The 114,855-nt window shown below is 40.2% G+C and overlaps 6 protein-coding genes across 6 annotated transcripts; all 6 read left to right on the forward strand.

The window, feature by feature from the left end:
- Positions 1-6,684: 6,684 nt before the first annotated feature.
- SERPINB5 (serpin family B member 5) lies at positions 6,685-21,550 on the forward strand. Its single transcript, XM_050327709.1, has 7 exons — positions 6,685-6,818; positions 12,230-12,404; positions 15,085-15,222; positions 16,271-16,388; positions 17,605-17,747; positions 18,952-19,119; positions 20,048-21,550. Exons 2-7 carry the CDS (start codon positions 12,231-12,233, stop codon positions 20,438-20,440), a joined length of 1,134 nt encoding a protein of 377 aa, XP_050183666.1. The 5' UTR covers positions 6,685-6,818; position 12,230; the 3' UTR covers positions 20,441-21,550.
- A 3,590-nt stretch (positions 21,551-25,140) lies between these two features.
- LOC126646365 (serpin B12-like) lies at positions 25,141-36,048 on the forward strand. The gene is made up of 8 exons (XM_050327685.1): positions 25,141-25,277; positions 30,349-30,533; positions 31,951-32,064; positions 32,426-32,557; positions 33,425-33,542; positions 34,771-34,913; positions 35,110-35,280; positions 35,402-36,048. Exons 2-8 carry the CDS (start codon positions 30,363-30,365, stop codon positions 35,804-35,806), a joined length of 1,254 nt encoding a protein of 417 aa, XP_050183642.1. The 5' UTR covers positions 25,141-25,277; positions 30,349-30,362; the 3' UTR covers positions 35,807-36,048.
- Positions 36,049-53,018: 16,970 nt separating this feature from the next.
- Positions 53,019-57,851, forward strand: LOC126646387 (serpin B11-like). The gene is made up of 7 exons (XM_050327722.1): positions 53,019-53,186; positions 53,687-53,749; positions 54,297-54,485; positions 55,762-55,879; positions 56,248-56,390; positions 57,132-57,299; positions 57,447-57,851. The coding sequence occupies exons 1-7, from the start codon at positions 53,019-53,021 to the stop codon at positions 57,849-57,851; spliced, it is 1,254 nt and encodes a 417-aa protein (XP_050183679.1).
- Positions 57,852-66,332: 8,481 nt separating this feature from the next.
- On the forward strand, positions 66,333-72,757 carry LOC126646403 (ovalbumin-related protein X-like). The gene is given in 9 exon segments (XM_050327746.1): positions 66,333-66,500; positions 67,108-67,155; positions 68,468-68,596; positions 69,371-69,488; positions 70,239-70,381; positions 70,669-70,824; positions 72,354-72,509; positions 72,511-72,612; positions 72,614-72,757. Coding segments are annotated over 9 exon segments (1,164 nt in total).
- An 11,694-nt stretch (positions 72,758-84,451) lies between these two features.
- Positions 84,452-88,933, forward strand: LOC126646394 (ovalbumin-related protein Y-like). Its single transcript, XM_050327734.1, has 7 exons — positions 84,452-84,619; positions 85,190-85,240; positions 85,865-85,993; positions 86,802-86,919; positions 87,154-87,296; positions 87,631-87,786; positions 88,532-88,933. Exons 1-7 carry the CDS (start codon positions 84,452-84,454, stop codon positions 88,931-88,933), a joined length of 1,167 nt encoding a protein of 388 aa, XP_050183691.1.
- Positions 88,934-101,273: 12,340 nt separating this feature from the next.
- LOC126646372 (ovalbumin-like) lies at positions 101,274-107,798 on the forward strand. The gene is made up of 8 exons (XM_050327697.1): positions 101,274-101,357; positions 103,015-103,199; positions 103,781-103,831; positions 104,424-104,552; positions 105,190-105,307; positions 105,894-106,036; positions 106,209-106,364; positions 107,403-107,798. Exons 2-8 carry the CDS (start codon positions 103,032-103,034, stop codon positions 107,796-107,798), a joined length of 1,161 nt encoding a protein of 386 aa, XP_050183654.1. The 5' UTR covers positions 101,274-101,357; positions 103,015-103,031.
- The last annotated feature ends 7,057 nt before the right edge of the window (positions 107,799-114,855 follow it).

Genomic DNA, 114,855 nt, shown 5'->3' on the forward strand with positions numbered 1-114,855 from the left:
AAGGGTTCAAGCCGGCTGGTCGTCACAGTGTGTGTCTCACTGTCTTAAAAAGAAACAAATCTGTAAGTTGACCCAGATTTTCTTTCCAGGAACCTGGTCTCCTGTGCAATAAAAAGTTTTTAGTGTTTTTTAGTGTTTACTGTTACCAGAGTAGAAGAAATCTAAATTGTGTTAGGCAATGAGAAGCATAAAACCAGTTCTGCTCCAGTAGGTAGTTTTAGAAGTGTTGCCAGACTCCTCTCAACAGATGATGGGGCATAACTTTTGCCGTTCCAATATACAGCGGAATAACTGAACTTGGATGTTGCAAAAGAGTTACCTACATGAGTAAGTTTCAAAACTGAGGGGCTATCCCTGATGCTTCCAGCATACTTTATTCTCATGCTAAATTTAAAGTGACTTTTTCCTGTGTAACAGTAGAGAGCAGTGTTTCCAACATTACTGAATGGCTTGTAGTCTGAATGATTAAGGTCATAAAGGGGAATAGAGCTGGTATGGGACTAGACTAGCTGTGCAACTACTGCAGTATAGTCTGCACTAGATTTCTGGGCTAGAATTTCCCTACTGGATCACTCTTTATTAATTCCTATGCCTTTTAATTAGGTCTTGTATGAAAAGGAGCAAAAACCGGATGGAGAAGTCATTTAACTTTCTCTTGATCCAAGCCACTCTTAGCAGAATAATTTTCATTTTAAGCAGGAAGCTCTTTGATCCAGGCCATTATTCTACCATAAGTTGTCTATAATGCTTCCACATGTACAGTGCTTTCCCCACACCTTTCAATACAATTTTCCCTATCAAATCTGTTGCCCTATTTTACCCCAAACCCATTGAAGTCAGTGGTTACCTTTTCAGTGGGCTTTGAGAGACATAGACAGAGGAATAAGTATTTGCATGACCACAAGTAATTACATCTTACCTTATTACAACTTCATGTCCTATTTCTGTTATATAAATGTTAATGTTATTGTGCTAGTAAGTTTGTTAGCTTGTTGTAATATACGTGCAGTATCCTCTGAAGTTTCTCCATAGAGCTTAATGGGACCATTAGGTCTCAGAAGGACTGAAGAAAACAACTCTTCAATGGGTTATCTGTCACCTTGGTAAACATAACTGGGAAAGTAAAGAGGAAAAATTCTATTATCAAGTCCAAGCACTTTCTTTTGTAAAATATATAGTCATGTTTCACAGTTTAGAACTGTTTTATACTTTCCCTCTTATGGACTAATATAAAATTCTTTTCTCTGTGTTTTGTGATGCAAGTCTTGCAGTCCTGGGTTGGAGTGATAGGAGCGGAATAAATTGCTGATATGGGAATAGCTCCCTGGTCTCATGGGCACTAATCAGTTTACATTTGCTGGAGTTTTGGACCATTATTTGTAGATTCTAATACTGGAAGTCAAGATAGGTTTGCAGGTATAACTTCTGTAATTTACTGATCGTACAGACAATGTGCAGAGTGTGTTCCTTGAAGTCGTGTGTAAGAATGCACACTGTGATTTAGTTACCTTTAATCTGGAGAAGCAAGAATTAACATGTTAACCCCTTGTTTTAGCTGCATTCAGGGATAAACAAAGGCCTTCATCCTACCCTGATAACACACAAGAGGAGAAAATCCAGCCTGTGAAGGCACGCCCATTTCCAGTGAAATATTCAGCAAATATTGATTCTAAGCTTTTCTTTTCCTTTCATGTGCATATATTCAGGCTATAAACTGCACTAAACAAGCCTAGGAAAGTGTGTGCCTTCATCCACGTTAATCATACAGACACTTAACTACTTGGATTACGGAAGAAAGTGACTCATCTACAGATGACAATGGATAAAAACAAGAGGGGAAAAAGTCCCCTAGTTCTCCTACCAACTGCCTGTAGACATGATAAGGAGACATTTGAGGGAGTAATAGAAACACAGAGCTGGAAGAGAATCTGTGTTTGAGAGTCCATGTCTGCAACAGTGAGCAGTAAGGTCATGTAATCCCTTCCAGAATCTGCTGAAGCTCGGAGTCAAAACTAATTTGGTGTCCAAAGGAGGGAGCTGCTTGATCCCTTTATTCCTCTTGGGAAAGATACTTCTGCTAATTTACCGTATGTTGATGTGATCTCTCTCTTTAGAGTTTCAGCACTGATCTAGTCACAGGAGCAATCCTATCCTCATTGGGGTTTTATTTTGCTGTTTGAAGGCAGATAATTCTAAAGCTGGTCCTATACTCAGTTTGGAATTTACTGATGGATTATTATTCTGCCAGTAATTCACTAGCTGGGGTCTTCCACAAATGTATAATCAAGCACAACATATTGTAGATATGTAGGGAAAACATCCTTAGTAACATCATTCCTGTGGTAAGGTGGTTTCAATAAGGTGAATCCATTCACCTAAACAATTTTAGAGAGTAGCACTTCAAACATTTGAAAATATCACTAAATGGTTAAAAAAATTACTGTGGAAACATGGCAAATGAGAGCATGTTTGCATTTTTTCTGGGACAAAGGTAGGGCAGGTGATTTTGCATCATAGTTCCAGCCTGAGAAAGGCAGCTGATGCAGTAACTACAGGCATAAGTGACAAAGGAAAAAGACTATGATCTGTGTGCCCATGAGATGGCACCCTGAACCAGCAGTGCACACATGGATATGTTCAAAGCTGAGGTTTTTTATGGACGGAGTGGATCACGAGTGCTTTAGTGAGAAGTAATTAATCCAAAGCATTGTCTCTCTACTTTTGCCATACAGAAGTTATCTTAGTCTTTGTTTGCTGGGAAACAGATAAAGTTTCAGAATAATGTTTCTGGGTTTTTAGTCTGGTTTACATATATTAATTTCCCCTTGTATTTTGAATTCCTAGTTATATTATGAGGCTATTTCCACAGGCTCTTCCAAGTAGTCAGTCAAATCTATGTCTTTATTAAGCTGATTTATTTGTATTACACTAAGCTTTATGCCTGGTGCCAAGTGTTGGGAGCAGCACCTTTAGGGAAAATAGTCAGATCCTCAACAACCTGATTCCAGCACACGGGATCATTCATTTCCCATTCACTGGGTTAAAGGTTTTATTCTCACTGAAATCTGTCAGCTGTTTGGTTGCCTATTTCACTTTTTTTCCCCAATGAAACATATATTCAAGTTCAGAAGAGCCTCACTGAAAAAAAAAACCACAAAAGAGAGCACATGTAAATGTGAGAAATTAATTTCCTGTGTGTTGTTTGAAGTAGTCACTGGTGAGTAATACTTCTACGTCAGCAGACATATCTGAAGAAAACTATATTGCTACCATACATGTTGGATCAGTGTGTTGCTGTGTGACACCACCCTGTACACATACTGGGGCACAGGTCTTGGGAGGGAAAAAAAAAAAAGAGAGCTTGTTACTGTTCAGTTTGTGTCTCTCTCAATGGAACCATAGAATAATGCTTTGTTATTGTAAGTGGTGTTTTAATTTCAAATTAGTTTGTGGTTGATGTGATCTTTGCTAGCATTTCTTATGAAATGAAAAATATTTTGGCTATGGCTTATTCCTGTTGTTAAGTAGTAATCTAGACCCATATTATGTGAAAAATATGAAAAGCTGTGCTGTGTATACCTAATTACAGACACTTCAGTCTTTCTTACCCTTTGAATATTTCTAATTGTTTTAAAGTTGTAGGTCACTAAATCAAAATAAAAGTGTTCAAATCACCTCCTATCTCTAGTTTCCTTGCAAGATCAAAAGATTATTGTGAAAGATGTAAATTGATTAGAAGATCTGTCATGACTGACAGCACAGAAAGAATGACCAGTCTTATTCTATTCGTTATTCAGTCCCACTTGTAAATTATTTCCCATGTGGTCTCCTAAACATGCCAGCGTTAATTTCAAGCAGACATGCACTGAGAATTATTAAGTTTGGGGGAAGGAAAAATAAAGACTACAGTGGTTGCTTTGAGCCTCTGAAATAATTGAAATAGTTCTTCATGCTGTGTTGAGCAGCAACAGTATTCCTTCCTCCCAAAATGAACTTGCTTGAAGAGTGGAGAGAAGGCAGTTGTTTTTTTTTCCTTTCCAGCAGCATGTAGGAACAGTGTTCCTAGGAGGGAGTGGCAGGGAGAGCCAGGGGAGTGAGAACTGGGAGCAAGCTGAGTAACAGGAGAGTCACCTGGTGGGTTCCATCCCTTCTGAAACGATGTGTGTGTGGCTTACCAGTTCAGAGGTTGAGATATGCAAATGTAACTGCTGGATCCTAGCATCCAACAACATCTTTGAAGTTTTCCTTGAGCTGTTGAAGACCTGGAAGAGTAAGGACAGTAACTCATTTATTACTTTGCCAGTAGACTGTAACTTGCCTGTTTTAAGAGGCTTCATACTTTAAGAATCAGAGTATTCCATGTCACACCCCTCATTGTTTCTACCTTATTTATTTACTTTATTTTCTGAGATAATATCACAGTAGGAGGTGTCCAACTAACAGGGGGCTTAAAAGTAGTATTGATTTTTTTATAAGGAAAAATCCCGTTATGTATTCCAATTTTTTTTATTTTAATGTGATGATAGAAATACAGGTCATAATAGGTGTGTGTTGAAAATACTTTAAACTGAAGAAGACTAATTTAGTGAAAGGTAAGTGCAGAAGACAAGGAAGCTGATGCAAGTCAGACTGAGAAAGAGTGTTCCTGGACAGGGGGAGAAGTGCTTTACTTCTTGTCCTGTGCAAACCTTTACTACCTAAGATTCTACTTTTCAAGCTAACATCTTCTACTTTTCCACATCTTCCTTGTAAGACCCACTTATATGCCAGCAATTCCCTTACATCCGAATAAATAGCTAGCAGGAACTCTCAGTTACTTTAATAGTGCCTCCAGGAGCAAATGAGCCCAAACTATCCATTCTTAGGGGAAGCAACCTGCCCTCTGAGCCACTCAGTTACCAGTGCCAGTGTGTACTCCTTCACTTGAAGCATTGCAATTGCAGCAGTAATTATTAGTTTCATGACACCATGATCAGAAATAAGTAATTTTTCATCATTAACCAGGTCAGATTGAAAGACTCTGTACCGCTACACAGTGCCACACCTCAGCTATCACAGAGCAGTTATCTAGTGAAGCATAAGTGATATTTATACACCTCCAGATCGGCAGTGTAGAGTCCTTTCCCTTTTCCACTGTCCAGCCTTTTGAGGCATATAGTTATATCTGTATTTTCCACTTACCACTAGCAAGGAAATGGATCTGGTGAGTTGTGCTGTCTCTGTTAAGGCAGTCTGGCTGTTGTCCACCTCCCTGCAGCTTATCCAGAAGCTCCTAAGCTACTTCATGGTAACCATACTTGTTAGACCTGGGTCTGAAGGAAGATTTGCTCCTGCAGAGATAGCAATGTTTGGCTTTAGATTACCGGCAGACATCTGAGAAGAGTCTGGCAGCCAACCTTATTGTGTATTTTCATAAACATTTCTCTTACAGAAGGCTTAATTAGATACATAACAATGATGGCCCAGATGGTACAGCTTAGCCAGCTGGCCTGTATCTTATGTTAATTGCTTAAACATATCCACACCCTGTCTTTGTTATGAATTCATTTATGGCAAAGAATACAAATTTTAAATTTGCAGTCTGGCAGTGATGGAAAGTGAACTCCATCTGCATCTCAGAAGAAAGAAAAACAATTTCCCTTGGGTAACAAAAGCATAGTAGCCTTTCGGAAGGAAACATGGGTAGGACCTGATCAGGATGCTGTGGTGTGGCCTGATTTATGCTCAAAGCAACACAGAAATATGTAATTCCAGAAGGAGATATCATCTCCCCAGTTCCCACTGTCACCAAGGAAGTATGGTGTCAGTGGAAACACATCCTTTGGTGTCCTACCCCTTTCATTTGGGCAGCTGGGCACACTAGCACTGCAAAGCTGAATGCAAATTCAATTATCCTGCCTATAACTTTTGTAGTCTAAAGGTATGCAGGGCCACCTAAGGTTACTGAGGTGTAAACCTGAACTGTGCCTCTGATGTGGTGCATTGTTTCCTCATGGGGACTCAAGTGTAGCCGTGGCTTCCCAAGGAGTACCTGCTGGTGTTGTCTGCAGGGGACTTTCTGTTCCCTTTCCGCCTCTGGGAACAGCTTGCAGCAAGGAAGGCTGCTCCTCTGCAGACAACTCGTCTGCTAATGGGTGGGAGCTCCTGCTTTACAGCAATAAGAAGGACTGAGGTTTTTCCTGGAGTGTTAACTCCAATCTGGCCTTGGGCTTTTAAGGCAGCCAAAAACACAGATATGCCTCTTAGAGTTAAGATACTGTCTTAATGCATATACATGTGCAAAGCACCCAACCACACGCTCCTACATGTTTTGGTTGTCTTCCTGGGTTTCTTTTTCACAATGACAATTTTTCTGGAAACAGCGGCAATACCAGTGCTATTTGGAGTACTGGTTTTGCTCAGGAGGTCTCTTAATTGCTCATCTACTCCTGTGTTCTCTTCTTTGTATCCTTGGTTCATTCTTTCCTGGTGCCTGTACTGTGCTTGCTGAAGGCAACACACAAGGCTGCTTATTCTTGCAAGAGCTTGTTGTTGTCTTCACTGGCTGGGCAGGCAAAGACAACTCTGGTGTGAATCATTTTGCTCCTCCAGTGTAGGAGTTGCCATGAGGAATGATTAAGGGAGGGGAAAAAAAAAAGCGAGAGTGAGAGGGAGTGAGTGTGTGTGTGTGCACAAATTGAGGTTGGGAAAGTGGGAGTGGTGTCAATGAGTAGGCAAGTAACAAAGTCTTCCGCTCAGCTAGGTTTCAGCACGGGCAGCTAGTTCTTCGTTCTGTGCTCATTTCATTGATTTGTTTGCCAGGATTATAGCTTTGCAAAGTAAGTACATCTTTTTTCTTCCTCTGATACTTTAACTTGTGCCTACCTAACAGTTAACAAATCTTGGCTGTGAAACACACCTGCGTAGAGGGAGTGGGGTAAGGAAATTTGCACAAAAAGGTAGATATTATGTGGAATTAAAGGAGCTTTTTTTTTACCTTCCCAAACTACAGTGTTTTGGTTTTGTTCCAAACTTTATGCTATATTTCTTCCCCTCTGAAAAGATTCATTGGAAGTGGTGAATAGGATCTGGCTGGTGAGACATCAAGGGCATTAGGAATTAATAAAATACGGTGGTTTATTGAAAATGGCTTTCCCCATATCAGAAAAAGCAGGTTGTGTATGATGCCATGAAAATGCTCCTTGTGCCAAAGTAGGATTTAGGCTGTTTTGTAAGTCTCTGTTACAGAGGAATATTCCTCTCCTTTTCTGCAGAGGTGTGTATGCTCTGCTCTGTTTGCTTTGAGTTATTAACCAAGTGACTAATCCACACTTGTTTAAAGTGAAGGACAGGAATTTAGGCCTAGTAATTAAAAATTTATTTTCAGTATGACCATTTGGTTTGAAGAGTTCACTGGCTATTGAAGTACAACAAAGCATATTGCAGTGACTTGTTTCTCTTTCCTTCCTGAAGTGACTTTCTCTGCTGTATTGCTGATAGTGCTTTTTCCTCAACCATATGCGATGCTCTGGTCCCACATCAGTCTGATGTCTTGCATTCCTCAATGTCTGTTCAGAGGAAACTAAGTCCTTGTTTTTTATCCAGGTAGTTTTCCAGGTGGGGAGTTGTCATTTCTGCAGAAGAAGAAAAGGCTTGCAGAAATATTTTATCCCCTTTATATTTTGTATTTGCTGAGTAAGAGCTGAAGTGTGGTCATGTTAAACACTTGATCTAATTTCAATATTAATGCCTCACTTGTGAAACGTGTGTGGATTGTTTTGTATAATTTATCCTCTTGCTGGAAATTTGTTTGGACTGGAGAGACTACAGTGCTGGAGCTCACAGCTCCCGAGATATAAACCCAATATAACTCCAGAACTGGATGGCCAGCACTGTCTATGCTTTATCTACCACAGGTGTCTTCTTAGGGAAGGACTTCTTAACTGAGACAAGATTAAACTAAATACTTGTTCAGCTTTATCAGATTATTCCTACCATATAGCTAGCTTGACTTGTTAGACATTTCCACACAGACACTGCTATTCTTGTAATTATATTTTTAATTATAAGCTATATTTAACTTTTCTCTCAGCAGATAGTAAACAAGCCTCTCTGTTGTGTTTTTTTTGGGGGGCAGGGGTTGTTGTTGTTGCTGTTGCTGCATCCAGAAGTGACTAAGCAAAAATGGTGTCTTATGCCAATAAACAAGTTTAAATCAGGTTTTTCTGAATTGGTTCATTAGCCTTCAGCTCCCTTATGTGTCTGAAGGTGTTTCTTTAACACTGTGACAGTCACAGTTTTAAGCAAAGCTGGGTGGATCACAAGATCCCTGCACTTAGAAGATGCCCCAGTGCCGCGGGCCTCACTGGAAATGCTGACATACTGCTTTCCTGGGAAAGGAGGGACTCAGCAAGAATCCATGCAGCAGACCTGTTTAAAATTCCGTGTTCAGTTTTTTGACTCCTCCCCGTTTGAGGGTTCCCTGTGATTACTGGCTTGGGAGCTACGTCTTATTTCTGAGACAGCTAATGGGCAGCTAATGGGCTTTCCTTTTATTGGGAGCCTCAACCCTTCTTGCTTGTCTGGAACTGGCTTTACTGGACTCACAAGGCTTGGGATGCTCAAGGCTTTAACGAGATTTAAGATTTTGTAATATTTAATTCTGTAAATTCTTTTCAATAATATGACTGTAATGAGCTCTTAAATATCACACATCATTAATAAATGGAAAAGAAAAAGTGATTGACCAGTTGAAAAAGGTTGTGGAATAGAGATTATTCTTTACTATCCAGCTCCTTATTCAAGGTTAAAGGTGAAACTGAGCTTTTTTCCCAGCATACCCTGATGGTCCTTATTTCAATAGTAGCACTAAAAGAAAGAAACCAGAATGGATAGCTTTGCCACTACCAGAAAGAGTTGCATTCTGCACTAAAGAAGCTTTGAGCTTTGAAAAGAAACATTGAAACTTTATAAAAGGTGATCCAACTTGAATAGTATCAGAGTCACTAATGAAGTCAGAAGAGTTTTTAAGCCATGGTACACCTTTTAATTGGCATAAGGAAGAAGAGGGCGCAGGTAGCACATAGTAAGTCAACATTAAGGCAGAAACGAACAAGGGGTATTTTTAAGTGGTTATGATTGCATATTGATTTTTGGCCTGTAAGGAAGATCCAGAGACCTAAGTAGAATAATATCATGGCAGCCAGAACTAAATAATGATACTCCACCCCATGACAAGTGAATTTTTTGAGGTGCACTGCATGCCTCATGTGAGATTCTTTGTATTGTTTGTCTTTTTGAGAGTGCTAGATATTTACTGAATGACGCATTCTTGGTTCCTTGGGTAATTTTCCATCAGCTCCTCAGTAAGAAATACCAGAGAAGTTTGTACTTGCCCCAGATATTCACATTTTAGTTTGGGGGGTGGGGTTGGGGCTAGGGTGGGTCAGAGAGTGAGACTGAGAAGGAGACAAAATATAAGAATGTATTGTGTGTTCATGTGAGAATGATTGAGTTAATGGTGAAGATAATGTAGGTAGCCTATGCTAGTTTATTTAAGACATGCACAGGCACGAAGGAGCACGTCTGTAATGAGGAATTGCAGGAAGGCATTTTAAAGAATGATTTTACATTTGCTTCTTTACCCATAGTTCCAAGTTACTCCTTCATCAGCAGTCTCAGTCCTTCCAACTTGTTTTAACTGCCTTTTGCCACTGTCCTGCCTAAAGCTCTCCTCCTTTAAGGTGTGTGCTGAGCTCATGGTTGCTGGCAAGCTTGACTTTTTTGTTAATTAGTTGCTTTCATGCTTGAGAAATTGTGTCTGCATAAACAAGGTAGATGGTTGCAGTGCAAGGCTGGCGCTTAGGTTCTCCCTTTACACCCATAAGATCTCTGAGACGTGTTTCCTGAACCTCATTCTGACATCAGCTCACTGCCTGCTGATGCTGTAAAATGGAATCCGATGTGGATAACCTCTCTCTACCAAGCAGCTGCTGGGCACTACCAGACGACTGGAAGATGGACAAATCCAGCCAGACCCATTCTGAATTCAGGGTTCTGGCAAAACCTCTTGAGGCTGCAAAGCATACTCCTCTGTATTTTTATGTGGGGATAAATTTCTTCAGTGAAATATGTTTAATGTTTGCTCTCTTCCAGACAAATTCTTTTTTTTTTTTCCCCAGTGGTAGGGGATTTATTAGAAAACAGTTTGTTGCTAATATCAACCGTCAGAACATTTTGAAAGACTGCAGGGCTGATAAGGTGTTCTTTTCAAACACTAACTTAAAAAGCCTTGGGTTTATGCCAGTATTTTTTTTTTTTTAATTTGATTAGACTGTGCAGTGCATTTCACTAACCTTTTACACTGCATCTTTCAGCCCAAAACAAACTAGCTGTCAAGTAAAACAATTGCCTTACCAAATAGATCCAAGAAAATGTATAAGTTAATTAAAATAAAAATAAGGACATTTATTTTGTAAAAGACCTTCTGTAGTCAAACAGGTCTTACAAGTAAGTCAAAGTGTTTTCTCCACTGTGTTGCAGGCAAATTATGCACCCATTCTGTTACTCCTATAAAAATGTATAACTACCACAGATTATTTGGAAATCATTCACTACTGTCAAGCACCACAGCTGCTCAGCAGTATCTCTGTACAGTGGTGTCAGATGTTAAGCTACGTTTGGGCAGTATGACACATGCACTCAAAGAGTTCTCATTCAGGTTCTAATTCAAAACGCCTTTCCAAACTGAGATGAGAGTGAACGGTCAAGAAAGATACCTTGCTGGAGACAGTTCCTTGCCTCCTTTTCCCCTTTTTGTATTCTCATACCTTTCTGCTCTCACATGGTGAGGTCTTTGCTGGCTAGGCTGCAACTGCTATGAACTAGCTAAATAAATGTTTGAGGCTGCACTATTAAGTACTCAATTATTAGAGAGAAATTCCTGTCACTAAGGTGTTTCTCCAAAGATTAGCAAACCTCCTACCAACCTAAGACATAATCAATTTTCCTTTGCATGATAGGATAGAATAGGACCCCTAGATCAGTGTCTGAGTCTGAAATGCAAATGTAGATAGGTATGTTTGTGGATAAGAACACCACCTTTTTAAAATCACCTTTCTATATCATATTTATTCCACTATTTTGCTGGTTTTTGTGGAGGAAGTAAATACTGGGGACACCTTTTAGATTCTGTGTGAAATCTTATACCTTTCGAAGACTCTCCCAATATTTGTCATTTTAATTTCCTTTCTGTCTCTGTCAATAGCTTTGATGGATGATGGAGCTGTTTAACACCAGTTGTCTTTTTTTTTTTTTTTTTTAGGGATACATGTTTAGGGCAGAGTAGTGACAAATTCACTTTGCCAAAGGGGTCATCTCTTGAGTGCTTGCTTGTCTAAAGCCAGGCTTGTGCTATTGACTGAAATTCTGTGGTTCACCTTTGTTGGCTTGAATCTACACAAATGTGCTTATACTAAAGTGCAACTTTGGATATGTGAAGATGGGAATAGTCTCTGGCTTTCCTAGAGCATGGACTGCAGCAACTGCCCCTTGGGCCCCCTGTGTCACTCCTGACTGCACAGATCATCTAACAGCACTGTGGCAACTGCAGTTATTAAGAACGGCTAGGAAAATATTTTCAGTTAAAACAGTGTAAGTGATGGGTGGGCACACAGCAGTATTTGTTTTCAAAGGCCTCCTGCAAGTTTCTGTAACAATTTCAACCTATAGGACCAGACAGCTTTCTGGAGACTCCTAGCAAGGCTAGAGAGAATGGTGAATCAACCCTTAGAAGAAGGAAGGACATGTACCAAAGCTAAAGCTCAATGAACAGTTAGCTATGAAACAAGAGAGAGAGAAGTTATGAGACCATTAAAGGCCTGCCTAAGAGCCAGGAGGGCCCAGAGCATAGGCAAAGTGCCTTCTGAGTTGGCATATTTAATTTAAGAGTATCAATTAAAAACAGATTAAATTCATATGTGATCCAATTTGACTCAGTATGCTTGGGTCACCCTGACCTACACAGATTTTCTCAAGTTCTTCTGGTAATACTGGCTCCACATAATGTGGCATTGCCAGCTGTCACTTGAAGATGATGGCTATTACTAAACCTCTCCTCTCTTCTCCTTGAAAGTTCAAGCTATCCAGTTCAGATACTGGTGCCCAGCCCTTTCAGTCCTTTGGCATAGCCCCTTGCCCAGGAGCTAGAATTACAGCCTGAGTCATCTCTCTTTTTCCTTTTCTGTTTCAGGATGACAATGGACGCTCTGCAACTAGCGAACACTGCCTTTGCGGTTGATGTGTTCAAAAAACTATGTGAGAAGGACAAAACAGCCAATATTATTTTTTCCCCACTGTGTACCTCAACTTCTCTGGCTCTGGCATATAAAGCTACGAAAGGTGATACTGCAGACCAAATGAAACAGGTAAACTGTCAGCAAATTTGTGGCTGCAAAATTATACGGCTGTTGTAGGTGTCTCTCTTGTTTATTGTTGTAAATATTCTCCTGGATGTCTGGTTCCTTTAAGCCAGACTTCAAACCACCCCTCTGAATTTCCTGAACGGTTCCACACTCCATGACCCCACACAACAGAAGACAAAACCTGTCATAAAGAAAAAGCTTTTCAAGTGTGTAGAAGGCAGAAGAGGACATGGCAGGGTCCTTAAGAATTGCATTAAAGCCTTGTCTCCTTTTAGCACAGTGTTGTTTCTAGCTGCAAGACACAGTCAAAATCACTGCATTTTCTGGATAACTGGTTTTTTTATTCAAAAACACTTAGGCTTTATAGAATTGGAAAGAATTTTGCCATTGTCTGTCAGCAGCAAGTATGCGTAGCAGCCCTGCCATTGTCATTTCCCTTTTCTCCTGCAAAGCTGCTGAGAGAAGGCAGATGCAGCAGAAGGGGCACAATTTCAGCTGTGTTCCTCCTTACAAGCAGCTTGTGGTGTTCAAGGAGTTTCCAGTACCATGATGCAGCATGGCAGTCATGATTAAATCAGTTTATAAAGCTCACTCTATGGTGTAGGGAGGCAGCCCTCCAGCCTCTTCTGCTACCTCTTTGTAAGCAATGATGGATCTATTCCTTTTTATCCCAGTGAGCGTCCCCATGGTTTCTGCAGTTATCAAAAGGTGGATGAGATGCAAAGTCAGTATGCATTTGTATGCTGATTATCACCTGCCTCTGAAAGTTTCTACATATTTGAATGCGTTTTGCCTCCCTTACTTTCTCATTCAACGAAAGTACCCCCGAGCACAACCTTCTGTGCCTCTACTTATGCCACAGATTACAGTGAAGTTGTGCTGTTCACAGAGCCACACTGCAATATGTCCATGAAGATCACAGAACCCTAGAATGGTTTGGGTTGGAAGGGACCTGCCATGGGCAGGGACATCTTCCACTAGACCAGATTGCTCAGGACCCTATCCAACTTGGCTATGAACACTTTCAGGGATGGATCTTGTAGGAATTGCAAATTTTTTTAAACAGCATTTTTCATTTAAATTAAAAAATTAACTCTAGAGTTAATTGTTTGTTTTTCATTTTCATTTTTAATTTTTAATTTAAATGGCACCCTGAAGCTCCCTCACCATTTCAAAATTCAAGCATTGTCTTTCTGACGGGAGAGTTCAACCTATTAACCTGCCCTTATTTTGTTTTCACTTGTCTCTGCAATTTGCTTTGAACCATTTCATAATAATACATTAGCCTACACATCCACAAGTGGAGCTCTATTACACAAGCATATTTATATTTCATATTTCTCTAGTGATATTTAAAAAGAGCTGACTTCAGATACTAAGGGGAGCTTGGTATGTTTTTAAATGTAAGATCTCCTATTTTCCATGCCCATTCTGGCTTCTGCCTGTCCCTGACTTTGTGCTTGGGTTTTAAACACTAAATACAAAAGGAGCCAGATTGGCAGCTGTACTCTGTAACATTAAAAAACTTGTGCCAAAAGTTCTCCCAGGTAGAGAATTGCAGTAGCTTTCTCCTCTAACATAGTTCCCAGGCATAGAAGCTTTCTGCACTTAACATGCACAGAAATAAAACTGTTGGAGGAAAAAGAAATAAGTTGAGAAAGTGGTTTCTGAGGAAAAGACTATGGAGTTTGTCTGTGAGAGCTGTGCTGGTGCTGTGTCTTTGGGAGTTTATTTCCTTCTGCATCCACTGAGCAAGGAGAGAGGAGGATGTGGAAGGGTGACTCTATGAAAGAGCAGCAGTTTGTTGTATCTGTGAAGAGGTGTCTTCTGAGAGAAAGAGCAGGAGTGATGTACAAAGGGAAAGAAGGTCACTAGTGCCTATTATGCCTCATGCAGAAACTTGAAGCAGACGAGGGAGATTGGACAGGCTGCCTATGATGAAACAGCCACCATCAAAGACCCTGTAATAAGTAGGCATTGAAAGTTCAGGTCGTATTTATAGGGTTATTTTCAAGCAAAGGCACCAATAACCTTTCACCTCTAGTGCCTAAAAGCAGCAAGTTTTAGGTCAACCCTGTACTTCCTGGACTTGTCATTGCAAGGAGCTGGGAGATGGCCATGTGTGGGTCAGCAGCCCTACTCATAATTATACTGTGTCTACCAAAACAGACACATTTATCTGATCAGTTTTTGCTGAAATGTTATGTGATGTCATGTATTAGTCACAGCTGTTAGAAAACTTGATGATGTGTCAAGCATTTTTAAAGGTGTAGCCCAATTCTAGAAAGATTATCTGCAGCCTTCATTTAACTACCTTAGAAGCTCCATATTTTTGGATGGGAATGTAAGTTTGGTGAAAACATTATGACTCCATACCACAGAGTTTTAGTTGACAAAGTCACATCACCAGCATGAACAGCTCAACTGATTTCTTTGGACTGCTCATGGGAAAGAAATGCCTTTGGTTAAAGTTGTTGTAGAATCAGGTTTTTAGATTTATGTGAGGATGTCAAATAAATAAATGATTTTTGAGGAACAACTGTGAGAGGCTCTGTCATCAGTTTAAATACAAAAAGCCACAGCTCTGGTCACAGATTAGCATTATTTTTTGCTAAGCTGTTTATAATGTTTAGATAATGGTAACAAGTAAGATGCTTAGTATTTTACTATGTTCATTTAACAGGTACTCCATTTAAAAGATGTCAAAGACGTTTCTTTCGGGTTTCAAACAATAACTTCAGATGTTTCCAAACTCAGCTCTTTCTTTGCACTGAAAATGGTCAAACGGCTGTTTGTGGACAAGTCTCTTAATCCCACCACAGTAAGTACTGCAGGAAAATGCTGGTGCTATGAATTGCTTGGCTATCCCATTGACAGATTTTTGTGCCAGAGTGCAATGTTATTTAAAATAAGTTCTTTTAATTTTTGCTGTTGCTTGACTAGACTCAAATGATGAACATCTGCCATAGAAGTTTGTAGGAGGATGTATCTGTGCAACTATTACCATACTTCTAATTATTTCATTAATATACTTTAGGTCAGTAGCTAGATTGTTTTGAATGCAACATAACCTCTATGCCACATCAAAGTCTTTGCATGGCAAGTATGAGCAAAAAGGAGTATAAAAAAAGATGGTGGGGCAAGTGTGTGTCCAGTTCACACACCCAAGTAATTACTGCATAAACTGTTGTTTTTTAATCTGTCTGTGAGGCAGAAGCCTGGCTATTGAAGCAAAACAAGTGAAGAAGGTGGTGTTTGGCTTTATAACTTATGAACCTTGCAAAAAACTCAGAAGAATTCTCTGTGTGTTGGTTTGGGTTTTTGTTTTGTTTTGTTTTGTTTTGTTTTGTTTTCCGAAAGTTGTCATGGAATAGGGTCCCAAGAAAGATAACATCAGCCTAAAAGTCATGTTTCAGAAACCTGAACATGCTTCAGTGATGCTATAATCAGATTGTCTGCTGTTCAGCCTCCGACACAGCAAAGGCCAATACCCATCCAGAGCAATAAGTATCTGACTTAGTGAGGAGAGACAGGATGGGAGCAGCCTGTGGGCTGTCTCTCAGTCTTACCTAGGCCTAGACTGAGGGTTGTTTTAGCCTTTCAAACTCTGGCAACATGGTCACTCCTGCAATATGAAAGTTACTTAAGCTGCTGATGTAACACCATTGGACTGAACACAACCTTGGGAGCAATGTGCTGGATGCAGCTCTGCATCCTGGTTGTCACTAGCAGTTATTTAATAGCTTTCTATCATGAACTCCTCAACTACGCCATGGTGAAGCTTGCGAGGTTGATGTTGAAGACTCTTAAAGAACCATTGAGTGGATGGCATTTAACCAAGCATGACTTTAGTACCCTGTGTCTTTCAGGACTTTGTCAACTCCACAAAGAGGCCTTTTCCATCTGAATTGGAATTAGTGGAGTTCAAAGAAAAAACAGAGGAAACCCGACAGAAAATCAACAAGTCTCTTTCAGAGCTAACTGATGGTGAGTACAGCTTAACCTTGGGGATACTGTTTGCCTCTTTGGAGAAATATCTTTGTCCTCATGACACTTCTTTACTAATGGCTTTAGAAGTAAATACATAATGAAAGCAGTGGGACTAGACCTACTATTTGAATTCATGAGGATTAGCAGCGTCAGCCTGTTTTGAAATCACTGATTTCACTACTGAGGCACTTCTGAAGGTGGAAATGTGAGACTGACCGTGCATTAGCCTTGGGAAAAACTTCTCACATTTTGACTGCAGCAAGATGATTTGGGAGGATTACAGGTTCTGGTCGTGGAGCATCACAAACCTATTACACCAATACATTGAACCCAGAACTCTAACTCCTTTAAAAGCTTTATTTTAATGGGAAGTACTTGCTGGACTCTGAATTTCAGGCTGTTAATTAACCCCCCACGCCCTTTTGCCAGCAAGGGTAACACAAGCAGATGTGCATCTCTTACTTGCCTTCCTATGGAACCCTGGGCAGAGATGGCTCTGGGGTTGGTTGCCACCTGTTGCCCTCGTGTGGTACAAATAAGAAAACACTGTTTATGAGTCCGGTCCTTCCAGGCTGGCACAGGTGTCCATGTGGAACCATCTTACCCTACCTGTACAATTTGAAGACAGAGCTCGCCTCCCCGATGCTCTGAATTCAGGGTCACTTACGGCAGTGCTTGAACAGGTCTGAAACAGAGAGAGGACACATCATTTACATCTTCTTTTTGAAGTCTGTAGCAGTATCTGGTTATTATGGTAATCAGAGCAGCATTTTTTGTTATTCTGATAATTTTATTCTCATGTATCAGTCTAGAAATGAGTAGCTGCTAGTCCGTAACTTCCCTTCAAGTCTTTCTGTCCAAATGACAAATGTTTTTTCACTTATACCTGTTGAATTTTACTAAAAAATCAGCACTTTCTTTAAGGTATTGAAAAAATGCAGGAGACATATTTTTGATTCCATGCAATATAAGCCAACAAAACATGTAATTTGGAAGATCTGCCTTGATCCCAAATCCCATATCAAAAATTTAGCTGCAATTTTAAGTAAGTGCTTCTTTTTGAAATTTTCCATTAGAAATAAAATCTTTTATCTCTGTGAGGTGCAGGACAAAAATGTTTTTAGTTCAGTGAAATTCTATCATATTAACTTGAAGTAATTGATATACTGTTAATGTATTGTTGTATTAACAACCACCTTAAACTTGTTCACAGGCAAAATGGAGAATATTTTGAATGAGGATAGTGTAAGTGGTGAGACCCAGATCCTTCTAGTTAATGCTGCTTATTTTGTCACAAACTGGATGAAGAAGTTCCCAGAGGCAGAGATCAAAGAATGTCCTTTTAAAGTCAACAAGGTATGTTATGAGAAAAAAATCAAATAAAATAGAGTACTGTTTCCTCTCATGAAGATGAAAACTTTGAGCTAAGGAAATCACAAGAGAAAATGAGAAATGTTTTCCATCACAGCATTCGTAGACTCTATCTAAACCTATATGATGTTGCAAGGCTCCCAGACCGTCCTGTTAGTCTGTGAGTGAGTACACACTAGTTAGTATGTGATCTGAGTACAAGTGATCAGAAGCAGCCATTGCCTGCACATTCTCATGAGTCATGAGTAGCTTATTCCAAGAGATTGAAAGGTTGAAGGAACCAGAGGCTGCATCCAAAGACCATCAGAGGTGAAGCATGAAACAGTGCATTTGTTGTGGTCACAGAGCTAGTGAAATGTCTACAGTGGTTTCACCTCTTTGAGTACATCCCTTAGATGCCTGGCCCTGTGTTTTCCTCAACAGAGGTGTTGCCCCACCTACTCCAAGTATATACAGACATACACCTATATATAGATGCAAAAGAAAAGTTGAAGTTTCAGGTTCCCTAAAAATATTAATAAATTGCCTCTTCAACCAATAGCTACATGTAAAAAAAAAATTAAAATTATACAATCAACACAAAAATTTTTAAGTGAAACATCTCAAGTTATTTTTTTCCAAAATAATGTTTTCTACTGAATTTGAATTTTGACCATTTCCATGTGGACAGAACAGTTTTTTAAACCTTCCCTATGAAATAAAGAATTTTGTTTTGTTTTGTTTCATTCACAAAAAGCAAAGACATAGGGATTTAGGTAAGCCTGGAATTTCTTCTATTTCAGCTTCTGAACTGAAAGATCAATTATTCATATGAACAGCTTGACCTTCACTGTTGAGATGTGCTCAGTGCTTGACACTTACTGGCATTATGATGCCCTGTATATAGTATACTTTGTAGCACTCAGGGAAAAAGGCACAAAGGGCCATCGATACTAGGTAAATTGCTCTTTTAAGGCACATCCTCAATATGTTGCTATTGTATTAAACAGAATTCTGCTCCACTTTTCTTTGGAAAGCTGCCTACTATAAAAAGTCAACAGGGTCTTTTGCTGCTGCCTTCATGAGAGCCAACAAATTCTGTGGTGGTAACTCGATATACCACTTCCAGGAAAGCTTGCAAACTTTTCTGTCGCAGCATCTGATTTTTGAATTAAAAGGAATGAGAGATTGTTTCCTCTATGTTTTGCAGACTGAAACTAAACCAGTGCAGATGATGAATCTGGAAGCTACTTTTTGCCTGGGATATGTAAAAGATTTAAAAGTTTCCATCCTTGAGCTTCCATGCCTTAACAAACATATAAGCATGCTCATTCTGCTGCCCAAAGAAATTGAAGATGACACCACTGGCTTGGAGCAGGTGAGAGAAAAAAGTAGGATTGCTATGATACTTCCCTTGGAAACAGCCCATTTATAATGCCATATGTTTATGGAAGGGTTTTGTTATTTAGAAGCAATGCATAAGGAAACAAAAAGTAAGTTTGTGAAAATTAATAAGGCATTTCCTGAAGAACAACAATTTCTTATGTCATTTCTCTACGAAAATTTTAGAACATATTTTCACCCCTCTTCAAAGTTCATTACAGGACTAATTAATTTACAATAAAATTATTTAAGGATTAAAAGACAATCACAGACAATCGAAAGATAATCACAGTTCTCTTTTGTATTTTGCTGCAGCTGTCCACAAATTTTAAAGGCATCTGTCTTTGCATCTGTAAGAAACTTTTATATACCAGAGTAAATTAAAGAACACACATATCTTAAAATGCCTTTCCTGATAGCAATTTGTTGTGGCCCCACACTCTACCTCCTCACTTTCCAGTATTAAAAAAATTGCTCAAACAGCTGCATGTTTGATTGAGATCAGGCTCTGTATTTGGAGTATTTTTCTGTCGCAAATAGCAGCAATTTTATTACTCTGCGGGGTCAGGAATAAAGACTTTGGATCTCTGCCAGTTGGCCAGGTGTAACCTGGGTAGGAACTGTCTTTCTCAGGTTCCTTCATGCAGTTGTTGAGGTGATTGCTTATCAAAAGCTTGCCAGAGCATGCACATACAGTAGATTTCTTCTAGAGGCCAGTCCTATGGATTAAATGATTGCGTCAGTGTAACTGAGAGTATGTTAAGCCTAAATGCTACAGCTGTGAATTGAAAAACACAAGTTGCCTTTCAGCCTTTATTTTTCGGAGACTTGATAAGAGAGAGAAGTTCAGGAATGGTCTTTTGTTTTTCTCCTCTCTTTCCTTGGACTGCTCATTTATTTCCTTTGTTCCTTTACGTTTTCAGCTGGAAAAGGCACTGACTCCTGAGACATTATTACAGTGGACCAATCCCAGCATGATGGCCAACACCAAAGTGAATGTATTTCTTCCAAAGTTTAGCATAGAAGGTGACTACGACCTGAAGCCACTTCTGCAAAGCCTGGGAATGACAAATATCTTCAATGAAAGTGCATCAGATTTCTCTGAGATGTGTGAGACAAAAGGTGTGGTTTTGTCAAAGATCATCCACAAAGTCTCCTTGGAAGTAAATGAACAAGGTGGCGACTCCCGAGAGGTACCAGGATATCGGATTCTGCAACACAAAGATGAATTTAAAGCTGACCATCCATTTATCTTTTTGTTTAGACATAACAAAACTCGCAATGTGATTCTCACAGGCCGGTTCTGTTCTCCCTAAGCAGGGCATATTCATTATGAAAAAGCACAGTTACATTTATGATGGTGCATTCTCCTGTAAAGCTTGTCATCCTGACAATCATCTTTGAAAGGAAATCTAAGAGGTTCATATATTGGCTGGGTAATACAATGTACTCTACATATGCAGCAGAACTAGTTTATCTACTTATGTTTCATCCCCTTAAGCTGAAGGATTTCCGCTGTGAAAAACACTTCATTGAGAAGTATCCCAGCCTCGCAACAAGAATGTTTTTTCCTCTGTGGCACCTTTTTCCCAAAATGAAATGAACTGAGAGCCTGATTTAAGACAGACCAGAAGTTGGAAAGGGCTCTGAGAGGAAGGGCTGCATTCCTGCTCCCTATTCAAACCACTCTCCCTTGTGACCCAGACTCTCTGGATTCCTACTGCCTATAAGGAGAATTGTGGACATGCGGTGTGATAAACTCTCCCCTTCTACCTGGCTACACTCTGGTAGTCCGGGGTGCCCTACCAGACCCTACCAATGCTCAGTGAAACAGTGCCCAAGTTCTGCAGCATAGCTAAACTATTCGGGCTGGCATCGGAATTTGCATCTGTGAAACAGCAGTCACACCGAGGCCTGTGGACACCAGAGGCAAAAATCATGGTGACATAATCTATACCCAGAAGACTCTTCAGCATGAGCTACATCATTTCCCAGACTGGGGAGGTTGGACTCTGCTCTGTGGTATTTTTTTCATTCATTCCCTTCAGACATGGAAGATGGGACAAATTCAGCACAGTTACGAGGAGCCCTGTTGTATATATCCTAAGAAAAAGAACGTTATGCAATTCAAGGATAGAACACAGTTGGATTAATACTGGAAGTGCCACACTTTACATGTGCAGATTATCTGCCATTTCTAGTCCTGGATTCAGCATTAAGGAAACTCCTTACAGTTACTTAACGTCTGAAGCACGAGAAAGAAATAAGGACTTCAACTTAAGTGAAATTAACTTTGTAATTACTAGTCTTCAAATTCCACATGAGATCATGGTAATCAGATTGCATTTCTATCTAAAGACTGCCTGCTGCATATGTTTAGTACTGATTTACCTAATTACTGTTCAGAATAAAACACTATAAAATGTGTCAAATGAGCACTACCTCCAGTGTCAGTCTTTGTGTTCACTGACAGTGCCATTGTTCACTCTTGACTTCCAATAAATAATAGGAATGGCAATGAACAGATTCACTTAGGCCACAAAGTCAGAATAAGAAAAAAACCCTAAGTGAATGTCTGGATTGCCCTTCTGGGCCACATGACAATAGTTTCCAGTAAGGAATATGTTACTAGCTTGTCAGGATATAAAGAGAATTCAATTATCTATCCTCAAAAGATGGGAACATTTTGCTTAAGAAATCCTCTTGGTGCCTCAGGTCCAAAAGAAACTGAGAAGAGATTTCTAAATGGGAACAGGCAAGCCCTAGTATGCATACTTTCCACATCAGAGAGCAGTGCAGTGGTTATTGAGAATTTAGAGACTGTTTTGATTCTTATCAACCCATGAGGGATTTCACAATGATTCAGTAGTTTTTCGGTCACGGTGATTCAGTAGCTTTATCTGTTTCCTTCCCTCTGTGGACCTTTAGTGGGTCTAATGCATTTTAATGCCAGAGGTTAACTGGGGTCTTTGGTACCAGAGGTTAACTGGGGTCTTTGTGGGTACTGAGGAGACTAACTTCCACCAAAAACAGTGGGAAGTGAGACCCTGCAGACCTCTATGGATCTTTGCTGATATGCGTCAGGTATCTTGATACATGGATAGTAGTCAGAAGAATGAAAAATATAAAAATTACTGTGCAGCCCATCCTGTGCAAGAAGAAATTACCTGCAAAGATCTTTACTGGCTCAATTTCAGTGATACCTGAATGACTGGGAATGATTGATACACCCAATCATGGTCTGATCTGCTTTGGAGGCTGGGGTCAGATTCATCCAGGGCTATTTCGTCACGATGGTTTCTACTGGTTCTCCTGTATGAGGTATGTCAGGACACTGTGCATGGGATTGATGATTAAGCAGCTGCACAGGTGGTCTGTGCATAGGCAAGATGGACTAATTGCCTCCAGCCTGCGCAGTTTGTGTTTGGGCACTGACTCTTTGTCAGGTAGTTCCAGTTGTTCAGCAGGCCATATCATGCTTACTGCTACATCTGCTTACTGCTGGTCTGCTAGACTGATGAAAACCTCTGGCAGATTACCCATCTCTCTTTTTATGCCTGGATGAGATTTACTCAGGAGAAAAGCTCATCCAGGAGAAAAGCTCAGACATCACTTCCAAAGCTTTTTCAGGTTCTCAAAATATTCTGTTTCAGGAGCCAATCTTCATTTAATAGAGGTTGTATTCTGTTTAAATGCTGATCAGAGCATTTGGCATATCCCCAAAAATTTATGTAAGCATGTCTTCTCCTGGTGATAGCTTTGCCAGGAAGGGTGATCCCATGAAAGCAGAGTGAAACACGGCCTTAGGGTGGGGCCCATTCTTTCTCCACTGCCTGACTAATATCAAGGTATCCCAGCCTGTGCAAGGCAAGCAGATGTTAGAGATACAAAGCTGTCTTAGCCCACATAAGGCAAACCTCCTTATTAGTCATTTATAATCAGGGTGCCTTGCCCGTGAAACTCTTCATTTTTCACTTCTACCTCTTCTCTCTACCAGTCCCAGTGTGAAGCCTTTTCATCTTGCAGCACTTCTCCTCAGGGAGAAGTATCCATGAGGCTCCTGCTGGTGTGAGAACCATGTTACAGTCCATTGTTTGTTCCACCCATGCTGGAACACCCCTGTGGGCCTTGGGCAAGAAGTCTCATGGGAGGACATGGGAAAACGTGTGTGGGAGTTTGTGTATAGCAACACTTATGCGCTGAAAGGTGTTGGTTACAATGGAGAGAGTGAACATAGCTGAGGACTTGTTCAGACTGAAAAGGTGCTCCACCTCAGCTTTCAACAGAGCATTACTATCCTGTGATGGATGATGCCCCCGATGGAAAAAAGCAAGCCATGGCTGGCTTTGGCAGGCAGTTGCAAACTGTAGTGTTATGTGCCTAGTCATCTCATCACTTGCTCATCTGCACATTCATTGCCCACTTCCTGCTCCTAACATTTGGCTAAGGAGAAAGGTTACATTTTAATGTCTGGTGGTAGCAAAAGTTGTTTGAGGAGAAGAGCAGTTTGGACTTGAAACTTGAAAAATGCAAGGTATAGACAATTTGTCTTACTGGAAAAGCAGGACACTTTCATTAATGTAGTGTCCTAAGGGCCTAGAAAAGACAGAATTTGCACATACATTGACATTTCCCGAGGCAAAGCAGTTAAGCTGATGTCAAGGAAGTTCTGAGGGAATATATGGCATAGCAAGTAAAATGAATCAGTGCAGGAATGATATCAATGCAGGAGGAGGGGAGAAAGCACAGAGGTTGGAAGAAAAAAAGTCTTGCAAGATACTAAAAAACACTTGGACTGTCACTGAAAAGAGGCTAGGACTCACAAAAGCATCACAAGATACACAAAAAGGCACTGTGCATAAATAAATAAGTTTTAAAAATAGAGAAAGAAAGACCAGAGGAGGAAGACTAAGGAGCACTACAGAAACATGGAGGAAGGAAAAACAGAAACAAAGAAGTTTATGGCAAATAAAAGCAAAAAAGCAAGGAAAAGAATAGAGGTAACAAGAACACTTATTTTATCCTTGTGTCTTGCATTGCTTACAAATGCCAGTTTTTGGAAGAGAGCACTGGAGCCTGGCCAGCTGGGCTGAGACCTTGGCAGAGGAATAGGGAACAGCAAAGCTGATGGGAGCTGTGCCTAAGGAAGAGGTTGGTCCAGCTTCAGCACTAGGAGGAAACAGCGGGAAGGGCAAGATGATGCTGGGCAACCTTCTTTCTCTTTCCTGCTTACCATGTTTGTTTGATTCCTCAAAGACTGTACGAATACAAAGCCAGTTTTGTACTTTGTAGGAAGAAAGAAGAGGTGAGAAAGGAAAGACATAAAATTTTCAGGATTGCAAAGCTACATACATCCCTAGATCAGTTTTGATCTCTGAGACCAGCTGCCATAACCCAGTGTTGCAACTGAGCTCAGTCGTGCTGCTTAGGGGAGATCAAACACTCTGCTGATGCAGCTTCATACTTCCCATTCTTCAATTTCTTCTCACCTTATACTGGAGACTTAACCTGTGTGATCAACCACTTCTGGCTTTCTTTTATTCTTAGCTCCAAGGATTTAAAATAATACCTCCTGGCTGGGGATTCCTGTTACACTTAAAGGAAATACTTCTTCCCTTCTCTAATTAAGCTCCTTCCATGCTTGTAAAACTGACTCCTTACCTGAGAGAGAGAGGACTGTAGGCAACATAAAGCTCATGCATTTCCCATTCGTTTGCTTCATGTCTGCAAGCAAGCTCAGTTCCAAACAATCCTGGCATGCAAACACCTGTGTCCAGGCCAGAGCCCATCAAATTTTAAAGGGACTACTCATTGCAGTGCAGCCATGGATCTCCAGGGTTAACAATCAGTTTTCCAGATGAGGGTGACTTGGCATTGCAATCAGGAGGTGTTGCCAGCAGATATTGCCTGCCAAACTTGTTGGGCAGCCTTGAGAGAAGTGCTAATAGCATATTGCTAGATGCAGGTTTACCAGTCTTCTGTGAGGAAACCTCATGTTGATGGCATTCACATTGAACTGCAACATGCTGCTATCAGCAGCAATTGGTTAGAGACTGAACAAGAGAGTGGGAGATTTTTGTAATACGGTAGTCACAGGAACGTGCTCCAGAGCTCAGCTGTTGTGCTATTCGTTTAACCTCTTCAGGCAAGAAGGTAAAAATTCTATGTTGTTTTTGTTGTTTTTTCCCCTCAAAATAATGTGATTTTTTTTTTTTTGGCAGATCCAAAGTAGTCTACAGGCTGGCAAAGTAAACCTCATGTTTACAGATGGAACAGAGAGGGTTTACAGGCTGAAGGCAGCAAAACACTGCAGAAATTCAGGTGGCTTACACAAAGGAGCTGGTCTTCTGTGGGACATGAATGAGGAGTTTAGGAACACATGCCCAAAGCTATCAGTCTAAAGATTCTTGCCTAAATTTCATAGGTTTTTGAATCTGAAATTTCCCCAGAACCTCTCTGTTAATCCACTATGATCTATTTCTGCAGGACTGATGAGCTCAGTGGCTTATACAAGAAAGTAGATGCTTTTCTGCCTTTATCTCCAGAAAGGGTGAAGGTCAGACTCCTTCAGAGCACCTGTACCTACTCTGGCAGAAATGGGCTTCATGTAAAATGATGATGCGGATGACCTGAGCAAACTCACCCACAGAGTGGGAGATATATGTTAATTTTCCTTCTTTTCTCAGGTTTCCATGGCACAAGAAAAAGCCTTGAAATATTCACTAGATGAGAGAGAGGGCATGCAGTTCTTTAACTGGGTTCTTAGGCATTTGCCCTGTACCCTGATACCCTGATCCCACCTGCCAGAAAAACTGTTTATGTTCCTAAACAATGACTATAAAATAGGGAGAGTGGAGGGGTATTCAGATTTTGTTTTGCTAGTGGGGATGCTAGTCTTAGCCATAAAAATATTAGCTCCTGGGTTTGGCAACAATGTTCAGAAGCTTGCCTGTGCAGCTGCACACAGGCACAGCAAATAACTTGCCACTGTACAGCCTGCAACATGCCAATGTACATCCACATCTGTTTATGCAGAAATAATTAGCCTAGAAGGAGGTGTAGAAGATACTGGAGGGACTGATTCCAACTAATAAAAGCAGTCAGTAGAAAAGCTTTCTGGCATAAAAGTAGCATCCTGAGAGTCTGGGTTGTTTGGAAAACGAAATTGGCACCATTTTGCTTGAAAAGCTGTTTTTTACTGAAATGTATTGTTTTTTAATTTAAAATATGTTACTTTGGAAATGTTTTGTGTCACTTAGGAATAATTAGAATTTCTGTGTTATAGGAAGTTTAATTTTTCTTATGTGCTTTTTGTCCCTTTCTCTCCAAATTAACACAGAAACACTTGGAATTGTCTTTTTGTAAGAATGACCATCAAAAATAAGAAAGTAACTTCTACCAATTTTCGTGTGAGGAAACAGCACTATCTGTCATGTGGTCTTTTTCTAGGATAGACACATGTAATTTCTGCCTATTCTGTCTTCCTTTGTGTATGAGAGGTGAATGTGTATTAAAGCACCTTAATGGAAAGCAGGTTGAATAAGTAAAACATGCAATAGGAAGTACCATGTGGCATCAGGGAAAGGGGTTCCTTCTTTTTTACCTTGTATGAAATACAGAATTACCTTAAAAACAAGGCTACACCTCTCAGCCTCTCTGCCCTATTTACTGCCTCCTTCTGTTGATTGAATAATATAATCTAAATACACCCAATAATTATGATGGATTTGAGCACAGGTTTTTTTTTTTAACCTTTGATAATTTTAATTTTGATTTCATTTACCCTTAGCCAAAACCAAAACTATAAAGGGAGAACAGATCATGAATAGTTATAGAGAAGTGCTTGTCATTTCACACAGGTATGGAAGAAGTTTGTCATCCTTGCAAGGTCTGTGGTGTGCAGTGGTTTCTTCTGAAGGAAGATGTTTTTCTGGGTGGCTTTTGCACACATACAGCAGCACCGGTAATTTCCATCTGCTAGACTGTGTTAAACGCTGATGAACTACTGTGCAAAGCATCTCCCTTCATCAATGTCTCTGCGCTATTGATCATGCCCAGTGCAGATGCTTTGGCTAGTGCAGAACAGCAGCTAGGATCTTCCTGCAACACTTAATTTGCTCTTAATATTGTCCCTCCTTGTCACCCCAAGATTATTTAAAAGTAGCATTACCATTTGTTGTGCACCATGTAGATGTTCTCCAAATGCCACGGTCCTTGCAGTAGCTCCAAAACTCTAATTGAATTATTACATAGATATTATACAGAAGACTTAATGGTGTGGAATCATTCATACACTTGTTCTCACCCCAATTTAGATTATGAAAGCTCACTAAATCCTTTAAATCTTCAGTAAGAACCTCAACCAGCCCATACTTCCCTCCCCTTCCTTTGGGTTTCTAGGGCAGCTCTCTAAGTAGTTCCCACTCACAAAACCGTGGAGTTGGCTGTAGTGTTTGCACCTGGAGGACAGCCTACTGCTTTCACAAAAGGAGTGGCCACTTCAATATGCCAGGCACTCGCTTTTAAAACCTGTTCTCAGATCCTGGGCTCTCCCTCCATTCTTTGTATGCAGTCCTTTCCCTGCAGGGTGGGGTGGAGGTGCCTCCTTCCCACTGAGTAAGTTTATTAACTCTTTTTTTCTCCCTGACTTATTCTGAAGTTTGGGCACACCTACAATATGTCTCATGGCCTACATTCACCGTGAGTGATTTCACAGCTTCATTTCAGATCTTTCAAGAATTGTAGAAGTAGAGCAATAATAACTTCAGAACCAAAGATGCACTGAGGGCTTTTTTTTTTTTTTCAGAAGTTTCTGAATAGTAGGATATGAAGGTGAAAGAAAAGATAAATGATTATTCAGTGCAATGTCTTGTGGTAAGATGACCGCACTACTAAAAGGAAAATGAAAACTATATTTCATACAAAGACACAAAAAGCAGAGCTAGAATTACTGTTTTCAGAATTAATGAGATAAAACTGATCTTTGATTTCTCTGTGCAGAGAACCTCTTGGGTCTTTCTTCTCTGCTTTCTCCATTTGTATGTGAAGTACTTCTGGACCCTATGTGAAGTACTTCTGGACTTCAGGGTAAAACAAATGTCTCAGTATGAAACATTTATGAACTTTTTCTTTCAGCATCACACGTTCTTTTTGTCATTCAGAAACAGGACAAAGCATTCATTATTGCTGTGCTTTTCTAGCTTGTCAAATGGCAAGAAGTGTCTGCATTTGCCACACATTACACCTTCATGTATTCAGAAACTTGACTTTTCAGCTCTTCCAAGCCTCTGCAGCAATCTGTCTTAGACTTAGTTTGGTTTTCTGTGGGCTGAGTTCGTTCCCGTTGTCTGGCACTTGCTGAGGGCTAAGGTGGTTTGCACAGACAGATGCTGCATCTTGGCTGAGCCATGTCAACACCCAACGGTCTGGCAACTTCTTCTGGCACCTGAGTTCCAGCTTCTCATGCAAAATTCATGCCTGGCTCATGGCTGAGTAAGAGGTAGCCTGCACCCTGCATCTTAAGAACAGTGCAAGACCTTTTGAGTAGCTCTGAAAAACTCTGTAAAGGGCAGGGTCTCTGTGAGATGGGGGAGCTGTGGCTGAGGTTGAAGAACTGGGGCCTCACTGGGAGAGCAGGGTGACAGGAGAGCATTGGCTGAAAGGGGATAGAGGTCTCCAGCACCAGGCAACATTTCCCATGAAGGCTCTAAACCACTCTCAGAGGGGCAGTGACAGCCCAGGACCAGCTGTATAAAGCCCCTGCTGATAAAAGATCTTGAAGTTCAGCTTTTCACAAGCCTTTCCCCATCCTTAACCTCCGGTGACACAGACTGGAGCTCCCCATGTAACCTCGCCTAGCAGGCTGCAGCAGCCAGGCAGACAGGGCTGAGAAGGAGGGCCTGCCTGCTGTGCCATGGCCTTCTGTGGGCACTGGGCACAACCACCTGGCTGAGCACTCACTTGTTCTTAAAATGGAGAGGAGTTCTGGCAGCTTGCTATGGACCTGACCCATGCTAGTTCCAGTGCAGACTGAAAGGGAGAGCCAGCCAGGTCTGTGCCATGGGAGACATGAAGGACTTCTCTACATACTGTGGCCATATATTTTTCATTAAATAAATCATCTTTCTGAAACAGAGACCATAGTTACCTAGCTCTATGTCTGCAAGAAGGCAGGAGTGCATGCTTTGCTTTTCATACATTTTTTTATGATGTGCTGTTCAAAATATTGTTTGTTTGACACTGAAAGTGAAGTGGTTTGTTTTTTGTTGGGTTTTGTGGGTTTTTTTGGTATAATGATTCCATAAAAGTTTGTGTGATCCCACTCATATCCACACAACACCTTTACAGTTCTCCTAAGATTCAGGAAAGGAGTTTATAACCCCCTTTTTCTTCACGGTCTCCTTCTTGCAAGGACCAAGCTGAAGGTGGTCCTATCTTGTTCTTAGCAGAGTGAATTGAAAGTAAATGACCCATGGGAAAGGTATCAGACTGTAATGTTTCTAGTACAAAAGAAGAGACTGACACAGATCTTGTCATATCATTGAGCAGGAACTTAAAATTTTTTTTCAGGACTCTTAAGCTATTACTTTAGTTGTGTATCCTGCCTGAATCTGTGCCTCCTGGAAAACTCACGAGAGCTGAAAAAGTGTATTTCAAGCTGTTAATGTTTCCATATGTTGTTCAGTCTCCGTAGCTGTAATTACCCTTTTTGATGTATGAAAACATTCAATTAATAGTGATTTTATTTTTATAAACCTGTTGCTTGAAACCCTCATACTGCCTCTCTGTTGTTACCACACATGGTTATATGCAGGCATCAGTTTCTGTCACCAAGTCTCTGTCACTGTACACTGTTAAAAGAGGAAAGAGTTGTTGCAACTATGTCCATCAAACCAGTTTGAAGAAGGAAAACATTAATCCATAGCTGACTGGTTTCAATACCATGAGCTGAAATAAGACATAGCATGGGATAAGACAGAAAAAGGGTCCTTTCTGAGGACCCTCTGGGAGTGTGGGTCCCTTTTGCAGACCCTCTGTGTCCTTGCTACTGCTGTGCATTATAGACTGACAAATATGTGCAATGTTGGCTGTTTCGAACTCTCAGAATTTAGAAAACTTTTATTATTTAGCAACCAGCTATGGGATAAACTCAGGGCAGACAGGTGCTTCACAGCATCTAGCTAGACAAGCTGCATTAAATTCCTTCATTCTTTTGTGCTCCCAGGTAGTAGAAGCTTCATGATGGACTCCATTTCTAGACCAGTTACTGAGTTTTGCCTTGATCTCTACAATAAGCTCAACAGAAATGCAGAGGACACAAATATAGTCTTCTCTCCAATGAGTATCTCTGTTGCCCTGGCCCTGATCCATCTAGGTGCAAGAAACAACACTGCTGCTCAGATAGAAAAAGTAAGTATTAACAAACCATGCCGAGATGCTTCCACATTTCTTGCTGTTCCCTTAATGGAAATGTTGGGCATTTTAGCACGACACATGTGCAAGGGTCTCGTAAGAAACCTGCACAGATGCAGGCACAGATGCTGCCTTCACTGTTGTGCTTGGTTCACTATGATCCTTGCCATCTGCTGGTGTGAATCTCTCGTACCCTCATGCAAGAGCAAGGAGCAAGGGCTGAATGGAAGGAGGTGGTACAGCACAGTGGGGCACTCTGGCTTGTCCCCAGCCTGCTGTCAGAATATCAGACTTTGTTTCAAAATTATGTATCAGCGTTTCTTGTCATGGGTGTTATGAGAATCCTCCAAGTGTTTCTGGGTGGGCAGTGGGGAGAGCTGCAGAAACCTGAAGTGGTTGCACCTGCATGGCTGGAAGCATTAGCTCACTTGTCACTTATGACATTCAAGAGTCAAAATATCTCACCTCACAGAGACCCCTTCAATCACCGTGCCTTTACTCCCTGCAAGCCAAGTTCTACTTTCTACAACCTTTCTTCTCTTTTCCTGTTTGAGCCCATGAGTTGTAAAAACCCCAAAAATCTTAAGGCAAAAGTTCTTGTCAGTAGCTGACTCTGTACTGCTACATTATAATGCATCATATTCTAACACTGCCGTGTGCACAGTCTGACTGCTGGGTCACCCAAAGCCAAGGTAGATGTACTCTCCTCATGAGGCTTCCAGGGTGTGGTGGGTTGACCTTGTCTGGTGGCTGACAGGTGCCCATCCAGACATTCTCTCACTCCCGCTCTTCTACAAGGACAGGGAGAGAAAATAAGATGAAAAAGTTGTGGATCAAGGCAAGGACAGGGACATCACTTGGCAACTAGGGTCATGGCAAAACAGACCTGACTCATTTTGGAGCTGGGTGAACCAGCTCAGTTTGACATATAGAGTCTGTTCTCTTCACACAGAGGCCTGCAGCCCCCTGGCTACCATAACATCAACCCTCTACACAGGGACTGCTGCTTGTTTTAGAAAACAAATGGGGACTGCTTAATATCAGTATCCTAAATAAAAAGAGAGTAAGTCTATGTATGATGCAACATTATTGTAATGGAGAAGCTGCTGGAAATTTTTCAGTGAGATATTCGTGCATTAGAAACAAGGACTGGTTTCCATTAAGAGCACCATGGTTTTGATATATTTCCTAATCTGATGCCAGTATTAAGAATGGTTGCAAGAATACAGTTTTGATGTTTTCAAGGAAAACTATTTTTATCTCTGTGCTTGGGGCAACTTTTTGTTTTGAAATTTAATGTAACTGTAGCAATGAAACACAAATCAAATATAAACATTCTGAGGTAGTGAAGAGTAACATTTTGGGGGATTAAGTGCAAATTACAGTTGCCATACCTTGCCATCTTCAACCACAGGTGCTCCACGTCAGGAAATCTGCAGGAGGAATGAGCCTTGGACATGATCAAGATAATGCAGCCCCAGAAATGGAGCCAGAAGAAAGCCGGGAGAGGCAGCCTTCCTTCTCACAGGTGGGTCCTTGGGTGGGAAGCACTGGAACCCTGTCTTCACTGTGAGGTAGGTTAGTAGGGGTAAAGCACTGGTTTGCCACTGGAGGGAGTCAAGATCACAGGCTCAAAGTCTGCCAAATCCTCTAGGAAATGCCTGATACAAGGTGTTATTTTATTAAGGGATAAACCTTCCAATAACTCAATACCAAAGCCTTCCGTGATCTCATCTGAAAGAGGATTAGGCCACAAAGCTTGGAGTAGCTGGATTTAAAAATTACTTCAGCAGGAGTCAGCCTTATAGTGTAATCTAATTAAGATGGAAATTAACAACCAAAGCTATACAGAGGAATCATTTTAATTGTTGTGTTTCTAATAATCCCAGTGTAACAAGGATGGAGATCTTAACCATAAAGAGTTCCAGACATTGCTTTTACAACTACAAAACCTTGGAGAAAGATATGTTTTAACCCTGGCCAACAATCTTTTTCTACAACAAGGATTTGAAATCCAGCAGGTAAGTTACCTGTACCTGCAAACTGCTGTGGGGCTGACCTCAAGCTTCTCTGTAACCGAGTCTCACTGTTGCCCCTCTTGTGTATGCTTTGGAGCACTCAATGTGCTTCTTGGAGCTGTATCTCTTGGGGCTGGTGGGAAAGAGACAAGATTGTGAACTTTCAGTTATTTTATTAAAAAAAACCCCAAGCACCTTGTGGATATCAATGGCTACAGAACAAAAATAAAGCAGAGGGTTGTTCACTTTTGGCACAAGTCCACACTCAGCCATGGGTGAACTGATAGCCAAAAAAATGGCCTATTCAAGCTGTCTATAAACTACCTACTTCTGGGCTTGCAAATGGTACAGCTGGGGCAGCAGTAAGTTTGGAGAGGGCTTATCACCTGGGATGTTGAACAGGTTCATGTACAGAGCTGCTGCCCTGAATTTCTTGCTCCTTTCTCACTGAGTGAAGAGTGGTCTTGAGGTTACTTGGTAAGGCTACCTTGCAAGTCACATCTTTACTTTTCTGTCAGTTCTTTCTGTGGAGTTATTTCAATACTTGAGCATCAAACATATTTCACATTTTCTCTCTTTCCTGTTTTTTTATCTGGACATCAGTTGTGCAATTCTCCATGAGAGGACTCTTTCTTCTGGCTTTCTTTTTACTTATTTACCTTTTTGCCTATGCAATAGAACAATTATCTTGTCTTCAAAGATTCTCTCAATAAACTTCAGATAGTTGATGTTTCCAAAATGAAACTTTGCCTTATGGAGTCAACAGGTCCCTCACCATTTCTAAAACACTGTTGAACCATTGATTTATTTCCAAAGGGAATAAGTACTTAATAGACATGACCAAGTCATAATCTTTATTTTACTTTACAGCAATTTCTAAGGTGTACCAAGGAACTGTATGGAGCAGTGCTGCAAACAGTGGACTTTCATGGTGCTGTTGAAGCTGCCAGAAGAAAAATTAATGATTGGGTTGAGAGTGAGACACAAGGTAAAACAAAGCAAAACCATTGTCATACTGTCGCTGCCTTCTTACACTGCTTCAACAAATGAAATTCCAGAATATGAAAAGCAAATACCTGTCTACATTTCTGGGTGTTCACTCTTATGCTGTTTAAATATAGTTTGTCTTCCAATCCATTCTTGAAATATTAGAGTAAGTTACCAGATAAATTATTTCTGAATTAAAAATTTGTTTGTTGTCAAATACTTTTTTATTCCCATCCTTATGTCTGGCATGGTAGTTAAAGTAATACCTATAAGGCTTGACTAGACCAGCTGCTTCTGCAAACAACCACAAATGCAGATACAGCAGGGGATGGAAGCCATGAGATTCGTGGTGAGACTGGGAACAGCCAGGAAGAGTGGTGGTGGGGAGAGAACCCATCTGAGGACCTGGTTATATGTAAAGCAATGCCCACAAAGATGAGAGATATGACACCACCAAGACTCACCAATGACATCATTTGACCAGCTGGTCATTGGCTTTTGCTGATTAGACTAAACATGATATCTACCATTTTCCTTTAGTTTTGCCAGATCTGCAGTAGCAATGGGATGAAAATTTTCTAAATCTTCTGGCTGAACATAAACCAGAACTTCCTTGGGAACAGGCAAATAGATCTGACGGCTTCTGCAATTTCTCAGTTGCCCATCTCCTGACCAAGCCTGTCCTTGTATGAGCAGAACGGCCTGTGACTGGTGTGGGAAAGACCTATTAACCCCAGTTGGCTCCCAGTAAGAGAGCTGAAAGTTCAGAAGCCACCTCAGACAAGGTTAGGAACCATCCTTGCTCTGGGTGCTGATATGAAGCCTGTGAACCTGCTAACTCCTACCTCAGCCTCTGTGTAGAAAGCCAAAAGCTCCATGGCCAGTTAAATGCTGTGCTTGGTAGGAAGGGAAAGATGCCTTCCTGCAAACCAAAATAGGTGTTCAATGGTGCTGTCTCCTTTGCCATGGTAAATGTCACCTGGCACATATGTATGATCACTGACACTGACAGCTGGGTAATTTGGTGACCCACAGTTCTCCTGTCCTCCCTGGCTGCTGACAGTGCAGAGGAATCTACCATTTGTTTACTTATACTGTTTCTGTCCTTTGAATAAACCAAAAGTTCCTAAGTTTTCCCAAAACTAAGTTCACAGACCAGTTATAAGAGTCTAAATCCAGAGTCTTAATGACAACTAATAAATACTTACGTATTTCAAAATTCCCTTTAGGTAAAATCAAGGAACTCTTTGCTCCTGGTGTGATTGATGGACATGCATTGCTGGTGCTGGTGAATGTAATCTACTTCAAAGCACCCTGGGAACACAAGTTTGAGGAACAAAAAACAGTACAGAGAGATTTTAAACTGAATCAGGTACATCTACACTCTGTAAATCTTAACATTATTTACTCTAGAAAGTGTGATCACTTCAAAAGCACAATGTCCAAGGCTTAGATGCCTCGTTATTCAGGTAAGAGTGTTTTGGGAACTTAACTTACCTCTCCTGTTGGGAAGAGGTGTTGGTAAGGGCTGTATTGCTCAAGTGACTTCATAATTTTCTTTTCAATAGAACAGAAAAAAACCCGTGCAGATGATGTACCAGAAAGGCACATTTAAACTAGGCTACATTGAGGAAGTGGGTGCTCAGATCCTTGAACTCCCCTATGCTCAGAAATCACTGAGCATGATCATCCTGCTGCCAGGTGACGTGGCTGATGGATCTATCAATGGGCTGGAGAAGGTAAGGCAGTTTGTACCATGGGCTAAAGCTGAAAGTTAATTGTCTGAATTAACAGTGGGGAAAGATCTAAATTTTTAAACCTGACCACCTATTTTAATCTCTTTTTTCCTCCCTCTTACAGATTGAAAGCACAATGACCTATGAAAACTTAATGCTGTGGACCTCTGTAGAGAACATGTTTGAGACAACAGTGGAGGTCTACCTCCCCCGATTCAAGCTCGAAGACACCTTTAACCTCAATGAGGTGTTGCAAGAGATGGGGATGACTGATATTTTCACTGAATCAAAAGTTGACCTCTCTGCAATGTCGTTTGCAAAATCTCTGGTGCTGTCAAATGTTGTCCATAAGACATATGTGGAAGTCAATGAGGAAGGCACCGTAGCAGCGGCTGGTACAGGAGCTAGCATTGTGAGGAGGTCTATGCCTATCACAGAGATGTTTATGGCTAATCACCCTTTCCTATTCTTTATTCGACACAATCCTACCAATACTATTATTTTCTTTGGCAAACTCTGTTCGCCTTAAAATCAAGGTTATTTTACAACATTGTGAGGAACACCTGGATGAAAATCAGAAATTGTATTTTTTTTTCCCCAGTGCATTCTTAATCCTATGACAGCTGGTTTGTACTTCAAAGTAATCACTGTAACCAGTTTTGTTTAAAACCTATTAACTAGATGCTCTGTCACTAGGCTCCTTGAATTGTAAATATTGATCTGAATCCAGAATGGGAGTAAATTTTACCTTAACCTCACTGAGTATGAATAACAGTTTGTTTCCTCGATGTGCATAGATGCTCCTGTATTCCTGCATTCATATGCATTCTTGCTCATTAATTATAGTGGCAATAGGGGTGAGCTGGGAAGTGACCTTTAGAGATCATCTCATCCACCTCCCCTGCACAAGCAGGACCATTTACAACTGGTTGCCCAAGTCCATGTCCAGAAGGCTTTTGGATTTCTCCAAACCCAAACTCCACCACCTCTTTGAATAACCTCCCAGAAGTGCATCCTAAGTTCTCAAATAACTCCAAAGAGAATTTTGTATGCTTAGTGTCTGCAGGAACAGGATACAAAACTGCATATTTCTAAATATGGTTAATTATTTACACAGTAAAGCTTTTAATATGGGGATAAATCAAATTATTTCAGTATCAAAGAATAGGAAGAAAATGGTCTGAAGCACTCCATTGAAGTTACTGATGTGGAAAACTGTAGCAATAACTTTCTAAGAAATGTGGGGTTTTTTCTCCCACACTACTGGACGGTGAATTTTAATGTTGTCAGATGCAAATCTGAAAAACAGGGCTCTCTCTGTGCTTTGAAAAATGAGGGAAGATTTTGTAAAGTACAATGTAAATCATGAAAATCACAGTTAAACATTAACTGCAAATGTGTGTGGGGAAAAAATAAAACTTCTTCCTGACTGATAGGGAGATATTACTGCTAATTTGCTGGTTTAACATACGTGACATCTTCCTCAGAGGGATTCTGCATGAGATGTAGCAAATGAATGTTTGTCATGTGCTTTTTGACCCCTGAAAAGGAAAATACACATCAGCTGTTCACCATACACCCTTCATGTTCTGCATTCATGATTACCATAGCTTATGCACCGTAAGTTACCTGGAGCCATTTGGACAAGAAAGTCTAGAAAATAAAAGTGAGTGATAACTGAGCAGGAACAGACAGAAGCAGGACAATAAAAGAGTCAAATAAGCAAACTACTGCTCTTGACTGTCTAGTCTGAAGGTGCAGTACAGCTGCAGCAGGAGTTCTGCAGGCTGTGTCTGTGTTCCCTTTCTGGAGGCTGGCCACCCAGTTTGCCTATTAGGCATTGTTTTTGTTACCTAAAGCTGTCATTATCCAGTGTTTACATTCTCCAGGGAAGTTCTGAGCACCACAACCTCAAAAATCAGCAATGTTTTTGAAAACACAGGGACAGGGATTCCTGTGGTGAAGTGGCAAATGCCACGGGGGATAACCCCTCCCCTTTATTCCCGTCTTTTCTCAGAAATGAGTAAACAGTCCCCAACACAGAGCATATCCTTTTTTGACTCTTGAATTAAAGCAGGATTTTGCTGGGGGACAGAGCTGCAATTGTTACCAGTGAAGAATGAAGGAACTTAGTCCTGAAAGTCAGAGAAATACAGGGGAATGTTTGCAGTAAAAGCCTCCATTTAGTACCGGCTCAGCTGGGCCATTCTTGTGCTGTCAGAGCCCAGGAGCCAAGAAGATGAGTGGTGAACCCTGCATGACATCAGAGATGTGTTTGGGCCTTTTCTGGCACATGCAATAGCAGCAGTTTCAATATTGCAACAACCTCATGAACTAAGAGAAGAACATCTCACTTCTGAGAGAGTTAAATTTTACTTAAAAAAAAGCAATTCAACATGTATTTCTAATTTAATAAAGATGTGATACATAAATTTCCAGAGGAGTCAAGAATGCCAGAGATACTGCTGTAAAAAGCTTAAATACTGATTTTACTCTTGGGGAAAGCTTTCTACCCAGGGATAAAAAATGAACCAGAAAAGGTTCAACTGGTACACTTCAGGATTGGCTATTCAGCAGGATTTATTTGACCTATTGTTTCCTAAGTTGTCCTGTGAATTTCTCAGAATTTGGCTCTCAGTCATTTTTGGGTTTGACCTTAGTGTTCTGGATTTCTAGAGACAAACCTATTTTAGACAGAAATTCAGATGTAATTCCTTCTGATCTTAAGATTAAACACAGTAGTATCATTAGTAAAAAATACTAACAGTAATCAAATGGTTTTTAAAAACAATCCTGTCATTGATTTCTTACACATATTCTTATCTCTTTAACCATAAAAAGAAAAAGTCTTATGCATTTAGAACTTTGTTTCCAGTCTCTCTTCCAGGATTTATCAATTTTCCATCACCTTTTGCATAGACCGTCCATTCTTCTCTTCCAACACACTTATAGAAGTACCAACTCACTTCTTGGATGGGTTCAGAAAATCATCCAGAAGGAATGCTTTGATTTCACGCCTTTTTTTATGTCTTTACTTCTTCTGCCATGTCATACTATATTTTATTCTATTAGTTCAGTAAAGTCAATCTAACAGAGTGAATATATAGTAGCATCATATCTGCATTCAGATATTACCAAGGCTTAAACAGAGCAGTAAGGGAGGACACATGTGATCTGACTGAATCTGACTGATGGCAGTGCTACTAATTAGCAGCTTCTGGCTAAGATCTACACAAAGTATTATGAGCAGATTATTAGGACTAAAGTTCAGCATTCAACCACGATATGATTTACAATAAAAATTATGCATAGTTTATTAAATTTATTTATCATCAAGACAAATAGGTTAACTTTTATTCAGTTATAATTTATTAAAATTAATTATAATAATGCAATATTAGTTACAATATAAAATTGCCGCACATTGGAGGTTGACCTTGACTGATGTTAATGAAAGTAGCTTCATGCCTTCTGTACTATAAGAGGGGCTATTCTATTCCAGCTGTGCAGTCAGTCGCACAGTAATGGCATGAGAATAACCTAGACATTTAATTTCCATATTTATTAAAAAATTTGTCTCTTAGTAAATCCTTGACTTTATTTTCTTGGCAAAGTATGCTCATTTTCAATATGGAATTATAATCACTTCTAGCAGGTACTGCATCACAGTACTCATAGGCGTTATGAAAACCAGATTCAGAACTCACACTTGCAAACTGTGGGTTTTTTTAAGTATAAGTAATGGAGAGTCAGTGAATAACATGTTTAATGTACAGAATTATAGACGGCTTCAGAAAGGAGAAGACACACTAAAATAATTACGTGTCTCTCATAAACAGAACATAGGCTGACTTTAAACTTGTACATCCAAAAAGCCATCTGAAAGAAAAATTCTCTTATCCAAAATTTGTAGGCATTTTATTTTCACATTTTGCAAATTCTCTCTAGAAGCTAGCATTTTTCTTTGCTTTCTCTGAACTGCCTTGATGTGAGTGATGAGGTGCTTTGCCCATGCTGAAATTCAGGAGCTAGGTAGAATGAGGTGTAAATCCCTGAAGAACATCTAGGGAATGGATTCAAAGCAGGCTTTGTGCAAGCTATTCAAATAGGGCTCCTGGAAAATGGCACTACAGCGACTCCATTTTTGTTTTAATTGAAAATAGTACTTAACTTCTGTAGTGAAGAAATTGATGTGGTTTAGGAGATGAAGGGCCTGTATCCCATACCATCACTGGAATTCAAGCCTGTGGCTCCCAGGAGAGTGCATCAAGTGCTATCAGGCACTGGGATTTGACACAGGATGTGTGGCAAAACTGTCCACCTTCCTTTTGAAGCCCTTACATGAATCAGTGCAGTTTAATGACATAAGAAGAGAACTCTGGGACTGATAGCTTTGCAGTTCAACAACTGTATTATAGATGAGTTCTGGTTTCCAGTCTCTGGTCCCTGGGCTATTCCTGTTTTAGTCCAGTAACACAGAAAAAAAGTATCTATATGTGTGTGTCTATCCTAGCAATAGTGATATGGAGGTATTTTGTCTATGTCTTTCTTATAGCATGAATTTTTCCTCACTTTCTTAATATCTGCCTAGAAAAGAAAATAGTGACTAAAGTAGGTTGATTATGAGCTTCCTTTCAGCTCTTCAGAGGGTGCTGCTGTGCAGCTTTTTCATCTGTATCTTCAGGCATGAAATTAGATATTCTTAATCATGTCACAGCTTTTATGTAAGAGCACTGCCACACACACATCCAAAATTATTTTGCATTACTCCCTCATTTGAGTGCTACAGTTTGGAAATAGGGTCCAGCTTTTCCATACACTTATTGACAGTTTAAACATGCTGGAAAAACACTCCTGAAGGACCTCATTTGCAAATCCTGATGGATGCCTTATTTTCTTGCCTCATGAAGAAGTTTGCTTTGGGCACTGCCCTCATTGCTGCAACCTCACAGCACCAGCTGCAGCTCTGCCTCCACTCACACCCCTGACAGCTTATTTTCAAAGAGACCCCCTTTGCAGCCTTCTCTGCTGCTTGTCACTCCTCTACCCTGCAATCTGTCAGCTCGAAGCTGACCCAAACATGGGGCAGTAATGACCAGTTCTGCCTTTTCCATAGCCCTTAGCTTGTCAAGTGAGGAATCACCGTACTAAATTCTAGTGAGACAACCACTGGAAGGAAAAGGCTTTCTCAAGCTAGAGTTTCATAACATGGAAAAGTTCCCCAAGCCATATTTTCAGATTATATTAATGCAATCATTGTGTGATATCTAATAGGGGCTTAGCTGCATTTTGCTCAATGGGTTAGGTCGCTGGTCTTCTGTAAGAAATATGATATTCTGCCCAGAGCAGTAGCAAGCACAGTGCCTGTTGGCCTAAAATACAGACAGTACTCAGCCCACACCCATCCTCGAGACACCAACTGACTGCTGCTTGTGATGCAGAACAACCTCCAGGGTCAAAGGATGAGTGCTTTGACAGTATGGAGCCCATGTACTTGCTCATGAACGGTGATGAATATGGAGAATCTTGGAAGACATACCCAGGGGCCTTTGGTGTATCTCTTGTACCCCCAGACAGGAGCAACTCCACCTTGCTGCCTTATTTGCTTGTTGTTTCATGCAGACCTTCTAGAGATGCAGACTGACAATGACTGTGGAGCTCAACAAAAGCCTCAGGAGTCTCACACACATTTCAAACCAAAAACATTGATGCCTCAAGCTCCCCACACAGCTCTGCTGAAACATGTGGGATAGACCTGAGGGGTAGGAAACCAGATCCATAGCTAGAGTACAGCAGCAAATATTCAGAACTGAGAATTCAGTTGTGCTCTCATTGCAGTGTCTGACTCTCTGTTAGACTCTGGGAAAAACCCACATCCAGCCCTGGAGGGGTAAGGAGCACCAGTTTGAATGATGGAGCCGCCCCATCTCAGTGCTCCTTCTATTAGTGCTGTTCATACTGAGCTTTTCTAAGTGGGGCTGGTGATGCCTTTGCTTCACCCCCTCTTGCCCTTTTCCTGCATGAGATCAATGGAAAAAGTTTGTTCCCCATGATTCTCACCATAGGCAAACAACCTCATGCCCAGAGCTGTGTAACTGGGACTTCTTCTGCCCTTTGGGTCAGGTCCTGTTGTACTTGGTTAGATGTGCCTCCTCTAGACACAGAGTCTGGGAGGCAACCAAATCCCAGGCTAGGATGTGCAGCTGAAGGTTCCTGTGTGCTCCCTCCACTGTCTGGCTTTGGTGATGCAGGCTGAAATTCTGAGACATGCACAGTGTCACACAGAACCACAGAATCACAGAGCTGTTAGCGTTGGAAGGGATCTCTGGAGATCATTTGGTGCCCATGCTAAGGCAGCCCCAGCTAAGTGTAGCTCCGAGGTAGAGGAGCTGCTGTGGCACAGTCTGGATCATTGCACTGATCCAGGACTATCAGGGCTCCCCATGAGACAGAGGTTATCAGATGCATTTAAGTACTACATTTTAAGTACTACTCTGTGTATCAGAGTCTTATTTTCTGGTTTTTTTCCCCTGTTTTCCTCTTGCTGTATCCTATTGTATCCTTTCTGCCGATGCTTGCCATGTCTTTGGTACAGATGACTGAGCAAAGCAAGTGAATGAGATGCAGCAGGATCAAGAGCCTGCCTCCTTTCTGGGGTGGGAAAGAGGTATATTTCCTTCTTTTGCTACTTGTTTTAGAGAGTTAAAAGAGCGATCCAGAAGACATTGGATCACTCAGTGTATCTCACTTTCCTGTGAAAAACCATTCTCCTGGTACTATGTCTGCTAGACCTTGATTTCCCCAAGCACGGTCCTTTTTCAGAAATAAGCTGAGCAGGCTACGTACGGAGTGGTTGGTTTCAGTTTAAGATGGGGTGGGACACCATCCTTCATCAGTGAAGAAACTGTCAGGGTAAGCTCTTCTCAGGAGAAGGTAACTCTCTCAGCTTTGGGTTTTTGTGGGTAGTGACAGTACCGTAAACCTAAGGTGGAGTGGAGCAAAATGTATTGCAGCAATGCACGAAGGCTGGCTGCAGTGTTTCTGCCTACAGGGCTGGCATTTCATGGATGAAATAATCCCAGGATTAAGAGGTATGTAGCCAAATTCTTTCCTTGGATCAACAGTGGGAGGGAATTTGGTAATCCCCTCTAAAGGCAAAAGGAGATAAATGGCAATGCAGTTATTTTAGAAGTGCTAGGACATATATGCACTTGTTACCTCAAATTCAGGAGGAAGAGGAACAAGATTGTTTTTTTGGCTATGTCTTGGCAATCCAAGACAATCTTGCTGGTCTCTCCATTGTTTGTTTTCACACAATGTGCCTTATGTTTTACACAATGTACAAAAGAAGAAGTTTTTATAATGTGTAATTTAGTGAATTTGCAATTACTCAGTGTCTGAATGTTGACCAATGCTTCTAAACAACTCGGCGATTCTTGCAAGAAAAACAGGATGTTGACTACATGACCATATTTACACAGAGTACAGGCTTAAAAAAAATAAAAATTGAGGAGATGAAAGTGAGAGAGGAGCTAGCTGGAACAGACAGAAGAGCATGAACATGATTAAAGGGGTGATCTGCCCAGAGATGGTTGTTCAGGTCAGGGAGCAAGGTGCACTTTGCTGTGAAGTGCAAAGCATGGTTTGAAACTTGCTCTTGGGACAGCAATGTGAACTTTAATGTCCTCCACCTGCATTTGTCTGACTTTTAATTCTAAAAATAATAATGGATGCAAAGGATGGGGTTTTTTCTTGTATCACTGGGAAACCTTTTAAAGAAAGCTCTTCCACGGTGCTCTGGTGTTTGACACATGCCTGAAAAAACATGCTCTTTTGAGACCATAAGGTGTTTGGCCTCGGAGGAAGATTGTTCTAAGTCTATAATTTCTCATCCTACCAGTTCTATAGTCCTCTGCCTGACAAGTGGGAAATTATCATACTAAATGATACAGGCATGACCACTTATGGGAAAGTATTTATCAATTCAGAATTCCATAGTGGATGAAAGTCCCTCTAAAGCACTGTATTATTTTCAGAATATATTAATGCAATTGTCTCATATCTATACTGGGGTGCACTGACTATGACTGGGATGGAATTAACTGTCTTCATAGCATCCTGTATGGTGGTCTTTTGGATTTCTGGCTAAAACAGGGTTGATATATTTTGGCTGTTACCGAACAGTGAAAATATATTGTGGCTTTCTCTTTTTTCCCATTCTTGATCTCCAGAAAATAAGCTGGGAAGCAGGAAGGGAACACAACCAGGAGAGCTGATTTCAACTGACCCTATCTCATTCCATACCATATAATATCATGTCAGCAATAAAAACTTGGTGAAAGGAAGAAGGGGTAGTGAAGATTTTTGCTTCCAAAGTAAATTTTGGTATTTACTCAGACACACGAGTGATTGCTTTTGCATTACTTGTTTTTTCCCTCTTTCTTTTGCCTACTAAACTGCCTTTATCTCAACTCACTTCCTCCCCTCCCCCCTTTTACCCCTCCTATCCTCTCCCCTATTCCTCTATGGATGTAGGGGACTAAGCAAGCAGCTGTGTGGGTGCTTTACCACTGTCTGGGATCAACCTACACCACAGGGTTTAGCTGTAGTTTGTCAAACGCAGTAATATAAAAGGAAATATTTTAAAAGAGTAAATATGTGGCAATGTTTTTTGGTTTATTTTTCTTGTGTGGCATTCGTAAGTTTTATTATTTTAATATCAATTTTATAATATAGCATGAAATAGTGAGCTGACTGTTTTTCTATGCAAAACCACTTCAGGTAAGGCCTTGAATAATTAAATTTGTCTTTTGTTTTGATTTTTGATTATAAGAATTGCTATCTAAATGTATTTGTTCAGTTTACCCAGTTTGCTTCTGCATAGCAAAACTCATTTTCTGTCTCTGCAAGAGTGAGTTTCAGTGAATGTTAGTGACTCCAAAATTTGGAAAGCTGCAGTTGATTATTGAATGTCACAACTGGGACAGAGAAAATGGAACTGTACAACAAAATAAAATTTGGTCTTATTCTGATCTCTTCTGCCTATAAAATTTTCTGCAATTACATGGTATGCATTTATAAGCTATTAAAATATCAGTGAACTGATATTAGTGGAGTTATGAAAGATTTATACCCAAGCCTGAGAATAGAATTCAGTCACAGTCCTCTATCTGAGTTGTTCAGATACCTGCCATAGCAGGAAGAAAAAAAGGGCCATTCTGAAGTCTCAGTTCAGAAATGAACTCACACTTATATTTCTTCATGTAGCACAAAGGCAGACAAAGGGAGAATACATTTATGAGTACATCCTGTAGCTGGTTTCCAAATGCAGGGGGAAAAAATTAACCATGTCTTAAATATACAGTAAACTGCAGCTCTGTGAATGAAGACAGGTAATTGGAAGCTTTCCCTGCTCTCAAATGAGAAGGCTTGCTGGCAGGATCAGAGCTTTGAAGTCACCCCACAAGCATTTGATGGTGTTCCAGATCCGGTTTACCTCCCATGGCTTAGTGGTAATATTTATTTTGTGCAAGATGGAGGTTTAGGAAAAGAGTCAAATGGTACTTTCCACTAGCAACTGGACACCATGTTCTGTCAAGACATTCTTGTTCACATCCAATGATCACTTAAGATCAAAATAGCAGGCACTACTTTGCATATTCTGTGTGAAATAGTGGTTCTTGAGAGCATAATGCTTCAAATTCAGATTATCTTAAATATCTTTTTCTGTGTAGTATTTTGTATAGTATTCTATGTAGTGTTATCCTGTGTTAGATATTTCTTTAGTGTCTCATTTTATTAAGGTTGTTGGTAAGTGATGCTAGTCACAGGTTCCACATTAGATTATTTTAGATTATAAATGTTTACAACCATCTGGGATACAAGTATCTGGAATTCACAAGGTGATGTTTCTGGGTTACAGGGAGGCCAGAAGAGAAGAGGCTGTCAAATTTTATGCAGGATAATATGAGAGCAACCATTTTATCAATGGTTAAAAATCAGTGGAACTGAGAGAAGACATGTAGAGAACTTATTTTCAGGACAGTTCAATAGTCCTTGGTTATCCTAGGCATGTAGAAATTTGACTTGAAGAATGATTAAATGATATACTGTACAAATTCCATGGCAGGATATGGAAAACACACCATCTGTACATCCATATTATTTTGTGGCCCAAAGAAGAACAAATTCTTTTTTCACACCTCCTCTGGAACTCAATCAGATCACATTGACTGAAAATTTGACCCTGTGTTTTCAAATTATGCACCTGTCATCTCCTCACAGGGCTTGGCAGTTCAGGAAGGGTTTTCAAATCTTATTTTGTTTTCAAAACTCCGTCACTAACAATATATGCACAATATTGGCAAACACACTCCATTTCTGCCTCTCATTTCACTAGCTGTAAGGACTGGCAACAATATCCCCACAATAACATTTATGCAAATAACATATTAGACTACTGAACAACTGCATAATTTCACTACCTGTGGAAATCATACCACAAGGATTGTCATGCGAACGAGGAGGAACACTTACTTTAACATCCAGACTGATGGCCAAAAGCAAAACCTTTCTGCTCAGAATGGTGAGAATTATACAATGCACCAAAGGGCTGAGCAGCCCTGAAGGGCATTTCAGGTTGCCAAGTCCATAATTTGTTGAAGCAGCTCAGTAGTTAACAATACCCACAGTGTTTTGGGTAGTGTGATTAGTGTAGTGTTAAGTTCCTGGTCATGAGTACATCTATAATAATTACATTTTATGACCAGGGAGACAGTCCCAAATACTACGTCTTGTACAAAGAATAAATTGACTAATAAGTATTTACATGACTTGGCCAGTGGCATATATCAAAGTTAAAAGATGACTGGATGTAACTGTACCAGTCTGCAGTCAGGACAACTTAAAACAAAGTCAAATTAAAACTCCTGGAATAACGAAGCACTGAAACTTAATAGAAGTTTGGAAACTCTGTGTAAAAGCTTCAAAAACCAGGTTCAAGAAGTGCCTATCAACTGTAATCTAGGTCTTTCATCTCACCTTAGGGCATCAGAAACACTAGAAATCTCAGAGCTCCTTCCAGCCTCACAGTTCTGTCACTTCCAGCCAAAGTTAACAACAACAAATCCATGGCATGAGAATATCTGTTATCTTTTCCAGTGGCTAAGCAATACAGAAAAACAGCGCCTTTTAAAAATGCAAGGGAAATTTTCTACTATCTACTGCATCCCACAATACTGACTGACAAGAAAAGCTATGCACTGAGGTAGAGCCAGGAGAGGAAAATTATGGACAATCTGTATTGCACAGCTTTAAAAAATTGTTGTACTTGTTGTTTAGGTAAAGAGACCTGGCTTGTAAAATGATTTAAAGTGCCACAAAGAGATGATGTCCAGAAATACTCACAAAGCCTGGATCAGCATTATAAAACAGGATCATCATGCAAAAATATTTATCTGCCTAGTTGTAACACCTTACACTTTGGAAGTCAGTTAAGCAGACATCCTTCCTTACAGATGGAATTTCCAGATAGTCAAGGCTCATGAACAGGTGAGCAGGAGTGTGAGCAGAGAAGGTAACACAGGCAGAACTGGCTGTATTGCTAGAGCTATTTCTGGATGCTGGTAAGATAAGTGAGTCAAAGATGAAGAATTTTTGATACTGTTCTGTGTCATGTCTAAATTTCCCTAGAGAGTAAAGGGGTTTCATTGCAGTCATGGAAGAACTTCTGCTGCAGAAAGAAGTTCATGTGGAAAAAAACCAGTGCTGGGCTCACCTTTTCCTTGGCAAGTTGAATGACCAGCATGAGGTGGCTCAAATCTCTGCAAAGTTCACTCTCATCAATTCCTACACTCTGTTGCCAATAAATTCAGTATTGGAGAGTCATCAGACAGAAGTGCAATTTAGAAGGTGATACTTGCTTTTCAACAGGCTCTTGACTCATACAACCTGAAGATCACAGGAATTAATATCAGACTTTGCTCACGTGGTGCTTCCCAAATGAGCTGAGACCATCAGCAACATCTGAAATCTCTCCAGCTTCTTCCGCTACTTCAAGAGGTATTTTTTCTGTCATGCTAATGTTTCTCTGGATCACCACAAATAATTTATCAGTCTTAATTGCTCTCATATATAGTAGAAGGCTAGTTATTTGTTGAAGCAGATGTCTGACAAACAGGGAGGGCCCTTTTGGCTTCATGAAAATCACAGGAGTCCTTGTTTTGTTCTTATTATTCAGCAACTCTACTTATCTAATGATACCTTTACTCACAGCAACCTCAGACAAATCAGGTACTCTGTAATTACCATCTGAGTAGGGTGGTAGCAGAACGTGCATTTTGTCAGATGAAAGGGACAAGAAGAGCCTTTGCTGTCAAACTTGAGATCAGCCCCTGTTTCCTCAACAGGAATCTGCTTCCCTGCTGCATCCTGTGGACGCTGACAACAAGGGAAGCTTAAGGCTGCAAACACTGAGAAAAAAGACAAGGGAGAACTGTAGGAATCCAAGTTTCTTGCACTTTTTTGCAGCAAAGAATAGTCACAAGGGATATGCTGTTCTGCTACAGAGTCATTGCTTCTTGCCGTGAGACTGTGTCCTGCTGGTTGACATCACTGAGTGGATCTCTTGTTCCTTGTTTTGGTCTTCTTATGCTTATCTCATCCATGTAATCAGAACTCTTTATGGTTTACAAATCATACAGAGAAGTCTTCGTTCCTGTGGTCCTGGCCCCAAGGCCATCAGAAACATAAAAAAAGTGTAATTGGCAAGTGAAAAAAAAGTTTGAGACTTTCAGCCAAAATGACTATGAACAGGTAAACAGTATTGAACAAAACTTGTCCCTAAGCATGTGCCGCTATTTACAGTCTTATCTAAGTGTAGAGAACTTCAGGTGTAGAAAGCAGTTCAGTCTGTGATCCATTCTTCTGTATCTGAAAGCAACTTTACTATGACAAGCATCTGAACACTAGTTAAAAGGTCTTTGAAATCTGCATTCAGATTAGTCAGAGTAGTTTAACTATCTGAAAGAAAATCTGTCAGTTCTATTGTACTTGCAGTACTTTTACATCTTAGTCTTCCTTTCCACACAATGCATCTCAGAAACTACTTCTCTGTAACTCTTAAAAAAGTCCTCCTGTTATTTATCCTTTCCTGCTAGGAGGCTTATTCATGGAAAGGAATAAAGAGAGTCTCCTGATTTGAGACTACCATGACTTTCTTCAATCCTCTTAATTTTTCTCTGGCCTGAAATGAAACTTTGCATTATTCCAAGAGCAAGAAGGGAGTCATAGATCTGACAAATGTGGTGCAATTCCTAGTCTAGCTCCCTATTCAACAGCAGAATAAGGGAATTTGTTTTTCCCAGGAGGTGCTTGCATAGCGAGTCTCCTCAGAATTTAAGAATCAGAAGATCCTTCAAACTACTTGAACAAAAACTCCTGGATTTCTTGGACATTCCCATTAAAAAACTGTGCCTGTGTGAGCACTCTCTAACGCACACTGAACTAGCCTAGAAGAGAAGGAAATATCAAAGGAAGAGACTAGCAGAAGAAGAAGAATAGTAAAAGATGTTCCTTTCTGCAAATCAGTGCCAGCCCAGCTCCTTCATTAGCTATAATTTGACCAAGGAGAGAAAATGATCCATGTGAAACAAACCTCCACCAAATGGAACGATGGGGTCACAGTTAATCTTCAGGTTAACTTGAAATGAACAGAAGTACCTACAGAACCAGAGAAATAATAAACAACAATAAAAAAATCTGTTCACTTAAGACAGTTAAGACAAAAGTATCAGAAATCTAAGCAGGACCAGGAGAGTTGTATTTTAGTCTGGTAGCATATTAGATAACTTGAACTTTGCCTTAATGGATTCCTATACAGAAGAATTAATTTCAAGGGTACTTGTGGTTCTAGCCCTGTGCCTGAAGGGCATGATTTATTGTGCTTCTGGATTGCAATTTTCCATTCGTTATATTAATTTGGACTAAACATTGCCAGTATTCCTGAAAGAGAAATACTTGTTTGTGTCTAGTTGCTTGAAAACTATCTCCCTTCTTCTGTTCTGCGGGATGACTGGGTGCTGCCTTGACTTACAATTGGTACATTTCACGGCTCCTACTTGTGTACTTTCCCCTCTTCTATTCCACAACGTTTTTTCCTCCAGCTGTGCTATGCCTAGTGCTAAAAACAAAACCGCAAAGAACAGCCCGCCACCGCAAGAAAGAGGGCAGCATCTGCCCAGTTCTGCTCTGCAGTTTCCTGTCGGTGACGATGCGAGTGTCGGGGAATACACTCAGGGCAGGGAGCTCGGCGTGCAGCTGCAGTGCGAACTGCAAGCTGGGCTCTGGGTGACGAGAGCCAGAGCCCTCCAGGCAAGAGGCCATGAACTGCCGCCCCTTTGCATGACAAAGGGCACGGAGACCTGTGGCAGAGCCAGGGGACCCGTCCCGGCAGGAGCCGAGGACCCCGGGCTTTCCCGTACTTAGACTGTGAGGGTGTAAAAGTGCGGGGGTGTCTTTTTGTGTCGGGTCCCTCCTCGGAGGCACCCAGCTCGAGCTGATACTTTGTTATTGCACCACGAGTACGTTATCCTAAGGGTTGTGACATCTGAGACTTTTCTATGGGAAACTAAGGGTCGAGCTGGTAGGGAAAGCTGGTCTTGATTTGTGTGAGTGTGGGGTGTGCAGCTGCCGAGCGGCCCCAGTCCCAGCTCGGGTGGTGTGGGTGCGGCTGACAGAGTGGCTCCTGCATGGCTGGACAGGGAAGTTTCCCTAACAGTGAGGAACAGGCTCCACAGGTGGGTTTTTAAGTGGAGAGCAGCCAGAAACCAGGAAAGCAAGCCAGACACTTCTTTGTGAAGTTTTCTTGCCCCAGTGTTAAGCAAGTTAAACCAGACTCTGTGGCTTTCTTTCCTTCAGGTAAAATCTATGCAGGTCTAACCCTCTTGTCCTCAGGGCTTGAGCAAGCACCACGTTTTTAATTTCTATTTCCTCCCAGAAAAAGATATGAGAAAATTCAAACCAGAAGAGAATTAAACTCATGAGTACCTTGTGATTGACATGGAATTGCCGTCAAAGCTTCCTAAATGGCAGAGAAACCTAGTATTTGGTTGGGTTGATATGTAAGTATATGTTAGCAGTGATAACTAAGTATGTCTTACAAAACAGTGATTTAAGTGTTTGTGCTTGAATACACTTATGCAAGTGTTTGCCCACTCACACACCGTATCAACCTAAACGTGAAGGAAGATTATTTTTCAGCAAAACAACCCCAGAAATATACTGTTTCTTATAATTAGGTTGCTCTGTTCCTGCTGCCTATGCCTCGATGAAGTAATATAAGGCAAGGACCAAACATCCTCAGTGACACTGACAAAAATGACAAGTCCTGGGCTAAACTTAAGTCATATATCAGTGTCTTGTGGAAAGCCTTCCTGGACAAAACTCAGCAGTTTTCCTGTTAACACATCTGCAGAATTCAAGGTTTTGAAAGAAGACTGTGGGCAGGGATAGCTTCTCTATGTTTTGCCCCTTGTGCCACAAAACACCTTCCCTACTTACAGTAGAAATATTGGGAATTCCCAGAAGATCTCATATTTCCATCAGTAAAACCGAAGCCAGTGCAGACAATGCACAGAGAACCCTTTATGGCAGTGCCTCTGCAGGAAGCACAGCATCCCAGGAGTACCAGAATCAGTCTGCATGCGCTGTGTGGTTGTTGTGAATGCACATGACCTGTACCCCATCACCGCAATGACTGCGGATGCTCAGCTGCAGCACACCTGAGGTGCACACTCGGCACAGTTGAGCTGTGCATGCAACATGCCCTCTCTTCTAGGATGTCATGCAAATGAAAGCAAGTTACTGTTTGCCCAGGCTGTTGGATCTTCAACAAATTCTGGAACAAATGGCTAAATTCGCCTTCTGCATTCAGGACAGAATTTTCAGTTGAGGCAGTAAACATGTAGGGAAAGCTCGCTGGAAGGGATCTTTAAGAGAAAAGTCTTCAGAGGCACAGACCTGGAGAAGGCAAAGGGAATTCCTCTATCTCCACCTTGGAACCACTGCCTTATGTCTCAATTGGCCAAATAAGTAGTTCTGTATTTTACTTTCCCTTGCTACTCTGCCACCAGCAGAGGTTTTAATAATTAGTTTCTATTACAGAAACATATGTGTTTGCATTCAAAGATGCCACTTCTGACAGCAAAACACATCGAAATTTGTAGAATTTATTTTTTACAGGTAAAAAATTACTTGAGATCTCCTTTGTTTCTAGGAGTTTGTTTTCTCTTTTATAACTGGATAGAATTTTTTTACATCTCACCATGTATTTGAAATTGTGTCTCCTTTCTGAACTCTTAAGGATAAGGAAAAATACAAGATTCCACAAAAGATCCCCTAATTATACTAACTGGTTGCAACAGACAGGAATATGATTCATCATGCTGCCATTGGGAGTGGCAATGGTTTTATATCCCATTGCTCCAGAAGGCCCATCGACAAGCTCAACTGTCAAGCTGACGTCGTGAGTTCCGAGGAGAAGGTAAATATCTCCATGATCTTTAATTCTAAATGACAGAACTAGGAAATGTCTAAGGATTGATATGTGCATTAGTGACAGTGCTTAGCACATATGTATGCTATGTGACATATTTTGAGGAAGTGAGAATATTTTCAAGTTGCTTTGCAATGTTTTGGATTACATTAAAATGTATGGGCTTTGTGATGAATCTGTGCTTAACTTACACAATGGTTTTGCCAAGTGTGTTTCTAAAGAAGATCAAAACCAAACCATTTCCCACTTCTTCTTTATGACCCAAATTAGTAATTTATGAGAGCACAGTCTTCCTACGCTCTTCCATCTTTTAAATATTTATATGGATAATTTAAATCTTCTTGTGTAATGGGGGAAAGATCTCTTCCACACCTGTGGAGAAAATTATTCAGACTCAGTAAGAATCAAATAAAAAATTACTTTAAATAGTGGAGCCTCTAAAATACAGCACTGACTTTCTAATGGATCAGGTGTTTCTACATCAGTTTACTGGGTGAAGGCACTGGGTTTTATAAGAGAAGAACTCCATCCTAGGTGTAAGATATGAAGAATTTTCCTGAACATTCAAGATTATCCACTTACAGTAATTGAGATTGTAACTGAAGTATATTTGGGAAAACACTTTAAGCTGCAGATGAAATAAAAAATATGACTGGAATTTTCTACTAATACACAATGTCTCTTTGTTAAAAATCTTACTAAGTGAGCCTGTCTATAGTTCTATTTTTTTTGCCAAATGTTTTTTAAGCAACCAGCCTCAGAAGGACACAGTATATGAGGCACAGCTGATTAATGCTCACAAAGTTTTTAGAGAGACAGAGAATGAGATATAATCAAGGGTGTAATTAATAAGGGTTATGCCTGGAAGACTCTAGGCAAGAAAGATCAGTATATAAACTGACCTGGCATTGTGGTTAGGACAAAGTTAGGGCTAAGTGACAAAGCCATAGCTATTGCTTGAGCTGGAGAAGCAGCTCAACTCGGAATACTGCTTCTGCTATTCAGGGTGCTGATTTTCCGATTCACTTTGAAATCCCAAATGTGTTGAACAGGGAATCTTCCATAAAGTGCAGATTAATTCAGCCAAAGAAAACCTTATTATGCTCTGCTATGGCATCTAAACTCAACAGATGTAAGGAGCAGAAGCCTAAATTACTTTTCCCTTGTTTCAGGTGATCACAGTGCCACAATGTGCTCTCTCAGCGCAGCCAATGCCAAGTTCTGTCTTGACTTTTTCAGAGAGCTGAGCAAAAGAAAAAGAAATGAAAACATCTTCTTCTCTCCGCTAAGTCTGTCAGCTGCCTTTGGAATGGTTGTCCTCGGAGCCAGGGGCAACACGCTCGAACAGATTGAGAAGGTAGGTTTCCTTTGCTCTGAAAAGAGGATGGTGGCATGATATGACCAGCAGGCTAATGTAGTTCCTAAGTATCCAAAGGATTGGTGCATACAGAGGGGTCTTTAAAAATACATTATGCTGTTCCTAATACCAAATTTCTTCAGACTAGACATTGTTATTAGTAATTGATTGTTCAGTGAATACATCAGTGCTAAAGAAAGTGTTTTGGAGTTATTCCTGAAATCTTCAGGTCTCAGAAGCATTCCTGCCCTTTGATCTTCTTCCTTCTCTGGACAACCAAAGTCTTCTTTTCTATGAAGGAAGATTTGAAAGATTTGAAAGATTTCATGCATTCACCCTGTACTAAAGCTGCTTATTCACTTGCAAGAATCTTAGGGTAAAGAACAAAGGGAGCTTTCGTCAGTGATTGTGTGTGGCTGTGTTTTGGGACAGGCTTGCAACACTGCTTCAGCTTTGAAGTACTGTCACTGAGCTGCGCTTGCTCAACATTTACATTACAGGTATTTCATTTCAGTGAAGTTTTGAGCAATGTGGGACAGAGCAACAGAGACCCTACTGAGAAGGTAAGACACAATTGCTCTGACCTGAAGCAACAGGAACCAGTTTGTCAGCCCTTTTCCTTGCAGATGATCACTTAATCAGAAGGTACAGCAGTGCTGATCAGTCTCTCCATCTAGATTTGCAGACCTGCTTATTACTGTTCCTTTACTAGTTATTTAAGGGGCCTTGTGAGATCACACATTTCAATGGCTAAGCCTTCTCATTACAGGTTTCTAACCAAAACAGCAGTACCAATCCAGAAAGTGGTAAGTGCTTCAGTTGTCACCTGCAAAGGTTTGTCTAGAGAGCGTGCCAAAGGCACTTTGGAGCTTGCTTCTCCCAGTCTGTAAGCCAGCAGTCTTTTGCTTAGTGTGCACAGAGGAGTTGCTGTAGGACACAACACGACTTGAAGGTGAACTGGTGCTGGCCTGAAGGGGAATAATTTTGTCATCCTGTACATCTGGCACAGAGGGAGTAGGAGGTGGTGTCTTGGTGCATTTATTCCAGTGCCTGTATCAAATGGGTGGAGTAGGGTTTCTCGTGTGGGGAGAGGCTGCAATTCACCCTCAGGACCAGCTTTGCATAGGAAAGCTCAAGCCTGCTAAGAAATGCCTGTTTTCTTGTTTGAAGTGTGAAGAAGCTGAAGGAGTCCATTCCCAGTTCCAGGCTCTGTTGGCTGAAGTCAGTGAACCCAGTCCAGGATGTTGTCTCACCATTGCCAACAGGCTCTTTGGAGAAATTACTTACCCGTTCTTCCAGGTAAGTGGCCATGGTGTCCCTTTTAACAGCTCCTAGGAGTGACAAGCTCAGCAGAATTTCTTCAATCATTAAGCACAAAGGGAAATGAAACACAATGGCACTGTCAGGGTGTGCTGATAAATGAATGCGCTTCACAGCTCACAGTCAGGAAGCCTCTCCATCTCTCTTGCCCAGACATGGGGCAGAGCATGAGGAAGTCAGAATTAAAACTTTCAGAAGAAGAAACAGATCTATGGTAATCACTCTCCCTTGGCATTCCAGAAAGTGTGATAGCAGTGATCATCATTAATGTATCCTTGCCATGCACTCCATGTGTCTACCAGAGCTGGTGCTTGTTGTGTCATTTCTATCCAAACAAGAAAGATCTGTGTCCAGCAGAAGACCACCCTCCCTCTCCCAGTGTCTTCTTTGTTTCTCATAAAATGATTTTACTCCCTCTCACACCTTTCCCTTAGAGTCTATGCAAATATAGGACTCTATGATTCCTGATGCCTTTTCAAGCAAGGATTAAAAGAAGTAGCATCTTTGAGATTTGTGTCTATTAGTCTCATTTATGTGTAATTGACCATCTCAGAACATTCTTGTGGAACACTGATGCCCAGACAATGCAAGATCATATAAATAATTTACTCAGGAAAATAGACTTATGGTGTTTAAAAGAGTATTGGTAGGAACAGTGCTGTTTAATCTCTGTAACCACCTTTCTCATTTGAAATCAAGATCTCATCTTGCTTTCAAGATGCTTCCTTTACACTCTACGTGAACAGAGATTTTCAGAGCCAGAAAAAGGTGACCAGAAGCTAGGAAAAGTTTTACACTTAATACAAGTTATAAATTTTACAGTGTGTATATCCATACTGAGTAATACAGATATATGTACAGACAGAGATCTCATTTTGATACCAGTCTTGGTTATTTTTTCAAAATAAGGCAGTCTTCTTCATTTGGTGATTGAGGAAGACAGACAACATAGCAATGATATATGAGCTTAAACAAAAGTACCACATTTTGATCTTAGATATTTTTCACTGTGCTGAGACATTTCTGCTGCTGATTATAGCTTGAAATTACAGAAAAATATATTTGCAAATTTTTTTTAAAAAATAATGTCTCTCTAAAAATTGAATGTTTGAGTTATTTCAATTGATTTCTTACATAAACCTTTTTTACTCATTCTTTTCTTGCTGATCTACTTCATGGAATTATCTTGAAGCCATAAAATTATCTTATAAAAATCATCACTTTGAAATAAAATTCTGAATCTTATACTTTCTAGCAATACTTGGATTCTGCAAAGAAATTCTATCGAGCAGAACTGGAACCAGTCAATTTTAAATACACTGAAGAAGTAGTCAGAGAAAAAATTAACTTCTGGGTGGAAAATGAGACAAAAGGTAAAGAAGAAAACATGCAGGTTTTTTAGTTTGAAATTGAACTAGTTAGGGATATCATGTATGAATTTCACTTTCCACTTTGTTTTTCTAAAGAGAGCACGTTTTTAATATATTAAACAACTACTGTTTTGTTGTTGTTGTTTTTGTTTGTTTGTTTGTTTATTTTTTCTCAACAGGAAATAAATATAGGAAGAGGAACAAAAATGCCTTGAGTTCCTGGCTTCCAAAGCTGTACATAAAATTTTTGTTATTTGTCTGACAGCACTATACTACTTTTCAGATTTACAGAAATAACTATTAGTAGTTAAAGTCAGCTATTAATAGATTGTCTGAACAAAATAATTATTTTTAATTTATTATTTTTAAAGGTAAAATCAAAGACCTATTTGCTGCTGGTTTTATTGATCCCTCTACTGTACTTGTCCTGGTCAATGCTATGTATTTTAAAGGAAAGTGGGCGGTAGAATTTAAGAAAGAAGACACTAAGGAAGCATATTTCCATCTGAACAAGGTACAGTATGGACAGGAACTGAAGCAGATGGGGGATGGAAATCAGATACCTGTCCCCTATAACAAGAGATGGGAGCTTTCCATCTCTCTCTTATCTCAAAACAAAACAGGAGTCTTCAGCCAGAACAAGAGAAGGCTGCATCTTCTTTCATATTTGATAACCAAATATGTTACTGTTTATGCCAATTATCATCAGAAGTGGGTCTTTTGCAGCTGAGATACTGATTGGGTCAAAACCACTGAGCAAATGCACTAACTTTGATGGGGATTTTGCAACTAAGGATGCTGTTTCAAAAGTAGTCTGGTTTGGGATTCAAACTGAGGATTCTGTTCCACTGCTACTATTTATGAACAGAACAGTGTGTGCTTTCAGGAAAAATGAGTGGAAGATAAATTATCTCAGGAGAATGTATACATTATTCATGAGGAATTTAGGTTTATGATTGCATAAGATGCATCAATTTTCTCATTTGATGTGCCAGAAAAAATAAAGATGTGAAAAGGAAGCAGTGAGTAAAGTAATCTTCCACCAGTAGAAAGAGAAAAGTAGTTTTTATGCTTCTAAAATGGCTAACTTCACTGGAGCTACAGTTGAGAGGAACAGACCAATGCTATAAGTATGTTAAACCCATAGCCAGTGTAAATAATGCTTTGGGCTGAACTCTAGCCTCAATACTGAAACAAATTAATACCAGGGTAATAATTTCTGTATTTTCCATTTAATATGTTTCATGTGTTCCAGAATGAGAGTAAGACAGTGCAGATGATGTTTCAAGAAGGATATTTTAACATGGCCATCTTAGAAGAACCAAAAATGAAAGTCATAGAGCTCCTGTACTTTAATAATGAACTGAGTATGTTCATTCTTCTTCCTGAAGATGATTGTGAGGACTTTACTGGCCTAGAACAGGTAATACTTGATTTTCTCTCTAGTAAAATACACAGAGAGCAATACTTACATTACTCTAGTATGGTCTGAAGCCAAATGGAAAAAAATGAACTTTTTTGCCTTCCATTCATTATGGTGCAACTCATTATTATCAATACCACCTTACAGCTTGAACGTGCCCTCTCCTATGAAAAACTAGCAGAATGGACCAGCTCTGCTAGGATGGAACCTCTGAAAGTGAAAGTATACCTGCCTCAGTTCAAGATGGAGGGAAGTTATGTTCTCAACAAAACTCTCCAGGAGATGGGAGTAATGAATGTTTTTGACTGGGGAAAAGCTGATTTGTCAGGAATCTCTGAGAAAGATGGCCTGGTTGTGTCCAAGGCCATCCAGAAGACAATTGTGGAAGTCAATGAAGAGGGCACAGAAGCAGCTTGTGCCACGGGGCTTCTTGCAATGCCTCTGTGTTGCCCACTTACCTATGAATTCAAAGCTGACCATCCATTCCTCTTCTTCATCAGACACAACCAAACCAACACTATTCTCTTCTTTGGAAGATATACCTCTCCTTAAGTGGAGTTTATACTGGAAATTAGAAAGTTTTTTCTGTTTCATAGAACTAATGAAGTTAGTTTCTTCTCCCCACTTACATCCAAACTGGCAAGCAGTAAGGACAAAACACAAAAGACGTTTTTCTTGGCTTTTTCCTAAAGTTTAATTTGCTATTAAAAAGACTAACTGGGAAGAGCCAAATTAAAGATAAAAACTAAAAAACATGAACTTCAGGCATGTTTTACTTTTAGGAGACCTCACTAAAATGATATCTGCCTTCAAATACACTATGTGATATTTGCCAAAGAGCTGTAGGCCTCTAGAGATGTCTGCATAGAAAATCTTATTTCGAGGCTTTCCTAATGCAGTATAGATCCAGCAAACCCATGATTTTAGTGCCCTGAGGATAACTGATGTAATATATTCACTCACATGTAGCAGACAGGAAGACAGGGGTCTGCATTAAAAGGATAAGCTTAGGTACTTGGTCTCTTTTTGCTTTACCTACCCAACCTCTGTAGGTCTGAAGGAAAATGACACTTTGTAGGGGAGTAGCAAAGTATTCCTATGGGACTTCCCTTTTAAATGTTGGTTGATTTCTAAGCTGGTCTTCTCAGGATTTGTTCCCAAAGACCAGAGAAAACAGAAGATTTTCTGGTGTAATTTCGCTTGTTCCCAAGCAGGGCAGAACCATTGCTATTTTTTTTTTCCTGTTAAAAACCCTGTATGTGTGAGAAAGTTCTCCAACTTTTGCATAAACTTCCATGTAACAAAAACAGGGTTTCAGAATAATAGGAGGCCTTTTCTGAAAAGGCCTTCTCTGTGATGGCTGGGAATGAAACACATAATTCCCACAGAAAACTTTAAGTAGTGATCAGCCATTCTCATTTCTAAAAAACAACTCTGTTTGTGCCTCAGATATCATGAGTTTCTTGTTCCAGATTTTTTATTCATCATAAAGATAAAAAAAATTAAAAAGTCTATAGTGATGGTAATTAGATGGGTAGCCTGTGTCTGTTACATTTATCGTAATAATAACCACTGCAACCCAAATATTAAATGTAGTAGTCTGCAGAATTAAGTGGACACAGAAATAGTCTAATACAGCAAGTTAAAATAATGGTAATCCTTTAAAAAATATAATTGACACTGAAGTCTACCTCCCACTTTTAAATATTTGTCATCCTGAGTTTAGGCACTGAACAATTTGACATTAGGATATGTAAACCCTGAACCTCACCTACTGCTTCTCTCTCACATTTGATTTTACTAGGGAATTAGAAGTGTGCTTTTAAGTCATGGCTGAGCCAGTCTAACGCCACTGAGAAGGAGAAGAATGCTTGCTTTGCCTCCTTCCTTCCTTCCATGTGTTTCTGTTCCCTCCCTAATGACACCACTATTATTTGCCTGACTTGAGGATGAGCAATTCTCTGGGATGTAAATGAAGGGGAAAATTTTTGGTAAAGCTGATTTACTTGCTGATGACCTAGTTCCCTAAACCACCTCCTGGATGTTGTGGAGTAAGTGGTGGGAAGGCATAACAAGGGGTTACAGAGGAGAGAGCAGCCTGTCCAGTTTGGCGGTAGGCAATAACCAAAATCCACAGATACATGAAAAACACTTGCTTTTAAAGGAAAAATATTCCACCCCTTCGATGACTCACTTCTTCTTTTCCTGTTACTCACTGAGGGAAAGAAGGTAAACACTGTGAGCGTACTACTGCCATTTCAGAACTGCAGATTCAAAGGGGTCTTCCTAATGCTGAGATATGCAGGGAAAATTACAGTAAATTACAGTGCTCCACACGCTGAATTGCTAAATAAAGCAGACCCATTGTAGTCTGTGGAGATACCTCACATGGCTGCAATTGCAGTATGAAATACAGCCTGAAATACTAAAATTACCTGCAGAGACACAGTTGTCATATAAATTAAGTGAAGATAACACAAATCACAGGCTGTTGGCTCTTTTGATGAATAAAGTATGCAAAAAATAGCTATGCATGTTTTTAATGACTGCCATTGGTATTTTGTGTATATCTGGTTTGTCTCAAATATAAAACACTTAGGTTAAAAGAAAAAAGAGTGAAATGAACAGTGTTAGAATTTATTAGCTTGCATAACCAGGCCTATAAATTTTCAGATAAAATGTAAAAGAAAAACAATTAGTGGCATGTGTGATAAATGAGTGTTCTTTAACTCCTGAAGAGCATGAGTCTCGCAACAGGAAAAGGAATTCTGTATGTGAGCAAAGGGGAAGATGTGGCTGTAACGAATGTTGTCACTTAATTTACTACAGCAGAAATATTTTTGGGTTTTAATGTGATTTTTTTTGTGGTTTTGGTCTGTGTTTTTGTTTGGTTGGTTGGTTGGTTTTGTTTTTGGTTTTTGCAAGTTTCCTCCAGAAATATTTAGATAATTTGAAACCAGCAAACAAATACAATATAAATAAAAAATATCTATTTTCTCTTCAGATACTTTTTTTTTCCTAATTGCCATCTTAATTCAAAAGAGGTCTAAAAAATACGGTGAAAAGAACCAGGACCTGGAAAATAACCTTCTGCTGCTAGTGTGGTTGTAGCAACTCTTATTGTAGAGGGAAGTTCTCCCACAAAATCAAAGATGTTTACTTAAAAATAGAGGGTAAACCCTCTTCTCTGGAAGCAAGTGCTTCTACTGTGGGAAACTGTAGCTTGTGAAAGTGCAATTCCAAACAACAGAGCTTTCAGTACAGAGAAAAGTTGGAGGCTCCAAATGGTGCTTGGAGCAGACACGTCCCTGAGGGGCATGGTGCTGCCTCTTCCCAAAGGACAGGCTTGATGTCAAGTGTTGTTTGAACCACACCAGCATACATGACAGCCTACAGATGAGTACACTGACAAAAGGCAAAGCAAATGATGTCAAATAGTATTTGTATGGAGATCCATGGAAAGGTTAGGCCCATTTGTCCCATACTAGACAGATCTGTCTTTCCACAGTCTGATTATAGAGTAACTCTCAATTTACATATTCACATTTCCACTGAACTCTAATTTCTCTGATGGTTGCAGTTCTCCTCAGTTTTCTCTGACATTGTGCTTTCATTTAAATTGTTTCTTAGTACCTGTGTATAACGCAGCTGTTATTATATCTTCAGAAGATTTGCAATGGATAGACAAGAAGGGTAAAGGCAAGATTTTTTAATTGCCACTAAAAAAGCCAAAGAGCAGGTCTGAGTCATACTTTTTCCCCATATGAAGAGTAGTGCTTATTCCCTTCAAAATATAAGTGGTAGAAAATTTTTTATTAGGAAGTCCTGATTCCATATGATTCCAGTAAGAAAAGCACTCAGGCATAGTAAAGTTTCACTTCAAATGCCGTTCACTAGAGCTAACATTACAAAGAAAAAGAAGAAAGCACTGACAAATTTAGGTCCTTTCAGAGGCTGCACAGCTGAGCTCCTCAGCAGCTGTGTGCACCAGGCCAAGAGCAGCACCACTTGCCAGAGAGCACCACCAGTGACACTTGCAGTGAGAGAGACACAGCTCCGCAGGGAGTGGCTCCCTGAGGAGTGGCAACTGGGCAAGACTCTTTCTTTTGGCAAGTGCATGGAGCAGCAAGGAAGTCACTGTTTTACTGCTTCTTTATTATAAAAAAATGAGTTATTTGTGGAGCCAACCAGCAATCAAGGGGCATAGGGGACTGGTGGGTGTGCTGGGACTGAAGGACTGATACCTACTATCAGCTACTGTGAGATCTGTATGGGAAAGGACATGTCAGGCATTAACTTTACCCTGGGCCTGACATACTGACTCTCTGAAGGGTGCAATACAAGGTGCCAAATGTCTTAAAAGTGTCAATGACAGTCTGCCTCAGGCTATGTGTGCACCACAGAGAGCTGATCGTCTCCAGCACAATACCATGACTGAATAAAAAGCATCTGAAAACTGTAAGTGGGACTTCTTTGACCACATCTCAGTTCTTCAAGGTAATTGAGAGATACCATTACAGCCTCTGCTAAGTGTGATGCAGATGGACAGGCCACCCAAAGCATAAGCAAATATTACCCTCAGACACTGCCCGATAGCTGCTGAGCAACCAGAACATATTAAATGTGAAAATATGAACATACAAATGCTGGAAAGAGCTGCTTTTTCTGCTGCTTAGTATCCCCTTGATTATGACAACAGTAGTGAAGAGGGGCAAACACCATGTATTGGTTGAGGCACAAAGGGCAGCAGAGTCCTTGCTCACTTCTTTCTTGGGACAAACATGATAGGGAGCAGATTTTAATCTGTTTGTCTTGCTTTGCAGTACTACACTTTTAGCTTTTGAATTTCAGCAGCATTTTTTCTCCCTGGGTCAAATGCCTTAACTAGAGAAAGTGAAAAAGAGCACTTGTCTGCATACGGGTAGCCCTTTCTGATCAAAATTTTCAGCTGCTTACAACCTGATTCTGCAACCACTTTTGCACTAACATTCAGTATAGAAAAAAATCTTGAGATTAATCAAGAATTTATAGTTACAGACTACTCTCTGGAGAAGTTGTACTGCCCCATCTATGACTACTTGCAGAACCAAACCTCCTTTCTTTCATGAACTCATTCACTTTGCGTGTTCTAAACCATCTTGCCTGTCTTGACCAAGTAGTTTTTCACGTTAGGGCAGCTAGTCTTATTTGAAAACTGAGCAGTTATCAGGTATTCAACCCCTGTACCTGTGTTTTGAATGGTTGTAGTGAACATGTTGCTGTAGACATTTGAGCTGTAGAGTGTACAGAGAAGGCAAATATATTAGATGGGAGAACACACCAGAAATACCTACATGCCCTCCCTCCTTGAGGAGCTGGTGCAACAAAACATTTGTTGAGACAATCTTGGACATTATGCAGAAGCGGGCCATCTTAGCAGGGCCAGTTGTGTCCTTCCTGGACATGCTCCACGCAGGACCATCAGGTCCACATAGGAGAAATACACTGAGCCAGAGTATACAAAGAAGAGTGGGTGTCCAGGAGGGCTCTTCATGGAATATCCAAAGACATGCTTGGCCAGCTGCTGACCAATAGCTGGAACTCTAATGTGACTATGTGGAAATTTGAGAATAAGAGAAGATTCACAGCTCTTTGCCCATAAAACCTGTACTCTCAGGCAGTAATGGTTTGATAAATATGGATAAAATACAAGCTGCAGCAGCCTAGCTCACAGAATAATGAACGCTGAAGAAGGCAAGAGGAAAGCTCCTTAGTATCTTTAGATTTTCCTACTCTCATTGCTGCTATAACATCCTTATTTTGACCTAGGAAACTGAAAGCCATTCCAGTTATCAGGCTCCGCATGTACTTGCTTGCATTTCAGCAAAATAAACAACACTGCTAAGGGTAAAGTAGCTCCCTTTCCCTTTCACAGAGGGTACACTTAACTGCTGTATGCTCTGTGACTTAATATGTACAAATTTGGATTTCTATTATCCACTCCTATGGCCTTTACAGATGCCAGATTTGGTTTTTTTACTGTTCATCAAGTCTATTATTCAATAAAGTGTAATAGCTTTTTACAATTGAATTATATTTTATATTGTGCATTATGATTGTCTAACAGACCATGAATGTTCCTGCAGACAGATTCCATAGTTTATTCAACTGCCACAGCAAAAAAGTAGGTATGGAAGATCTATGAGAATGGCCTGTGCATGTACCATGGACCTTGTTGCCATGACCTGCGTAGAATGAAAGTTAAAAGCTGACTCTCAATCATCCTTTAAATCCTACTGGCTGGTTTAAATAAATTTCTGACTACCTGAATACTCTGGGATCTGACTTATGGCCCAGAAAACATGTAATTCCCAACTGTTCCTCTAATCTCTTCCTCTGCCATGCCCATCCTCAGACCTCTAATTAATCTCAATGCTGTTGCTTTAAATCTTTACATCAAAATGAGCTTTTTAGCAAAATGTACTTTCTGCTCAGAGCCTTTCTCTCCTCCTCCACATGTATGTGTAGACCCTATAGTTTGACCTCAGGTAAAAAACTTCAGTTTCACCTAGGTAGAGAAATAGATGTGGCTGTGCTTTGAAAAAAATAATCTATTAACCATACCACTCTTTGGACTTCAGGGACATACTTCTGCATTTTGGCAGACCAAAACACCTTTCAGTACCATTTGGCCCTTGAAAAGTAAACAGAAATTTTTAGGTTTGTTCTTACATAAAAAAATCCGTTTCAAATCCCTCTTAATAGAATGACCATCCTGCAAACTGGCTTTGCTTGGAATTATCTTATTTTAGCAATGTCAGATGGTCACCCTTCGTGAGGAACTCCTGTTTCACTGCACAGATGCTGTAATGAGTTGTTGCATATCTTTCAGACCTTCAGCAGATAGCCCAGTATCCACTCTTCCCTTCATGCTTGGTGAGAGTACTGTGTTAGAGCACTTTCTGCACTGACAGTGCTTTACCAGTGAGAAGAAATGTCTGGGTTTTCTGGGACTGATACACTTTTTTGCAATCCCTGGTAACACAAGACTCTTTCCTCTGCTATATCTGTGGATGGTTGCTAACAATGGACTGTAGTGGGAACTGTTTGCTCGCTCCCAGATCACAGCATTATGACTAGGTCATATTTTCCTGAAATATTTTGGGATCTTTACCTTCACTCGGCTGTGAGAATCACCTGACATGATGTTACAGCTAGGTTTATTAAAAATGTATTATGCTTTGCTGAACATATTTGTAGCGTTATTTTTTTCTCTCTTTTTTTTGTGTTTGGTTCTAGTTACCTAATAGAGGTCAGTCACATTAATGTGTAAATTCAAAAGAACTGCATGAGAAATAGCTTTAGACTTGAACTCAGATTACTTTGGTACAGCCTTGTAAGTTAACGCAAAAGTTAAAATAATTCAATTTTTAATCAGGTTTTACTTCAAAAAATAAAGGTTGACTTACTGCAGATAGAGAACCATTGGTCTACTCAATGTTTCGAAGTGCAATGAATCAAAAGGCCATGACGAAAGGCAGTGACTGAAAGATAACTTCTTGAAGGCAACAGTGGGAGTGTCTCATGCAATATATATCACCAACAGCTCAAAGACGCTGTTTGGGTTCAGCTGGCAAGCTGGACTATTGCATGCCTCTTTGAAGTTTGTGGGGTAAGTATTTCTCCAAGTAAAATATAATTTTTAATTTGTATTCTTTATTATGGAAAAAAAAAGTGATATTATGTTTAAGAACTTTAAGGTAAATATAAGACAGGTATATAGAAAGACAGCATATAAAGTGATTTTACCTTGCCTTATCAATAGATCATATACTGTTTGAGTGTCAAATACTTTTAGGTCTGTGAAATATGAGTGTTTGTGCACCATAGCTTTGAGTTGAAATAGCTCTTTTTCACTGAAAATCTGTTGCACATTAAAACTGTTCTTTTATAATTTTAATAATTGTGAATAAGGGTATTTTGCTTTTCTCAATTTAAGTCTCTCTGGAGGGCCCAGGTGAGGTACAAGGTGATGATTCATGGAGTCTGTGGTTCCACAGTCATTAGAGCCAGAGGCCTCTTGGGTCACATAATCAACCACGCCTGCTCCAAACTGTGGATATGCTCTATTCCTCCAACTTTAACTGTTTTAGAGACACAAGAAAAATACTAAACTTTCTTAGCCTTAGATTAAAAAAAAGAGAGCAACTGCATGTTTCAATGAATATCTTTAACATGTCACATACATTTGCATCTACAGGACTTGCACCTGACTGAAGAAATGCAGTTCTATGCTGTTTCAAGCTGTACTGCCAAACCCCATAATTAGTGTATATATATATATATATTTATGCACACACACATACATATATACATATATACATATATATATATACACATACTTGCGCTTTTTCTCAACAAAAATCGTCAGTGTAGATTAAATGTCTCAAACAGGACTACAGGAAAGAACCCCCCCTAAATTCATATTTCAGTGTCTAAGCAACTGGCTGGGTTTACAGAGTAACTTACTCTTATTATTCCTATAAGTTACAGGAAAGCAACTTCCAAGTTTGTGGCTGGTTGAACTAAGCATGGTAAGAAGTACACTAGGAAATGTAGTGAGTTGACTACATTTGATTTAAAGATCCAGAGTATTCTTCAGAGCAGCCACAGAAGAAATGAAATATGAAGCTTTCATTGTCTCAAGCATCATTCAGATTCCTCTGGATGGCCATAAGGAAACTTACCCATTCAATATTACATTTATCATATTGAATCATGGCTGAAAGATCTATTTCCTAAAGGGCAAGTACAAGATACTATCTTGTTGATGAGATAGAATCTTGCTGAAAGAAAACAAATGTGTTTCAGATGTAAAAATATTTCTAACAATCACAGGATTTGTAGGCTGCACATCATTCACTGGTTCAGCATCACAAACCCAGCAATGAACTAACAGTTTCTGGGCTATTGGTAGTACTTTTTAAAACAAGCACTGCATATCACTGCTATACAGTCATATTTCTGTTTGCTTTAGCTAACACAGATTTCACAATGGGCTCCATCAGTGCAGCAAATGCGGAATTTTGTTTTGATGTATTCAAAGAGCTGAGGGTTCACCATGCCAATGACAACATCTTTTATTGCCCCCTGAGCATGATGGCAGCCTTGGCCATGGTCTATCTGGGAGCAAGAGGTAACACTGAGTATCAGATGGAGAAGGTAAGTTACATAAATGGGTACAAACTCTCTTTGATCCCATTCAAAAAGGCAGCAGATTACATCTGTGTGACTCCAGCTGAGGGAAGCAAGCCACATAGTCACCTTTGGCACTGGATTCAAACCTGCCTAGAAAAAGAATGGCGTTCCAAACTGTGAGGTTTGAATCAAGCTGAGTTTTCACTTACAACTCTGTTTGCCCATGAAGGGCAAGAGCAACCTTTGGTTTTCACGAAGAAAGAGCAGTCTTGGAGATTGGCTAAGGAAGGTCTCTTGTTTCAGCTAGTATTTTCTCAAAAGTCTGATTCCTCCTGGTTGGGAAGGACAACTTGAAACATACAAAAGATTAAACATTCAGAAAACAAGAGTCACAGTTATAAATACAATGCACTAAGTTTGTAGCCAGTTATAGACTGAATGCCACTGAAGAGATCTATGCTGAAAATCATAGTCACAAATTTTCAGTGTGGCACCTGATTTAAAGCTCACATTAAATTTCTCAGTTCATCTATGTGCTAATCAGACTTGGCTAGTCAAAACCTGCAGTTTTAACACAAACGTCAGTGACTCTCAGTGGACTTTACAACCTATTTTCTACTTTCAATTGCAGGTTCTTCATTTTGACAAAATTGCAGGACTTAGAAGTATCCAGACCAAGGTACAGAAATCTAAGGTACATTAATTACTCTTTCACATTTTTGTCCTGAGAATAGACTTCTGATTCTGCTTTTAGTAGATTCCCCTCCTTTGTAATTTTCTTAACTTGAGACATGTAACCTAAAAAAATAATGGAACAAACCACGAAAATCCAAAGAACAACAGCAGTAAAACAAACACCTAGCAAATAAACAAACAAACAAACAAAATCAGAAAAAGAAGATGGGCTGTACATATTGCACCAGAACAAGTGACAGGACCAGATAGGATGCTTGGGCACCAGGCTACGTTCTTGTGTAAATGAGACTTCTGCACACCAGCAGGTGCTGCTGAGGGACAGTAGTTGAAAGGAGCTCAGCACCTGGAGCCAGGGTACAGCAGGCAGACTTGCAGCTGAGACTTCAAAAGTGGGACAGGAAAATACTTCAGCAGAAAAGAGCCCAAAATTCTCAAAGGATGGAAAGTAATCACACTTTTACAAAAGCTACAGGGACTTCTCCAGCCTACAATTGTCACTGCCATTCCAAGAGTACCATGAGGCATTCCAATACCTTGACACTACCTGTATGCTTTCATCCATGTTAATCTGCTACCTCTGTAAAGATAACACAGTCCATGGAGGCTGGGCTGGCCCCATCCACTTGGGATCCAAAGCACAAGGTGGGACTTAAAAAGAGTAAGACTTTTTTTTTTTCCCTTTTTTTAAATAAAGGTAGTATTAGCTATAGCATTTAGGGATGGGTTAAAGGAGTAGTTCAACGCAATTGTTCTCATAAAATGAAGTCCCAGCTGCTGTTTATCATTGTGCAGTTTTCTTACATGCTTTTAGCCTGTGTCACCTGGAACACCATTCTTGACACATTTTTTCACTATATTATGAGACACTTCCTGACTCCCTTTCCATCTAGGTCTCTTCTTCTACCTGCAGCTTCTGCAGAAAGCTGCCATGAAAATGCAAGTAGCAGCTGTGAACTAGAGGCTCTATATCTATGATAACTCACCAATTGTGATAATGGGCACCAGCATTTTTCTTTTTGCCACCTCATTCCTGAGCTATATGGTTTCAGATGCTTCAGTGAGGTTTTCTGCTTGTTATCACCTAGAATGAGTGCCTTCATATGCTATGAATGAATTGGAAATCATTAGTTGCTATTATATTGAACATCCTTCCCGTGGAACTCTCACACTGTATTATATGTTCATTTGCAAATGCTCAGACACTGTGTGTTTTCAAATGTTATTTGTAGGTTATAAATAACCCTCTTTCTAGTAAAATAACCCTCTACTTTTTCATCTTCTTATCAACAACTCAGTGTGGCAAGTCTGTGAATATCCACCTTCTGTTCAAAGAAATTCTCTCTGATATCACTGCACCAAAAGCCAATTATTCACTCCACATTGCCAACAGACTCTATGCTGAAAAGACAAGTGCAATCCTACCGGTAAGTGATTTCTTACTAAACCCTGTATAAAACCTGTAATCCAGGAGGACTGGCCAGAGTAGGTAATCTGTTAATCCAATGGTCGCCACTGGTGTGGATTTAAATGGCTTTTTCCTTTGCTGCTGCCCTGGCAACAGTCTGAATGGAAAGTAATTTGAGGCAAAAAAATATGGCCCTATTCAAAAACAAATGGAGTAATGAAGCAAAATTATTTGGTAATGTAATTCCCCTCTCCCCACTTGCCCCCTATTGGCTGGTTGGCTTGTTTGGGTTTTTTTCCAAGAAATAATTTGACTTCGGCTGTATTTCTTCACTTGAAAGCCTCACCTCAAAAACTTCTTCTGAAGGTGTCCAACTCTTTTTTTCATATTCTCAAAATAAAAGATAAAAAATATTCTAAATCAAAGAAATTTCTTACCTTAAAAATAAGGAAAAAAACTTTTTTAAAAAAGGAAGTAGACGTCAAGATAATAAAACAGTCTGAAAGGAACCTGAAAACAGAGGGGTTGGATCAGGCTTTCTTCCAGAAAATATTTAAATCTTGTTAACATAAACTCTTAACAGGTCAAGTAACAAAAATTTCAGAACTGAAAATGTCCTGGACTAGAAGAATTTTTCTGGCCCAGTTTTAACAGATTCTTCTAGGAAGTAAGCGATGAGAACAGCTTAACCATGACATCACTATAAAAACCCTATTAGCCATATTTTATTTCACTTTCATACTGTTTTTTATAAAAATTACTATTTTGGTGGCTACAATTGATGTCTTTGCAGATCTATGTAAAATGTGTGAAGAAACTGTACAGGGCTGGTCTGGAAACAGTCAACTTCAAAACAGCACCAAATCAAGCCAGACAGCGCATTAATTCCTGGGTGAAAAATCAGACAAATGGTAAAGTCAGACAAGATTATGAAATATATTTCCCTCTGACAACTGTATTTTACCAGCTTATGGAAAGACTAAACATTAGAAGAGAAATTTCCTCCTCCTGTCTCCATTAGTGGATATTTCCTGTGGAAAGTGATGACTCTATTGCACCTGTGTGGCAGTGACAGTATGTTTTAAACATATCTGGCAAAGGCAGAGATGCCAGGATATACAAACTTTATATTCATGCCTTTTGTGTCTGGAGATCTTAACTTACCCAAGATTAGTCCCAGTTTCTCTAGAATATGGGCATAATTATACAAGGATATGCTGTATGGGTAAAAAGTGAGTTTCCAGGGCAGAAAGTAATGCACACTAAGCTGATGGTGGGAAATGAATGATTGAGAAGCTTGTGTATGTTCACCATGTTAAGGTAGGAGGAAAAACCAAGAAAAATTGTGAGAAGTAAATACAGTGAGAAAGAGAAAATCTATATTGGTGCTCTGTCTCCTTTTCCTTCTTTTCTACATAAATCCTTTTTGTCAAATCACTGGTTAGAAACATCCCTGGGGATCTATAACACTCTTGAACCTACCTGTCTTCTTTCCATGTACCAGTTTTCAGTGTGTTAAATCATGCTCATGAACCTGAAATCCATGTGTAGACCTTAGACGCAGAGAAAGTTAAGTCAAGCAGCAGCATGTTGACTGACCTCTAAAATGCAAGATTACTGCTATGAAACTTACCACTCTATGCCCTGCTTCTTTCTTAAAGGCCGTATCCAAGATTTGCTTGAACCAGGCTCTGTTGATCTCCACACTGTGCTGGTCCTTGTGAATGCCATTTACTTCAACGGGATATGGAAGAGCGCGTTTAAAGAAGAAGACACTCGGGAAGTGCCCTTCAGTGTGACAAAGGTGGGGGCACAAACACAGCTTCTGACCAGGGAGACAGGCTATTGGCTTGCACAGACACTGGGCTGGGTGTTATAAATACAACATTCTCTGGTCATCGGCCAAGCTGGGCCCCTCACAGTAAGATTTGTAAGAGCTATGTCTGAGCAGAGGTAAATGGAGACACAGCTCTTCTTCAAGGCAACGTACTTGAAGATCAAACTCTGTCCCTTTCAAAGCGCTTGCACATTTGACTGACCAAAAAAAAAATTACTCCCCAGTCACATCATCTCACGTTTCTGTTTTTGCAGCAAGACAGCAGACCTGTGCAAATGATGTTTCAGAACAGTACCTTCAAAGTGGGAAGAGTTGCTGCAGAGAAAATTAAGATCCTGGAGCTTCCATATACCAGTGAAGAGCTGAGCCTGTTGGTGCTGTTGCCTGATGACATCTCTGGCCTGGAAGAGGTATGACCCTGGCAGGGGAAGTAGAAGAGGTATCACTTCAGTGGGGCTTGGCTGCTGTCAGTCTTCTTGATGTCCCTTTACATCCCAGTTGCCCACACCACAGCTGTGCTGGGCTGGCAGGTGAACAGAAAAGCCACCCAGGTGCTACCACATGCTCAGGCAGAGACTGGCCTCTTAGGAGAGCCCTGAACTCAGTTTTATAAAATGAAGCTAGGGCAGTGTAGTGCTGCTGTAGCCCCACAAAAGAGGATGCATATTTACCAGATTTTATTTGTTTTAAAACTGAAGTAATTTCACACACATACCATCCTCGCCCCCCACCCTCTGCCCCCAGCTGTAAACTGTTGAGGAAACATTGCTAAAATTGTTGAGAATTAGACATTCTTTGAAGGAATCACTGATGAGTTTTTTAAAATAAAATCCTTATCAAACATCATAAGTGGGGTCCTTTCAAAAATTACTGTGATTATACCATCATGGAATGAAAAATGAAGTTAGATAAAATATGATCTTAATAAAATATTCTTGGTGTAGAAATTGTGAAACCAATCTAGCTAAACAAACTCATCAAAACCACTTCTTCAGTTAAGACCTGAGAGAGTCCTAAATATGCAGATGGAAAGGAAATGCATGGAAGATATTTGGAAATTAGGCATCAAGCAGAAAAGAGACTTTAGTCTAATTGGATGAATATCAACAGAAGAAATAATCCATGAACATACAAGGACAGAACTTGAGAATGGCATAGAAAGTAAAAGAAAACATCAGAACTACTTTTAGTCAGGTTGAATAATTTTTTTTCCAGATGCATGAAAACTAGTAAAGGAAATGGTTTTGTGCTTTAAAAAAAAAAAAAGAGAAAAGTGGGACAAGTATGCAGTGAAGAAAGAATATGAATATAATCTACTGATCGTGCAATATGAAATGAAACTTTTGTCTCTTTCTTAAAAGCAAAGGAAGCAAGAAAATGAGTGAAAGCAGAATGCTTACAGCAAAGAGAAAAAAAATTGACAGATGGAAAGGAGAAACAAAACTAGAAAAATTAATTTGATTCAATCACTTAAAATGAAGTTATCAATTTGTTAAAAATTTACCTATCTGTACCCAAGAAAGGGGAAAAGCAATGCAGTCTGCATTATATGAACAATTACTCAGCAATATTTTTGAATTATAAAATAGAATTCCTAAAGATGTAGAAGAGTTTGCATTTGTTAGGCACTATAAACTGTAGGTAAATTTTTATGGCCTGTTTTTTTGCAATCTTTTTCACAAACTGACTAATTTTCCAGGCTGTGAAATTGTTGGGTTGTGCTTTATGAGCCACAAGATTAATTGGACAAAGGGAGATGTATAAAGTTGATAAAGAACTGAATAAAAGGACAGTGGCACAGGCAGGACTGGAGAGGGATGTCAATACGGTGACTGCAAGAACCACTCTGGCTGCTTGGGTTTTTTTTATGATAGCCTTGACTGAAATGAAGAACTTGCATTTGTATCCCAGGCATTTCATTCTCTGCCTCTCTTTGCAGCTCGAGAACAAAATCAACTTTGATAAACTTACAGAGTGGACCAGTTCCAGTGTGATGGAGAAGAAGAGGGTGAAAGTGTACCTCCCACGCATGAAGATCGAGGAAAAATATAACCTCACATCTGTCCTAACAGCCCTGGGTATGACCGACCTGTTCAGCCCCTTTGGCCAATCTCTCTGGCATCTCTTCAGCAGAGGGCCTGAAGATATCTGAGGCCATCCATGAGGCGTACATGGAAGTCACTGAGGAGGGCACTGAGGCAGACTGGCTCAGCTGTTGTGACAGAAGATATTCAAGATTCCTCTGAATCTGAAGAGTTTATGGCTGACCACCCATTCCTTTTCTTGATCAGACACAATCCAAGCAACATGATCCTTTTCTTTGGTAGATATTGTTCACCGTAAAGAAGGAAAGGGTTGGAAACAGTGCTTGCCTTCCCCTCAGAAACACCTCCTCTTTACTCTAGTATTGTAGTATAATCTTATCTCTTCAACATTTTCTCCAAATAGAAAGACATGCCCATTCAGGAAACTTCCCTAGCAAAGACATACTTGCAGGTGAGGAAACAGCAGCAAGCATGCTTACTTGTTTCTCTTCTCAGATTGGTTTCAGTGTTGCTTGAGATAAGGAAAGACTGAGCCCACTGAGACTAGAGACCCTCACAAGCCAGGAAGGGGTCAAGTGATTTTCACTCAAGGAACTGTTTGCAGACATGACTGGGAAACTCGTTGGGAGTCCATTACATAGAAGGACATAGGTTGTACTCATCCCATCCCCTGGAAGCATCCTGCTGACAAACCCATGTTGTTGTTCTTAAAACATAGGCTTTGAGATCTCCAGTCTGGAGGAGACACTAGTGGATAAGACTCTGCTATGCAGGTTATTAATTGGTGCCTATGTAAATTTTATTTTATTTATTTAGCTGTTGGGAAATGGTGAACATCTCCATTATCACCGGAGTTGTCCTCTCACCATGAGTACTTCACATAATTCAAGATTTCTTTCAGAGGTTCTCCAAAGTGATGGAGAGTGCAAGGAGATCTAACTTACCTAGGTGCAGTTTCTCCTACACACTGTTTCTTCTACACACTGCCTTCTCACAGTGTGTAGATTTGAAGCCTGAAACATGGATATCTGGATGATCCAGATGATCCAGGACTCAGAACTGCCAGGCAAAAGAGCTGAATTCTTGCTTAAAACACTTGAAGAACTTAAAATTTGAGAGTATTTTGATTTTTGTGAGAAGTCCTGCAAGTGGTGTTAAAGAAACTGATTTCTCCACTAGGAATTTTGTGAAAAAAACATGGCTTCTAAAATAATTCCTGTCTCTGTTGGTCTTGCTTAGCAAGTAAACTTCAATTAGTCCCTGGAGAGCTCTCAGGTGTTGAAAACTCAAGTACATTATTATTATTCAATGAATGCAGCTGGGCTTCTTCATTCCTGTGATAGTTCAAGGCTACATCTCTTGTTCTTAAGAAACACATGAAAATCCTAATATTCTCTGTCTTTTGTTCCTATGTGTCTATTGCTATCTCCAAATATGGATATATTGGCTCAATACTATGACCTGTTTTCATTCTAATCATACATTATTGAGTTTGATGCATACAAGTGATTTTTTTTGTTAATATAATAAAAGAAAGTCACAAATGCTTGTCATGAAATTATGTGTATTTTCTTAATTTTCTGGACCACAAATCCTTAAAAAATATTATTACAGTGGTAACTGTTGTGAGCAAAATAGGAATAAGTATGAAATCCTCCCATTTTTAGAATTAATAAAGCATGTAGATATGAAGTTTCCTAGGCATTTATGGAATGAGTGAATGCACACATTTAGAGTTTGATTCCCCTGTGTAGCACAGATTACCATGAAATAGCCTAATGGAATGGAAAACTAATTTGTTCTTATGTATTTTGCAATACAATTTCAATGGCTATTAAAGATGCACTGACAATTAGTATGATAAATATTTCAAGGAACAACTATTCCATCAACTCTTCCATTTAAGATGGTTGAAATCACCTGAAAAATCATATAACTCATAAGGTATAAGAAAGAATAAGTAAATTGACAACTATCAGGCAAAGCACTTTCCCACTGACAGTTTTGAAAGGAGATAATCTGTTGTTAATATTGGCTATCAGCTATTCCAATATTAAGGGAGAGAGCAACCCTGGATGTACATACTGGGGAACAAGTACAGACTGGGGAACAAGACACTGGAGAGCAGCTCCACAGAAAGGGACCTGGGGGTCCTGGTTGATGGCAAGTTGAATATGAGCCAGCATTGTGTCCTGGCAGCCAAAGGGGCCAGCCATGTCCCAGGTTGCATCACAGTATGGACAGCTGGTCAAGGGAGGTGATTCCATTAGTAAATTTGCAGATGACACCGAGTTGGGGTGGGGTGTTGATCAGCTGGAAGGCAGGAGAGCTCTGCAGAGGGACCTGGACAGACTGGAGAGTTGGGCTGATTCCAATGGGATGAGGTTCAACAAGGCCAAGTGCCGGGTCCTGCACTTTGGCCCCAACAGGCTGGGGACAGAGTGACTGGAGAGCAGCCAGGCAGAAAGGGACCTGGGAGTGCTGACTGACAGGAGGCTGAACATGAGCCAGCAGTGTGCCCAGGTGGCCAAGAAGGCCAATGGCATCCTGGCCTGGATCAGGAACAGTGTGGCCAGCAGGAGCAGGGAAGTGATCCTTCCCCTGTGCTCAGTGCTGCTGAGGCCACACCTGGAGTGCTGTGTTCAGTTCTGGGCCCCTCAGTTCAGGAAGGATATTGAGGTGCTGGAGCAGGTCCAGAGAAGAGCAACCAGGCTGGTGAAGGGACTTGAGCACAAGTCCTATGAGGAGAGGCTGAAGGAGCTGGGGTTGTTTAGCCTGGAGAAGAGGAGGCTCAGGGGAGACCTCATCGCTCTCTACAACTCCCTGAGAGGAGGTTGTAGCCAGGTGGGGGTTGGTCTCTTTTCCCAGGCAGCTCTCAGTAAGACAAGAGCGCATGGTCTCAAGCTCTGCCAGGGGAGGTTTAGGTTAGATATGAGGAGGAAATTCTTTACAGAGAAGGTAATCAGACATTGCAATGGGCTGCCCAGGGAAGGGGTGGATTCTCCGTGCCATAATCTAGTAACTGTGGTGGTAGTGGATCAAGGGTTGGACTTGATGATCTCAGATGTCCTTTCCAACCTGACTGATTCTATGATTCTATGGTTCTATGGTTCTATTCTATGATTCTACAATTGTCCTTCTCTGCTCTGTGCTGGTGCTGCCTCACCTTGAATATTGTGTGCAGTTTGGGGCACCACAATATAAGAAAGATACAAAACTGTTAGAGACTGTCCAAAGGAGGGCTGGTGAAGTGTCTGGAGTGGAAGCATTATGGAGAGCAGATGAAGTCACTTGATTTGTTCAGCCTGGAGAAGTGGAGACTGAGGGGAGACCTCATTGCAGTCTACAACTTCCTCATGAAGGGAAGAGGAGGCACTGATTTCTTCTCTGTGGTGACCAGTGACAGGACCTGAGGGAACGTCATGAAGTTGTCTCAGGTTTAGGTTACATATTAGGAAAAGGTTTTTCACCCAGAGGATGGTCGGGCACAGGAACAGGCTTCCCAGGGAAGTGGTCTCAGCACCAAGCCTGACAGAGCTCAAGAAGCATTTGGACAGTGCTCTCAGGCAGATGATTCTTGGGGTGTCCTGTGCAGGGCCAGGAGCTGGACTTCAATGATCCCTGTGGGTCCCTTCCAACTCAGGATAGTCTATGAAATTCTGTGAAATCCTGGTGGGTCCCTTCCAATTCAGGGTATTCCATGATTCTATGATTCTATTTCCACATTAACACAGGATGCAGTGTAATAACAGTGTATCTGTAGAGGAAAGAAGCTACTACTCCATGTCTGACATCCCCATTATTTGAATATCATCAGGATATTTTAAATTGTTTTTCATAGGTAAACCCAGCTATTTTACCAAGTATACTTTAATTTTTATACTTTAGAAATTAAAGCAGTGGTATGAACAGTTCCAAGAGATGCAGAATTTCAATTTTCAATGTCAAGGCTTATCTTAAGCAGTTTATTCACTTTCTGCACCTCTTGTAACCAGAAATATCTGGCTTCTTGTAGCCAGAAGCAGCTGATTGAGTTTGTTAAATTTAAAAGCCTGTACACCTAAACAATAAGAAGACTTGAAAAGGGTTACATTTGCAAACTTTCCTTTCTATGATTATTAAACTGGAAAGTGCTTAAAGTACAAAGGTATGACTCAGTGACCAACGTTGTTTCCTGAATGACAAAAAAGGTCAATGTGAAAGAATGGGGAAAAGCAAAGGGGCCATGAGGCTTACAAGCAAATACAAAGCTTTCCCTTTCCCTAAAGGGAAAACAGGAGACAGCAAAAAGTGCAAATTCAGCAATACTGGACCAAACCTGTATCAAAACGCCGATGGTTAGGATGTGGTCCTGTCCACCATAGGCTGGGTAGAAGGCAAAATATTTAAAGGACAGTGGAAAAGTGTTTGCCATGAAGGGGATGGCAGACCTGGACAGCAGAATGATGAATGCAGCCTCTGAGCTCTCCAAAACACTGGAGAGATTTGGCAGGAGTATTCCTTCCTGTACCCCAGAGAGGCAGTGACTGTGGTTCAGAATCCCTGTGCTCTTACCCACCAAGCAAGCATGCAATGGAAAGTTGCAGATGCTCCAGCAGCACAGAGACCCCATACTCTGTCTGAGTACCTGTACCCTTTTGCCCTCCGGATTCATTTCCCAGGCATGGATCTGGTTCCCATGCCAATAGGCAATTGAGCATATATGCTTTAAAAGAGAAAAAAAGAAAAGAAAAGAAAAGAAAAGAAAAGAAAAGAAAAGAAAAGAAAAGAAAAGAAAAGAAAAGAAAAGAAAAGAAAAGAAAAGAAAAGAAAGAAAAGAAAAGAAAAGAAAAGAAAAGAAAGAGAAAGAAAGAAAGAAAGAAGAAGAAGAAAGAAAGAGAGAAAGAAAGAAAGAAAGAAAAAGAAAGAAAGAAAGAAAGAAAGAAAGAAAGAAACAAAGAAGGAAAGAAAGAAAGAAAGAAAGAAAGAAAGAAAGAAAGAAAAAGAAAGAAAAGCTAACAATATTAAAATGCAACAAAAGTTTTTACTTGAATAAAGGCAAAAATATAAATAAACCTAGAAAACCTCCTTGTTGCTACTGGATTTTTTGTCACAGCCTTCCAAAGGCTTCTGGCTTTTTTGTTTTCTGGAGAACCAAGACTCTGTTTGTCTGACAGACTGCTCTGCATGCTCCAGGTGGAAGGTAACATATGTAGGGCAAGACAAAATCTGAAACCTTCTACACCTCCTGGTATAAATAACACACCTCCAGAAAGCGCAAAGAGAGGTTCAAGGGTCTGCCACTACGAGGCAACCTTGCTCTTCATACAACATGGAAACAGTAGTTGAACATGCCATACACTCCTCATCTACACCACAGTACTTTCTTTGAATATTAATATTAATATTAATATGCAATCACCATTGTCTCCATGTCCCTTTAAATTTTTCTCACAAAATCACAGAATAGTTGAGATTGGTAGTGACTTCTTCTCATTCTCTCTTTCAAGCTCCCTCCTTCAATCAGATTCAGCTATGGCAGGTCGCCTGGGACATGTCCTGCTGGGTTTTGAATATTTCCAAGGATGGAGGCTCCACAGCTTCTGTGGGCAATCTAGATTTACCTCTCTCCCCATAAGAAAATGTATTTTCTTATGTTTAAATGTAATTTATGCTATTTGGGGTTGTGTCTATTCCCTCTTGCCTGTTCACAGGGAAAAATCTGGCTTCATCTTCTTTTTACCTTCCCATCAAGTAGGTTATGCTCATGTGTAAGATCCTCCCTGAACATTCTCCTCTCCAGAGTAACAAGTCCCATCTCTCTGAGTTTTTCTTCTCATGACCGACATTTTAATCACTTCATTGTCTTTGAGGCTCATCTCTGGTCCTGCTCCAGTACATCCACATCTCTTTGCTCTGGAAAGCCTAGAGCTGGACACAGCATTCCAACTTTGGTTCCACCAGTGCTGAGCTGAGGGTCAGGATAACCTCATTTACCTGCTGGCAATGGTTTTCCCAAGGCATACCATTGTGCAGCTGACTTTCTTTGCCACAAGGACACACTGCTGACTCATGGTCAACTTGGTTTCTGCAGGGACTACCAGTTCTTTACGGCAAAGCCAACATGATGGCACAGACCTTTGTGCAGTGACATCTCTCCTTTTCTGCAGCAGACTTTTCCTGCAGAAGAAGCAGGAAACACGTTAGGAATATTGTTAAGAACCTCAGTAGGCTACTAATCAGAGGAGAGGAAGACTTCATGGAAGGATGTCTGTGTTGAAACTAACCAAGAGGTTAGTTTATCCTACCCTGTGCAAAAGAAAAATGCTACTTTTCCTGGGAGTGCGTGCTTAGATAAAGGACATGCTGAGCAGACTTCCAGTGAGTGATGGGAGGTAAAGTGACAGACATGGTGGTATGAGCAGTGTTAGTCACAGGCTGCCATAAACAGTCTTGTCTTTGGGGAGGGATGCTGGTAACTAAGTTCCCATGTGACACAGCCAGTAAATTAGTTATGTCAGTGGCCACCTGTCCTGTGCAATGTGTATGCTGGGTGTAAGGACCTGGTTACCCTGCTGCCAGGGTACCCTCCTGCCAGGACCCAGTGAGTTAGGCCATACACAGCCTTGCCCTGGCTGTTGGTTGAATCCATGGACTTGAGGGATGAATAAGGGACTTCAAATATGCTATGGTGGCTGAAAAAGGGACTGCTCTGTGTGCTGGTTCAGAACCTGTACAGCAACAGACTCTGGATGCTACGTGTGCTTCTAAGCAAATTTATTGAGCAAGGGTGAAAGACTTGTCACCAAGGCCATCACAGGATCCTTCTGAATATGTCTTCATAGAGAAATTCACTCTGCCAAAATTTAGGGATCCACATTCCTGTCACAGCCTGTGAATGGACAAGGCAGCACTGCAAACAACAACATATGACCTTCAGAACAGCACAGGGCTGCTGCAGAAAGGTGCCAGGTAGGGTATGAGCTCCTATCTGAAGGAGCTCGACCAGTCAGACTGGGAAAAGAACACAGTCCTAGAGGACAACTGAGAGGAAAACCATCATTGACAGTTATGGCACCAATGGCAGGTAACTGAACAATCACTGGCACTCACTCTGAGCAAGACAAACATGAAACAATCAGCATGCTCTTTGCTACTGACAAAAGAACAGCAGCATGGATGTGAACAAAATCTTGAGATCTGCGTGTGATGTTATGATTGGATGAGAGGCTTTGGTTTGTGAGCTGACCTGGACTTCATATTCCTTTGTAAAAGTTCAAATGTCCAAGAGTCTGTTGGTTTAGGGACAGCTTCACAATGAAATGCCCAGAAGAGGAAAGGGCAGCAAAGCCTTAGCTGACCTCTTTCTTGGGACAAGCATTGTCAAAAAGGACATGTGGATAAACACATCCTTTTAAGTGTTTGTGCTTACACAGTTGTGCTGGACAGGGTAATCCATTATCTTTTATGCCAGGAAGTGTTTCAACTGCAGAAAGTTTTGCTTAATCTCACTAGACTCCATGACAGATCTAAAGCCAAGTTGACTAGGCAGTACCTCTTATATTCTTACAATTCTGTGCTGATGGCTGATCCTGATCAAGATTTTACTTACTTGTGGAATGACTTTTTTTTTGCTTTTACAACTTGCTTTACGTTAATCACTAATAAAAATAAAAAATAGAAATGTTAACAAAATCAATAACCTGGGTTGTGTATTAACATGCTTCTTGAGGAGTAGACTGCCCCTTTGCAACTGTAAAACAGAAAATTCCTTTCATTAATGAATATATTCAGCTCAGAAGTATCGAACACCACGACAGCAACATTAATGCTGTGAGTTGGTTGTTGCAGAACTGTGCTGACTCACTGGACATCTTTGTAGCTACGAAGTTACAGACTGTCTATGATGATACAAACGTGATTCAGGTAGATAGTGCACAAATGCCAAGGTGGATCACCTGTGGAGAGCTGAAGCACAGCACTAGACAATTTGATTGTCAAGGAAAAAGATTCAAGGCATATTTGACAGTTAGAAGTGACAGGGTAGAAGATATTGGCTAATCCTTTGATTTCTGAGCTGTCAAGTATACTACAGTGGACCACGGCTGTGTTAAAGTGTTAAAGCCTCTTTGAGCAGAAACAAGGTAGTCCCAAGTGGAAAAGGCAGAAGGGTCAGCAGTTGCAGGAATAGCTTGCAGTCTAGGAAGCACTCTCAGTTGTGTGATTAAGGATTCACCATACACAGACACATGCACCCATTTGACCTGTCTTCCACCAGCATGGTCGCACCATTTTCAGATAAGTGGGACTCACAGCAGTGGTGACCAATTTACATACTGCTCCTGAGAGAGAAAAGGGAATTCTCTTTACAATATATTCACAGTGATGAGCCCTCTAAGTGAAGTCAATACAAACTGTTGCTGCATAGCAAGGGTTGTAGCAGACTGGCCTGGACTACACACTGTGCCATGTAAACTACTAGTGGTATGTAAGTGCACCAGTCCAGACTGAGCTCTTCATGATTTCTATTGCATTAGCAGCTTCAGATAAACAGGAATAGTAAGGACTGTATTAGGGAGAAAGGTATGGATGATTCAGAGGCTTTCCTCTTGCATAGACAACTAAAAGGGTTAAAAAGTCCACCTCTACTCTCTTGAGGCATAATTTGTTCTAGACAATTTCAGAGGCATTTTGTATATTGACTTTAGATTTCTGTTTTAAAATCACATGGCATTTAGAGAGGTCAAAGCAGTTTCTTTTATTGTCTGTCCATTCTTTTATTTCAAAGGAATTATGTGACTGCTTTCTGCTTTCTATTGTATATTATGACTGTCTTGCAGACCATGAATGTTTCTTCAGTTGGTTTGTTCAGCTGATGTGCCATGAAGTTGCTTGTGGAAGACCTGTAAGAATGGTCTCTGTGTGTACAAAAGGCACATTTTGAACCTAGAATATAGTGCTGTGACCTGTGGAAAAGAACAGCTCACCTTAAACTACCCTTCAAAATTCTAGCACTGAGTTTAAATCCTGTTCTGGTACCATCTTAGTAGGATCTAAATATCCTGATTTAAAATTTAGAAAGCAACAGAAGTCTTGTCTTTCTTATCTTCTTAACCCCTCTTTCCCCGAAACATTTTTCTTTAGCTCTGTAATTCTGTTCTATGCAGATGCTGTGAATATTGCTTTTGAAATTAAGTTGTATTCCCACAATATATGCACTGAGGGTTTTTGTTGCACTGATGCAAGGCTCAGATTGTGACTATGTCAGAGTTCCTTGAGCTGGATTGCTCTAGCTGTGCTTTGTGAAACTCTGTGTCTATGGTCTTTTACAGTACAGAAACTGACACCAGACAGTTGCATACAACTTTTTGCAGAAAAATCGACTTCAGTATTATTAAATTTAACAACTAAGATTTGAAGAATGTGCTCTTTGTACTCTTTCTCGTGTTCCCTGGTAGCAGAATTTTCTTCATTCCTCAGCAAGAGCTACGGATTCTGGCAGGAATCAAAACTAGTTGTATTAATGGTCCATCCGACAGCAGGAAAAAAGTTGCAATATGTTCAGTGTGGGCATTCTGTAGCAAGTAATCCTACATATGCTGATCTTAGCAAAATTTGTGAGTTCACAGATTGGTGATGCTGAGAGTGACCTGGCCTGTCAGTACTCACAGCAGAGGAATAATAAGGAAAACAACGGAAAATTCCTTACAGACATTCTGCAAGACTGAATTCCTCAACTTTTATTTTTATTCTATTTTCAGAAGTTATGCTACACTATTTACTGCCATAACCAAATCATACTTACTATTCAAGTTCCACTGAACAGCTTCTATCATTATTTGCTTCAGACATATCAATATGCTCCTTCCTTTTCTGCAAGGTTTCACATGCTATGAATAATGAATCTTCCTTTTTGGAGATTTTAGGATAAAATCCTTTCATTCAGACTTTTTTTGTTTGTTTTAAAGAATGGACTTATTCCAAGTAAAAGTCCATGTCTGACACTGAGCTCCATCCATCACTTTATTGGGTAAACACAGCATGGGGCGTGTCACAAAATAACAGGAGATATAATACAAGGAGTTCGTCAGGTCTGCCCCACGTACAGCTGAGAAGCTGTGCTGTTACCTTCGCAGGTGAACCTGATAAGGTAAGCATTTCTTTCAATTATGATTTAAGTTCTAATCTGCAATTTAGAAAACATTTTAAGTATTTTACAAAACTTATAATCAGCTTGATGTAACTTCATGTCTATGGCCTTCAATATCAGCTGAAGAAACAAATTATTAAAGGACACCTTCTGCAGAAATCTTACCTACCTTCATATGTGTGTTCTGTATTATTTTACTGTTTTACACTCTGCCATGCATAAAGTCAAAGTATTTGTCTGTATGTACTTTTATTTTGTTTACTAACTCTTCCACACTGAACAGCTGCTGATATGTTACAACAAACTTTCCTCCTTCTTCCTCTATTACTTTAATTTTTCATTTAGAATCAAAAGACAAAACTGAATTTGTTTAAATTCCAGGGGCTATGGAATATATTCTCTGAATGAAATTAAGGAATGCAGCATGTTCAGGTGACCTCAGCACACTGCAGCTCTGTGTTATCCTTAATAATTACATTTTCAAAGATTAACAATAAAAACATTTACTTCATGAATCTCTTTCTTCACCAAGAACATACATGGAGCTTAAAATCTAAAATATAATAGTAAGCAGAATAAGCGAATTATAAAAAAATCTACCCTATATCACCTATATAAGCAGTTCCATTTGGAGAGAGAATGATCATCCATTCTAGCAGGGGAGCAGTTAAATGCATTGTTTTTCAAATTATCCCACAAGATGACTGTCACATGAATGTGTTGATTCCACAGGGATTGTGGTACATATGGCAGAATACCTTGGATTTTGTTTTCTAGCAGCCACAGAGGGAAACAAATTGCTTGAAGATCCTCTGGAGCTCATAAGTTATAAGTGGTATTAACACTATACTGTGGCATTAGACTTTACAGTATTGTATTTTCTACAGTGTGTTGTCTTCTTTACTAAGAAATCCTTCCTTTTGGGGCTATGTGAAATGCTAGGTGCTGAAACTACTGGGAAAATTTTACAAGAATATTAGAAAAAGAGAAAAAATATTAAAATATTGGATATGTGAAGATCTTTGCAAATTAAACATGAGGCTAAACAAGCACTGTTTTATTAAAGAGTGTTTTATTTTATTTAAAAAGTGTCAATAAAAATTGAAGAACACTTTTTTAAAACTGAGTAAGATATGATCGAGTCAATGCTGAATAGAATGTATTAGTCACAGATGTTTGTAATAAACTGGATTAATTTATTAAATAATTTGTAGTCTTCATTACTGTGCCTTCATTATTTTACTTTAAAAAAAGAAGGTAATGTTGTTAACATTTGAGACTTCTGATAAAGTAGGTAGTGTAAGAACCTAGCTTCCATTTACGCTGGGCTGAAATTACAATGAATAAAATAAAACTTATGCTGTCGCTTCAGCACATTGTATTCTGGAAGTAACTGTAGTTTGGATAACAGGGGACTGCTGCCCTTTTAAGATCACTAATCTTAAAAGTGATGTTAAAAGCTATAGTGAAGAAAGTGGTTTGGACTCTCAAAAAAATTAAGATTTTGAGAAAAAACTTATGTGTGAGAAATTACTGTCAAGAAGCCTCCTTCAAGGTAGCTAATACTCTTTGCAAGATTTTTAATAATATGGTGTACATGTCCAGAGAAAGACAACTTAAGTTTCAAATACAGGAATCACCAGCCTATGCATTGCTGGCAAGATGTCCAGCATTTTGATTGCTCATGAATCCAAAAGCATGTCTGCCTTTTAAATCCACACCACTGGATTCTGCTTGCTGAAAAACACCCTGTGCACGAAGTTCAGGGGTTCAGGTATACAGACTTTATTGCATTAAAATGAACAAATTCCATCACAATAAGTCAGACTCTTTCTGTTTGCTTCAAACTATCCAGGTTTCACAATGGGCTCCATGAGTGCAGCAAATGCAGAATTTTGTTTTGATGTATTCAAAGAGCTGACAGTTCACCATGCCAACGACAACATCATCTTTTCCTCCCTGAGTTTGATTTCAACTCTGTCCATGGTGTATCTGGGAGCAAGAGGTAACACTCAGTCTCAGATGGAGAAGGTGAGTTACTTAACGCACTTTTACGTTAAGAAGCCAAAGTCACAAAATGGAGAAATGAATGAAGAGTTATATATAGAAAATAATAATAATAAAAAAGTGTATTTTCACTATAACAAGAAGTTGGCTTTAATATTAAAAAAAATATCTCAAGGACAATAGCAAAATAGACTACCAGTCAGTACATTTTATTATATGATTCTTTTTCTAAATTCTCACAACTTTCAGATAATGTAATCAGATTTCTTTAATATATAAAAATGATATATCTCAAGAAGAGAGGAAGACAGAATATTATTAGCAGTACAGAATTTGTAACTCAATTAATTTGTAGACATTAACTATAGAAAATACCATCTAAGCAAAGAGTGGTATTTACAGTTTCCAAGAAGACCACAGAGGGCATAGACCAGTTGTAAGCTCACTTGTAAATTTTTGGTTAATCTGTGTCCTCAATTAGCACCTTTTTTTTTCTGAGCCAATAGTTTTACCTCAAGTATCCTGTGTGAATCTCAAAGTCACATTATTTTTGGTCGTGCTTGTAATTTCTACTACTGGTGTTTTCTCTTGCAGGTTCTTCACTTTGATAATGCTACAGGAGATAGAGACACTACTGACTCCCAGGTAGAGAAATGATTTAATCTTTCTTTCTGTCTTATTTTCTCCTTAGAACAAAACTAGAACTGTTCCACCTCTCCTTCTGGCAGTTTCAGATCCTGACAAAAACTCTGGTAATGTCCTCAAACCAAGGGGGTGTGTCGAGAGAGGGAAGAAGGGTGTGATTCACCTGTTTTTTAACAAATGGAGAAGGACAGCAGGTTGCTCATCTTTCATCAGAACACGGGGTACAATGCTATGGGCACCAGAGGGCCTTACTGGGCAAGTGCTGCTGGAGGATGGCATGTGAAAGGGACTCATCACCTGGAGCCAGGGTACAGCAGTTAGATTTGTAGTTGAGAGACTCCAAAGCAGGGCAGGAAGATGCTGGGCAGAGAAGAGCCCAGAAGTCTCAGTGACAGGAGCACAACAGCATCTTATAAAAAGCACATTTCAGGGGTCTTGTCTTGACAAGGATGAACTTACCAGTTCAATGCACCATCACCCCAGCACCAGCTGTTCCAAAGGTGACAGCCCTATGTTTGTGGGGGAGGACTTCCCTGTAGCATGACTCTTAACTGATAAGGATGATATTTTAGGATCTTACTTCCTTATGCAATCTGTCTTCTCATTTTCATGTCATCACCTCAGTGTGGCCCTTCTGAACAAATCCACAGTACACTGAAGGATCTTCTCTTAGACATCACCAGGCAAAATGCTACGTACTCACTCAGGATTGCTGACAGAATCTATATTGACAAAACATACCCTGTTCTTCAGGTGAGTTACATCGTGTACTGACTTCCATGAGATTTCCTGTAAAAGCCCCTGTGGCTCTACCCTAGAGATGCACCACCAACAATAGCCTGTTGTCTGTCAGTGAAGAGGTGGTTGTGAGCCATGAGAGGAACTGGCACAAGAAGGAGTTTGGACCTTTCTGTGGCTTTTAGGTGGCTGTTGGGTGGCAGTCAGGCAAAGGTATAATGGCATAAAATAAGCTCATGTTACAAGTCACAGAGATCAGTCAAGATTGCTGTTTGTTTGCTAGAAAAGGGGCTTTTAGTGAAAAATGTAACTTTTAAGGGCAATTTAATACATTTTATGACTTGAAATAATGAAGACTAAAATTGTCAAATTTGGATTTCTTTCAATGCCAAATATCAAATCTTCCCAGTGAAAGGAAGTTTTATTTTTGAAATCTAAAAATGTAAGAACATAGTATTGAAAATAAAAAGACAAAAAGAGGAGACAAACATTGTCTGTCCTTGAAAATGTTTGTTAAACTGAGACTGGTTTGGTAAAATAAAGAAATTATTTCAAAATTGTGGCTTAAGGCCCTATCTCATCAAAAAGTGCCAGACCTATATATGTGAAGCAGTCTTTGTTGTACAGCTTTAAGATTTCAGTTACAGGGAGACAGCTGTTGACTGTTCAGTGTCTGACATGTTTAATGACTAACATGTTCAAACACAGGAGTAAACATTCAACGTCCTTTTAACCATTCTACTTTATGTCACAGTCTTGCTTTACACATTCATATAATTCCAAGTTGTCATGAGTCTGACAACTGCAATCTTTCTGCTTATAGGAATATTTAAAGTGTGCAAAGAAATTCTACAAAGCAGAGCTGGAAGAAGTTAACTTCAAAACAGCTGCAGAGGAAGCAAGACAGCTCATTAACTCCTGGGTGGAGAAAGAGACAAATGGTAAGGACTGAAAAATGGGTAGCAGGTATTTTCTCCCACCTACCATAAACTATATCCCTGTCTTCCACTCCTCATAATGTCTAGAAAAAGTGGGTCAAACAAGAGCAGATTGCTTATTGCTATGAAAACAAAACCCCACAAAGCAGGACCCCTCACCCTCATCCCTACATTGCAGAGGTTGGTGCATATCAGAGAAGGTGTATCTTACCACTCCCTTCTCTGTCTCTATTAAAGGACGGATTCAAGATTTGATTATGCCAGACTCTGTTGATCTCGATACTGCACTGGTCTTTGTGAATGCCATTTACTTCAAAGGGATATGGAAGACCGCGTTTAGAGAAGAAGACACTCAGGAAGTGCCCTTCAATGTGACAGAGGTAGGAGGGCATAGACACAGCTGTTGGCTCACACAGCCAGCAGTCTGGGTGTTACAAATACAACCTATTGCTGTCACAGGTTGGGTGATTTAGTTGGGCACCTGGCCTAAAGCCAAGTGCTTGGCCTAAAGCCAAGTGGTGTTTGCAAGAGCTGTGTCTGACCAGGATTCCAGGGCACACAAGTAAGCAAGAGAGGTAAAGGGAGACACAGCTGTTCGTCGAAGGCAACATACTTGAAGATCCAACTCTGTCCCTTTCAAAGGGCTTGTACATTTGACTGACCAAAAAAAAAATTGCTCCCCAGTCACATCATCTCACATTTCTGTTTTTGCAGCAAGACAGCAGACTTGTGCAAATGATGTGTCAGAACAGTACCTTCAAAGTGGGAAGAGTTGCTGCAGACAGAATTAAGGTCCTGGAGCTTCCATATGCCAGTGGAGAGCTGAGCCTGTTGGTGATGTTGCCTGATGACATCTCTGGCCTGGAACAGGTATGACCCTGGCAGGGGAAGCAGAAGTGGGGCTTGGCTGCTGTCAGTCTTCTTGATGTCCCAGTTGTCCCAGCTGTGCTGGGCTGGCAGGGGAGCAGAAAAGCCACCCAGGAGCTACCAGGTGCTCAGGTAGAGACCTGAGAGAGCCCTGAATTAAATTTTATAAGATGAAAGAAAGGCAGTGTAGTGCTGCTGTAGTCCTGTAGAAGGGGATGTTGCCATATGCCTCAGTCACCATCACGGATCAGTAACTGACACGATGCCGGATTTTTATCACTTTGAGTGATTTCAAAGGTTTACTGAAGAAAAAAAGTTTATCCTAGGGGAAATAAAAAGTGGAAGTGATGAGGAAAGCATTTCAAGAGGTGACTAAAAGAAAAATGAGAAATGTAGCACGAGAGGAATGACATTGAGGAAAGGTATCAATAAAATATGTCCCAAGAGGAACTGTTTTAGGGCCAATTTGATATGATGTTTTCAAAAATTGTATTTTTACAAAAAAAAATACTTGAACTGACGAAAAATTTTTGGATTACAAAGTTTTGAGGAAATTCCTCAAGACAGATGAAATACAGTCCGTAGTCAGGAGGAAGCATACAGGATGAATAAATGTATTTAAGATTAAGTATCGGTTCTACTGTGTACACAAAGTAAATGTGAAAAAACATAACACATGGCATAAACACATTTGTTAAGGCCACTGAACTTTTGTATCAGACATTTCATTCCCTGCCTTTCTTTACAGCTCGAGAACAAACTCAGCTATGAAAGACTCATGAAGTGGACCAGTCCCAGTGTGATGGAGAAGAAGAGGGTGAAAGTGTACCTCCCACGCATGAAGATTGAGAAAAAATATAACCTCACATCTGTCCTAACAGCCCTGGGTATGACCGACCTGTTCAGCCCCTTGGCCAATCTCTCTGGCATCTCTTCAGCAGAGGGCCTGAAGATATCTGAGGCCATCCATGAGGCGTACATGGAAGTCACTGAGGAGGGCACTGAGGAGACTGGCTCAGCTGTTGTGACAGGAGATATCCAACAATCCCCTGAGTTTGAAGAGTTTAGAGCTGACCACCCATTCCTTTTCTTGATCAGACACAACCCAAGTGACATGATCCTTTTCTTTGGTAGATATTGTTCTCCCTAAAGAGTAAAAAAGCTGGAAATAGTGATTGCCTTTCCCTCAGAAACAGACTCCCTTTACTTTAGTATTGTAGTATAATCTCAACTCTTCACTACTTTCTCTAGGGGGAAAGCCTTCAATATCTATTGAGATATTCTGGAAGAAGCATGTGACTTTTCAGGTCTTTAGGTGTTGGTATTTCTGCTTACACAAGTTGCACTCAGGATTTATATCCAGGATTAAGTGAGAATTTTGTGAGGTATCTTAGAAGTATTTCTGATCATCTTTGAATAACTTGAGAGACAGGGCCAGTGTTTTGACTTCTGTGAAAAAGTCTGACACTGATATTGAGAATCTGGTTTTCCTATAGGAGTTCTCAGAAATAAACATAGCTTTCAGAATAATCCTGTTCCTTTCTCTTGAACTTGTTGAAGTGATGCCTGGACAACTTGCAGATGAAATTCTTAACTTCAGCAAAGCATTCTTCTTCCAGGAAGAAATTTGTGCTAACTTGTGCTGTATGTACTGTAAAGCTAGGTGTCTTGTTCTGAGGGATTATACAGAAAGTTTACCACTTTTTCCTAAATCACCAAATCCAAATACAATATCTTCCTGACTTATATAATTTCCCATCTTCATTCCTGTAACATGTCATTGATTTTGTGAATGTTAATTCATGGTCCTTCTATTTATTCTAATAAAAGCATTGCAAACCAAATATGCCTCCACCTGTTCTGGGTTACTACATACCATAACCAAAATATATGATATACTGGGTCACAATTGTTGACAGAAGTGGTTTAGACAAGGATTTAGATCCTATTTGCAAAACTAGAATGTACCAATATATGAAGTCAATAAAGAGATTAACATATTTCTTCTAAAATTTTGAGCTTAAGCAGGTAAACCCTACAGCCCATACTCTTACCCTAAGCTTATCTCAATATGACATATCAAATAACTCAATTTTTTGAATCTGCTGTTGTATTTCCAGAGTTTTAAAAGATTTCCTCTAATTCCCATCAGTAAATATACTGGGGTGATGCTTAAGAAATATATCTTCAAAAACATGAGAAGAGTCTTTTTCTTAGAAGGTAGATTGTTTCAGCTGTCTAATACCCAGAGGAACCATATGAGGAAATCCTTGTTACTGTCTTTCAATGAAATAATCCCCTAAAGATACTGTTTCCTATTTCACAGTCTTTAGAGGAAGATTCCTTAGGTTGCAATTTATCCAACTGAAAGAATTATTAGTGTTAATTGCTGACTTATGCCATCTTCTTTCTGCTGGGATACACATGCAGAACTGCAAATCACAGTATCACTTCTTAAAAAGTGTTTAAAAAAAGGAGACTCGTGGAGCTACCACAAACATTTTCAAAGTCAGCATTAAATGTAACTTGAAATGATGATGCTGACTGCAGGGAAACACATTTTCTTAGCTGTTATGAAGTCCACAGGAAAACTGCAAATACTGATCTTCCCAAGACAGTTATAAGAGATTAGATATGGTTAACACAAGTATTTAAGCAAAAAATTATTTTAATATATATGACATTTCAAGATTTACTGTGCATATTATGTTCTGCTTCCCTTATGGCCTAAAGCAGTTAACAGAGTTTTGCTACAACTAAAAAAAAAAAAAAAGGAAAAGAAAAAGACAGTTTTTATAAAATACTAAGGACCAGAGTGCTAAATTTTACTAAACAATTATAAATCTGCTCTTAAACTGAAACAAGCATGTCTGTCACTCTGCACATTCTAGGTAAAATGGCAATAAAATTAACCTTTATTATAGAAGTATTTATTTTATAACATGAATATAACCCCTCCATTATTCTGTTTAATTGTTTCTTTGCTTGATGGTTATTTTAAAGAAAAGAAATTGAGAAAATCAAGGCTGAAATGGTAAACAGATTCCTAAAACTACATACAAGAGAGGTTTTCAAGCCACAGAGTCCACCTAATGTCCTCGCTGTGAAACAGCTATTTGACTCATTTTAAACAGGCCATTAGGTGTCACTAGGTATACAAAATGATGTCTCAGTCTTCAAAAACTAGCTTTGTTAGCTTAATGTAGGTTCCAATTTTGTTCTTAATTTTTGTGCAAGTAGGTGATTATGATCAATATACTGAAAATGTAGACCTGTGACAATGTCCTTGGAACACAGTCATTTCTAAAGAAAAAACCAAAAATATTATTTGGTGAAACATCAGAGGCATTTTAAGAGGTCTGTTCTCCTGGATGAAAAAAATATCACAGTCAAATACTGTAGAAGGGGCAGAGCTATTTGGTTTATGAAAGAGAAAGCATCCTTCATAAATGCTAAAATGAGAGGTAAAAGGGTAGATTCAGCAAAGTTCAATAATATCCATGCCCCTGTATCAATGTCTGGGCCCAGTACTGTACCGGTGCATTGCTGGTCTGGGATGGCAGGACGTGCTATAAAGCCACTGCCATGGTCAGTGTGGCTGCTGCAGCCCCCATGGGAAGCATGAAGGGTGTTACAAAGGGATGAGGGAAGAACAGCCATGAGGAGAGCAAACACTGCCTGCTGCTTCTGAGCTCTCCTCTGAAGTCCAGAAAGAGTTTAAAAACATGGGTCACAGCTCCCACAAAGTCTAGGTATTGTCCTAAAGTACTTTTCATTCCCTGACAGCATCACTGAAGATGATGTGTCAATAAATTGCCCTCTGTCCATTCACTACACTCTGTTTTCAACATGTGCTTGTGTTGTTCTAGATACACAGTGCAGCCAGGGGTCTGTGGAACAAAAACAGATGCACACATAAGTACAGCATTCAAAACACTCGGTGAACCAAGTGTGCCTTTCCTTCTCATGTCATTTGGGGAAGGGTTAGAGATGACAAATCCCCTGCTGGGGGATATAATCGTCTGGGTCCATTCCACATCCCTCTGCATATTTGACTTGTGAGATAGGCCTACCTTCTCCTAAGCAAACGAAATCCAAGGCTGAAAGCACAAGATTTGACTGGCAGTATGCTGTAACAGAGTCCTCAGAGGAGATGCACTCAGAGAACCTCCTGGGCTCCAGGGCAAAGCTGTCCTGGGACCCCAGATTGTATTTGACAAAACACAGCATGTAGAACAAAACTGAAAGCTACATATGTGTTGGGAAGGCTTTGACACAGAGCAGTGGTTCAGTTTTCTGTTTCTTGTGGCTAGTGAGATAAGATTTTTCCATCTGGAAAAGAGACAGCAGAGAGGGGATTGTCAAGGAGTAGCAAGGGTGAGGCTGCTTGGGAAAGGAAGCAGACCCAGGGCAGCAGGTGACAGCAAGGCCAGTAGGGCAGTGGCATCCCCCATTAGGTATTCAGTGCTACAGTTCCCTATACTCTTGCTACAGTCCAGTGATTCTCAAACAAGTCTGTAGTGATGAGGTAGATCAAATATTAAGCCTGGAGGTTAAGTACACACGTCATGGTCTATAATGGCCCTAACCAGAACACTGTTGTACATCAGGAATTAGTGACCCACATAAAAATGGACCTGATCAGGCTGACCAGTGTGTGCTGTTTTGTGCTAAGTTATGTTGTACATACTGGACTATACTGTGCTGAACACATCATGTGGCTGCAGGCTAAACTTTACCTGCTAATGTCAATGGAGAAGCTTGTAGATGCTCCCAAACTGGCACCTGGCGATGATGCTGCCAGCACATCCTTGAACCTCATTGCAGTCTACAGCTTCCTCATGAGAGGAAGAGGAGGGGTAGATACTGATCTCTTCCCTGTGGTGACCAGTGACAGTACCTGAGGAAATGACCTGAAGTTGTGTCAGGGGAGTCTTAGGTTGGATATCAGAAAAAGGGTCTTCATGCAGAGGGGTGGTTGGGCGCTGACCAGGTTCCCCAGGGAAGTGGTCATAGCATCAAGCCTGACAGAGTTCAAGAAGCCTTTGGATGATACTCTCAGGCACCTGGTGTGTCTCTTGGGGATGGTCCTGTGCAGAGCTGTGGATTGGACTTGATGATCCTTGTGGGTCCCTTCAAACTCAGTATATTGTGTGATTCTGTCATACTGCTATTCATCAGTAGAAATCATAAACGATAAAGAGTTGTTTACTTCTAAGAACATACCTTAAAACTGTAAAGATCACACAACCAGATAACCTCTGCATGCATGGGATATGAAGTGTTCTGTGCCCTGAATAAAGATTCATCCAATGCTGCACTGCTTGGGGTTCCTAGCATTGGAAGGGAAATTATCTATGCTATCTCCTTTTTGCCTCTCATTTTATTTCCAATAAAATGCACTTTAATAATTTTCTTCCTAGTGTCCAAAATAAATACTTGCTGTAGTAAATTACAGGGTCCATTTTGGTGAGGTTCATGGCCAGGCACAGGCACAAAAGCTGGCAAGGACTGCAATCAAGAGACTCAGTTTAAATCCTTCTTTCAAGTGAGGGCGATATAGGCAACCCTGTGGAGGCATCTCATAGCTCTGTCACAAACAGTGCTCTGATCCAAAGCTTGGCAGTTGCTTTAGATGTGCCTAAGCTCACGTAGTCAAGCTCCTAGGAGAGGAATGATGTTTTCAACAACAGAGGTTTCTGAAGTCCTGAATGATATGAAGAGAGTGACAGAGATCAGCTATTCAGTATATCTTCTGACACAGGAACGTAATGGTATTAAAAGAAGTTAATAGAAAGCAGTTAAAAAACCCCCAGAAGACAGAAGTAGCTGACAACAAATAGGTATCTGAATGATGGAACTCATAGTCAAAGAATGCTGGAGATAAAATTTTACATGATTTTAGAAGGAGATTGGAAAACCATGGAAGAGAAGTCCATTGAGAAGTAATAAATATATAGAAAATACTATGACCTATTTAACTTTCAGGACTAAATGTCAGAACCTTGACAGCGTGACCAGACCCAGTAGGAGATTTCCCTAACACCCTCTGCATATGGGTATGGAGCCTGTACTGGGCACTGGCACCATTTTGGTACTAGGCATGGTCTTTGTGAGAGGAGGACACAAACTGTCCTCTGCCAGTTGCAGCAGGCCCTGTGAATGAATGAAAAGAACTCATTATATGCTGAATTTTCAGTAGAGGAGCATATGGCACCTCTGCTCAAGTCTGAGCAAGGGTGGCAAGAGAAATGTGAGAAACATATTTAGAGAAATGTGTTTAGAGAAACAAAACAAAAGACACGTGGAAGGAGATGTTATTAAGAGCTCAAATAAAGGCACACTCTTGGGAGGCACTTCTGAAGGACTGCAGCCACAGGTAACCTATGTCAGGGTAATGACACTCCTGAAAGGCTGAAGCAAGGACATTCCTGTGGAACTGCAGCCTGGGGAGCAGACTATTTTACCCTTTTTTTCACAGGATAAAAGTGAGCAGCAACAACTGGCAGATAGAAACAGTTATATACCAACCCCATTGCCTGCTGCTACACCAAAGGGACTGGGAAGCACTGAGAAGCTGAAACTAATAAGCAGAGGAGACTTTTTGGACTGAAGTTGAGTGTGGGGAAGCAGGATGAAATGTGTGTTTGTTTCATAGGTTGTTACAATGGTTTTGGTCAATACCCATAGCAAAAAAAAAAAAAAATGTTAATCAGCAAGAAACTGTGTGAAACTCCCCAAATCAAGGCTGTTGCCCACAAGAAAAGCCTATTTCAGCCTAGCCTTAGCACTTCAGTCCCTCCCTGAAGAGCACTTGCTGATGCCCATCTCTAGGCCTGCCCACCTCAGACTTGTAGCCTTGTCTCCAGGCCCATCTCTTTTGCTCATAAGTGGGTGACAGAGCTCTGAGTGCACTAAAGAGCTTTAATAGTCCTGGTCAGACTGATCTGGAGGCTGTCCCCACACCTATGGGCCTAGGAGTTCTAAGCTATGCTCTGGAGTTTCAGTTCCTCTCTGTGTTACATCAGCAGGATATCAGTCTCCAGTTCAAACACAGCTGTGCCCATTCCTGGCCAAGGACTCCTAGTGTGACCTTGGCCCTGCCTTGTGATCAGTGGACCTGGACTTAGCTCTGACGTGTGAATTGACTTCGTGGTGTGTCTTAGGACCTGGACTGCCTGTGATCCCTGGGCCTGCTCTGCTCAGCTGCTGAGCCCTGGACGGTGAGGCTCCTGTACTGCCAGCTGTGGGATCCCCTTTGCCTCCTGGTTTTTCCCTGTCTGGGGAGAAGCTGGCCCTTGCTGCTCCACGACAGTGAGCCTCGGGCCTCTCTGAGCCCTCTGTCAAGCACTGAGGAGCCCGAGTCTCTGGTCACACAGGGCCTTCTCCTTATAAATCTTCTTGATCTCCCCACCGTCCTCACTTGTTACTCAGACCCAGGCTTCTAAGTGAACCCCCTTCTACCCACCCAGGCCCTCCTCTCCCTGGCTTGTTCCTGACCAGCTTCTGGGGCCATACCTCACTCAGCTCCCACGCCATGTCTCTTTCTGATCCACTGTCCCTGCCTTGGCTCTGCATCCACTGAAACAACCGACCAATATCCCACAGCCATGGGGTCACTCTAAAGTGGTCACAGAATCACAGAATCATTTAGGTTGGAAAAGACCTCTAAGATCATTGAGTCCAACCTTTGACCAATCACCACCTTGTCAACTAGACCAGAGCGCTAAGTGCCACATCCAGTCCCTTCTTGAACACCTTCAGGGACAGTGACTCCTCCACCTCTCGGCTGTTATAAACAAAAAAATATCTTTCAGAACCTTGAGCACCAGTCTATGATTTAAGTACGTGAAGGGCTGGGACACATCAAGTCACTCTAAAGCGTGTCTTTTCTTAGCTCAGGTCCCTCTAAGAGTGAGGGGAGCCTGCTGGTCTGAGCCCTGAGGGCGCTAACAGCCCTCACTGGCCCTAACCTCCTGTGGGACATCACCCACCTGCCCACAGCTCAGGATCTCATGTTACCTTCCTGGAGCTATCAGCCCTTGCACTAGCAACACCACTGTGGGTGTTCTCTTGGTCCCCACAGCCCTGCCCTGCCTGGCCATGGGACCTCTTGATCACAACTTGTAGACTGATTTTCTGGCTTGACTTTGAGCCTGCTCTGTCACTGTGGACTTCCCTGGTAGTCACTGTATCTGATCCCAGCCCTCCTTTGTGGAAATTACTTTCCAGCTTTGGACCTGCCCTGTTGCTATATTGCCTTATGATCTGCAGGTTTGCTTGGTTGGACCTGTCACCATTTCAGAGTCTGTCCTCTTTCCCTTGCTCAGATGCTCTGGGGCTGGACACCAGTCAGTGAGTTTCCCATCCCACAGGCAGCAACCAGCTCTCATTGCTCCCTAGACCCAGCCTCTGTAAATGGACCCTGGTCCTGGTTACTTCTCTTACTGTGCCCATAGCTGTTGATGGACCCTGTTACTGGCATTTGGTTTTGCTTACCTGTGGTCAGATATTGTGGTGTGGCACTGGTTGGTGAGGGCTCTGCCCATGCTGGGGGAGACCCTTGGCCAGGCTCACTGTCCTCATGGAACAACCCTGCTCTTGCTGCTCCTGACAATCCAGCTGACTTTACACCAAAAATATTGCCTGCTTGCTTAGCCTATAATTCTCCAATCTGATGACAGGGGTATCTTGGGAGATCATTTGGAAGGCCTTACTGAAGTCAGGGTATAGGACTGCTTTTCTTCTGTAGATAGAACAGGCCATCCCATCCTAAGAAGCCAATGAGGCTGGTCAGGAGTGATTTGCCCTTCGAAAATCTGTGCCCTTTTTTCCCATCATCTTTTATTCCTTTACATGTCTCAAAATGCTCCCAGGAGGCTTTGCTTTGAAGCCTTCTGTAGGGATTTGAACTTGAATATAATTGCCCATCAAGGTGCTAGTGACCCATGTAACAGCTGATAGAAGAAAGCACAGGCCTGTGCTTGCCGAGCATGTAGGTTGGCTCTCCATCCTGTGCTGTGCTGCATGTGGCCCTGGGCTGGATGAACTTTGCATGCAAACCAGAAGGAAGGAACCTGCAGGTTTCTCCCACTTGGCATGAGTGACTGCAATCCCTGTGTCCTCATATATATTGTAAAGTGAAGTGGCAAGTTTTCATGAACATCCTTTTGTTTCACAGTAGAAATTAATTGTTTTCTTCTTTAAAAATTTCTGCAAGAGCTCTAAAGACCAAAGTGTCAGCGAACACCTATCTCCATGGATGGCTCCTGCACTGCATGCCATTCCTTGACTGGCAATCTGTCAAATATTGCACAACTTAGGGTTAAGGGAATGTAACCTATATTATCATTTTTCCTTCTAATGTTAGTTGCAATAAACGGTATTTTAAGCAATATCTTACAGAGTCTGAGTATCTTTCTTGATGCTGATAATAATGAATACTAACTCTTAGTGCCTTGCAGTGGTATACTACACCTTTTCAGGGACTGCAGAGACCTGTAGTCTCCTCAGTTCTCTTTTTCTGAAAATTAGTCACTTTTTCAAATCATCAGGAACCTTCTCCAATCATTCTGACTTTTCCTTAGTCTTTTTGCTGTTATAGCTAAAGAAGATTTTTTTACAACCCTTCACATCCCTTGTCAGTTTTCCCTCCAGAACAATTTTTGCTTCTCAAATTTCACCCTTTCATGCATGCGAAAAGCTCCTATACTCTTGCCTGATGGATTCTCCTTGCTTTCAACTCTTGTACATTTTCTTTTAGCATTTGAGCTCAGACAGAATGAAGTCACCTTCATCATCAGAGACACTGTATATTGCTTCCACAGCAAGGTATGTGGCAAGTGAAAGGCTTTGCACGTATATGAGGCTAAAACTCATTCAGCCATAGCAAGGATGACTTTCAGGATCTGAGACAAATACTGCCATCCAAACCATTGCTGGCCTGTGGGATGTGACCACTGAAAGTTACACCATGAAGGTCAAACGAATCTATGTCAGATCAAATATCCATGAGGGAGTATTAAGAAATCATCAGCTATACAGTGAAGTCTGAGCAATGTAAGATGTCATATGGGATATCACAATGACAATTAAGACAAATGCCCCATGACAGCCTGTGAGGGATCAAGGCAGCACTGCAGGCAACAATGTACATCTCCAGAATGTCAAAGAGCTGCTGTAGAAAGGTGCCATGTGGGCTATGATCACCTCTCTGAAGGAGCTTGACCACACACCTCATATGCTTTGTACTGGGGAAAAAATAGTCCCACAGAACAATTGAGAGAGGAGTCATCATTGATAGCTAGAGCACCTAGGTCTGCAGTGATAACCAGTTAGACAGGCAGCTACAACTGATAAGTGATTTATCCCCCTGTGAATGGGTGCCTCTGCCCCTGATTGAAAGACAGCTTCCAGAGTCACAATGTGAAATGAAGACAAACACAAAATAATCAACATGCTCCTTCCTACTGGCAAAACAGCAGAAACACGGAGGAGAACAAAATCTTGAGTTCTGCATAGGTTTTTGTGATTGGATGAGAGGCTTTGGTCTGTGAGGTGACCTGGACTTCATATTCTTTTGGGTATGAAGTACCTTTTACACTCTCAGTTGTTCATGGCTCAGGTATTCAAGAATCTGTTGGTTTAGGGACAGCTCCACAATTAAATGCCTGGCAGAGGAAAGGGCAGCAGAGCCTTAGCTGACCTCTTTCTTGAGACAAACATTGTCAAACAAGGATGTGGGACTGAACTGTTTGTACTGCTTTGCACAGCTGTGTTGGACAGGGCAATCCATTGACAGTGTCCCCGGTAATCTTCAACTGCAGGAAGGTTTGCTTAGTCTCTATAGACCCCATGTCAAGAAGACTGTACAAGACCTCTGTGTGTTGATGCTGTGCTGATGGTCTGCTCTGATCTAGTTCTCAGTTTGCTCATGGGTATACTCAGTTGCTTAAAACTGGCTTGGCACTAATTAGCAGTTTGAGCGCAGAAAACCACAAGAGACCTCTTAGAAAGAGCACAGCACCCCTTTATCTAATGTTATAAAAGCAGAACTTACTATCCTCCCTGTATTTGCTTATTGTGGATGTGTTCTGAACCTGAAACTCCAATTCTTGGAGCAAAAGTATTAACTTTGTATAACACATGAAACAAAACTCTGCACCAAAATCAAGCAAAGCTTGTTCTGCATATGTGGAACCAAGACACTACACAGAAGTCAAGTTCACCACATATAAAAAACCTCACCACTGGAATAATTTTAAGTCTATACTTGTAGTGTGATAGTGTGAAAAAAATTATCACCAACAAAACTGCAGCTGCTTGCCGGACATGTTTGTAAGTACTAAAATACAGGCCATATATGTTGAGCTGGGCTTGTGACACAGGTCTGGACACTTCTGCAATTCATGTATGAGAGGTCAGATTAAGGCAAGGGGGATCATGGCTGTCTAGCAGAGAGGCTTGAAGGACATTTGAAAGGTAGATTTCACTGAGTTAAATATACTAGCCAACTCTTACATGCAGCAATGCAAGACCAGTGTGGTAGAAATAGAACTAAACCCCTGTGAACACAAAGTGGTCCCAAATAAAAAAGGGATAAAGACTGAAAAGAATGGCAGAAATCCAAGGCTCACTCTAAACAATGTGAGAAAACAGCTTATTAGGTGTAAACTCATAGATTCAAAGAATCATAGAATATCTCAAGTTGAAAGGGATCATCAAGTCCCCCCTTGCAGGACTACCTGTATATAAACCATATGACTAAGGGCATCATCCAGACATTGAAAAGTATCTGGAAGCATCCCTTTAAGGTTAGATGTCTTCTCCAGCATCTGACTGTCTGGTAAACAGTTCCTTTCCTTGGTGAGAGGCAAAACTATCCTTCTTTTCCTTTTACGTCACTGGGATATTACAGTGTGTCGGGACCATCTGATCTACATTGATCTGTATATTAACAAACAGATGTTAAGCACGGAGTAGAATAAACATACATAACCTGTTTCTGGTGTTTGACAGAACAGATGGTGAAGATTTTTGATTGACAATGCACCTGGAAGACTCATTCTTCATTCCTTTTCTCCAGTCACATACCAATATATATCTCATAGGTAGGGACAATGTTTTTTTGAGAAGCACTTCTATCATCAGAAAAAGCAGACAAGCTTTTTGAGCCTTCTTAAAGGCTCAAACAGAAGTAGTAGGCCTGACTTAAAAAAAAAAAAAAAAAAAAAGAATTATTCTGTGCTTAAGTATAGATATCTATTTGTCAGACTATCTGTGAGAAAACACAAGAAATCCAAACTAAACCAAAACACTTAGTTGATACCTATGGAGTAGAGAACTAATGAAAAATAACACTTCCACTACAATCTTGTCTTGCTTAAGTCCTCAGACAGCCTTGGTGATAACAACTCTGCTGCCAAGGAGAATGTAGATTTCTATACTATGTTTATTTTTACAAAATGAAGCATACTGAGATAAAGAACACTGCACTGCCTAAACTTCTGACAGCAGTACAGGAAGCTACCTCTTCTTTACAGAGATCATAGCCATGTCCCATAAGTTGAAAAGACTTATGTCATACAGACTTTGGGATTTCCCCTCCTCCCTTTTTTAAATCACATAGTACTTTACAGAGGTCAGAATGGTTTCTTTACTGTTTGTCCATTCTATTATTTCAATACAGAACAATAGCTTTTGTAACTTAAATGTTTTTATAACTGAAATATATTTGCTATTGTATATTATGATTGTCCCACAGAGCATGAACACTCCTCTAGCTGGATTTCACAGTTCCTCTGTGAGGTCATTAAGTTAGTACAGACACATTTGGAATTGAGTATTTTTACTTTGTCTAAAGCTATGTCTTGCTATTAAACCCCTGTCAATAAACTAGTTTACTGTAAAACCACACTCACTAAAAGATTTTTTTAAAACATCCCAGCTTTTCAAAGAAAATGAGCCTGTTTTTAACTTTCATCGTAATTGGTTTTCTCACATACACCCTTCTTTATTTCACCAGTTTTGTTAGTAGAGTGATAGGCCAAGACCTGTTCTCCTTTGCTTCTATTTGGCATGGCTCGGCTGCATTTTGTCCATTCAGAAAGGATTAATTAACAGAGAGTTCTGGTCTGTTACTACAACCAGAATAACAACTTGACTGATTATTGACAGGTTGACTAATAACTGCTAATTGTGTGCTCCACCACTAAGTTGTTCACGTTTTTTTGGTTTTACTGCCATCCCAGTACCTAGCTGCAAATGAGACTTTAAGGAACATGAGCATTATTTCCCATTTTTTTCTTCAGCCTAATGGTCCTGATGTACTGATGGAAAGCACTGTTATACAGAATAAAAACTAATATTTGCTCACCCTTCAATCAGAAACAAACCCATTGAAACAAAAAACTGACCTAATACCATTAAATTATTTTTATGATGTCAAAGGTCAAACTTCTGAAAGGCAGCAGTGGGTGGCTCACAGTTCAGACTGTATAAATTCCAGAGGGCTCAGCCAGTATGTCTACATACAGCTGGAAAGCTGTATTACCTTTGGTGCTGAAACTCAAAAGGTAAGCATTTCTCCAGGAAAATTTACTTTCTTACTATATTAATTCAGGTTTATGACGAAACTTAAAAAGAAAGTAAATATTGTTTTGTGTTTGACATCTTTGCTCTAGAAAGCAATTTTAGGATAGAATATTTACATCATAGTCCCTACAAGTCTCACTTGTGTGCATGCATTCCACACTATTTTATTATGTGTAAAATCTGAGTATTTGGGATTTTTGGGGAGATTTTTAGAAGTTATTCTTTCTGCTTCAAATATTATTTTGTGCTTAAAATACGATTTTATTTCAGAGCATCTTATCCTTCCATTCAGTATCTTTTTAAGTTTGATTTTGGCAGTCAAATAATAAGTTTGCTTGGTTGACCTCTGGTTTCAATAGAGTGCACTGAGAGCAAAACTGTGCCATTCAGTGAATTTGATACGTTTATTTTAGTGTGAAATTTCTCTAACAGTTGCATCCCTGAAAAATACAGCTGATGAACACTGCAAAAGATAAAAAGTGTACAGATGTACAGTTCTTAACCTATAAATGGGAACATGTATACAGAAAGGAAAGTGAGAGAAATATGTGTGTGAGTGTATGCGTATATCCAGGAGCACAGTCACAAAAAACCCTTGGTAGAGATTAAGACTGCAAAGATAAACTTGAGATCTCAGCATTTAACTCCTACATAAGAGGCTGGATTTTGAAAAACAGCAGACTTTCAAAATTCCTGTAAATCACAAGATGGAAGCTAAATCCATGCTGACCTTAGAAGCTGTGCTTTGTATAAGCACAGTGGCTAGACAGGACTTATACCATCCATCACTTTATAGCAGCCTCAGACAGAAATAAACATAAGGTTTTACTGGTCTATGTCACAAACAAATATTTGTTTAATTGTGCTAAATTATGGTACATATAGCTATTTTATCATATCTGCCTCTCTCCTCTACCTCAATGTCACTAACACAATTTAATTTCTCAGAAAGTTTATAGTATAGTATAGTATATTTAAGCAAAGCAAGTTGTATCTGAAAGCACAATAGGATGAAACACAAATTTTGAGCACCAGTCTTGCTCCTAGACTTTGTACCTTAGACAAATTATATTGCCTATTCATACTTCCATTACTAAAACAAAGGTAAAGGCACAGGCCTGTGAAGATCTACTGACAGTAAGTACTGTGCAACAAATAGATATTTTACTGCACTTATTTTTAGAAAACAAAAACAGCCAGCCAGCCTCTGATTTTACTTATATCTGTCCAAAAATAGAGCAAGTCTAACATAATTTGCACTTAAATTTCCAGCTTTGCAAGTATATCAGAGACAGTATTTTCTTGTTTTCATCAAAGCTACTACAAAGTATTAAGGAATTCTACCCTTCAGTGAATTAAATAAGTACAGGCAACTGTTGTTTGACTGCTTTGAAAAGGTAAACAGACTTAAGACCTCTGAGGAACTGTTACAAAAGGGCAACTGGATACAAATGCAGAAAGAAACAGATTTATGAATTCATAGTTTCTAACATACATGAGAGGTGAGCATAGCAGTAGGCATGTTACCACAGAATGATTGCAAAACCACTTGTTTATATTTCATTGCTAGAAAACTGCTATTAAACATGCTGTGTTTGTGTGCTATGCCATCACATTGTTATTGTTCTTCTGTTCTAGACAATACCGGTTTCAAGATGGGCTCCATCGGTCCAGTAAGCACGGAGTTTTGCTGTGATGTATTCAAAGAGCTGAGAATCCAGCATGCCCGGGAGAACATCATCTACTCCCCTGTGACCATCATTTCAGCTCTGTCCATGGTCTACCTAGGTGCAAGAGATAACACCAAGGCTCAGATAGAAAAGGTGAGGCTACAGTTAAGGATTTAAACCCTCCTGCTGCTCAACAGACTCACAGCACTTAATGATATAGTGTCCCTTGCATAGATCAGAGGTTAAAAAAATGTACATCCAGAGATATCAAAAGCTGTGGCCACCTCAAACTCCCCTATTTAAATTTTAACATTGTTAGCAATAGGATTCTCAAAGAGAACAACACATTACAGTGGTCCTTTGTTTGGAGTAAGGAAAGGAGACAAAATGTATAGGGAAAGAGCCAAAATACCTCCAGACTGAGAAGTGTTTCATGTGTTTCCTACAGCTCTCACTACTTCCATAGAAAGTGGTTGGCTTGTTACCTAGAATAATTGGTATTAATAATATCACACACTGGAGCTGATTCCTAGATGTTCAGTAGCAAAAAAATCATCCAGTGGGCAACAGCAGGCACGGGTATTCACAGATGGTACAGATGGATTGCACTTTTTGAGTCATCCAGCTTCTCAGCTAGCCAAAGCATTTGCTTCAAATCTTATGTGTTAATCTCAGTTGCATAACCTTTTTCTTGTCATACCTGTTATTTCAACTACTGTTATTCTCAATTACAGGCTGTTCACTTCGATAAAATCCCAGGGTTTGGAGAGAGTATTGAATCTCAGGTACAGAAAAAATCCATCTCCTTCTCTATGTCACTTTCTCCTGGGAGCAAAAACTATCAGATAAAGCAGTCTCTTAGCAGTTCCAACCCTTCTCCAGTGAGCAGCTAGTGCTCTGCATCCAGCATTTGGGGGAACACTACATTCATAAGAATAGACGGAGAAGGCAGGCAACTGAGGATTCAGAACAAGCATCAAATTAAACCCATTAGCATAATATCACGAAAATAGGGTAGAATTACAGATATTTGTATGATTAGGCAAGGTAGCCAGATGTTACTGGATTAATGGGACTGGTTGGGCATGGAGGAAAGCTTACCTGATCTGCTGGAGCTACACTACTGTAGCAGGTAATTAAGAGTCCCCCTGAGAAGGCTATGAGGAAATTACAGTAGAAAACCAGCACGGAATTGTACATATTACAAAAATACTATATCATCATAGTTATAGCAACCAGGCACAGGGGATAAACAGTTTTATAAGCAGAAGTGTCTGAACTACTCTACTCCTTTCACATAGTATGTAAAACCTACTAATTATTAAAACTAGGATAACATCATCTGTCTTTTTATTTGTGTTCCTGTCAACGATGCAGTGTGGCACATCTCTGAGCATCCACACTTCACTTAAAGACATACTCACCCAAATCACCAAACCAAGTGACAATTACACGGTCGGCATTGCCAATAGACTTTATGCTGAAGAGAAGTACCCAATCCTGCCGGTGAGTTGCTCTAAGATCTGATCTGAATGTATTTCCATGTCAAAGCTGTACCTTTCTGTAATGCAAAAAAGCGCCGTCAGAAGTCTAGGTTCTGCAAATGAAATTTTCTTCCATATAGAAGAAAGGATTCTCAGCTTCTCTCTATCACAGCCCTTGACAGTCTTGAGAAAAAATGTGACTAATCAAAAAGATGTTTGTGCATCTTTTTGTGAAAAGTACAATAATGATCCAATCAAGTCAAGGTATAATTAATAAAGTTAATTTCTGTTGGTAAAAGTTAACTCCAACTGTTTTCTCAACTTGAAAACAAAACTGAAAAATAACTTCAGGTTCTCAAAAATATTCCAAGGTTTTCCATCGAAAGGAACATTTACTTTGAAATTAGAGGGAAATACCATTGAAAACTGTAATGGATGCCATTTTTTAATAAAATTCAGTTCTGGAAAATATTTTTTAAAAATGTGGGCAGATACTGTTGCTTGAAACAATGAATGTAAAATCTTAAGATGCTTATGAAGTAGAATAATGGCTTACTGATTAGCCTTAACAAGCATATATCTGTACTTTATTCTTGTACTTTACATTTGCAAAATGCTTTGACATTCTGCTCTGAAAATGGCATATTCTTCCTTTGCAGGAATACTTACAGTGTATTAAGGAACTGTATAAGGGAGGCTTGGAACCTATCAGCTTTCAAACAGCTGCAGAACAAGCCAGAGAGCTCATAAATTCCTGGGTTGAAAGTCAGACAAATGGTAAGAGGAAGCCAACTAACAGGATGGGTAGTTGCCACTATGTTTGAACAGCATACGAGAAGGAGAAAAAAACCCTAAAACCTCTCCTTCTGCTCCTTCTCCTGGATAATAGATCAGCTCCCAGATATAGAACTATCATTTAATGAATATTTTTTCCTCACAGACACAAATTTTAGAAGACTCTCTTTATCTGTAGGGGCTTTGCAGATATGTAATACTTCAGTCCTGATAGAAAGGACAGCACTGAAATATGCTTTGTACATTTGGAGACCATCCTGGGATAAAAGGTTCCAATAGTTCTTCCCATTGTCACAAAATATACTCATTTTGCAACAAGTAGATCGTTGGGTCTTATATCCCTCACTATAACTCTTTATAGTGAGGAAAAAAACAGCCATTGCCAACAGCAGTGAGCAAATCAACTGTGGAAGTACAAGATAACAGCTACAAAACCAAAACCATGTCCCTGCCCTACACTCTCCTCCCCACAAAATCTTTACCCTTCATTTAATGTTGTGACTGCCCAGTAAGATGTGTTATAAACAGATACGTTACACATGTTATCTTTACCTATGTATCCTTACAGGAATGATCAAAAATATCCTTCAACCAAGCTCTGTGAACCCAGAGACTGATATGGTCCTTGTCAATGCCATTTACTTCAAAGGATTGTGGGAGAAGGCATTTAAGGATGAAGGTACCCAGACAGTGCCATTCAGAATTACTGAGGTATGTGGGTATGGATCACCTTAAAGGTGTCATCTTTTAGAATTTATGAAGGGAGTAGACAAGCTGTTATACATTTTTCCTGAACAAGAACAATTAGCATTTTAAACCATAAGTAGACATTTCTACACTTTAGGAATGATCTTTGTGAAAACTCTATTATTTGGTTTTGCAGCAAGAAAGCAAACCTGTGCAGATGATGTTCCAGATCGGTTCATTTAAAGTAGCAGAGATTCCTTCTGAGAAAATTAGGATCCTGGAGCTTCCATATGCCAGTGGGCAGCTGAGCCTGTGGGTGCTGTTGCCTGATGACGTCTCTGGCCTGGAGCAGGTATGGCCCTGGTAGTAGGGTTTCAGAAAACCATAAACATGCTGAAATTTAGGTGCTGAAAAGCTCTTCACAAGGAAGTTGTCTTAAAGCACAGATCTGAATACTGGCAATATGGGATTGTTGCATAGAAGCATGCAGCTCAGTGGTCCTCCAATAGTTTGTGATGAGCATGGATTGCTTAAGGAACTGCTATAGTGGGTTAAATATTTGTCACTGCAGAACAGATTCTTCTCAGACAAGAAGCTGTTACACCAGCAGCTTGAACTCCAAAGGTTTTATATCTCCACTCCTGCACACTGATGAGCTTCCTGGGAAGTTCTTAGCTTAACTATTTATAATTATTGCTTGGTTTGACAGCATTCAACATGCTTCCTTCATACCTTCAAAAATTAAATCTGAAAACTGAATATGGGGAGTACAGGAATGGTTAAAGCTATTTCAGAAAGCAAAGTGTATATGACATACTATTGTTGATATGAACAGAATACAGTCACGGAATGTTGCCATTAGGAGTACTGCAGTTTAAATAGGAAAAGAGATGTAATAAATCAGAGTTCATCAAAATGACTTTACACTAACTCAAAGAATTTAAATGACAAAAAAAAAGGCATTTGAACACAACTAAATTTCTTCAGTAATAACTGACAGTTCAGATATTAGTAATTAGGTACCATTAAAACCTGGTTACTTCACAGTCTTAAATGTAGATAGAGCTGATAACTCATAAGTACTGCATGATTTCTGGAATATATTTCTAAAGAAAAGAAGATAAATAGACAAGACCTTTGGTGAAATTTGCTGAATAACGATTTCATTAAGAAAAGTAATTGGTAGTGAGCCTATGAAAAAAAATAGAAAGCAGGACAGCAAAGTAAGATTAGCTTTTGTCTTCTAGACATATTAATCTGCATACACCTAGAAAACGTATCATGACAAGAGAAGTCAGTTAAAGAGAAAAAAAACCACAAACGGTTCTGTATTGCCACAAAAGAAGTTGTCCTGTCATCTCAGAGATCTAATTTGCTTGTCTCCTTGCAGCTTGAGGCTGCAATCACCTTTGAAAATCTCAAGGAGTGGACCAGTTCTACTAGGATGGAAGAAAGGAAAATTAAAGTTTATCTCCCCCACATGAAGATTGAGGAAAAGTATAACCTCACATCTGTCTTAAGATCCTTGGGTATCACCGACCTGTTCAGCTCATCAGCCAATCTCTCTGGTATCTCTTCAGCAGAGAGACTGAAGGTGTCTTCAGCCTTCCATGAGGCGTTTGTGGAAATCCAAGAAGCAGGCAGTAAGGTGGAAGGCTCAAAAGGAGCTGGGGTGGATGATACAAGTGTCTCTGAAGAGTTTAGGGCTGACCACCCTTTCCTCTTCTTGATCAAGCACAACCCAAGCAACAGCATCGTCTTCTTTGGCAGATGCTTTTCTCCTTAAAGATAGGGAAGCTGAAAAAGTTTCTGTCTCTCATAGCAAGACCCAAACTGCTGCATTATCAAGGGTAAAAAAGAAACATATACTCTCTCTTTCATCCATAGTTTCTAAAACCAGAAGGCTTTATTAAAAAAAAAAAAAAAAAAAGAAAAGAAAAGAAAAGAAGGCAGAGAAATTATGCCATGTTATACCATGAAAACAGAGGCCCTTTGCCTTTCAATCCCATAGAGGAAGGATTATTTACTTATGCATGAAGAGTTAATGGAATGAAAATTGGACCCCAAGAAAGCATGAACACGAATAGAGGTGGTCCTGATGCAAGTTAATAATAATAGTGCCAAATCATCACACTGAAAAAACACAACCCAGTTTATCAGCTGAGGTCTTAAGGAAAAAAAAAAAAAGCAGACTTCTAATTAAGCCAAGTTTCTCTATGGACAAATGTTGTGGTGACTTCTCTGGAATTAGTCACTGTAAACCTTAAACTATCATACCAGTAGGTATGGTTGATACCATACCGACTCTGACAAAGTAATTGATTTTATTTTCTGCTCCTGATCCTGCAAGGCTCTTCCTCACTTTATGAAGATCCATTATAGGAACCTTATAATCCATATTTCTCCTTAAATCTTTTTGGCTTAATCATCATGACTAAATATGGCAGGTTGCTGTTCAAATTTTCTTCATGTATCTGTATATAATGGGTCTTGCAGATGTACTCTTTTGCTCCTTTTATCATAATAAACACATGTTTAAGCAAATGCATTTCTTTTGGAGTACTTCAAGTGCACCTGGGATAGGATAATCGTTGTTATACATAAAAGTTGGGGGACAAGAGGCTGGAGAACAGCCCTGTTGGAAGAGATTTGGGGGTTTGGTTTAGTGGCAAGTAGAATATGAGTCAGCAGTGCTCTGGAAGCCAAAAGGGCCAGTCAGGTTCTGGGGTGCATCAGGCAAAGCATGACAGGCCAGTCGAGGGAGGTGATTGTCCTATTCTACACTGAACTGGTGTGGCCTCCCCTCAAGCACTGTGTGCAGTTTTGGGTGCCTCAATGTAAGAACATCACACTACCAGAGGGTGTACAGGGGAGGGTGACCAAGGTGGTGAAATCTCTTGAGGGCAACAGTTACAAGGAGTGGCTGAGGTCAGCTTGTTCAGCTGTGGCTTGTTCAGCTTGGAGAAGAGAAGGCTGAGAGGTGACCTCATCACAGACTACGACTTCCTCAATGGGGGCAGGAGGGGATGTTGATCTCTCTATGGTAACCACTGAGGGCATGAAGATATGGAATAAAGCCGCACCAGGGGAAGTTTAGATTTGACATTAGGAAAAGTTTCTTCACCCAGAGGATGGTTGGGCACTGTAACAGTCTTTCCCAGGGAAGTGGTCACAGTGCCATGCCTCTAAGAGCTCAAGAAGTGTCTGGACAATGCTCTTAGTCATATGGTTTATTTACAGGCAGTCCTGCGAGGAACAGGGAGTTGGACTCCACCATCCTTGTGGGTCCCATCCAACATATTCTATGTTTCTAGGATTCTTTTATCAGAATTTGTTCACTGATTTCAGAGAAGTGAGGAACGAGGAACGGTCCTAACTATGGGCTACAATATTGATACAATATTGATAAGCACTTAATACAATATTGATAAGCTGGGAAGCAGCTGGATATGCAGAATCTACATGCCAGTGAGACCACAGCACTGCCTCAGAGAGCCCAGGGGAATAGGAAATGGGAAGGAGTTTTTTAGTTATCTTTGTGGCTGGTTTATAAAACTTTATGAGCTTTTATTTAGTAACTAAAGAGGATAATCATGCTATGAGACATGACGTTTATGGTAAGTTACAGTTTTTCTCCAGAATTAATTATTCTTCTCTTTGTCACTGAAGCAAAAAAGGAAACAGAACTGTGAGGAACCGTCACAGAGAAGAAGTACCAGAAGAGTGAAAGAGAATGCTTTTAGAGGATGCAGTTACTGCAAGAAGGTTGTGCTCTTTCCTGATCCCCTATGTACAGCATAGCATCAGTGCTGGGTGGTCTGTGGTGGAATGTTTTTTCACTTCCACCACACAGTATTTCACTTGTTCTAATTGTTTTGGCTTCCCCCCTTCATTCTCCAAGATAACACATACTTTGGCAGGACCTAGGGGACATGACTTGCTGGGAGTAAACATGGTCTTGCAAAAAAAAGAAGATAATGTGACACCACCTTCACTAGTGTGTAAATAGTTCAAATATTTTCCTTCAATTTCCTTTATCTTAGTGGATTGCTTGTCAAGAGATAACAAATGGAGAAATTTATTGCAAGAGAGCTAACAATGTGTTTACTATTGACTTGGAGTTTCTGTTGATCTGGGCATAGAAATAGGGCACCTAAATTCCTTAGAACACTTAACTTTCAGCAGATTTGTTTTAAAACTGCATTATTTTTCAGGCTGTTGTAGTTCTTATCAAATAAAACATACTTCTTCACAAACAAAAGACACAAAGAAGTACATTTGCTCCTGTATGTAGACAATTTCAGTGCCGCCTCCTGATTTCTGTTGACTTCTCCTGCCAGCACAGTAACAAGCAGTCATATTCTTGTCCTTGACAGTCACTTCCTTAAGCACCTGCTGCAGTCTGTCCATTCCTAATACACAAAAATAAAATAAATAAACATCCTCTCCCCAAAAAACCCAACTCAAAACCAAAAACAAAATCAGAAACACGCATTCTCAGTCCTATATTTTCAAGACTGAAAACTTTGAAACCAATTTGGGACTTGGCAAATCACACCCCCATTAAGGAATGGATGCTGGAGTTCTCAGATCTTAGAGAAATAGTTGACTGACCACTAAAGTTTTCAACAGCCTTTCACACTTGAGGTACTGTAGCTTCTATATTAAGAAGTATGTAAAGAGTGGAACTATAAAAGAACAAGCCTGGATCTAAACCCAAGTTGTATGCCAGATACCAGGCCCCCATTGCCCACCATGATACAAATCCTCTCCTTTGTGCCAGCAGATGAGGCTACAGTTTCTTCTCTCCATCATCAAAGAAGCAAAATAGTAGGACCATGTCATAGAGACTTCAGCCTTCTGCTGTGTCATGAAGTACAGGTAGATTGCCCTCTCATTTACCCCCAGTATTTCTTTCAGCTCAAGTATGGAAGAATGCTCATACAGCTTTAGGCTCCATCTTTAGAGGCTTTTACTGCTCTACCACTACACCCCATATATATTTGCAATTTCACACATGCAAAGAGGTAAAATTAATTCAAAGGATTAGTGAGTTGTGTAGATATAGGCATTTGTTTGCTTTCCTGTGGTCTTACAAAGGAAAGATAATTCCATAGAGATGACAGAAATTGGTTCTGGGGTCTTTCTGTTTATTCCAGTACTAATTCTTCTAGTACATAATAATTAAAATAATATTGCTCATCTGAAAAAAGTCAGTTATTTGCAAAAACTGGTCTCCTGAAGTTCACAGAGTTAGAGAGCAACTTGGGGTGGAATAGGCAACTGACAGTCATCTAATCTTAACTTCAAAGACACACCAGTTGCTCAGGGCCCTTCACAGGCAAATTTTGCATATCTTTAAGTTTGGATAATCCACTATGTTCTGACTAATTTAATTTTAAACATAAACGCAAATATCACTAATGTATAAGAAGCATCAACTATCTAGCCAGTTTAGCTTTCTATCACCAAATCAGAATTGGCCATGTGTGCGAATGAGTCCCACCAGTTCCTTCATTTTGATTCTCCCCTGCTCAGTCCAAAAAGCCCTCACCGTTTTCCCTCACTTTTACCCTCTTGGAGCCAGCAGAGAGTATCTCTGAAAATCCCAAGGAGTGTTTAGTCACCCTGTGAACAGCAAATTCCTAGCATGGTTAACAATGCCTAGGAGCAAAAGTGAGATAATAGACAGTTTCATGCTACACATTTTTAGTTCCAGTAGCATAATTTATACTTTGTCTCCATTTTATTCTACATGGATTATCAGTGGGATATCATTTGCACCTGGCTTCTCTTTCCTCACTGTTAGAGTATTAAACATCACAAGATATGGAGTTTAAAATCATGTAGTCCAACTGTCTTGTGACAGGAACAAATGCTCTTACTTGCATTCTATGCATTCTACTCCCTGAAAAAAAAATTATTCCAAACTAATTTTGTGCTTTTATTTCTTCAATTTATTCACCATTTTCCTACTTTTTTTAAATGCTAGAAATAGCATGCCTCAGTCTAAAATCCTTGCAGGCAAACAATGACATTCTATTAGTGGCACTTTCAGAGAACAGGAACAGGCTCCTGGATGTGAGGAAATCCTTACAGTGAAAGGCTGACTTCTTAGTCACACAGGTAAAATTCCAATGTTGTGGCTCTGACAAGAGACCAAGATGGAGTGAGAGAATAGTGAGATGCCAGATGTGGTTTTGTAAGGAAGGCAATTAAAGGTCAACAAAGAAGGTAGAGGAGGAATCACTGAACTTCACAGAGCGGTGTGTAGGAGTAGTTCCTCTTTCCTCTTCCCTCTTTCATTCTGTCTCATTTCCCTTGGATTTGGTTCATTAACTACTTTCCCCAAGGCGCTGACTATCCCTACCCTCCCCATGACCTCCTTCTTCCTCCTTGCCCTTCGGCAATCTCTTTGTTCGGGCAGCAAAGGAAGACGGCAGGGCTGGGGTCAAGACTTGTTTCTAAGAGGAGAAATGTCAGGGAGAGGAGGAAAGTGGGAGGAGAGTGTTACTGCTCCTGCTGCCTAGAGGGGTCATCTGTCATGCAATTGTGCTGTGTCAGCTACAGAGTCCAAGCTGCATCTCAGCTGCATCTGCAGGAGGTTGGGTGAGGGCCCATTCCTCCAGCCACAAGCAGAGAACAATTGCTCTGTCTCTCCTTACATGTCCTCTGCCAACTTTCCTTAGCCTGATGTTGCCTCTGTACCATTGAGCTCAAATCACTCTTCACCTACGTCTTGGTCACTCTATGTTCCCAGACAGCAACCACATAAGCAAGGGATATAAAGAAAGATAAAGGATATTAAGGAAGATAAAGCCAAAAGTCTAGAAAAGGAAGGGAAACAGACCAAGAAAAAACAAAGTCTAAAGCAGATGAAAGACACAACTGTACTAGTTTTAAACTACACAGAGAAGATCTAAAAAAGTCACAAATACCAGTCCAAAAGATAATGGAGCCATGAAGATCTGCATGCAGCTGAACACAAATGGAAAGGACAGCTACAAAGAGTTTGGAAATGCTTTGGTAAAGAAGAGCAGATGATCATCAGGATAGTTTAAAAGAAGGTCCTCAGTGCAATAGCCTGCAAGTTCACACTTTTGCAACCCTCAAAAAAGTTTGAGGAACAAAATGAAAACTTTCCTTCTTATTTTACCTGAGAGCAGAAACAAACATGAGATCGTCTTGTCTTACTTGTAGTGTATCATATAATTAATTGCCCCTTGGTCACTATTTCTAAAAGCTTGCTAACTTGAATCACATAAAATGATGTCAGGTCTCAAGAGGCTGAGATTCTTTGTGCAAGAGGCAGGGAATGAGAGAGATGAAAAAATAGAAGAATGTTGCAATGGCAAAGGCATTGATAAGACATGTTCAAGTGATGCTAATGACACTCAGCTCACCCAAGGTCCTTGTCAGTCTGAGGGGGAAATTCCATTCCAAGCCCCTCTTTTTGGGGTTACTCTCTTCCATGACAAAGCATTACTGCCTTTGTATGTGCGCTTAATCAGATAGTTCAGGTTAGCCTAAAAGGCATGAAACTGTGAATGGCCAGCAAGTGCCAAACAGGTTAGTGAATAGCTAAGATTTCCTGTACACTTCCTTAAGTGAGTAATGGGAAAATTCTCCTGATAAAAATTCCTAAAAATACAAAAAACTGCCTTGGGAAAATCCTGGTCATTTCACGGAGCCAGAATATTTGCAGTCAGGTTGTATGAATCAAAGAGCAAATGTTTAAATGGGTTTCTTAAAAGAGAGTCCTTCCTCTATACCATGTTCTTGCACATCAAGACAAGGCTCCTGTTTAGAAATGTGTTTTGAAGATACATCGACTTGATATTCACATTCTTCATCCCATAACTTGGCACATCTTGCACTATTGCACTGGAACAGGAAGTACGGATCAGCTTTCTGATTCAGTAGTTGTGCAGCTGAGGTACAGTTACACCCTTTGAGAAGTTTCTTCGAAAAATGACAAGTTTCAGCTAAAATGCATACAAGCCACATATACGTCATTAGTCATAATGCAGCACTGTGCATCATGATTGAGAAATTCAGGCCGCTCTTCCCACTTTTGATGTCAGCTGCCACCTAGGATACTTTTAAAATGCTCACCACCTGAATCATTCAAAGGAAAACTGCACCCTTGCACATGTGAAAACAGCATGCCTATTCATTAACAGATAAACTATCTCTCTTCAGATATAGAGATCAGAAGTGTTCTCAGAAGTGTTGTGCTTCTTAACAGAGTAGAATTTCTCAGGACAAACACTACCTTTATTAATTACAGTGTCTAAGCTAAAGCATGTAGAAGTAAATACTGCAATATGATGAACTGTGCCAATTTCACCACACCTTTGCTTTCTGCAGACGTGGAGCAAAATGCCTCAATAATATTTATACAAGAACCTCACCACACCCTTTGGAAACTCATAAGGTTTTAAATAGTGTTAGAGCATGTCAGCAAGGATTGCTTGGCAAGGGAAGGCTTACAAATTTACTAGTAGGAGGCACACCACAGATCACTATCTACTCTGTTTCAAAATAAAGACACGTGTATTATCGACCAAAGCTTTAGAAGGAGAAAAGATACTCAAAGAATGAATCTCTTTTAAAACTTAAAAACTATTTAAAATTTCAGGTTGATACAAACTTATTATCCTACATAAAATTCCCTTAGAGCACAACCCAAAATCTGTTACAATCAGCCCAGGTGATACATATATAGAGGGTTTTTGTTCAGTTGACAGTATTAGGAAAAGCTCATGCCATGCTCTGGGTGACAGAGGCATCACCCAGAAAAGAGTCCTTCTTAGCATTGAAAAGTTTGTGTTTCTAGTCAT

The sequence above is a fragment of the Myiozetetes cayanensis genome, unplaced genomic scaffold (genome assembly GCF_022539395.1).
Source record: "Myiozetetes cayanensis isolate MyiCay16 unplaced genomic scaffold, myiCay2020 scf1, whole genome shotgun sequence".
Lineage (NCBI taxonomy): Eukaryota > Metazoa > Chordata > Aves > Passeriformes > Tyrannidae > Myiozetetes > Myiozetetes cayanensis.

Excerpts from the sequence above, each read along its gene's own strand:
- SERPINB5 (XM_050327709.1), top strand. The coding sequence starts at position 12,231 with ATGACAATGGACGCTCTGCAACTAGCGAACACTGCCTTTGCGGTTGAT. Across the intron at positions 15,223-16,270 it reads AGTCTCTTAATCCCACCACA|GACTTTGTCAACTCCACAAA; the intron begins GTAAGTACTGCA and ends TGTGTCTTTCAG. Across the intron at positions 19,120-20,047 it reads ACACCACTGGCTTGGAGCAG|CTGGAAAAGGCACTGACTCC; the intron begins GTGAGAGAAAAA and ends TTACGTTTTCAG.
- LOC126646365 (XM_050327685.1), top strand. The coding sequence starts at position 30,363 with ATGATGGACTCCATTTCTAGACCAGTTACTGAGTTTTGCCTTGATCTC. Across the intron at positions 30,534-31,950 it reads CTGCTGCTCAGATAGAAAAA|GTGCTCCACGTCAGGAAATC; the intron begins GTAAGTATTAAC and ends CTTCAACCACAG. Across the intron at positions 32,558-33,424 it reads AAGGATTTGAAATCCAGCAG|CAATTTCTAAGGTGTACCAA; the intron begins GTAAGTTACCTG and ends TTTACTTTACAG.
- LOC126646387 (XM_050327722.1), top strand. The coding sequence starts at position 53,019 with ATGTGCTCTCTCAGCGCAGCCAATGCCAAGTTCTGTCTTGACTTTTTC. Across the intron at positions 54,486-55,761 it reads TTACTTACCCGTTCTTCCAG|CAATACTTGGATTCTGCAAA; the intron begins GTAAGTGGCCAT and ends TATACTTTCTAG. Across the intron at positions 55,880-56,247 it reads GGTGGAAAATGAGACAAAAG|GTAAAATCAAAGACCTATTT; the intron begins GTAAAGAAGAAA and ends TTATTTTTAAAG.
- LOC126646394 (XM_050327734.1), top strand. The coding sequence starts at position 84,452 with ATGGGCTCCATGAGTGCAGCAAATGCAGAATTTTGTTTTGATGTATTC. Across the intron at positions 84,620-85,189 it reads CTCAGTCTCAGATGGAGAAG|GTTCTTCACTTTGATAATGC; the intron begins GTGAGTTACTTA and ends TTTCTCTTGCAG. Across the intron at positions 85,241-85,864 it reads GAGACACTACTGACTCCCAG|TGTGGCCCTTCTGAACAAAT; the intron begins GTAGAGAAATGA and ends TCATCACCTCAG.
- LOC126646372 (XM_050327697.1), top strand. The coding sequence starts at position 103,032 with ATGGGCTCCATCGGTCCAGTAAGCACGGAGTTTTGCTGTGATGTATTC. Across the intron at positions 103,200-103,780 it reads CCAAGGCTCAGATAGAAAAG|GCTGTTCACTTCGATAAAAT; the intron begins GTGAGGCTACAG and ends TCTCAATTACAG. Across the intron at positions 106,037-106,208 it reads TGCCATTCAGAATTACTGAG|CAAGAAAGCAAACCTGTGCA; the intron begins GTATGTGGGTAT and ends TTGGTTTTGCAG.